Here is a 144179-nt window from a genome sequence, read left to right on the forward strand (position 1 = left end):
CGTCCCGAGCCAGAACCGCCACCATGGACAGACGCCCACCCGGACCCTCCCTATGCTCTTGAGGTGCGTCCCGGAGTCCGCACCTTAGGGGGGGGTTTTGTCACACCTTGGTCATTGTATCTTGTGTTTTTATTATATGTTTGGGTAGGCCAGGGTGTGACATGGGTTTATATGTTGTATTTCATATTAGGGTTTGTATTAATTGGGAGTGTGTATTATTAGGGGTGTGTCTAGTTAGGCTTGGCTGCCTGAGGCGATTCCTAATTGGAGTCAGCTGATTCTAGTTGTCTCGGATTGGGAACCGTATTTAGGTAGCTTGAGTGCGCGTTGTATTTCGTGGGTGATTGTACCTGTCTCTGTGTTAGTCACCAGATAGGCTGTAATTAGTTTCACTCGTTTGTTGTTTTCGTATTTTCAGTTATTTCATGTACCGTATTTTCTTCATTAAAAGTCATGAGTAACCTACACGCTGCATTTCGGTCTGACTCTCTTCAAACAGCAGACGAACTACATTACACCTATACTGTTTCCACTGCCTGCTTTTCTCAACCGAGGACAACTTTTGGGTAGAAGGCGGCTGCAACCTCAACAACCTGAAGGGGTCAATGTAAATAGTCCGGGTGGCCATTTGATTCATTGTTCAGCAGTCTTATGTTTTGGGAGTAGAAACTGTTAAGGAGCCTTTTGGTCCTAGACTTGGCACTCCGGTACCGCTTGCAGTGCGGTAGCAGAGAGAACAGTCTTTGACTTGGGTGACTGGAGTCTCTGACAATTATTTGGGCCTTCCTCTGATACCACCTGGTATAGACGTCCTGGATGTCAGGAAGCTTGGCCCCAGTGATGCACTGGGCCATACGCACTACCATCTGCGTTCTGAGCCCTCTCCTGTACTCCCTGTTCACCCACGACTGCGTGGCCACGCACGCCTCCAACTCAATCATCAAGTTTGCGGAAGACACAACAGTGGTAGGCTTGATTACCAACAACGACGAGACGGCCTACAGGGAGGAGGTGAGGGCCCTCGGAGTGTGGTGTCAGGAAAATAACCTCACACTCAACGTCAACAAAACTAAGGAGATGATTGTGGACTTCAGGAAACAGCAGAGGGAACACCCCCCTATCCACATCGATGGAACAGTAGTGGAGAGGGTAGCTAGTTTTAAGTTCCTCGGCATACACATCACAGACAAACTGAATTGGTCCACTCACACTGACAGCGTCGTGAAGAAGGCGCAGCAGCGCCTATTCAACCTCAGGAGGCTGAAGAAATTAGGCTTGTCACCAAAAGCACTCACAAACTTCTACAGATGCACAATCGAGAGCATCCTGGCGGGCTGTATCACCGCCTGGTACGGCAACTGCTCCGCCCTCAACCGTAAGGCTCTCCAGAGGGTAGTGAGGACTGCACAACGCATCACCGGGGCAAACTACCTGCCCTCCAGGACACCTACACCACCCGTTGTTACAGGAAGGCCATAAAGATCATCAAGGACATCAACCACCCGAACCACTGCCTGTTCACCCCGCTATCATCCAGAAGGCGAGGTCAGTACAGGTGCATCAAAGCTGGGACCGAGAGACTGAAAAACAGCTTCTATCTCAAGGCCATCAGACTGTTAAACAGCCACCACTAACACTGAGTGGCTGCTGCCAACACACTGTCATTGACACTGACCCAACTCCAGCCATTTTAATAATGGGAATTGATGGGAAATGATGTAAATATATCACTAGCCACTTTAAACAATGCTACCTTATATAATGTTACTTACCCTACATTATTCATCTCATATGCATATGTATATACTGTACTCTACATCATCGACTGCATCCTTATGTAACACATGTATCACTAGCCACTTTAACTATGCCACTTTGTTTACTTTGTCTACACACTCATCTCATATGTATATACTGTACTCGATACCATCTACTGTATGCTGCTCTGTACCATCACTCATTCATATATCCTTATGTACATGTTCCTTATCCCCTTACACTGTGTATAAGACAGTAGTTTTGGAATTGTTAGTTAGATTACTTGTTGGTTATCACTGCATTGTCGGAACTAGAAGCACAAGCATTTCGCTACACTCGCATTAACATCTGCTAACCATGTATATGTGACAAATAAAATTTGATTTGATTTGATTTGATCTGTAGCGCCTTACGGTCAGATGCCGAGCAGTTACCATACCGGGCGGTGATGCAACCGTTGCTCTTGTAATCGTGGCAACTACAGTATGTGGAGTCACTGTATACCTTTGCTGCAAAAGACGTAAGGTTAGCTAGACAATTGGAGACTTCCACTGTGTTTTCGGGTACATCAAACAGAACACAGAATGATTTGTTTGAAACAGTCAGTGATGTGATTCGAAAGGACATTGAAGATGAGATTAATGCAGCAACATTTGTTGCAGTAGAAGAAGATGAGACCACATATGTTACAAACAAAGGCCAGATCTCTGTGATTTTGTGTTATGTGGCTAAATGCGAAGTCAATGAGGGGTTTTTGGGATTTGATGATGTGAGCGATGCCAAACGAGCTGTGGTCTTGGTGGATTATGTATTGTGAGTGTTGGGGGAGTGCAGCTGCGTTGAAAAGCTGGTAGCTCAAGGATATGATGGGGCCTCAGTGTTACAGCATTACAGCTTAATTGGGTGCTGGCCAAAATAAGATAAAAAGTGCTTGAAGCTACATGTATTCACTGTTATGCTCAAAAGTTAAACTTGGTGCTCTCACAATCAGCGAAATGCATCCGTGTGTCAAATCTTTGTCAAAATGTTTTGATGATAGCAAGGTAGAGAGCCTGTCAACATATGCAAAGCATTTTGACTTCATTAGACTAAAGGCTGATCTTGTCCGACTGTACAGTTTGAAAATAACCTGTAGGTTTTCATACAGTTTGAGTGGCCCCCGTGGCAATGTCCATTCAGCACCACAGAGTTAACCTGTAGGTTTTCATACAGTTTGAGTGGCCCCCGTGGCGCTGTCCATTCAGCACCACAGAGTTAACCTGTAGGTTTTCATACAGTTTGAGTGGCCCCCGTGGCGCTGTCCATTCAGCACCACAGAGTTAACCTGTAGGGTTTCATACAGTTTGAGTGGCCCCCGTGGCGCTGTCCATTCAGCACCACAGAGTTAACCTGTAGGTTTTCATACAGTTTGAGTGGCCCCCGTGGCGCTGTCCATTCAACAGTGCTGAATCCTGGCTGCGGCCTCAGATACCTTTGTATTTGTGAGAGGTATCTTGTAATTGTGAGAGGTATTGACATGTTGAAAGCACAGATCTGTCTGTTTAAACAACTAGCACACATCTCAGACACCCATAAGATATTCCTCCAGAGGTCTCTTCACAGTCCCCAAGTCCAGAACACACTATGGGAGGAGCCCAGTACTACATAGAGCCACGACTACATGGCACTCTATTCCACATTAAGTAACTGATGCAAGCAGTTAAAAAACAGAACAGATAAAAATACACCTTATGGAACAGCGGAGACTGTGAAGCAACACAAACATAGGCACAGACACATGCATGTACACAAGGATTTTGTGTTGTAGATGATATGTGGTAGTGGAGTAGGGGCCTGAGGGCACACATTTAGTGTGTTGTGAAATCCGTTATGAATGCATTGTAATGTTTTTAAAATTGTATTGCTGCCTTAATTTTGGCAGCAGCGAATGGGGATCCATAATGAATACAAATATTTATAAAAGACTTTAGTTTGTAGCATACTTCCTCATTTTCAGCATCGCCTATTCTTTAGTGGCTTTAATATCTATTTCATTTCATAAAGCATTGGATTTATCAAGCTAGAATTATGTTTTGATGAGACTATTTGACATTTTGAAATGCATTTTTCAGCCATTTCGATTGATGATATGGTCATTTAATTTGAACCTTATTTACTATATACCGTAGGTGTGTGTAACACTATTTCACACAATGACATTGTGTGTGTTTGTGTTTGACAATTTCGTTTAATAGCCTATGTCACTCTGTTTGTTGGATCTATCTGTTGTATGGTGAACGTGAGATTCATCCAGATTTATTTGGGAGAAAATCTGGCTTTGAGAACAGCTAGTGCCTACCCAGCCAGCGACCTCACCACAACCACGGCACGCCACTGCAGGTCGTAACTCCTCCCAAAAATAGCAAACCCTCATCGCAAAACTCAGCCGATCACCCACAAACCTTAAACAATGCACTACGGCAGCAAGTGAATGCTCAAAACTGAATTCACATCACGTCTCCGTTCAAACCCCTGCTAAGAACAATAAACACTTACCAGCACACTTTCTATGTACCGCCCACTCTCTCTGCAACAAGCTAGATGAGTTTGAATGGTGTCTCAAGGACACTAAATCAGACATAGCAATTGTATCTGAGACAGTTTCCCCTGACATGCTAGACATTACAAACTAGTGAATAGTGGTTAAGGTCAGATCATATCACCTCCCTCGTCTTCCTTTCCAGAATTGCAATATGTGCACTGCATTTCCTACCTGACTCACCACAGGGTGATATCTTCATTGATCACTTAGTGGAGACTATTGGTGCACTACAAGTGAAATACCCTGCCATTGCTTTTTCCATCGGAGGAGATTTCAACAGGCAGGATGTGGGGAGGCTATGTAAAAGTCACAGTTTAAAGCAGATGGTTAATCAACCAACAAGATGAGAAGCAATCCTTGACCTGGTCATCACCAATCTGTCACATTTCTACTGTGTTCCTGCCATCTGGAACCCACTAGCCACAAGGGACCATAATGTCATCACTACCCAACCCAAGGAAAGAAACATCCAGATCACGACACTGAAAAGGAATCGAGGAAGAAAATATATGGAAATGTTTTTAGGACTGTATTTTTATATAGGTGTTTGTAATAATATTATTTGTGTGTTTGCCAATTTTGGTTAATAGCCTATGTGACTCTGATGGTTGGAGACAGCTGTTGCATGGTGAGCTTGAGATTTATCAAGGTTTATTTGAGAGTAAATCTGGCTTTGGGAACAGCTAGTGCCTACCCAGCCACCGACCATCATTGCTCCTACGACAGCCTTGACGTCTGTGGACATAGCTGTCCGCAAGATGTGTTGGTTGATGCAGAAGCAGTCGCGTTTATCATCCAGTTTATTATCATGAACCAGAGTTGTTCAATATTCATGGTCTACTCTCAAAACACTTTCAAAAAACAAAACCATTTGTGCAAAAAAATAAACATGAAACGCCCTCAATAATTACTTACCAATTAAATTAGCAGCAGTAAATTCCAAGGCCGCCATCTCGGTGCCATGGCAACAACGTACCTTATACACACGCATACACACATATCCACGCACAATCCCACCACCGTGTACACACACACATATGCATGCGCAAACACACATGCATTCACACACACACAAACAACCCCCCCCACCCCCTCCTCCCCCATCACACAACAACAAAACAGCGGATTAGCAGTGCACTACCATAGCCTTCCCTCCCCACAGAGTAATGATCTGTACACAACAACACATCCACTGCGGTGGTTATTCATTACATTTACATTACATTTAAGTCATTTAGCAGACGCTCTTATCCAGAGCGACTTACAAATTGGTGCATTCACCTTATGACATCCAGTGGAACAGCCACTTTTCAATAGTGCATCTAAATCTTTTAAGGGGGTGAGAAGGATTACTTTATCCTATCCCTGACCTCAGGTCAGGGATTTTCAGTACCTGGTTGACTGGGAGAGTTATGGCCCGGAGGAGAGGTGCTGGGTCCCCACCAGGGACACCCCGGTCAACCAGGTATGCCCCCAGGTAGGAGAGGGGGGTTACTGTCACACCCTGATCTGTTTCACCTATCTTTGGTATTGTCTCCACCCCCTCCAGGTGTCACCCATCTTCCCCATTAACCCCTGTGTATTTATACCTGTGTTCTGTCTGTTGCCAGTTCGTTTTGTTTTGTAAAGCCTACCAGCGGTTTTCCCCCTGTTCCTGTCTCATGATTGTTCCTGTTTAACCTTTTCTGCCTGCCGTCCAGTACCTTTGCCCCAGCTATCTGGATTATTGTCCTTGACTTGTCTTTTGCCTGTCCCTGTTGGCTTATTAAAATGTTAACTTGACGTTGTCTGCATCTGGGTCTTACCTTAACATGATAACTTTATGGCTTATAATAGGGCATGAAATGAATGAATCCATCACATCCATACATACACACTACTCCATTTAGGTACAGTTACTTCATTCATGACAGGCCCCGGGCCCATAGACATTCTACTCAGGTGCTGGTCTGGTCTCCAGTCCACAGAGCTCCAGATTAGTTGCTAGGTCAAAGGTAGAGCCAAACTGCTTCGCTGTAAACCGCTCTGGTTACATAGATGATAACAGAGCAGCATTGTGGGTAAATTATACATAACCTGCTGCTCCATTACCCCTCTCACACACACGCACCCATGCACACAGCACACAGCACACGTATTACCACTCCTAGTTCTGCTGCTCTCTGCTGTCTGACAATTAGTCACACTAAACTGACTATGGGGAGAGAGCGAGAGAGAGATGGAGAGCGAATGAGAGAGAGAGAAATAAAGAGGGAGAGAGTGTATTTGTTTTCTCTAATGAGGATGATTTCCATTCTGTTTAAGTTTTGTAGCTTCCTTCCTCTCATGGATTGAGTCATGCACCTCCTACAACACAATATGTACAATAGTTTGAATGATAAGTTCCATCTGTTCATAACGGTTGAGGATCGTGTTATGTACAAGCATTTTCCTGACATGATAAGTTGCTACGAGGTGAATGTGTCTGTTTGATTTTCTATTGCAGGAGATGTTTTCAGTAGCCATGTCCTCCTATCTTGAATCTAAAGCAATTATGGATAGTGTTGTATATTTTATGACATGGTAAATTGATACAGGGTGATTTCACTGTTTGTATTGCAGGAGAGGCGTCTCCATATGTATGTGGTGTATTGTCAGAACAAACCCAAGTCAGAGCACATCGTCTCCGAGTACATCGAGACTTACTTTGAGGTGAGTATCTCTTAGCAAACACAGCTCAATCCCTGTTATCCAACTGTGACTCTCGTTTGAACAAAGCAACTACATTTCTGTATGTGATGTGATTGTGGGAATGTCAAGTTTGGTCATGTTGATTGGTGGTTGTAGGAATGTAATATTATGTCACATTGATAGGCTATGCAGTGGTCAAACTACGGCCCGCGGGCCGGATACGGCCCGTCAGCACATTTGGCCCGGCCCTCTGAACAATACCAGAGACGCTATCAAATTGTTTTCCTATTTGGCCTCCAGAAAAAAATCCTAGGCCCGGCCCTGTCAAAGAGAGAACGGAATAATGGCGAAAAGGTTAGGTAAGAGAAAAATTGATTCAGAATGCAGGGTATTTAACCTGCAGTGGACAAACGATTCTTTTTTTTGTTCAATGCAAAGAAAAGGCTGTTTGTCTCATCTGTCAAGAGACGGTGGCAGTATTCAAAGAATACAATCTTCGCCGACACTATGAATCCCCCCGTCACAAAGACAAGTACGATAGCTTGCAAGACAAGACTCCCTAAATTTTATCAGCATATCGATTGCGCAACCAGGGGTGGTAAAACCTTGGATCATTGTTACTCTAACTTCCGCGACGCATATAAGGCCCTGCCCCGCCCCCCTTTCGGAAAAGCTGACCACGACTCCATTTTGCTGATCCCTGCCTACAGGCAGAAATTAAAACAAGAGGCTCCCACGCTGAGGTCTGTCCAACGCTGGTCAGACCAAGCTGACTCTACACTCCAAGACTGCTTCCATCACGTGGACTGGGACATGTTTCGTATTGCGTCAGATGGGAATATTGACGAATACGCTGATTCGGTGTGCGAGTTCATTAGAACGTGCGTCGAAGATGTCGTTCCCATAGCAACGATAAAAACATTCCCTAACCAGAAACCGTGGATTGATGGCAGCATTCGCGTGAAACTGAAAGCGCGAACCACTGCTTTTAATCAGGGCAAGGTGTCTGGCAACATGACTGAATACAAACAGTGCAGCTATTCCCTCCGTAAGGCTATCAAACAAGCTAAGCGTCAGTACAGAGACAAAGTGGAATCTCAATTCAATGGCTCAGACACAAGAGGCATGTGGCAGGGTCTACAGTCAATCACGGACTACAAGATGAAATCCAGCCCAGTCACGGACCAGGATGTCTTGCTCCCAGGCAGACTAAATAACTTTTTTGCCCGCTTTGAGGACAATACAGTGCCACTGACACGGCCTGCAACGGAAACATGCAGTCTCTCCTTCACTGCAGCCGAGGTGAGTAAGACATTTAAACGTGTTAACCCTCGCAAGGCTGCAGCACAGATGGCATCCCCAGCCTCGCCCTCAGAGCATGCGCAGACCAGCTGGCCGGTGTGTTTACGGACATATTCAATCAATCCCTATACCAGTCTGCTGTTCCCACATGCTTCAAGAGGGCCACCATTGTTCCTGTTCCCAAGAAAGCTAAGGTAACTGAGCTAAACGACTACCGCCCCGTAGCACTCACTTCCGTCATCATGAAGTGCTTTGAGAGACTAGTCAAGGACCATATCACCTCCACCCTACCTGACACCCCTAGACCCACTCCAATTTGCTTACCGCCCAAATAGGTCCACAGACGATGCAATCTCAACCACACTGCACACTGCCCTAACCCACCTGGACAAGAGGAATACCTATGTGAGAATGCTGTTCATCGACTACAGCTCGGCATTCAACACCATAGTACCCTCCAAGCTCGTCATCAAGCTCGAGACCCTGGGTCTCGACCCCGCCCTGTGCAACTGGGTACTGGACTTCCTGACGGGCCGCCCCCAGGTGGTGAGGGTAGGCAACAACATCTCCTCCCCGCTGATCCTCAACACGGGGGCCCCACAAGGGTGCGTTCTGAGCCCTCTCCTGTACTCCCTGTTCACCCACGACTGCGTGGCCACGCACGCCCAACTCAATCATCAAGTTTGCGGACGACACAACAGTGGTAGGCTTGATTACCAACAACGACGAGACGGCCTACAGGGAGGAGGTGAGGGCCCTCGGAGTGTGGTGTCAGGAAAATAACCTCACACTCAACGTCAACAAAACTAAGGAGATGATTGTGGACTTCAGGAAACAGCAGAGGGAACACCCCCTATCCACATCGATGGAACAGTAGTGGAGAGGGTAGCTAGTTTTAAGTTCCTCGGCATACACATCACAGACAAACTGAATTGGTCCACTCACACTGACAGCGTCGTGAAGAAGGCGCAGCAGCGCCTATTCAACCTCAGGAGGCTGAAGAAATTCGGCTTGTCACCAAAAGCACTCACAAACTTCTACAGATGCACAATCGAGAGCATCCTGGCGGGCTGTATCACCGCCTGGTACGGCAACTGCTCCGCCCTCAACCGTAAGGCTCTCCAGAGGGTAGTGAGGACTGCACAACGCATCACCGGGGGCAAACTACCTGCCCTCCAGGACACCTACACCACCCGTTGTTACAGGAAGGCCATAAAGATCATCAAGGACATCAACCACCCGAACCACTGCCTGTTCACCCCGCTATCATCCAGAAGGCGAGGTCAGTACAGGTGCATCAAAGCTGGGACCGAGAGACTGAAAAACAGCTTCTATCTCAAGGCCATCAGACTGTTAAACAGCCACCACTAACACTGAGTGGCTGCTGCCAACACACTGTCATTGACACTGACCCAACTCCAGCCATTTTAATAATGGGAATTGATGGGAAATGATGTAAATATATCACTAGCCACTTTAAACAATGCTACCTTATATAATGTTACTTACCCTACATTATTCATCTCATATGCATATGCATATACTGTACTCTACATCATCGACTGCATCCTTATGTAACACATGTATCACTAGCCACTTTAACTATGCCACTTTGTTTACTTTGTCTACACACTCATCTCATATGTATATACTGTACTCGATACCATCTACTGTATGCTGCTCTGTACCATCACTCATTCATATATCCTTATGTACATGTTCCTTATCCCCTTACACTGTGTATAAGACAGTAGTTTTGGAATTGTTAGTTAGATTACTTGTTGGTTATCACTGCATTGTCGGAACTAGAAGCACAAGCATTTCGCTACACTCGCATTTTGATTTGCAAGGCCAAATACGAGCAGACAAACTCTCAAAGCTAAAAAGTGGACTACTATCTCAGCAGAATACATTTGTACGCCAAGCTCAGCTGAACCAGGCATCCGTTCGGGCCGGCTTTCGGGTTGCTAAACTGATAGCAAGAAGCAGTAAGCCTTTCACTGACGGAGAGTTTGTTAAGAAATGTATGGATGCTGTCGCGGAGGAGGTGTGTCCCGAGAAGAAAGATGCATTTAATGCCGTAAGTCTGTAGTACAATCACCAGACGCGTTGAAGAAATCGGGAGTAATGTATATGCCCAGCTGCAACAGAAGACGAAAGAATTTGACTTTTTTCATTAGCACTGGATGAGAGCATGCAAGACACAGCGCAACTGCTCATTTTTATTCGTGAGTTAGCGCAAACTTTGAGATATGCGAGGAGCTGGCAGCCCTCCAAAGTCTCAAAGGGACTATAACGGAGAGGATATTTTTGACAAAGTGTGCCAAACCATGGAGAAGTTGGACCTGGACTGGTCAAAGCTAGCTAGCTTCACGACTGAACCGGAGTTGGAAAAAGAGGTCTCACCGCCCGCTACGAGTCCACTGCCTAATTCATCAGCAAGCACTGTGCTGCAAAGTGTTGACGTGGGATTCTGTAATGAAGGTTGTGGTGTCGTGCATAAACTTCATCAAAGCAAAGGGACTTAAACACAGGCAGTTCCAAGAATTCCTGTCTGAACTGGAGTCTATGCACGGAGATGTGCTGTACTACACTTAGGTCCGATGGCTGAGCCGGGGCAGAGTTTTGAGGCGTCTTTACGAGCTGCTACCCGAAATTAACGCATTTCTTCATTTAAAAGACAAAACGGTCCCAGAGCTGATCGACCCAGAATGGAAATGGCACCTCGCATTTTTAACAGACGTGACAGAAATACTTAACAGCCTTAACTTGCAGCTACAAGGCGAGAGGAAACTCATTTGCGACATGTATTCACACATAAAAGCATTTGAGGTGAAATTAGCGCTGCTTTTGGAACAAGTGAAAAAGCGCAACTCCGTCCATCTTCCTGCTACCCAAAACCTGTCGACAGAGAACCCACCGGTCCCGTTCCCAGCTGAAAAGTGCGTGGAAGCACTGGAAATGCTGAAGGCGGAGTTCGGTGTGCGATTCAGTGAACTACATGTTCATGCAAAAGAAATCCGTCTTTTTCAGAACCCCTTTGTTGCCGACATTGATGAAGCCCAGCCTTCATATCAGTTGGAGTTGGCTGAGTTACAGAACTGTGATGTTCTGAAAGACGCATTCAAGCCCAACAGTCTCATTGACTTCTATGCCGCCCTCCCAAACGACACATATCCAAACATCAAAAAACACGCAATGAAAATGTCCACAGTTTTTGGCAGCACGTATATCTGCGAGAAAACCTCCTGACAGAGCTGGTTTAACTGAGTCAGGTTTGTAGGCCTCCTTGCTCACACACGCTTTTTCAGTTCAGCCCACACATTTTCTATGGGATTGAGGTCAGGGCTTTGTGATGGCCACTCCAATACCTTGACTTTGTTGTTCTTAAGCTATTTTGCCACAATTCTGGAAGTATGCTTGGGGTCATTGACCATTTGGAAGACGCATGCCAAGCTTTAACTTCCTGACAGATGTCTTGAGATGTTGCTTCAATATATCCACATATTTTTCCTTTCTCATGATGCCATCTATTTTGTGAAGTGTACCAGTCCCTCCTGCAGCAAAGCACCCCCACAACATGATGCTGCCACCCCCGTGCTTCACGGTTGGGATGGTATTCTTCAGCTTGCAAGCCTCACCCTTTTTCCTCCAAACATAACAATGGTCATTATGGACACACAGTTCTATTTTTGTTTCATTAGACCAGAGGACATTTCTCTAAAAAGTACAATCTTTGTCCCCATGTGCAGTTGCAAACCGTAGTCTGGCTTTTTAATGGCAGTTTTGGAGCAGTGGCTTCTTCCTTGCTGAGCGGTCTTTCAGGACTCTAAATATTTTGTACCGGTTTCCTCCAGCATCTCTACAAGGTCCTTTGCTGTTGTTCCGGGTTTTATTTTTTGAACTTTTTGCACCGAAGTACGTTGATCTCTATGAGACAGATCACGTCTCCTTCTTGAGCGGTATGATGGCTGAGTGGTCCCATGGTGTTTATACTTGCGTACTATTGTTTGTACAGATGAACGTGGTACCTTCAGGCATTTGGAAATTGCTCCTAAGGATGAACCAGACTTGTGGAGGTCTACAATTTGTTTCTGAGGTCTTGGCTGATTTCCTTTATATTTTCAAATGATGTCAAGCAAAGAGGCACTGAGTTTGAACTTAACCTTGAAATACATCCACGGGTGCACCTCCAATTGGCTTAAATGATGTCAATTAGCCTATCAGAAGCTTCTAAAGCTATGACATTATTTTCTGGAATTTTCCAAGCTGTTTAAAGGCACAGTCAACATAGTGTATGTAAACTTCTGACCCACTGGAAATGTGATACAGTGAATTATAAGTTAAATAATTGGTCTAATCTGTCAACAATTTTTGGAAGAATTACTTGTGTCATGCACAAAGTAGTTGTCCTAGCCAACTTGCCAAAACTATAGTTTGTTAACAAGAAATTTGTGGAGTGGTTGAAAAACAAGTTTTAATGACTCCAACCTAAGTGTATGCAAACTTCTGACTTCAACTGTATGGTTAGGTGAAGGTAATATTATGTCATACTGATGTGTGGTAGTGTTAATGTGTCTGTAGGCCACATGAAGTCATATTGAGGACACAGTATATGGTTGAAGTAATGCCTCTGTGTGTATCCCAAACTTGTGGCTCTATTTTCATGTCTTGGATTGGAACCCGTGCTATGGTCTGAACATAGAAACATAGAGCTCTTTGGTATTGAAAAGAAGAATCATATGCATAAAAGAACCACCTACTGTAAAACATGGTGGTGATGTTATTCTGCCTCCACTCGTCCTGGTCAACGGCATCATGAACATGGACCTTTTAGCTAAATACCTGGTTGCCTTTGCCAGGAGGTTGAAACTTGGCCCCAAGTGGAGCTTTCAACAAGACAATAACCCCCAAAGCACACATCAAAAGACACAAAGAAATGGTCATTTGGGCCACAAAATCAACATTTTGCAATGGTCATCTCAGTCTCTGGGTTTGAGCCCCATTGAAAACCTATGGTTCATAAGCGCAGATGAAGGATATCAAGGATCTGGAAGTATTCTGTATGGAGGAATGATCCAAGATCCCTCCCAATGATCTCGTAAACATAATTGAAGGTATTGGAAACAGGGGTGCCAATACTTTTGACCCATATCTTTTTGAGCAAAAAATGTATTACTTGTACAACTGAAATGTGTCTTCCGCCTTTAACCCCTCTGAATCAGAGAGGTGCTGGGGGCTGCCTTAATCCACATTCCATGGCGCCCGGGGAACAGTGGGTTAACTGCCTCGCTCAGGGGCAGAACAACGGATTTGAACCTTATCAGCTCTGGGATTAGATCCTGCAACCTTTCAGTTACTGGCCCAACTGTCACGACTTCTACCGAAGTCGACTCGTCTCCTTGTTCGGGCGGCGTTCGCTGATCACCGGCTCTCTAGCCATCACCGCTCCATTTCTCATATGTCCATTTGTTTTGTCTTGTTCCGTACACACCTGGTTTTCATTCCATAATCACACTGCATGTATTTAGTCCTCTGTTCACGCGCTATACTTTTGTTTCATGTTCCGTGTTTTTTGGGGCACTTTGATGTCATTTTGTGCCTATTTCTTTACCAGAATAAAAGTGCGCCTGTTAACTCTACTCTGTTCTCCTGCACCTGACTTTGCCTCCCGTACTCAGACGTAACACCAACAGTCTAACCACTAGGCTACCTGCCGGCCCAACCACAAAATCTCCTTGTTTTTTTTACAATTGAACTATCGCTCAGTATTTGTACAATTAATATTATATTGTGTTTTTTGCTCATCTTTATTAAGGGTGCCAATCATTTTGGACCTGAGTGTATATGTTCATGAGAATGACTGTGTGTGTTTGGTCCTATCAGGAGCTGAGGCAACATCTGGGTCACAGGCTACAGCTGAACGACCTGCTGATCAAACCAGTCCAGAGGATCATGAAGTACCAGCTGCTGCTCAAGGTAACACACACAGACACAAGCGCATTCGCACAGACAGACGGGCGAGTAAACCTGCACAACGATAAGGTCGAATTCAATGTGGGAATGCACATAAAAGATGAGTGGCTATTTGAACAAGTCATGAACATCTACCTAGTGCCAACCTTGTGCCTGTTGTACCTCTCTCTGGTATTCAAACTAATAAAACAGCTCCCAGATGTCTTCACCTTACATAGCATTGACTCGTAAACCTTGAATGCTCTTGACTCCATGCTGTGTTTACGTGAACAGGACTTCCTCAAGTATTACACCAAAGCCGGGATGGACACAGAAGAGCTCGAGGTGGGTGTTCGTCTGATACAACTCATGCCATTACACTGTATCTACCATTCATCTACTATATAAACTATCTAGGAATAGGTGATGACGAGAGGCAAGTGTTGTACTCTGTCTCTGTGCTAATAAGGGTTCTTTCTAGTCAAACAACCTGTATTCAGTAGTTGCTTGATTTAAATAACTTTCTCACTCTCTCTCTCTCCTTCACCATCACAGAAAGCGGTAGAGGTGATGTGCTTTGTGCCCAAACGCTGTAACGACATGATGAACGTGGGACGACTGCAGGGCTTCGAGGTAAGGCACTGCACTTAGGTCTCTCTCTTTCAAATACAGCTCTCACGCAAGCAAAATATTGTACTGTAAGCCAGTGTTTCCCAAACCTCTTCTCGAGTAACCCCAGGCCCAGCCAGTCAATGTATTTGATGTATTCCAGAACTGGCACTGTTGACTCAACTAATGAAAAGGCTTAGTGATTAGGTGACCATTTGAATCAGGTCAGCTACTTCTGGAAAACATCAACTAAGTGGACTGGCTGGGGGCTCAAGGAGATGTTTGCAAAATACTGGTGCAAGCCATAAGTAAGCCATGTAATTCAACCCCTATTCTCTTTTCACCCCGTGTCGCTTCCCTCCATCCTTCTCTTTCATCTCCAGGGTAAGATCACGGCGCAGGGGAAGCTGCTCCAGCAAGACACTTTCACAGTGGCGGAACAGGACAGCAGCTTCCTGTCCAGAGCCAAGGAGAGGCGGGTCTTCCTGTTTGAACAGCTGGTCATCTTCAGCGAGCCAATCGACAGGAAGAAAGGATTCTCCCTTCCTGGTTACACCTTCAAGAGCAGCATCAAGGTAGGTCTCTCTTCTTTCCAGATTTTTTTTCCTCCTCTTTTCTCATTTCAGATTAGATTGAATGCGTTACCTGCATAGGCTTTTAACCATAAGGCATCTAAACTAATTTGACTGTTACCTAACTTCTTTCAGTCCCCGATAATGAATTGCATGACTGATGTAAACAAACACGGCGTTTCTCCAAATCTAACATTGTGTACAAGTTCTTGAGTGTTCTTGGAAGCCTTAAAAGCATCTGTGTCTGTTTTATTGGTGAGGTATTAAATGACCCACAATCCAGGATGTCTTCCTCCTTCCACCAGATGGTAGTCAGATGTGATTTGTTCCCGGTGGATGGAACATTACAGGAATGTTCAAATAAAAATGGTGGATGTAACATTACTGGAACATTCCGTTTGAAATGCATGCATTTGTGCTAAAGTATGTTTACTCAGCAAACTCTACTCAAAGTAAGCTGAATTTGGACACGTTTGTTGAGTAAAATTACAAATTCATGTTTGATCAAAACAACTCAAAACAACACAAAACAACACCCAACATTATTGTATTTCCCAGCAGGTTGATTTTCAGAATTGTTTATTTCAATACCTGTGTTTTTGCATGTTTTTGCACTTTGATTAGTTGATTAATCTTATTCTACACAGACATAAATAACATACATTTTTCGAAAGTACCGTAAACCTCAATTAATAGCCTGAGTGTTTATTTGCTTAAAGGCGCAATGGAATTAAAAACAAGTTCTTCCTGTGTTTTATATTTCCACACAATGAGGTTGGAATAATACTGTGAAAATGATAGCAATGATAACAATGCCTGTTTAGTGTAAGAGCTGTTTGAAAAGGCCGCCTGAATTATCTTCCTGTTCGGTGGGATGGAGTGTTGGCCTTCCATGGTGACATCACCATGCGGAATATTTGTTAATAGACCAATAAGATAGTGATTCAAACTCTCTGCTAATAATAGCTCATTTTCAGTATTCCCATCCTCACTCAGACCACTCCAAGACAGTCCTAGCTAAATGCTTGCTTGAGAAATTGCCCTTTTCTAAACTTTTTGTTGTTGTTGACCATTTTAATTGAAAACTATCACAGTAAGGTACTTAATTGTTACCCAGAAATGATTTGATAATGAGATAAAACGGCTGCATTGGACCTTTAAATCACACAAAACAGGTGCTTATCAGAGACAGACTTCTATTTGAGCCAGGCGTCTATTTCCTTAATGCACACAGCTGTTGCTCATTTGCGTAGTTCATTGTTTAATTCCAGCAATCACTTACAGCAGTTGAATCAATTTCTTAATCTTCGGCACTAATGTGTAATCATTTACACACTGTGCCATGTTTCTTGTTTGTCTTGGTATGCCTCTATACATTTAATTTTATTTTAATCATTGCCTTGACAGAATAAGCATTACAGTCTTTGACTGTGCATTTTCGGCAGTTCTTCCTTTTCGCCACTAGAGGGCTATCATATGATTTCTAGGGGTCTGTACTCCAGAAGTTGTTGAATGGTTTTGTGCTTGCCAGTTGGCTAGCAGTTCTCAGCTGTTAGTAGCCAATAGCTAGCAGTTTCTTACTTGCCCCCCAAAATGTATGATTTCCGTCATTTTCTACTCATTACTGAAGTATTTAATGTAACAAATAAAACATTAAACCTCATGGTAACTTCGTAAATAATTCATTTAGACCTGGCATTTATTTGAAACAGGCGTTTATTTGTTGAAATTTGTGCCATTGCCCGGTTATTAAAAAGAGACAGGCGGCTATTTGAGACTCTATATTTAATTTAAGTTTTACGGTAATCTAATCTGTTAGTAGTTTGATTTATTGCACACGTTACTGAGATGGCTGTTCTAGTTTGATTTGGGTTATTTCAATATCAATCTTCCCTGTCCCTACACCGTAGTTATTGTGAATGCAGATTGTGGTCGATTAAAAGTTCCAATTGTTGAATATCCTCACTCTGACTGGATTCAAATAGTCTCTACACATGGCATGCCAGCATAATGTGACTTGCAGGCTTGATGTTGCCTGTAAACCAGGAGTTTCAGACCACTGTGTTAGGGTATAACTAGGCACTCAAAGAAATACCTTATCATATATGTAATGTATTTTCATAAAGAGTTTAATTTTAAAGATAATATATTAGTTTAGAAACCAACTTCAAGGCTACATTAATGAAAAGCATTAAAGTCATGGGTGGTAACTACAATTCACTTGAAAGGCAAGGCACTCTGGGAAGTATGCAAATAAAGTAGAATATATTCAAAGTTGAGTGAACATTCAATTCAACTTGAGAATGTATGTTGGTTCAGCTACACTCTTAGACAAAAAGGTGCTATCCAGAACTAAAAAGGGTTCTTTGGCTGTATCCATAGGAGAACCCTTTGAATAATCCCTTTTGGTTCCAGGTAGAACCCTTTCCACAGAGAATTCTAGATGTAACCCAAGAGCTCTACCTGAAACCAAAAAGTGTTCTACCTGGAACCAAAAAGGGTTCTCCTATTGGGACAGCCGCAGAACCCTTTTGGAACCCTTTTTTCCAAGAGTGTATATGCCCACATTTTTGCAAACTCACAATCTTATTGCAGCTGGTTGCCTTACATTTGTATATTGAATCAACGTCTTCCTCTTTTTATAAAGTGCAGGGTTGCTTTTCCAAAATGTGTAGGTTTCCCAGAAGTGCTGGTTGGTAATTCCCTGCTTATTCCATCCTCATTCTGGGAATCTTACAACCGGCAAATGTGGACATTTTGGGAAAGTTGCAACCCGGAATTATGCAACACTACTGAATACACCTGTGCTTTGTTCCAGGTGAGCTGTCTGGGGGTTGAGGCTCCGGTGGAGGGGGAGGCGGGCCGATTGGTGCTGACCTCACGGGGTGCTGACGGGACTGTGGTGAGATACGTGCTGCAGGCTGCCTCCCCAGAGGTCTGCAGGGCCTGGGTCAATGATGTGGGACAGATCCTGGAGAACCAGAGGAACTTCCTCAACGGTAGGATTGGAGAAATACTGATAGAAAAACACAACAGTTTTACTTTCAGGATTCATATCTAACCCCATGCTGCCAACTTCCACAATGGTAGGACAGGAGACACAGACAGACATCTTCTGCACAGTAAACTACCACTTACTTTTATGTCTGGCCTTTCCCACTGTTCCCGGGCGCTGAAGACGCGGATGTCGACTAAAGCAGCCCCCGCACCTCTCTGATTCAGAGGGGTTGGGTTAAATGCGGAAGACACATTTCGGTTGAATGCATTCAGTTGTACAACTGACTAGGTATCCCTCTTTCCCTTTCAACTTCCTCAACGGTACAATTGGAGACATACTGGTGGCAAAACACAACATCCAGGAATCTTTACTAGTCACACGTTTTACGTTTGGCCTGATGCAATGTGAGCACTGAGCAGTAACGTTGTCCAAAAGCAGTTCAGTACCAAGTCGACTTACACAAACAATAAAACCACAAAGACCAACGCTAATATTTTGACAAACATTGTGTCCCAAAATGAAATGTTGCCTGGTCTAAATAATCTCTCTCTGTCTGGTACCATGAATTCACCCAGCCCTCCAGTCTCCCATCGAGTACCAGCGCAGAGAGGGAACCAACAAGTCTAACAGCCTGGGCCGGAGCATGAGAGCCCCCCTGTCTTCGGCCAGCAGTCCCCTGCGCCCCCACTCCTCAGCCTCCATCGACCGCCAGCGCCTGCCCTGGCTCCGGTCCTACAACACCTCCCTCCCCACCCTCTACCTGCCCAGCCAGGGGGGTCAGGGAACGGGCCTCCAGGGCCCCGCTGAGACACACACTCCACGGGAGGTAAGGCCACACTGTATATACTCATAGACACACACACACACACACACACACACACACACACACACACACACACACACACACACACACACACACACACACACACACACACACACACACACACACACACACACACACACACACACACACACTGCCGGAGGTAAAGGGCCCAGTCACACACACATGCACTTCAGTTCCCTACAGTAGTCAGGGGCCAAACACTGTGCTTCTGTTTGACCACAAACAACGAGACACTGCCATCCCCGTTTAGCTTGCCGGACTGGAATGTGCTCCAGCCAAGCCTGACCGAGTGTACACCCCCCCCCCTCCCGCCTTAGGCTACGTTAGACCACATATCCTCTACAGACTGCATGTCTGGATTAGGAATCTTTCAATTAAATCCAAATCTGAAATAATTTGAGATCTCATGAGAAACTCTTTTCATGCAACAATAAAGAAAAAACAATCATCTGTTGGCTATCAGCTCTCCGTATCTAATGTTTAGTTGTGTGTGTGTGTGTGTGTGTGTGTGTGTGTGTGTGTGTGTGTGTGTGTGTGTGTGTGTGTGTGTGTGTGTGTGTGTGTGTGTGTGTGTGTGTGTGTGTGTGTGTGTGTGTGTGTGTGTGTGTGTGTGTGTGTAGTCTCCTCTGGTCAGTAGGAACTCGCAGACAACAGTCTCGCCATCTCACGTCCAGCTGGCTTTCACTGACCCGTCTGGTCTGTCTCACTACTCTCAGACCCAGACCTCTCTGCAGTGCCAAGCGGGGTCCAGCGGGCTGCGTAGCACACAGGTATACACACGCACAGACACACAGACACACACACACGCACAGACACACACACACGCACAGACACACAGACACACAGCACAGAAATAAACACACGCAAGGACACAAAACGTTTCTTATAAACCTATTCTCCATTATGGGAACGCATGCTGTAATTACATGATTTACATCTCAATCTGCTCTTTAGGTTTATTGTAGGCATGATTTATCACTGGCGTCAACAATATGAATAGGAAAACAAACCAGGGGAATCTGCTGGGGGACTAAATAAGAAATAACGGTTGATTGTATGGCGGAATAAGGATCATTCTTATATGGTCATTTATGTTCATTAAAATATGAAAGGCTTTAGTAAATGGCAAACATTTGTACAATAGAGGGGGAACGTAAAGAAGGAATTTGCGTCATAATAATAGACGGGCTACTACTTCCTCTGTTGGCCAAACAGAAGAGAGAATTATTTTTCAGAATGAATTTTTTTTTTGGAATATTGCAGAGGAGTTTTGTCTGAAACCAGAAATCGTTTCCTGTTGTTGGCCGCTGTTGAGTGTCTTAACCTTGGACCTACCCATTAACTACACAACCCTCTGTTATCACTATGCACTTGTATCAAGTATAGACCATCTCTGCTTGCACTTAGCGAGTGGAGCCGACATACCTATTTGTTCTGACTATAGGCAGTTGTTCTATGTATTCACTCGGGCTGCATGGGGCCTATGGCTACATAAACAGGAAATAGCCTGACCCAGACACGGAAGTCAGAGATGCCGATCAATGGCCTAATTGTTCTTTCTCTCCCTCTCCCTCTCATGGTGGAATTTGCACATTGTGTTGTTGTGACGGATATATTGTAAACAGAAAAACAAACCACATTATGGCTGTCGCTGACATATACTGATCGAGAATATAAACGCAACATGTAAAATGTTGGTCCCATGTTTCATGAGCTGGAATAAAAGATCCCAGATGCACAAAAAGCTTATTTCTCTTAACTTATGTGCACAAGTTTGTTTACATCCTTTTTAGTGAGCATTTCTCCTTTGCCAAGATAATCCATCCACCTGACAGGTGTGGCACTTCAAGAAGCTGATTAAACAGCATGATCATGATACAGGTGCACCTTATTGCTGGGGACAATAAAAGGCCACTCTAAAATGTGCAGTTTTGTCACACAACACAATGCCACAGCTGTCTCAAGTTGAGGGAGCGTGCAATTGGCATGCTGACTGCATGAATGTCCACCAGAGCTGTTGCCAGATCATTTCATGTTAATTTCTCTACCATAAGCCACCTCCAACATTGTTTTAGAGAATTTGTTAGTATGTTCAACTGGCCTCACAACCGCAGACCACGTGGAACCACGCCAGCCCAGGACCTCCACATCCAGCTTCTTCACCTGCGGGATCATCTGAGACCAGTCACCCAGACAGCGAATAAAACTGTGGGTTTGCACAAAATAATTTCTCAACAATCTGTCAGAAACCTTCTCAGGGAAGCGCATCTGCCTTCTCGCCATCCTCACCAGGGTCTTGACCTGACTGCAGTTCGGAGTCGTAACCGACTTCAGTAGGCAAATACTCACCTTCAATGGCCACAGACACACTGGAGAAGTCTGCTCTTCACGGGTGAATCCCAGCTTCAACTGTACCTGTAGATGGCAGACAGCGTGTATGGCGTCGTGTGGGCGAGCGGTTTGCTGATGTTAACGTTGTAAACAGTGCCCCATGGTGGCGGTGGGGTTATGGTGTGCGCCGGCTTAAGCTACGGACAACAGACACAACTGCATTTTTATCGATGGCAATTTGAATGAGATCCTGAGGCTCGTGGACGTGCCATTGCTCCGCCGTCCTCACCGACAATGCAAGGCCCCATGTCGCAAGGACCTTTTTCTTCAGCGTAGTAGCTCATTTGCAAAACATCTTTATTCGTTAACGTTTTGCCCTAAATACCCCCTAAAAAAAAGATATCTACTAACATCTAAGATTTCTCCCCAGAGTTATACACAATGGCTAAAGTGAGGCATGTGCCTCTCTTTGGGAAAAACGGCTATTTAAGCTACATTTCATGAAATCTACCTATGAAGTTGTAAACATATTTGAATCTGTGTCTCCTCCTCTCCCCCCAGCAGAGCGCAGGAGAGGGCTGCAGTACCAGGGGCCTGCCTGGTGAGGCTGTACCTCCTCCTGGATCTGTCTCTGGTCCATTGGCCAGCAAGCGCTCCAGCAACCTGGCCCAGCTCAATGAAGATGACCTATGAACCCTGACCCCTAGGAGGAAGGAGGTTCACGGACCACCACAGCTACAGAGAGAAAGGAAGAGCGCCTCCTCTAGGCTTACCATATGTTGATGCTATCATTAACTTAAGGGTCCTTTTGAAGGTGGATGGGGTGCTTCTGTAAGGAGCAAGGACTGGATGGAGACTGCTCTTCTCTTCTACTGCTTTTTCAGACTGTTACCCGGCGTTTCACCGACAGTCTGAGAGACATAAACCATGGTCCTAACGGAATATACAGTATACGTCTTTCATCTGATTTTTTTCTGAGCGATGTGATTTGAGGTTGAAGACATGCCTCTGCGTGGCACCACTAATGGGTGGCACCCAGCTAGATGTTGCAATGGCTGAGGTTACGAAGGACACTCAATGGACATTAGGTATTATGAGGACTTTGCTTGTTTCATTATGAGGACTTTGCTTGTTTTATTATGACGACTTTGCTTGTTTTATTATGAGGACTTTGCTTGTTTTATTATGAGGACTTTGCTTGTTTGCTTTTCCATTTTGGAGAATTTCTATACAGTATATATTGTGCTGTCTGTCAGGGGGCTGTGGGATTTGTTCAAAGGAAGAAAAAAAATGTCCATTCCTGATTGGGGAGGTCACTGGAGAAGTGTCTGTGTGTGAGTGTGCACGCTGCAGGCATGTGTGTGTGCATATGTGCGCAACATGCGTTTGTGTGTGCATGTGTGGGTGAAATGCGTCTGTGTGTGTGTGTGTGTGTGTGTAAATATGTGCGTAAATTGTGTGTGTGTGTGTGTGTGTGTGTGTGTGTGTGTGTGTGTGTGTGTGCGTGTGTGTGTACAGGATTGGCGGCTTCTCTTCTTGTAAACAAACATGGATCTGAGGAGCTCTACTTTTCATTCGACTTTCTTTCTACTTTTCTCTCACACTGCTGGATTCTTCCGACAACTACTTCTATTCTCAGGCTGTTTAAAAGATGAAGTCATTCCTCCACTGAGCGTATACATTGCGTGACTCTCTGTAGACACTGAGGAGAGAGGACGGGATAACAGCAAATGCATTTGATCTGTATATATATGTGGAACATTGGATTCATCTCTCATGGAACAGAATGGTTCTTACCGCAGAGAGTGTTTCCGGTGGATGAGAACGAGAGAACTCTCCCATGTTCTCTTATTCCGTTTGACCCGAAGTGGTCTCTTGTTTGATCTGGAGATTCCAGACTAAAAAGGAGTGAGGGAGCCGCCTGGAGACACTCTACAGGCATGACGTCACTCTACAGGCATGACGTCACTCTACAGGCATGACGTCACTCTACAGGCATGACGTCACTCTACAGCCATGACGTCACTCTACAGGCATGACGTCACTCTACAGCCATGACGTCACTCTACAGGCATGACGTCACTCTACAGGCATGACGTCACTCCACAGGCATGACGTCACTCTACAGCCATGACGTCACTCTACAGGCATGACGTCACTCCACAGGCATGACGTCACTCTACAGGCATGACGTCACTCTACAGTCACTTCAGACTCAATGGTCTTTCCTTGGATTCCTTCTCTGCTCCCACCCTTTCTCTGTCTCTTTCTCTAAAAGTCAGAGGGAAGTGAGGACATGATTACGTTGGGAGAGAAGAGACGGGGAGCGGATGGGTGGAGAGGACACAAGGAATCGAGGAAAAACTCATTGAGATGTGGCGAGAGTGGTGGCCATGCCATAGCCAGCCTGACGAGAACGCTAGGGGACGGAGACCGGCTGGTATTTCAAACATATGTTTTCTTGACGACAGGAGACATGAAGGGGTGGTATTGAAATGTGGTATGGTGTCACACAGTCCGTCACTGAAGTCCAATGGCGATGTGCCACAGCCTTCTGCTGTATCCAATGATCTCTGCTGGCTCTCGCTACTCCAGCACGTTAGTACACGCCATACACCTGGCTCAGGCTTACATCTCTGGTTCTTAGATAAAGGACAGCAGTTTAGAGACAGTTAACTACTTGGGTTGTTGTATCAGTTGACACTGTGGATATCAAGTGCTTCATCTGCATGCTCTGTGCTCATCAAAGTGAGACTTTTGCCAAAGGCGGGTTATTTTAGTACTTCTTGTACTTCGGTTCATTACTGCTACTCTAATATTGCCAACTGTTGTTTTGTTTTTTTTACACATCAAAAATCAAATACATGTAGTTGTGATTTTTTACTTCAATTACTTCAATGCCCGATCTTTCATCTTCTGAATAGAACAACAACAACAACAACTGTAAAACGAGAAGAGATAGAAGAGATGATTTCAGCTTTTGGTGAATTATTCTCTGTTACCAGTAGAGGTCAGTGTAAGGCTTTCAAATACAGATGGCAGTCATTGGAGGTTAGACAGCAGCATCAACGATCAATGTCTTCAAGTTACAATACCCCCCCCTCAAAAGCTAAATCTGTTTAAAATATCTCAGTTTACAGTGACTGTTTAAATTCAGAACATAAAAAGTTTGGTCCCGAAAACTCCATCTCAACTCCCCAGTGCTCGTGGACTAAGGGGTGGTGTTTGTAAAGTGGACGTCATAGTGACGATTATTGCTCTGGCATTTTGTGCATGTTACTTAAATATGAAGGAATACCCTTACATAAATGAAGATAACTAAAGAAAAAGAGCAGGATAAGGGCTATAATGATGCCATGTTTGACTGAATAGAATCGGTTGTAATTATATCAAATAAAAAGTCTTTGAATTAAGAATTGTCTATTGTCTTGTCTATGTCATTTCTGAAAGTATATCCCGCTAACATTGAGATGATCTGAATATATATCGAAATATATCACAAGTATTAATACATGGGAATAATAACCAATTCAGATTTATATTATTTTACCCTTATTTTACCAGGTAAATTGACTGAAAACATATTCTCATTTACAGCAACGACCTGAGGAATATTTACAGGGGAGAGGAGGAGGGATGAATGAGCCAACTGGAAGCTGGGGATGATTAGGTGGCCATGATGGTCCAGTTGAAGTCGGAAGTTCACATAGACCTTAGCCAAATACATATAAACTCAGTTTTTCACAATTCCTGACATTTAATCCTAGTAAAAATTCCCTGTCTTAGGTCAGTTAGGATCACTTATTTATTTTAAGAATGTGAAATGTCAGAATAATACTTTAGAGAATGATTTATTTCAGCTTTGATTTCTTTCATCACATTCCCAGTGGGTCAGAAGTTTACATACACGCAAATAGTATTTGGTAGCATTACCTTTAAATTGTTTAACTTGGGTCAAACGCTTCGGGGTGCCTTCCACAAGCTTCCTACAATAAGTTGGGTGAATTTTGGCCCATTCCTCCTGACAGAGCTGGTGTAACTGAGTTAGGTTTGTAGGCCTCCTTGCTCGCACACGCTTTTTCAGTTCTGCCCACAAATTTTCTATCCGATTGAGGTCGTACGTTGATCTCTATGAGACAGAAGGCGTCTCCTTCCTGAGCGGTATGACGGCTGCGTGGTCCCATGGTGTTTATACTTGCGTACTATTGTTTGTACAGATGAACGAGGTACCTTCAGGCGTTTGGAAATTGCTCCTAAGGATGAACCAGACTTGTGGAAGTCTACAATTATTTTTCTGTCTTGGCTGATTTATTTGGATTTTTCCTTGATGTCAAGCAAAGAGGCACTGAGTTTGAAGGTAGGCCTTGAACTACATCCACAAGTACACCTCCAATTTACTACAATTATGTAAATTAGCCTATCAGAAGCTTCTAAAGCCATGACAACATTTTCTGGAATTTTCCAAGATGTTTAAAGGCACAGTCAACTTAGTGTGTGTAAACTTCTGACCCACTGGAATTCTGATACAGTGAATTATAAGTGAAATAATCTGTCTGTCAACAATTGTTGCCAAAACTATAGTTTGTTAACAAGAAATTTGTGGAGTGGTTGAAAAAACAGTTTTAAATGACTCCATCCTAGGTGTATTTAAACCTCCGATTTCAACTGTATGAGAACCAAATTGGGATTTTAGCCAGGACAACGGGGTATATATATATATATTCTAATCTGAAAATAAACCCTAAAAGGAAAAAGGACCTAACCCTGCTCATATATACAGAAATAGCAAGGAGGAAGGTCCCACCTTTTTAATTCTAGTGCCACATACCCCAGCCTAAACTAAAGAAAGTACCCTTCGAACAGCCCCTGAAGACAAATGCTGCTTTTCGACTGTAACACCAGTGTTACACTAGTGTATATACCCTTATGTTATACTAGGGACATTGTGTTTCCATATCTCGGGCTGACAGTGAGGACCTGTGAAAAGCATAATCAACAACCTTTTGCATGATCAAAACAGTTGCTTTATGAGAAGGTGTTAAAGTTCTCTGTTAGCCATTGTAATGTAAATGACAGCTGATAAGTAGCAGTAGGCCTGGCAGGTCCTCGGGAGCCATGGTCAAATGAGACACGGGTGCCGGCCCATGTAGAGCCTTTTGGGTAAAACTCTGTGTGGAAATGCACAAAAGAGATAACGCCTGGACAAGAAGGGACACCAGAAATCTGTTCTTCAGAATAAACACTCGTCCTGGTCCTGAGCTGTAGAGTAGAGCAGGTCTTGATTGTAAGATGCCTGGGATATATGCGTGCAAGGGGGGGGGGGGTGTAAAGAGTATTAACTTTCACAGGGCTAAATCAAAGGGAGTTCCTATCACCAAGAGGGATTGTTAGTTGGTTAGTTCCCCTCAGAATAAAAGGTCACCCTAGGCAGTAAAGCAGGGCTGAACGTAACACAACTGTGATATATAGGGGGAGGGGGGCTGGAAGAGAGAGGAGTGAGAGAGGTATTAACTTTCAAAATCAAAGGGCTTTCCTGTCACCACTGGGGGAGGGGTCTGAGCAACAGGGGTCCTATTCACGGGGGGGGGGGGGGGGTCCCGTCGAGTGGAGGGCCATTGCATCTGTTGTCTCAATCTCCTCCATTCAGAGAAAGAAAACAGCCATTAAAGCCACATGACTGTGAACTTGATTGCAGAAGGTCCAAACTGCCCCGTCTCCCACAAACAGCAACCCGTCCTCAGTCAATGGTGGGTCTCTCCGTGTTTACTTTGAGGTGTGAAAACATCCCCTCCCCCTTCATTTTTAAGAGGTGTTTGCTTCACACTTCAATGATACAATGACCCACCAGTTGTATTACATATGAATGAAACGTTAGATATTTCAGTTGACTAGAATGCCGTTCACTGCATTCGGTGGAAGAAGGCGTAAAAAACATTTGAGTCTCACACTATCACTCTGAGAAAATAACATATAACATTGAATATATATTTGCTTTAGCAAGGAATTCCCGTTTATTAAAATGTACATGCAGTCTTAACTTCAATTAAGTTGTCTGTGAAAGTGATACATTATTTACAAAATCTTCCAACAAATTGTGGTTTGTACACATAGGAATGGCAATTCACATTTCTGATTAAATAACAAGAATCCATTTCAGCAACAGATGAAACTGAGATAGGGGTTTATATATCCATGAATAAAAACATTATAACACTGATCCCACAATCAACCGTCAGATCAATATATACATTTGGCCAAACAGCAAATTTCTTAAAATCAACAGACATGTGGTATACTTAATTCAGATACATTTTCTTCCTCATGTAATTCACATTCCATTATCAAAAATGTTTCTGAATTGCAGATTCTAAAAGATGAAACATGCAGAAAGTGGATCACTTGCATGTTACATAAATTTGCTGAATGATTTATATTTCAATATTACAAATTAAATCAAAAATAAAATGAAGACCTCTTATCTATTCAACCTGCTATCCACTTTACTACATAAAAACAGTCTTCGTTTTGAAAAAAACATCAATCATACTGTATATTCTATTATGTACCTACCTAAAACACTAGTTATGTTATTTTTGGACTTTTTATTACTACTTGTTATTTTTGGACTTTTGTAGTTGGCATTTGATTCTTGATTGATATTATGGTACTGCATTGTTGAGTTAGCAAGCAAGCATTTCACTGTACCGTGTGCACGTGTCCAACCAAAACTTTGATTTGATTTGACCGTGGACATTGACAGCTGATTAATGTGGGAACCAGGTTATAATGTCACCATCAAAGGTCAAGAGTGGCTACCCCCTGGCTATAGCAGATCCTTTTTTTGTGCGACACCTAGAAATGCCCAGTGAACGCTCTGTGTCCATATCACAATCCTGAACCTCGCCACTCGATTTGCTTCCCTTGTTGTGAAATACCTCTCAAAAGCGTTTTGTTGACGGGCTGAAAATGGTCACGACTACAGAGGTTAATAGTCTATAGGTTGTCCTTGTGGTCCGCACCACTCTCCCTCAGAGGGTCTGTTACAGTATCATCACATATTGCAGTCTCTTGGCTTCTATATAGGAGTCTATTGGATACCCCCTCTAGTCCGTTCTACTCTCTCTTGATATTGGCCAACAGAGAGTCCGACGCGTTCCCACCGGACCGGCTCTTCCTACTCTGGTGAGTCTTGACGTGTTTGGAGAGGTGGTCGCTCCTCATGAACCTCTTCCCACACTGCTGGCATCCGAACCTCTTCTCCCCGGTGTGTGTTCTGAGGTGGCGCTGTAGCTCGTCGGAGCGCGTGAAGCTCTTCCCGCAGAACAGCCAGTTGCAGATGAACGGCCTCTCCCCGGCATGCCAGCGCAGGTGGGCCTTCAGGTGAGACGTCTTCTTGTACACCTTGCCGCACTCTGGGATATGACAGATGTGCAGTCGTTTCTTGCCAAACTCGAGTCCCCCGCCGTTGGCCTGGCAGTTGGGGCACTTGCAGCGACGGCAGCGGCGTGTAGAGGATAACAGGCCCTTGGAGGTGCCCTGTAGGAGGGCTGCGATTTGGGGCTGGTGGCCCAGGACCAGCTGCCGGCCCAGGGAAAAAGGGTGGTGGTTGGTGGGGCTTCCGTGGCCAGTGGTCTGGGGGAGGCTCCACCAGCCCTGCTGGCCCTCCTCCCCTACATGGTGTTGTCCGCCGGATAGATGGTGCCTGGCGGAGGATACAGAGTTCTGAAAGAAGCCGGGGAAGTTTTGTCCCACAGAGACGCCATTATGCTGGGGGTAGTACTGCGGCCCATTGGGACCCTGGCTCTGGGATGAGAGGACCTTGACGGGGGAGAGCTCGAAAGAGTAGGCGGAGGGAGGCTCGGCCGGCGGAGTCAGGGGCAGCTCGTGGTGGTGGTGGTGATGGTGGTGGTGATGGTAGAGTGCGTGGGGGTGAGGACCCAGGCCAGAAGGCAGACTCTGTCCAGGGCCAACAGGGAACTGGACTTTGGGCACCGCGAATGTCATCTGATGTGCGGCTGCAGTGAGACTGGAGGCGCTGAGACTAGAACTAGGGGCCACCGCCACCTCGTTGCTCCAGAGCTGGAACATCCCGGAGGCTGAGCTCACCCCCACCGCCCCCTCATAGGGGAACTGGGAGCTCTCAGAGCCCACCGTGCCACCCACCTGCCAGGCCTGGCTACAGGTGGTGGCCAGGAAGGACAGGGCGTTGGGGGCTCCCTCGGGGGACGAGCTGGGGGTCCGGTCCTGGTGGAAGATGGATAAAGAACATAATTCACTAAGTCACACTAATGACCCAGGCATTTCAATCTATCACATTTAGTCATAAAGTACTTTTTTTTACATCACATGTTGTCACAGGATGCTTTTACAATAAGTCTGGTGAAACTTCAGGAATCATAGCAATTCAAGTGATTATTGTGTATTTAAAAAATGTATTGTGTGCAAATAGCAGTAATTTCTCACGAGGTACTTTTATTTGTTCTTGAATATCAGATACCAGAAGTTTTACATATACAAATGTCAACTACAATATCCACAAATATTTATTGACTACAACTATATCATGATACAGTTTCTGTGCAACTTAAAACTTCCTAACACTCTTTCATTCTGTCAGGTTTTAAAATAATAAAACATTTACTTAGCTATAAACGAGACAGAGAATACAGCCTATTGAACGTCACATTTTAGAACTCTGCAGATGTATTAACCTGAACAGATTATTGCCGCACATTTAATCCGACGCAATAAACTGTATAGAAGTGCCTATATTGATTCGTATCAAAACGATTACAAACCTGTAAAAAGGTGTGTAGAAAGTTGTCATTCCGTTGTATCGTCAGCGCAGCCATCTGTCCAAGCGCTCTGTGTCTCCGCACCTGCAACACGAGCTGCGCGGAAAGGCAGCGATGAACGAGTTTACCAGGGAAGGTGCGCGGTGTCGATGGAGAGAAGCGCAGCAAGCACCCGGGTCTTGAATTGACCCTAAAACTAGAAACAGTCCTATCCAGAAACAAAGTAATCCTGTATCATACAAGGCAAAGTCTCCGGTCCTCAGTCCGCGTGGTTACAACGCTTAAAATAGTCTGACTCCGAATGAATGACCAAACTAATTCCAGTTCATGTGGGTCCTCTTTTCAGTCACCAGCAGTCGCATACAGCCACAGAGTAGAAGGCTTCTTTGAAGTGCAAGTGAAGGAGAGTTTCGCAAGAAATCCTGTGGATTATTTCAAAGGCAGTTGCATGAGTTGTATCTTGTCTTTATAAAGAGGCAAGGTCCTCTCAACGGGGTCTCCATGAGAACCAGTATGGAGAGGAGATGTGAGGAGGGGGGGTGATTGGGGAGGAGGGGGTTACATTGATAGTTGGTTGACGGAGAGGGTTGCTCATAATTTGCACTCAATTTCAACCAAATGCTGACCTTGCAAAGCAACTCCTCCCTCAATTGTTCTGAAAAACTTTGAGGCGTGAAAAAGGTATTTAGTAATATCGTACAATTTGAGGGAGGGATGTGCTCTCGATTTTCTCTGCATATAAACTGCATATCAACGCGGATTTTGTTAAATAAATGGGCAACTTTATTACACGTGTAGGCTATTACTATTATTAATAATACGCCTGATCGTAATAATAAGCATCACCATTTGGCATTTCTGCACATAACATTATCAATATAGTTTAGAAGACAGAAAAATCTAAACCAAGATCACTCCATTTATTATTGCCTACAGTGCTTGGAACAACACAATTTGCATGAATGGAATAATAATAATTATTGTGCATTCTAAATATAATATTCTTAAATTGCTGAACTCTATCAGCAATGTCTACAGCGCTTGAAATTAAGTGGGGTCTTCACTTATTTGATCTTCATGATAAGCAGTTCATGAGCAGTTACACGCAAAATACATGGCTTAAATTCTATTCAATGCACCAAAATGTAAAGCTATTTTGAGATGAGATGAATCGCCCATCACAGAGCATTCAGAGTCAAATACATTGGTGATATATCATACCGGGGTGGAGAAGGGCAATACATGATCAAATCAAATATGTTTCATCACAGAAACAAATACAACGCTTTTAAACTTTGTCCTTTCAGTTCTCGCTCCTTTTTCTCACGGTTACACCTTCCCAGGCTTCACTTGGGATCAGACTGTAAAGAATGTCACATCACCCTCACGACCATAACGTTACATGTTTTCCCTCACAAAGCTAATTGATAAAACCTAATCAAAGCCTCCCCAGTACTCACTGCTAGGTGACACGTCAAATAGGTCCTGCCCTGCGTGACTCCCTCACCCTTCAGGGTCAAGGAAAGGCCATTACAGATCTACTGCATTAATACATGCAGATTGGGAGAGTTAATCTAATTCTATAGATCTGTTAACCATTACAAAGTTAAGAGCTTAAATTCAAGTCGGGAGCTCTGCTCATTTCTCATGTAAATAGGAGAGCAAAGCCTGAGCCTCTCTTCTTTTGCTGTGAACCACATTATTCGCACGTTTCGGCGGTTCCCAATGAAAGAAAATGCAGAGAACGTTGCAGAAAAGGATCAGACTTTGTTTGGTGTTAAATTAATACCTAACACCACTTTAGCAAAATGTATACATGAGTCATATACCTGTCATGTAAGCAATCATTTCAAAACAGTTACTTTGTGATTTAAAAGTTTGCGTCATGAGAAAAACATGACAGGCAAACAAAATGTAGATTAAAGATTAAGAGGCAAATGTCATTTCAATCTGACCCATTGGTATTTTGATGGAAAACACGGGTTCTACTAACTAGTTATTACCACACCAACACAGTACGTAATATTACTTATTTACAAAATAACTCGATTTTTTTCCGAAAAGAAACTTCATTTGAGGGGTCAGATACATAAGCATAAGGGTAGTAACCATTACTGATTAAGTTTGCCCTATGGCCGTTTGAGAAGGATATTTTTACCTGACAATTTGCATATAAACGGGTTTGCGGGGAGAAGTGTGGGGCAGTGTTGCCTCTAATACACGCAGTGTGTTACAATTGGTCTAATAAAAAAAGGGTCATGGCTAACGTAGAAAGGAAATACATAAAAACTTTATTTTTAAACAGCTTTCCGTGAATTATAGCTCATGCCTTCATACCATACTAATGCAATGATTCATGCAATGACGGATGTCAATCATTTTATTTTGGTTTGACAAGAGATTATCTGTTAATTGGTGCATGAATATACAGCCTCGGCAAAGATCATGCAAGTGATGCATTTAGTGTGTGGTTGGCTCTGATCTCCGAATGACCTCGACTGAGGAAAGCCGATGGAGGACAATTCAGCTCCATTTTCAAAGGTTTTGTTCCACCCACCCTTTCTGAACAGTACGAGATATCCATTAGATTTGCTGTAACCGTAGCTTGCCACCTGAATACAAAAGCTAATATAGCTTTCCTCAGAAATGCCGCACTCAATTATGTTTGCCTGGTGAAACAGTATCTGTAATCAACATTTTGGAACAGAGTATTTTCCACTTTGAAATCCAAGGTCTCTAAGAAAATGATCTGCCACCTTTGGATATGCACTGAGTACACAAAACATTAGGAACACCTGCTCTTTCCATGACATAGACTGACCATGTATGTCCGCGTGAAAGCTATGATGCCTGATTGATGTCATTTGTTAAATCCACTTCAATCAGTGTAGATCCTCCCTTTAGATTTGTGTCTATTAGGTCACTGTTTGGGAATTGTTAGATTACTTTTTAGATATTACTGTCCGTTACACTCCCATTAACATCTGCTAACCATGTGTGTGTGACCAATACAATTGGATTTTTATGAAGGGGGGGGGGGGAGACAGGTTAAAGAATGATTTTGAAGCCTTGAGACAATTGAGACATGGATTGTGTATGTGTGCCATTCATAGGGTGAATGAGAGAGACAAAATATTTAAGTGCCTTTGAACGGGGTATGGTATGTGCACCAGGCGCACCAGTTTGAGTCAAGAACTGAAAAGCTGCTGGGTTTCTCACGCTCAACAGTTTCCCGTGTGTATCAAGAATGGTCCACCACCCAAAAGAACATCCAGGCAACTTGACACATCTCTGGGAAGCATTGGAGTCAACATGGGCCAGAATCCCTGTGAAACACTTTCGGCACCTTGTAGAGTCCATGTCCCGACAAATTGAGGCTGTTCTGAGGGCAAAAGGTGTGGGGGGGTGCACAACTCAACATTAGGAAGATGTTCTTAATGTTAATCCCCCGTGCAACCTTTCAAAAAAAATCTAATAGTATCATTCATGATTTTGTAAAGGTAGAAATAAAAAAGAACATTTAAGATTTAAGGAAAACCAGTTGCAAACAAATCAAAGAGAGCAAGAGCTCTTCCAAGAAGGAAGACATCAAATATTAGTGCTGTCCCATCTTCAAAGCTCTGAGGTACCCAGGCTGCTGCTGCTCTGTGTCTCCTCTTGCTTTATTACCCAGCACAAGTTGTTAATTACCCTGATTCCTATTTCCTGTCCCCACTCCCCCCCCTCCGCCTCCCCCTTCCCCACTGTACTGACTCCCTCCCTCCCTCCCAGATGAGGTGCTTTGAAGTGCAAAGTACCCTCTCCTCACTTTGAACTGTGAAAACAATGCTCATGTGGTGCTCTGCTTACTGCTTACCTTCCCTTCCCCATGTTAGCTCATTTAAATAGACCTGGATACATACAGCAAGCAGGCTTCCTTCTACACTATTTCATGGGACAACGAGAGAGTGTTTTCCAGAGAGCGAGCGGTCCCAGTGTTCAGTAAACAGCTGTTGTGATAGCAAGCAATCAGGCCTCACGACTGTAAACATTCAGGGATGTGCTGGATTTTATTTTATTTTGCCTTTATTTAACTAGGCAAGTCAGTTAAGATCGTATTCTTATTTTCAATGACAGCCTAGGAACAGTGGGCTAACTGCCTTGCTCAGGGGCAGAACGACAGATTATTATTTAATATATATATGTATATATTTTGTTTACCTTGTCAGCTTGGGGATTTGATCTTGCAACCTTTACAAGTCCAACGCTCTAACCACAAGGCTACCAGCCACCCCATAGGGTCAGATAGGCAGCTGGCCACCAACTTCAATGCTGAGAATGTCTTGGCTGGCCTATCGAATATAATATTTTCTTAAAGACATTTCAAGAATTTGAACTGAAATTATAATTGATGACATCCACATTTAGGAGTTATATTAGACACAAACTACCTGAGACATATATATTTTTGCTGAGGGTCATTGCTATATTGTGATGTTAAATGACATTTTGTTTGTCACATGCGCCGAATACAACCTTACCGTGAAATGCTTACGTACGAGAATTTAACCAACAATGCAGTTCAAAAAATAGAGGTAAGAAAATATTCACTAAATAAACTAGTAAAAAATGTAAAAAACCTGTAATAAGAAGTGTGGAGGTTAGTTGAAGTAATGTACTGTACATGTAGGTAGGGGTAAAGTGACTATGCATAGATAATAAACAGCGAGTAGCAGCAGTGTAAAAACACAAAGGGGGGGGTTCATGTAAATAATCCGGATTGCCCTTTCAGTTTCAATCTGTTCCGTCGATAAGGAAACAAAAATATCAATTTTCACCCATTACAGATGACAAACCACTAGCCATGCTGTTTTTGTCACCGATCAATTCCCTCTTTAAAGCAAGCAAAACAATGCATGAAGAATATTCTAGTAGCTAGTCAAGCTGTTTTTTTTTCTTCCCATTTCATCATCTTGCCTGGGGGGCAGTTTAAAAGCCCTCAGATCACTAAAATGTCCCAGCTGTCATGACCATCTGCACCCTAAAAGGCCATACAGCCACATAACAGAGGACAGAGGAGAGGAACTGCCTTTGTACTGGTGGCCCATGGGTGTATCCCAAATGGCAGGCTATTCCCTACATAGTGCACCACTTTTGACCAGATCATGGGCCCTGGTCAAAAGTAGTGCACTGCATAGGAATAGGGTTCCATTTTGGAACGCAGCCTGTGTCAGAAGCTCCTGTTTTACAGCACCAAGTTGGCTAAATGACCCTCATGTGACGAACAGTGGGCTAATGGAAGAGACAGGAGACAGACAGAAGGTTTAAAGCCTGCAGCTTGGCTGCACTGCTTTACTTTAGAAGCATTCAGAAGGAGAGAAAGGGGACAATATGGTGTGTAATTACCATGACAGTACTGTATTATTGGAAGGAGGACTAATTTCAACAGCTGAAGTTTACAGTAGGCAATATTATGACCATTTTAAAGTTCAATCGGGACATTTTTTCCGGACTCTTATGATGTGGTGGGGAGGAGAGTCGGGGGAGTTCAGTATATTTTGCAGGGAAATTAAACTTGTCACTCCGAAAACAACTTCCCAAAAGAGTGCTTAATAAATGATGATCTTTCTTATAATAATAATAATAATAATAATAATAATATATGCCATTTAGCAGACGCTTTTATCCAAAGCGACTTACAGTCATGTGTGCATACATTCTACGATAACAACATTAGACCATTAGACCATAACAACATTAGACCATAACAACATTAGACCATTAGACCATAACAGCATTAGACCATTAGATCATAACAACATTAGATCATAACAACATTAGATCATAACAACATTAGACCATTAGACCATAACAACATTAGACCATAACAACATTAGACCATAACAACATTAGACCATTAGATCATAACAACATTAGACCATTAGACCATAACAACATTAGACAATTAGATCATAACAACATTAGATCGTAACAACATTAGATCATAACAGCATTAGACCATTAGACCATAACAACATTAGACCATAACAACATTAGACCATAACAACATTAGACCATAACAACATTAGACCATAACAACATTAGACCATAACAACATTAGATCATTAGACCATAACAGCATTAGACCATTAGATCATAACAACATTAGATCATAACAACATTAGATCATAACAACATTAGACCATTAGACCATAACAACATTAGACCATAACAACATTAGACCATAACAACATTAGACCATTAGATCATAACAACATTAGACCATTAGACCATAACAACATTAGACAATTAGATCATAACAACATTAGATCGTAACAACATTAGATCATAACAGCATTAGACCATTAGACCATAACAACATTAGACCATAACAACATTAGACCATAACAACATTAGACCATAACAACATTAGACCATTAGACCATAACAACATTAGACCATAACAACATTAGACCATTAGACCATAACAACATTAGATCATAACAACATTAGATAACAACATTAACATTAGACCATAACAACATTAGACCATAACAACATTAGACCATAACAACATTAGACCATTAGACCATAACACCATTAGACCATTAGACCATAACACCATTAGACCATATGATATGACCTTATGATCTGTAGAAGTGATTTCTATGTAAATACTGAGAAATATAAGTCTCAAAATACTAAAAACAAACAGTATTGAAATGGCAGAAAGATTAAATTCCAGAATCCAGATGTAGAAAAGAGAGATGAAGAAAATAAAAAAATAAAAAATATATCAGGGAATCCAGAATTCCCACACCTGTGCAACTAGGCCCTACACCTGTCTATTAGCATGTATGCAAGCTCCAGCCTTCAGTCACCTGGGCAGACACAGACAGACAGCACACATCTCCACTTGTCAAAGAAAACTTTTATCAATACCAGGTGCACTTGAAGTTTGTTTGCATTTTGTTTTCCGGCACTCTTAACAACTTCAGAAGTCAGATCACAGGAGTGTGTGATCAAAGCGCCTTGCGGTTAGTTCTGGAAACACAGGAGTGCTACGCACGGCTTTGATACTCCACATCAATATTTCAATTCAACAATCGCTTGACATGCACCCGTACTCCCAGAGACGAAAGACGAAAGGAAGGAGTAGAGAGAGAGATCTAGGGAAGGTAGAAGGGGCACTGTATGGAGGAACTAAGAGAGCTGGATTGATGGAATTGTTAACATGTCTTTTCCTTTCATAGCAATGTGGCACAAAGGCAACTGATCTTCTTTATAGCCGTTACCTTTGTGGTTTTTGTTTCACATTTTTCTTCACACTGTGCGATAGGCTAGAAAATACAATAATGCCCTTTCTACAACATAGAACTATCGTAAGCCCTTCTGTTTGTAGCAAACCGTGGCACGAAAAGGTCAGCAGAATTTGTTTTACAGGTTTTTAATCAAAGGGGTATACATTCTCAGAAAAAAAGGTATGGTTAGGGTACAGTATTGTTCCCTGGGGTACAAAAATATGAAAATACACATCATGTACCTTCAGAGGTACACATGTAATCTCACATGGTACTGTTCGGTACCTTTTAGGGTACATGCGCGGATAATCTATTATAAAATGGTACATTTTTGTACCCAATATTTTGAATATAAAAAGATACGATCATCACATCACACACTCAAAAACCCTGGCCATCATTTTCATATTTCCCAGCATGCTCTATTGCAGGTTTCTTTATTTTTTACTGTTTGTTTCAATATGTGTTTTTGCATGCACATTGATTGATTTATGCTAAATAAAGACAAATACATTTGTTATAAACAAATCCAATCTGTTAGTAGTTGGACTTATTGCAACAGTTACTGTGATAGTTACTGTTACTCCAGTTACTGGAGTAAGCTGTCAATGTCAATAAGAATTTATTCTTAACTGGCTTGCCTAGTTAAATAAAGGTTCAATTAAAAAAAATACAAATATATTCTGTAATTAGTTGAAATGCAATTCATTATTGCTGCTGATATCCAACAGTCCATGATCAGATCTGTTGACCATGAGAGCATTTTGCAGATAACATGGGTCGAACTCGACCAAAACAATGGAATTGCCATGGAAACGCATGGGGGAAAGATCCAGAGTCTCCTCATTGCCCCCTAGCAAAATGATCCTACATTTAGGCTATTGTTTGTGTATTCCACACTATGTTGAGGTGAAAATCAGAGTATAATACTGTATGGATGTCAACCCCAATACATGTTCATGTCATCATCACCAAATCAACTGCATTGCCGTTTAAAAAGACTGACTACGACCAGTGATTGTTGTATGCTAGCTATGCTAACAAGTTATAAGAACGGGCGTTAGCATTTAGCAGTCGCTTCTTATAAACCTTAAAAGGGAAAACTTCTACATGTAATGCAGCGAAAACAGCCAGATATACCCATATCTAACTTTACTAACCACATTGTGGGCCTGTTACACTACATAGATCATGACAGATTTGATGAATATATACTTTGTTAGATTTTTGTTGATTGTGTGCCAATCTGGTCAATAAAACATCTGTGGTCCAATGACTCATTTACCACATCTATTGTTTACCTGGTCATCAAAGACCACATGGGTGTTTCAAAGAGTTTCAAAGAGCTGTCAGTCAAGGGAAGCTCATTAATATACGGTCCCCACCCACTCAGCGTGTTCTTTCAGTCTTCCTGATATTTTATTTAACTAGGCAAGTCAGTTAAGAACAAATTCTTATTTACAATGACGGCCTACACTGGCCAAACCCAGACGACACTGGGCCAATTGCGCTATGGGACTGCCAATCACAGCCAGTTGTGATACAGCCTGGATTCAAACCAGGGTGTCTGTAGCGACACCTCTGTCACTGAGATCCAGTGCCTTAGACCACTGTACCACTCGGGAGCCCAGTAATGTCACCTTAGAAGCTTAGACATGAGGGAATGTACATGAAAACAACAAACAATAAGTGTACTGGACAATTTATTGGTGCCTCTCTATTAAATTAAATCAATTTTATTTGTCACATGTGATGAATACAACAGGTCTAGCTTATAGTGAAATGTTTACTTTACAAGCCCTTAAGCAACAATGCAGTTTTAAGAAAATAGAGTTATGAAAATATTTATTAAATAAACAAAATAAAATCTAAATAAAAAGTTACAAAATAAAAAGTAACAATAATGAGGCTATATACAGGGGGTACTGAGTCATTGTGCGCGGTTACAGGTCCGTTGAAGTCATTTGTACATGTAGGTAGGGGTAAAGTGACTATGCATAGATAATAAACAGCATGTAGCAGCAGTGTAAAAACAAAGGGGTGGCAGGGGGTGGGGGCTTCAATGATATACTCTGCCTATAGTCGGCCTTGTCTCAGGATGGTAAGTTGGTGGTTAAAGATATCCCTCTAGTGGTGTGGAGGCTGTGCTTTGGCAAAGTGGGTCGGGTTATATCCTGCCTGTTTGGCCCTGTCCAGGGGTATCATCGGATGGGGCCACAGTGTCTCCTGACCCCTCTCGTCTCAGCCTCCAGTATTTATGCTGCAGTAGTTTGTGTCGGGGGGCTAGGGTCAGTCTGTTATATCTGGAGTATTTCTCCTGTCTTATCCGGTGTCCTGTGTGCATTTAAGTATGCTCTCTCTAATTCTTTCTTTCTTTCTCTCACGGAGGACCTGAGCCCTAGGACCATGTCTCAGGACTACCTGGCATGATGACTTCTTGTTGTCCCCAGTCCACCTGGCTGTGCTGCTGCTCCAGTTTCAGCTGTTCTGCCTCCATGCTGGTCATTTATGAACATTTGATCATCTTGGCCATGTTCTGTTATAATCTCCACCCGGCACAGCCAGAAGAGGACTGGCCACCCCTCATAGCCTAGTTCCTCTCTAGGTTTCTTCCTAGGTTTTGGCCTTTCTATGGAGTTTTTCCTAGCCACCGTGCTTCTACTAGAGGTCAACCGATTATGATTTTTCAACGCCGATGCCGATAAAGATTATTGGAGGACCAAACAAGCTGATACCAATTAATCGGACAATTTTTTAATTGATTTGTAATAATGACAATTACAACAACACTGAATGAACACTTATTTTAACTTAATATAATACATCAATAAAATGAATTAAGCCTCAAATAAATAATGAAACATGTTCAATTTGGTTTAAATAATGCAAAAACAAAGTGTTGGAGAAGAAAGTAAAAGTGCAATATGTGCCATGTAAGACAGCTAACGTTTAAGTTCCTTGCTCAGAACATGAGAACATATGAAAGCTGGTGGTTCCTTTTCAGTGTTCTTATAGGCACTTCAGTATTGCCAGTGTAACAGTATAGCTTCCTTCCCTCTCCTCGCTCGTACCTGAGATCAAACCAGGAACGCATCGACAACAGCCACCCTCGAAGCAGTGTTACCCATGCAGAGCAAGGGGAACAACTACTCCATGTCTCAGAGCGAGTGACTTTTGAAACGCTATTAGCGCACACCCCGTTAACTAGCTAGCCATTTCACTTCGGTCAAACCAGCCTCATCTCGGGAGTTGATAGGCTTGAAGTCATGAACAGCGCAATGCTTTACGCACAACGAAGAGCTGCTGGCGAAATGCACGAAAGTGCTGTTTGAATGAATGCTTACGAGCCTGCTTCTGCCTACCACCGCTCGGTTAGATTCTTGTATGCTCAGTCAGATTATATGCAACGCAGGACACGCTAGATAAACTAGTAATATCATCAACCATGTGTAGTTAACTAGTGATTATGATTGATTGATTGATTGATTGTTTTTATAAGATAAGTTTAATGCTAGCTAGCAACTTACCTTCGCTTACTGCATTCGCGTAACAGGCAGTCTCTTGTGGAGTGCAACGAGAGGCAGGTGGTTAGAGCATTGGACTAGTTAATTGTAAGGTTGCAAGATTGGTTCCCCGAGCTGACAATGTGAAAATCGTTCCGGCCCTGAACAAGGGCAGTTAACTCACCGTTCCTAGGCAGTCGTTGAAAATAAGAATGCGTTCTTAACTGACTTGCCTGGTTAAATAAATATTAAATTAAAGGTGTAAAAAAAAGGAACAATAAATAAATATACCAGCAACAGCGTGTGAAAACCTTGTGAAGACTTACAGAAAACGTTTGACCTCTGTCATTGCCAACAAAGGGTATATAACAAAGTATTGAGATAAACTTTTGTTATTGACCAAATACTTATTTTCCACCATAATTTGCAAATAAATTCATTAAAAATCCTACAATGTGATTTTCTGGATTTTTTTTCTTATTTTGTCTGTCATAGTTGAAGTGTACTTACGATGAAAATTACAGGCCTCTCTCATCTTTTTAAGTGGGAGAACTTTCACAATTGGTGGCTGACTAAATACTTTTTTGCCCCACTGTACTTTACCTCAGGCAAGCAATACCTCGAGACTACCTTAATATTAGACATTGTGCAGAATAATAGTGAAGACATCAAAACTATGAAATAACACATATGGAATCATGTAGTAACCAAACAAGTGTAAAAATAAATCAAAATATATTTTATATTTGAGATTCTTGAAAGTAGCCACCCTTTGCCTTGATGACAGCTTTGCACACTCTTGGTATACTCTCAACCACCTTCATGAGGTAGTCGCCTGGAATGCATTTCAATTAACAGGTGTGCCTTGTTAAAAGTTAATTTGTGGAATTTCTTTCCTTCTTAATGTGTTTGAGCCTATCGATGAAACTGGCTCACATGAGGACGGAAGACCCAGAGTTACCTCTGCTCCAGAGGATACGTTCATTAGAGTTACCAGTCTAAAATATTGCAGCCCAAATAAATGCTTCACAGAGTTCAAGTAACAGACACATCTCAACATCAACAGTTCAGAGGAGACTGCCTGAATCAGGCCTTCATGGTCGAATTGCTGCAACGAAACCCCTACTGAAGGACACCAATAAGAAGAGACTTGCTTGGGCCAAGAAACATGAGAAATGGACATTAGATCGGTGGGAATATGTCCTTTGGTCTGAATTTGAGATTTTGTTTAGAACCGCCGTGTCTTTATGAGACATAGAGGAGGTGAATAGATGATCTCTGCATGTGTGGTTGGCACCGTGAAGCATGGAGGAGTTGGTGTGATGGTGTGGGGGTGCTTTGCTGGTGACACTGTCAGTGATTTATTTAGAATTCAAGGCACACTGTCACGACTTCCGCCAAAGTCGGTCCCTCTCCTTGTTCGGGTGGCGTTCGACGTCACCGGCCTTCTAGCCATCGCCAATCCACTTTTCATTTTCCATTGGTTTCGTCTTTGTTTTACACAACTGGTTTCAATTCCCCAATAACATGTTCATTATTTAACCCTCTGTTTTCACCATGGTTTTTATGCGTGTTTGTTTATTGTAAGTTTGGTCCATTGTTTGTGGACCTGGTGTTACTTCATGTATTTTGATATTTTGTGTTACTTGTGTTACTCATCTCCGCTGTCCTGCGCCTGACTCCTCTGCACCAGCTACACCCAGATCCTTACACACACTTAACCAGCATAGCTACCACAGCATTCTGGAGCGAAACGCCATCTCATCTGGTTTGCGCTTAGTGTGACTATCATTTGTTTTTCAACAGGACAATGTCCCAAAACCTCCAGGCTGTGTAAGGGCTATTTGACCAAGAAGGAGAGTGGACTATTGCATCAGATGACCTGGCCTCCACAATCACCCGACCTCAACCTAGTTGAGATGGTTTGGGATGAGTTGGACCGCAGAGTGAAGGAAAAGCAGTGCTCAGCATATGTGGGAACTCCTTCAAGACTGTTGGAAAAGCATTCCTCATGAAGCTGGTTGAGAGAATGCTAATAGTGTGCAAAGCTGTCATTAAGGCAAAGGGTGACTACTTTGAAGAATCTAAGATATATTTGGATTTGTTTTACACTTTTTTGGTTAGTACATGATTCCATGTGTTATTTTGTAGTTTTGATGTCTTCACTATTATTCTACAATGTATTCTACAAAATAAAGAAAAACCTTTGAATGAGTAGGTGTGTCCAAACCTTTGACTGGTACTGTATATACAATATATTAGAGCCATAAGCCTATATCTCGCATGTGAATGCTTGAAAAATAAAACACAATTCAAAGTAACAAAATGTGATGTCATATCAGGTAAAAGTGAATTACTTAGATTGTTGGAGAGTGGGAGAGGAGGAGGACCCATGTTCCCTGCTTCAATCAAGCAGGCTTCAGCCACCCACTTGGCTTCAGTCACCCCCAAGATTGAAGCAGGATACAAATCCAGTTATGACATCCTCCTTGTCAGGCCTCACACGGTGCAAACACGAGTCCTGGGATGGACAGCTTGCGCAGCTTCCTCACATACGGTGCTGGATCTAGCGTGACCTAGTTGAAGAGAAGATGTAAATCGGAAATGTCTGTAAATGGGTAATTCATTGAATTTCCTTTGATTTGTGGTGCGTCAATTTGTTGATATAGGGATCTAATCATTCTACAATATGTTTTCTGGTGTTTTTGAAGTACTGTTTTAGAAATGTGCAATATTTGGTCGTGCCCTTTGTTGTGAAATTTTTCAATGTTCGTATTTATAATTTTCGTGTCCCTGCTCAATTGATTTGAAATGAAGAGCTATTACATATAGAATGTTGGGTCTGTCTTCACAGCATACACCCCTTCTTTGCCTTTGGAAAACTGGTTTAGTGCCTGGGAAGCTGTGCAGACAGAGTAGATCTTGAGATTTCTAAAATGTCAATCAGTACAGCTTGATGATAGTTGAGAGACAAAAGGAGATGGAAGATGAAATAATACCCCCCCCCCCATCATCAAATCAAATGTTATTGGTCACATACACATGGTTAGCAGATGTTAATGTGAGTGAAATGCTTGTGCTTCTAGTTCCAGCAGTAATATCTAACAAGTTATCTAAAAATTCCCCAACAACTACCAAATACACACAACTCTAAAGGGATGGAATAAGAATATGAAAATATAATTTTCCTTCCAACTTCAACTGTAAAAACATATGGATGAGCGATGGCCGAGCGGCATAAACAAGGTTCATTGATGGTATAAGGTACTGTATATACATATGAGATGAGTAATGTAAGATATGTTAACATTATTCAAGTGACATTGTTTAAAGTGACTAGTGATTCATTTACTAAAGTGCCCAGTGATATGAGTCCAGGTAGGCAGCAAGCAGCCTCTCTGAGTTAGTGATTTCTGTTTAGCAGTCTGATGGCCTTTAGAGAGAAGCTGTTTTTCAGTCTCTCGGTCTCAGCTTTGATGAACCTGTGCTGACCTCGCCTTCAGGATGGTAGCGGGGTGAAAAGGCAGTGGCTCGGGTGGTTGTTGTCCTTGATGATCCTTTTGGCCTTTATGTGACATCGGGTGGTGTAGATGTCTTGGAGGGCAAGTAGTTTGCCCCCGGCAATGCGTTGTGCAGACCACACCACCCTCTGGAGAGCCTTGCGGTTGAGGGAGGTGCAGTTTCCATACCAGGCGGTGATACAGCTCGAGGTGCTGTTGCACCTTCTTCACCACACTGTCTGTGTGGTTGGACCATTTCAGTTTGTCTGATGTGTGAGGAACTTAAAACTTCCCCACTACTGTCCCATCGATGTGCATAGGGGGGAGCTCCCTCTGCTGTTTCCTGAAGTCCACGATCATCCCCTTTGTTTTGTTGACATTGAGTGAGAGGTTGTTTTCCTGACAAAAAAACTCCGAGTGCACTCACCTCCTCTCTGTAGGCTGTCTCGTCGTTGTTGGTAATCAAGCCCACTACTGTTGTTTCATCTGCAAACTTGATGATTGAGTTAGAGGCGTGCATGTCCACACAGTCATGGGTGAACAGGAAGTACAAGAGGGGGCTGAGCAGGCACCCTTGTGGGGCCTCAGTGTCAATGGTCAGAAAAGTGGAGATGTTGTTTCCTACCTTCACCACCTGGGGGCGGCCCGTCAGAAAGTCCAGGAATCAATTTCATAGTGTGGGGTTGAGACCCAGGGCCTCCAGCTTAATGATGAGCTTGGAGGGTACTATGGTATTCCTCTTGTCCAGATAGGATAGCACTGTGTGCAGTGTGATGGTGATTGCATAATCTGTGGAACTGTTGGGGCTGTATGCAAACTGAAGTAGGTCTAGGGTGGCAGGTAAGGTGGAGGTGATATGGTCCTTGACTAGTCTCTTAAAGCACTTCATGATGACAGAAGTGAATGCTATGGGGCAGTAGTCATTTTGTTCAATATAATAATAATAATATAATAATATATGCCATTTAGCAGACGCTTTTATCCAAAGCGACTTACAGTCATGTGTGCATACATTCTACGTATGGGTGGTCCCGGGGATCGAACCCACTACCCTGGCGTTACAAGCGCCATGCTCTACCAACTGAGCGTTGATATTAAGCTGTTATAGCATCAAAACACAAAGGGAACTCTTTAGAATGTATTCCTGCATTCCTTAAAGCTTCAAATACTCCAGAAGGAATGGTGAAGTCATGCAGAGAATGTGTTCTAGAACATGTCAAGGTATTTCATGGATTACTTAGTATTACATGTGATAAATTGCTTGTCTATGTGTTCAGTTACCTTTGCCTTCTTGGGTACAGGTAGCCATCTTGAGGCATTTAGGGACAGCAGACTGGGTTAGGGAGCGATTGAATAGGTCTGTAAACACACCAGCCAGCTGGTCTGCACATGCTCTGAGGACGCGGCTAGGGATCCCGTCTGGAACAGCAGCCATGCGAGGGTTAACACGGTTCAATTTCTTACTCACGTTGGCCACAGAGAAGGAGAGGGGGTGGGGGGGGGGGGGCGCAGTCCTTGTTAGTGGGCCGCAACGGTGGCAGAGAAGGTATTTAGTTTGTCTGGAAGCGTGATGTCGGTGTCCGTGACATGGCTGGTTTTCTTTTTGTAGTCCATGATTTCCTGTAGACCCTGCCACATACGTCTCGTGTCTGAGCCGTTTTGCGACTCCACTTTGTCCCTATACCGACATTTCGCTTGTTTGATTACCTTACGGAGGGAATAACTACACTGTTTATATTCGTCAATCCTCTTTCCATGGTTAAAGGTGGTGGTTCGCAATTTCAGTTTTGCGCGAATGCCACCATCCATCCACGATTTTGTACAGTGGGTACAACATCTCCAATGCACTCCTTATAAACTCATTCACAGAGTCAGCGGAACATTTTCCCAGTCCGCATGATCAAAACAATCTTGATGCGTGGATTCCGATTAGTCAGACCAGCGTTGAATGGTTCTAGTCACAGGTACATCCTGTTTGATTTTCTGCCTATAAGACGGTAGGAGCAAGATGGAGTCGCGGTCGGATTTGCCGAAGGGAGGGCCTTGTATGCATCGCGGAAGTTAGAGTAGCAGTGATCAAGTGTATTGCCTGCTCAAGTGCTGCAATCAATATGCTGCTAAAATTTAAGTAGCCCTAACGCCTTAAAGTTCTCAAATTTGCTTTGTTAAAATCCACAGCTACAATAAATGCATATATGGTTTCCAGTTTACATAGAGTCCAGTGAAGTTCCTTGAGTGCCGTCGTGGTGTCTGCTTGAGGGGGTATATACACATGTCACGGGCGTCGTAAGAAGCGGACCAAGGTGCAGCGTGGTGAGCGTAAATATTCCTTTTTATTAGAATGTCAATAACAATAAACAATACAAAATGATGTGATGCTTAACAGGGCTATGAAGCCTCTAACAAAGTCAACTACCCACACTGAAAGGAGGGAAAAAGGGCTACCTAAGTATGATTCCCAATCAGAGACAACATTAGACAGCTGTCCCTGATTGAGAACCATACCCGGCCAAAACATAGAAATACAGAAACATAGAAAACAAAACATAGAATGCCCACCCCACATCACACCCTGACCTAACCAAATAGAGAAATAAAACTGCTCTCTAGGGTCAGGGCGTGACAACACAGCTGTGACGATATCTGATGAGAATTCTCTTGGGAGATAATATTGCCAGCATTTTATTTGATTGCGTTCCTGTATATTGTTATGATTACACCATGAGTGATTAATCATGAATCATACTCCCCCGCCCTTTTTCTTCCCAGAGAGGTGTTTATCTCTTTCGGCGCGATGAATTAAGAAGCCTATTGTAAAGTGGCTGCTCCACTGGATGTCATAAGGTGAACGCACCAATTTGTAAGTCGCTCTGGATAAGAGCGTCTGCTAAATGACTTAAATGTAAAATGTAAGCCTGGTGGCTGAACCGACTCCGACAACGTATCCCGAGAGAGCCATGTTTCCGTGAAACTGAGAATTTTACAATCTCTGATGTCTCTCTGGAAGGCAACCCTTGCTCTAATTTAGTCTACTTGAGAGCCTGGACATTGGCGAGTAGTATACATGGAAGCTGCGGGCAGTGTGCACACCTACGGAACCTGACCAGGAGGCTGCTCCGTCTGTCTCTTCTGCGGTGACATTATTTTGGGTCGGCTTTTGGAATAGATCCACTGTCCTAAGTGGTGGTCCGAACAAAGGATCCGCATCGGGAAAGTCTTATTCCTGGTCGTAATGTTGGTAAGTTAACATCGCTCTTATATCCAATAGTTCTTCCTGACACTTAAGATTTTCTGGGCTAACAATATAAGAAATAATACATTAAAAATCAATACTGCATAGGTTCCTAAGGACTTGAAGCGAGGCGACCATCTCTGTTGGCACCATCTTGGAGGTCATTTGAAAAACTTGCATGCTCATTAATGTGCTGGTTGTCATACCGCTACTGCCATTTCAATGGCATTTGAGAACGTGTTTGAAACTTGGAAACATTAACACACTAGCTATTTCCAATCGAACAACTGACTCGAGAAATAAGCTCATCAACTGCGCCTGCAGCAGACGTGATACCCTCTGTCACGGCATTGAAATGCCTGCTCAAGAAAACTGTAGACACAGGCAGTGAACAATCGATTCAGTGGCATTCTCTCTTTACTGTGTCGCCACCATGTCACGTACAAGAACCGCTACTTCGATGCAGACAAGAAACAGGGTTTACGTGAAATGTTACAAACACAGCTGGACAAGATGGAAACGGACACAGTGACAGTGCGCACAGAGGAAGAGAAGTCACGGACAGACAGAGCTGAAACTTCACTAATCCTGGTTGAGAATGAAATAACTGAACAAATGAAAAATGAAACAGCACAGCAAGTAAGTGAAAGAAATAAGTTTTGATTTTGTTTTACTGGTAATGGGGACATAGGTAAATGCCAACAAAATAACATTTTAGTCAGTGTGGTGTGAGTGTGTTTGTGTGTGTAACCTTTATTTAAATAGGCAAGTCAGTTATGAACAAATTCTTATCTACAGTGACGGCCTACCCCGGCCAAACCCGGGCAACGCTGGGCCAATTGTGCGGCACCCTATAGAACTCGCAATCACGCATGTGATACAGCCTTGATTCTAAACCAGGACTGTAGTGACGCCTCTCGCCTCAGTGCTTTAGACTTCTGCGTCCATGTGTGTGTGTTAACTATTTAACTGTGCTAGAATGCTTAAAAGGCTGCTAAAATGTATAATATCGGTTATCGGGTTTTTGGCAAGGAAAATATTGGATATCGTTATCGGCAAAAAATGGCATATCGGTGCATCACTAGTGACTATAAGGTGTTACAGAAAACATACAGTCAAAAGTCAAAAGAGCCACAGTTACAGCAAAAGCCACAGTGTCAGAATCATCAAACTCTGATACTTACACTCCTGTTCAAAAGTTTGGTGTCACTTAGAAATGTCCTTGTTTTTTTAAAGAAAAGCTATTTTTTTTGTCCATTAAAATAACATCAAATTGATCAGATATACAGTGTAGACATAGTACCCGCAAAACACCAGTCTCAACGTCAACAGTGAAGAGGCGACTCTGGTATGCTGACCTTCTAGGCAGAGTTCCTCTGTCTAGTATCTGTGTTATTTTGCCCATCTTAATATTTTATTTTTACTGGCCAGTCTGAGATATGTCTTTTTATTTGCAACTCTGCCTAGAAGGCCAGCATCCCGGAGTCACCTCTTCAATGTTGACATTGAAACTGGTGTTTTGCTTGTACTATTTAATGAAGCTGCCAGTTGAGGACTTGTGAGGTGTATGTTTCTCAAACTAGACACTCTAATGTACTTGTCCTCTTGCTCAGTTGTGCACCGGGGCCTCCCACTCCTCTTCAGTTTGCGCTGTTCTGTGAAGGGAGTAGTACACAGGGTTGTACGAGATCTTCAGCTTCTTGGCAATTTCTCGCCTTCATTTCTCAGAACAAGAATAGACTGATGAGTTTCAGAAGAAAATTCTTCATTTCTGGCCATTTTGAGCCTGTAATCAAACCCACAAATCCTGGGATTTTGTGTTAAATGCTCTACAACAAAGCTTTCTTAGTGTCCAACAAGCTTCATCAACCTTGTTCCATTAACCTTGTTCTGAACACCTCCAAAACAAAAGGTCATGTGGTTTGGTAAGAAGAATTCCCCTCTCCCCACAGGTGTGATTACTACCTCTGAGGGTTTAGAGTTTGAGGGAGTCACCTCATACAACTACTTGGGAGTATGACTAGACGGTACACTGTCCTTCTCTCAGCACATATCAAAGCTGCAGGTTAAAGTTAAATCTAGACTTGGTTTCCTCTATCGTAATCACTCCTTTTTCACCCCAGCTGCCAAACTAACCCTGATTCAGATGACCATCCTACCCATGCTAGATTATGGAGACAATTTATAGATCAGCATTTAAGGGTGCTCTCGAGCGGCTAGATATTCTTTACCATTCGGCCATCAGATATGCCACCAATGCTCCTTATAGGACACATCACTGCACTCTATACTTCTCTGTAAACTGGTCTCTGTATACCCATCGCAAGACCCACTGGTTGATGCTTATTTATAAAATCCTCTTAGGCCTCACCCCCCCCTATCTGAGATATCTACTGCAGCACTCATCCTCCACATACAACACCCGTTCTGCCAGTCACATTCTGTTAAATGTCCCCGAAAGCACACACATCCCTGGGTCGCTCGTCTTTTCAGTTCGCTGCAGCTAACGACCTGGAACGAACTGCAACAAAAACTGGACAGTTTTATCTCAATCTCTTCATTCAAAGACTCAAATCATGGACACTCTTACTGACAGTTGTGGCTGCTTTGGGTGATGTATTGTTGTCTCTACCTTCTTGCCCTTTGTGCTGTTGTCTGTGCCCAATAATGTTTGTACCACGTTTTGCGCTGCTACCATGTTGTGTTGCTACCATGTTTTTGTTATGTTGTGTTGCTACCATGCTGTGTTGTCATGTGTTGCTGCCTGGCTATGTTGTCTTCTTAGTCTCACTTCATGTAGTGTTGTGTTGTCTCTCTTGTCGTGATGTGTGTTTTGTCCTATATTTATATTTCATGTTTTTATTTTTTTTTATCCCAGGCCCCGGCCTTTTGGTAGGCCATCATTGTAAATAATAATTTGTTCTTAACTGAATTGCCTAGTTAAATAAAAGTTCAATTAAATTAAAAGTAGTGTCACGACTTCCGCCGAGGGTGGCTCCCCTGCCTTTCGGGCGGCGCCCGGCGCTCGTCGTCACCGGCCTACTAGCCGCCAACGATCCCTTTTCCCTTGTCTGTTGGTTTAGTCTTATTAGTTGCACCTGTTTCTTTTGTGTGTCTTGCTGGTCTATGTCAGCCTGTTAGGCCCGCTGGGGTTTGTGCGGGATTATTTTGTGTTCACTGTCGGATGTATTTTCTCTCCGGATCGTTTTGCCCTGTGAGCTTGGGCGGGTCAGTGTTTCTGTGCCCTGTGTTTGGCGTGACCGTTTTTGTGCCGGAGAAAATAAATGGTCTATTATTGAACCCTCTGCGCCTGACTCCTACCCTCCACACCTAGTAACCCATGACAAGTAGCCTGATTTTTCATCCATTATCCTCCTCCTACAAGGCCTAGGCCCATTTTATGCAGTTTTTTTTGTAGTTGCCCTGGAAGCAAGTAGTACTACCCAGTACCCACACAGTCAGAGAATAGATGAAGGTTTCCTACACAGTACTTCTATGTTAATTAATCTCCCCATTACAACATTCAAAATTGATGATAACGAATTTACTGAGGAAAAATAAATAGTTTATTCATTGCCGTGTAAACTAGACTAAAAATACTAATTCCCCACAATACCTGTCTATTGTCATATTCTACCACAGTATATGAATAATAGAAAAAGCAAGGGGTGAAACAAAAGGAAAGAACAATGGGACTGATCAATCAAGAAGAGGCACCAACACACACACACAACAGAGGTAAAAAAAATAAAATGAGTTCAAACACTTGCCAATGTGATTTCACAGGCATCAAGTTAATGTGGGTATTGTATTGTGCTGAAGCTTGGACCCCTGCCAGTTTATCTTACAGTGTTGTAAGAGTGACAGTGGATGACGTGAGCATGTGTTACATTGGCAATGGTGTCAGATCTTAGCTAATATACTCTTATGGGATTGACTGTTGTCTCATATTCATATTAGGCTGTCCCCAAACTGTACCTGAGCTACAGTATCCTTGCTACGACGAGGCCACAGAAATTCAGATGACGCCACAACAAATAAGATGAAATGGAGGAATACTCAAAAAGGACTCAAGACCCATAAACAGGACTGCCTCTGACTTGGTTGTCTGCTTAGCCAGGGGACTCTGATGCCAGATAAAGTGAGTGGCAGCAGTGGCACGTGTCCAACCTAAACCAGTGATGCAAAAGCAAGAAGCCGAAACACAATGGCAGAGAGTCTCCGTCAACACCTGCAGCAGCGCGCTTCCCTCCCAGAGCCGTAGATGTATTTGTAAAGTTACGCCTTATACACTTCGGATGCCACTAGCTGTTAGCCCTCTCAGTCTCCGTCTACAGCTCAGCCCCTGTAATGTCGAGGGAAGTGTCACCCTGTCACCACCATACCAGGGATCAACCCGCTGTGTGTATTATGAACCTCTCTCAGTTTTGAGGAGGCAGGGGAGAAATGACAAGAGAGACTCTTTCATCTAATCCGTGTGGCGTAATTTGCACCTCAGTAAATTTAATTGATGACTACTGATCAAATACGCTCCTTTGAAAAAATAAAAAAGAAGATTTTTTTTTTTGGGGGGGGGGTAAAAAGAATTCTTAATGCTACTGATGAGGTGGTGTTGATGGATCAGTTTGGGGGAGTTTTGATCTTTAAAGTCATGGAAAGAGGACAATAACAGAACCAATCTACTAAAACAAAAATCTACTATCATTTTCTTTTGTCTTTATTTTATGGGAAATTACCCAAAACCTTGAGCCAAGAATGTCAACTCCAATGAGAGTGTTATTAGACAATGTCCATTATGATAAAACCGATTATAACGGAGAAACATATCAAACATAAAAATATTAAAATGTTCCTATATCACAATAATCAGTGTAGACAACAACTTTTGTGAGGCAATTTAAAACTGTATTATGTTCTGAAAATCATTTATGCAAAGAGGTAGAAAACAACCTACACATGGCAAATTATTCAATAGACAAACGTCTATAGATACTGTATAGACTCAAGTGTTCATATTATTTCTGTAGCTCAGTTGGTAGAGCATGGCGCTTGTAACGCCAGGGTAGTGGGTTCGATCCCCGGGACCACCCATACGTAGAATGTATGCACACATGACTGTAAGTCGCTTTGGATAAAAGCGTCTGCTAAATGGCATATATTATTATTATTATATTATTTCCCCATTGTAATTCTTAATAAAAGTTTCTTATAGCTCCAGTAGCTTAGTACAGTAAGCTACCCACCTATTCTGTGTTGCATGATGTACTCTGTCCTCCTGAGGTCTAACCTGAGCCTCAGTGTCACTCAGAGAAAGTGCGAGTGACAGTCTCTCTTCTCACTGTCAACGTTACGCTGCTCTGTGTATCCAACTAACTAACTAACCAACCTCCGTTCCCTGGTTCTCTCATTCCCACAGCTGAACCGAACAGAAGGCATGTGCTTTGCAAAACAAACCAACAAAATAAACTGAAAAGACGAACAGATCAGATGAAAGACGAAACAAACATGGCCTGGTAACAAACATGCCCCCTGGCCATGACACTTCCTCCTTCCTCCTCCTAAGTAGGTTACCCCAATTTACCTCTCCTCTCTGATCTCGGTTCTCACTTAAACAGGTTAGGAGGAACTTTGTAAAGTCCACCAACTTGGTAGGTCAAGATTGATAATATTGTAGGACATTTTCTTCGATAAAAATGAAGACCAGGGATACAATTAATACCCTCACTCAAGCGTGCTGCCGAACAAACACTTCAATCTATTGATGTTGCCTAACTAATTGTAAAGCAGGGACTCCAAAAGCAGATGTTGCATTTCAAAGCAGTTCTGAGCAAGGAGACAGGTTATGATTTATGCTAAAACATGTGGCTTCAAAGCACCGAATGAGGCTTCTAAACAAATTGAACAAGTCAAGCACTATTCACCCAGGACCGCGTGAGAGCCTGGCGCATGCAGATCAGAGGCGCGCGGCTGCCGCTTGTAATATCGCTCACCGGAGGAGCGGTCCCGCTGGGGGTAGCGGCAGCGCAGAGAGGCTAGCGCTGAGCAGCGGTAGGCAGCAGAGACGGGAATAGTGTTGAAACGTCGAACACAGCTGCAACACCTGTGCAGCAGAAAATATAAACCCCCTCTCGATTCGTCAGCTTGATAGGAGGGGTAGTGGAGGAGGAGAGGAAGAGAAGGGGTGGGCAGCACCTTGAGACTTGACACCCTTTCTGCGGCTGGCACCATTATTTGGGAGGAGATCGAAGAGGCAGTAAAGAGATACACAAGGCATGTGTCAACAATCAACATACTGATGCAATTCTAGTAAGCATATTACTGTATTAAATAAAGCTGGGGTTACTTGGTGGAAGGAGGAGGAGGGGGTCTTAGTTAAATGTGTTTATCTCTGTTGTCTTCCAGATGAGTCACCTAAAGGTGTAAAATGTGTGTTATAATAATTACAGACCATCTGATCCCAAACTGGACTGTCGCAGCAGTTCGCTCCTCATCTCTTATGGATCTCTGGCAGAATGTGACCTAACAGACACTTCTCTTTCCAGGGCTCACTTGAAAACGAGATTCCTATCTCAGTGGAATTTTCAATATTGATTAGAATGGGCGAAACAGGCAAGAAAATAAATTATTATGCGATGGATCAATATACTACAGATTTGTAAGTCAATTCTGTATTGAAATCTAATAAGAACAAAGCTAACTGAGTAAAAATCAATAGTTTTTCTACAGAAGTGTGGAAGGAGCTTGTTTCATACCAGCTTCTACACTACAGAAGTATTTTCCCCATCTTGATTTGACTCCCCTACATATCAAAAGACAGGCTGTATATTCTTATTAAGGACTTCACTCTTAAGTCTGTTTTCTTTCATTTGATGCAAGCTAAATTGGGACAGAGAGAAATGAATAGCTACATTTCTAATTAACTTCATAACATCTGCACTTGTTCTGCCTTTGAGAGAGGCAGTGCACTTTCCTTTTAACCTATTCCAACACATTTGCATACCAAGGTAAAAATCTTGATGCTGGCACTCTTACAGAAAGGAAAGAAGAGCGAGAGGAAACATTTTCAAAAAATGGAAATGAACCCTCACTTGTGCGTGTAGATCAAAGGAGCAGAATTATTCAACTTTTTGCCATTGCTTGATCTTTAAAAAAGAAGAAGGAAAAAGTAGGGGATGAATCTGGATCGATGAATCTGGATGGACAAATCTGTTTAAGTTCGATGGGTTCTCTGGTTGTTTCATGAGGGTCCCATTTTATTATTCTGGGGTATTTACAAAACTGATCCATGATCTATCCAGCCTAGTACCAGTCTGTTTACCTAATATTCCACTCCTTGTACTCCATGTCATATGCCAAAGAGGTCATGGTTAGCACAACAAAGATTAGTAAAGAGTGGAATGATAGCTAAACACACAGATACCCAGGCTATTGTTAGTTCTATGTTTGAATGTATGACTACTTGATTGTACAGGACTCATTAAAAGCATTCCAACAGGAATAGTTACGATGAATTCATTCTTGTTCAGCCCTTTCTATCTCAATTTACACTGAGTATACCAAACATTAAGAACACCTTCCTAATATTGAGTTGCACCCCCCCCCCCCCTTCACTTCAGAACAGCCTCAATTCGTCGATGCATGGACACTACAAGGTGTCGAATGCGTTCCACAGGGATGCTGGCCCATGTCTCCAATGCTTCCCACAGTTGTGTCAAGTTGGCTGGATGTCCTTTGGGTGGTGGACCATTCAGACCACACACACAGGAAACTATTGAGTGTGAAAAACCCAGTAGCGTTGCAGTTCTTGACACAAACTGGTGCGCCTGGCACCTACACTACCGGTCAAAAGTTTTAGAACACCTACTCATTCAAGGGTTTTTCTTGATTTTTTACTATTTTCTACATTGTAGAATAATAATGAATACATCAAAACTATGAAATAACAAATATGGAATCATGTAGTAACCAATTCTTTTAAAATATTTTATGTTTGTGATTCTTCAAATAGTCACCCTTTGCCTTGATGACAGCTTTGCACATTCTTGGCATTCTCTTAACCAGCTTCACCTAGAATGCTCTTCCAACAGTCTTGAAGGAGTTCCCACATACGCTGAGCAAGTGTTCGCTGCTTTTCCTTCACTCTGCCATCCAACTCATCACAAACCATCTCAACTTGGCTGAGGTCGGGGGATTGTGGAGAACAGGTTATCTGCTGCAGCACTCCATCACTCTCCTTCTTGGTAAAATAGCCCTTACACAGCCTGGAGGTGTGGGTCATTGTCCTGTTGAACAACAAATGATAGTCCCATTAAGCCACGTTTGGCCGCCTTTCCCTCCAGTTCTCTGCTGCCAATGACTGGAACAAATTGCAAAAATCACTGAAACTGGAGACTCATATCTCCCTCACTAACTTTAAGCATCAGCTGTCAGAGCAGCTGTACATAGCCAATCTCTAAATAGGCCACCCAACTACCTCATGCCCATATTGTTATTTGTATTTTATTTGCTCATTTGCACCCTAGTATCTCTACTTGCACATTCATCTTCTGCACATCTATCACTCCAGTGTTTAATTGCTAAATTGTAATTATTTCGCTACTATGGCCTATTTACAGTTATGACTTAGAATATGTGGACAACTATAAATACCTAGGTGTCTGGCTAGACTATAAACTCTCCTTCCAGACTCATATTAAGCATCTCCAATCCAAAATTAAATCTAGAATCAGCTTCCTATTTTGCAACAAAGCCTCCTTCACTCACGTTGCCAAACATACCCTCGTAAAACTGACTATCCTACCGATCCTTGACTTCGGCAATGTCATTTACAAAATAGCCTCCAACACTCTACTCAGCCAATTGGATGCAGTCTATCACACTGCCATCCGTTTTGTCACCAAAGCCCCAAATACTACCCACCACTGAGACCAGTATGCGCTCGTTGGCTGGTCCTCGCTACATATTCGTCGCCAAAACCACTGGCTCCAGGTCATCTATAAGTCTTTGCTAGGTAAATCTCCGCATTTGTCTCAACTAACTGGTCACCATAGCAACACCCACCCGTAGCACATGCTCCAGCAGGTATATTTCACTGGTCATCCCCAAAGCCAACACGTCCTTTGGCTGCCTTTCCTTCCTTTCTCTGCTGCCAATGACTGGAATGAATTGCAAAAACAAATATAAAAAAATATATTTTTTTTTAAAAATCACTGAAGTTGGAGACATATCTCCATCACTAACTTTAAGCATCAGCTGTCAGAGCAGCTTACTGATCACTGCAGCTGTACACAGCCCATCTTACCAACTACCTACCTCATCCCATATTTGTTTTTGATTTTCTGCTCTTTTGCACTCTAGTATTTCTACTTGCACATCCCCATCTGCACATTTATCACCCCAGTGTTAATTGCTAAATTGTAATTACTTCGCAACTATGGCCTATACACAGTGGGGCAAAAAAGTATTTAGTCAGCCACCAATTGTGCAAGTTCTCCCACTTAAAAAGAGGAGAGAGGCCTGTAATTTACATCATAGGTACACTTCAACTATGACAGACAAAATTATTTTTAAAAAAAAGAAAAAAAAAATCAAGAAAATCACATTGTATGATTTTTTATGAATTTATTTGCAAATTATGGTGGAAAATAAACTTTTGTTATTGACCAAATACTTATCGCAATACTTTGTTATATACCCTTTGTTGGCAATGACAGAGGTCAAACGTTTTCTGTAAGTCTTCACAAGGTTTTCACACACTGTTGCTGGTATTTTGGCCCATTCCTCCATGCAGATCTCCTCTAGAGCAGTGATGTTTTGGGGCTGTTGCTGGGCAACACAGACTTTCAACTCCCTCCAAAGATTTTCTATGGGGTGAGATCTGGAGACTGGCTAGGTCACTCCAGGACCTTGAAATGCTTCTTACGAAGCCACTCCTTCGTTGCCCGGGTGGTGTGTTTAGGATCATTGTCATGCTGAAAGACCCAGCCACGTTTCATCTTCAATGCCCTTGCTGATGGAAGGAGGTTTTCACTCAAAATCTCACGATACATGGCCCCATTCATTCTTTCCTTTACACAGATCAGTCGTCCTGGTCCCTTTGCAGAAAAACAGCCCCAAAGCATGATGTTTCCACCCCCATGCTTCACAGTAGGTATGGTGTTCTTTGGATGCAACTCAGCATTCTTTGTCCTCCAAACACGACGAGTTGAGTTTTTACCAAAAAGTAATCTTTTTTTGTTTCATCTGACCATATGACATTCTCCCAATCTTCTTCTGGATCATCCAATTGCTCTCTAGCAAACTTCAGACGGGCCTGGACATGTACTGTCTTAAGCAGGGGGACACGTCTGGCACTGCAGGATTTGAGTCCCTGGCGGCGTAGTGTGTTACTGATGGTAGGCTTTGTTACTTTGGTCCCAGCTCTCTGCAGGTCATTCACTAGGTCCCCCCGTGTGGTTCTGTGATTTTTGCTCACCGTTCTTGTGATCATTTTGACCCCACGGGGTGAGATCTTGCGTGGAGCCCCAGATCGAGGGAGATTATCAATGGTCTTGTATGTCTTCCATTTCCTAATAATTGCTCCCACAGTTGATTTCTTCAAACCAAGCTGCTTACCTATTGTAGATTCAGTCTTCCCAGCCTGGTGCAGGTCTACAATTTTGTTTCCGGTGTCCTTTGGCAGCTCTTTGGTCTTGGCCATAGTGGAGTTTGGAGTGTGACTGTTTGAGGTTGTGGACAGGTGTCTTTTATACTGATAACAAGTTCAAACAGGTGCCATTAATACAGATAACGAGTGGAGGACAGAGGAGCCCCTTAAAGAAGTTACAGGTCTGTGAGAGCCAGAAATCTTGCTTGTTTGTAGGTGACCAAATACTTATTTTCCACCATGATTTGCAAATAAATTCATTACAAATCCTACAATGTGATTTTCTGGATTTTTCTCATTTTGTCTGTCATAGTTGAAGTGTACCTATGATGAAAATTACAGGCCTCTCTCATATTTTTAAGTGGGAGAACTTGCACAATTGGTGGCTGACTAAATACTTTTTTGCCCCACTGTATTGCCTTACCTCCTTACTTCATTTGTACACACTATATACAGATGTTTCTATTGTGTTATGGACTGTACGTTTGTTTATCCCATGTGTAACTCTTTGTTGTTGTTTTTGTCTTACTGCTTTGCTTTATCTTATCCAGGTCGAAGTTGTAAATGAGAACTTGTTCTCATCTGGCCTACCTGGTTAAATCAAAACATTTTTTTTTTTAAGTTGTGTTTTTCATTGCAGCAATTCGACCATGAAGGCCTGACTCACGCAGTCTCCTCTGAACAGTTGATGTTGAGATGTGTCTGTTACTTGAACTCTGTGAAGCGTTTATTTGGGCTGCAATTTCTGAGGCTGGTAACTCTGATGAACTCTGGGCCTTCCATTCCTGTGGTGATCTTCATGAGAGCTAGTTTCATCATATCGCTTGATGGTGTTTGCCACTACACTTGAAGAAACGTTCAAAGTTCTTGAAATGTTCTGTATTGACTGACCTTCATGTCTGAAAGTAATGATGGACTGTCATTTCTCTTTGATTATTTGAGCTGTTCTTGCCATAATATGGACTTTGGTCTTTTACCAAATAGGTCTATCTTCTGTATAGTTTTGATATCTTCACTATGATTCTAGAAAATAGAAAATAGTAAGAATAAAAGGAAAACGCTTGAATGAGTAGGTGTTCTAAAACTTTTGACCAGTAGTGTGATACCATACCCCGCTCAAAGGAACTTCAATATTTTGTATTGCCCAATTTACCCTCGGAATGGCACACACCGACAAGCCAAGTCTCAATTGTCTCAAGGCTTCAAAATCCTTCTTTAACCAGTCTCCTCTCCTTCATCTACACTGATTGAAGTGGATTTAACAAGTGACATCAATAAGGGATCCTAGCTTTCACCTGGATTCGCCTGGTCAGTTTGTCATGGAAAGAGCAGGTGTTCTTAATGTTTTGTACACCCAGTATGGGCTTGGGTACTGAGTAGCACATGTTACTTAGACAGGACTGAAATAAAATCATCTTGGCATCTTTTGTAACCCACTGAAACACACTGAGCAGTATTCAAAAGAGTACAGGAATAAGGCACAGAAACAGACAGACACCTAATGGTAATTCAGATTGTTCAATGAAAAATGTTCCAAATCATCTAGTTGTTATTGTAGATAAAACATTGTTTTTTTAACTACTCGTGGGAGATGTCCAGAACACATTCCTGTACCACCCCACTAGGGAGAGCTCGAGACAGCAGTAGGGTTAGTCGGACAGCAGTAGAGGTCTGTGAATGGTGGGCAAATAATGGACCATAGCCCAGGCCTGGTTAACACTAGTTCAACTTAACACATAATTTTATTTTACAGTACAGCTGGACAGGAAAATAAAATGTAGTGTAGTTGGTCACCCACTTCAGCCATTTCTAACTTCCCAACTAGTGCATATACCTCTTACTCCATTCCAACTACTACAGCTCATTCTCCCATTGGGACATGCAGGGGGAAAAAAGCTATGTGGCTAAATCAACCTAGGTCTCAGAAAGCCCTGTGAAATAGGAGCAGGCTTAACAACCCCCACCCAGACCCAGACGAGGCACCTGCACGGCCAGCTTCTGTCTGATGTGACTGATACTACAGCAGCACACCCAAAGCTTCCTTAACAAGTCCTCCTTTGATGCAGACCGCACAATGCTGTCTCTATACAGCACGGCGGACCCCGGGAAGAGTAGCGGCTGCTTCTGCAAAAGCTAACGGGGATTCCAAATAAAACATGTAAACTGACCGCACTGCCTGCCTGTATGTGGGGTACACTGGGGCAAGCCTCTGGGGTAAGCGTCTGGGGCAGAATAAAATAAAAGACAACCCCAAAACCAAAGACTGGTGTAACTGAGACAAAGGTATTGAGAGGAGGACTTGGAGAGTGTTTGATGTCTGGCTGAGGTTCCTCGTCTTCTCCACAAGGGGGCCCTCTCTGAGAACATTTTCAAAGCTGTGAGTCCAAGCAGAAAGAAGTCTCTTTTAACTGAGGATTGAACCCAGGTCTCTTGCATGTCCCAAGACTGTGTTAGCCTGCTGAGATAAAGTCAATGCCTTTGTTTGTGAAGCCAACCTAATTCTGTAGGTCTCTAGCAAGGTTCAAGCCAGCGTGTTTATGAATCCAAACCACCTCCTTCACACAAGCACGTACGTCAACATCAGCATCACTGTCATAATCACTACGTTCACTGTCTATCTATGAAACATCAGTCAGTCAAAAGGGCCTACCATAATGTATTTAATACATATATATCAGGTTCCTCCCTCTAAGTCTGTGTGGTCTGCTATAACTACCATGTAAATGATCAGAAAAGAAGTCTACCCCTTTATGCATCTATCATAACTCCTTCAGCAAGGCCATTGGCATCTAACGAAAAAGGAGGGAGAGGTAGAAAGAGCGAGAGAGACTTAACCCGGTCAGCCCAGTAGCCAGGCAGGGAGGTGGGGCGGGGGAGGAGGAGGAGGTTGGAGACCCCTGGCCCTTGGCTTTGTCTGCCTGCTGAGCGCGGCCATCAGATAACGTGCAAGACAATAGCGCTCCATTCTGAGCTGAGGTCGGCTCTGAAATTAGCCAGGAAGTGGCTGACCGGTGGTGAGCGTCGAGCGAGCAGGGTCAGGATCCCCTGGGTTTGCTCAGCCCTGACCTGACGGAGCACGCCGCCTGGCTGCTGAATGGCTGGAGACGAGAGCACTGCCAGGGAGAAAGAGGAAATGAGAAACCCTGTGCCTGACCACCCAGTTGGAGCCACGGAACAGACGCCCTTTGATGATGTTGCAGAAATGGCTAATGCCCAGGGTTCTGGGGGTTAAAGCTGAAAGCAGAGGAAAGGTGACAGAAGAGGAGAGATGAGAGAGAGAGAGAGAGAGAGAGAGAGAGAGAGAGAGAGAGAGAGAGGAGGATAGAGGCCAGATAGAGAAGTCAAGCAACACGTCCAATACCCTTTTACCAATATCAATTAACACTATTGTACTTCTATTTAGAGCTTTCCAGTCTGGCTTTGAGTCTGTGGTGCTAGGGAGCCAGTAGGGACCCGCTGAGTTCACTTCTCCCTGCCCTCTGGCCTGGTCCTGCTGACATCAGCCTGTCTATACCCTGGAGAAGGCCTCTGCAGCCTTCAGCAGCTCTTTGTAGGGCTGGGAACTGCCAGGGACCTCACAATATGATAATACCACGATACTTAGGTGCCATTCACAAGGTTCACAATTCTATATAAATTGCGATTAGATACTGTGATTTTATTGCGAATTGATGTTCCAAACATTGCTCACTATATATGAATTCTGCAGAGAGACAAGAGAGAGCATTTTATTTCACCTTTATTTAACCAGGTAGGCTATTTGAGAAGAAGTTCTCATTTACGAATGCGACCTGGCCAAGATCAAGCAAAGCAGTTTGACACATACAACACAGAGTTACACATGGAATAAACAAACATACAGACAATAATACAGTAGAAAAAAAGTATATGTACAGTGTGTCATGAGCATGAGAACATTTGTTTTGATCAATCATGAAAATAAAATGGCTGAAAACATCTTGGCTCACTATTTAAAAATAAGATATAGGAGCTATAGGATGAAAAATACCAGAGTTTTGGCGCAGGTATATAATATCTATATTTTTTACAGTACTAATCAAAGGTTTGGACACACCTACTCATTCAAGGTTTTTTTTTTTTTTTTTTACAATGTTCTACATTGTAGAATAGTAGTGAAGACATCCACACTCTGAAATAACACATGGAATCATGTAGTAACAGCAAAGCAGCCAAAAAATGCTCAGCATATGTGGGAACTCCTTCAAGAAGCTAGTTGAGAGAATGCCAAGACTGAGCAAAGCTTTCAACAAGGCAAAGGGTGGGTACTTTGAAGAATCAAATATAAAATATATTTAGATTTTAAACACTTTTTTGGTTACTGATTACTCCATATGTGTAATTTCATAGTTTTGATGTCTTCACTATTATTCTACAATGTAGAACAATAAAGAAAAATCCTGGAATGAGTAAGTGTGTCCAAACTTTAGACTTGTACTGTATATTTTAATAAAATGAATATATTTGACAAAGTATCGATATAATATCATCCAAAACAATATTGCGATATGAAACTGTATCGTTTAACCAGAATATAGATTGTGGGCTGGGCTATATACAGCTGAAGTCGGAAGTTACAATACACTTAGGTTGGAGTCATTAAAACTTGTTTTTCAACCACTCCACAAATTTCTTGTGAACAAACTATAGTTTTGGCAAATTGGTTAGGACTACTATCTACTTTGTGCATGACACAAGTAATATTTCCAACAATTGTTTACAGACAGAGTATTTCACTGTATCACAATTCCAGTGGGTCAGAAGTTCACATACACTAAATGGACTGTGCCTTCCAGAAAATTATGTCATGGCTTTAGAAGCTTCTGATAGGCTAATTGACATCATTTGAGTCAATTGGAGGTGTACCTGTGGATATATTTCAAGGCCTACCTTCAAACTCAGTGCCTCTTTGCTTGACATCATGGGAAAATCAAAAGAAATCAGCCAAAACCTCAGAAAAAACATTGTAGACCTCCACAATTCTGGTTCATTCTTGGGGGCAATTTCCAAATGCCTGAAGGAACCACGTTCATCTCTACAAACAATAGCACTCAAGTATAATAACCATGGGACCACGCAGGCCTTCATACCGCTCAGGAAGGAGACGCGTTCTGTCTCCTAAATCAATCCCAGAACAACAGCAAAGGACCTTATTAAGATGCTGGAGGAAACAGATACAAATGTATCTATATCCACAGTAAAACGAGTCCTTTCGACATAACCTGAAAGGCCGCTCAGCAAGGAAGAAGTCACTGCTCCAAAACCGCCATAAAAAAATCTAGACTACGGTTTGCAACTGCACATGCAGACAAAGATGCTACCCAAAAAATTTGGCCCAAGTTAAACAATTTAAAGGCAATGCTACCAAATACTAATTGAGCGTATGTAAACTTCTGACCCACTGGGAATGTGATGAATTAAATAAAAGCTGAAATTGATAGTTCTCTCTACTATTATTATGACATTTCACATTCTTAAAATAAAGTGGTGATCCTAACTGACCTAAGACAGGGAATCTTTACTAGGATTAAATGTCAGGAATTGTGAAAAACTGAGTTTAAATGTGTTTGGCTAAGGTGTATGTAAACCTCCGACTTCAACTGTATATATTTGGCTTGAACGGACTTCCCAGGACAGAAACAACTTTAACCGAAGTTGCTGCAGCTAGTGAGCTCATATTTCCTGACCTGCCTTGAACTTTAGGTGAGGTGAGCCTGTTGGCTGCACTGATGCATCTCAAGGGCCTACTCCACAAAAGCCTCACGCACAAGACAGCAGAGAGTACTGAAGTGGTTCAACGCCAACACATGTCCTACCCTACCAGCTCTGTAGAATCTACACCCTCCACACCTTATTTCACAACAAGAATATCGTTTGGGAAGAATGTCAGTTTGGACAATAACTATAGTATAACAAAATACAATTGGTGTCACTTCATCCACTAGCCAAGAGCCATTCAACTTTAGTGCAGAGTAGCTGGTTCCTGTGGTACAGTTTAAACACCAAAGGCTGTAGGAGACCTCATTCTACTGTATATGTAGTGTCTGGCTTTTTCTAATATATTAATACTGTACTTCCCTCTTTTGAATTATTTGGTTTTATCTGGAAAGTAACTCTGTGTGTGTATTTGTGTGTGTAGTGGGCTAGGAGTGGAGGCACGGTAGGGTAGCGAAGAATACAATGGCAGCAGCAGCCCTCACAATGAGACTCAAGGCTGTGTCGCCGCTGAGCACTTGAGCTGCACAATGCTCCGGCACGGGCCAGGATGTCAAACACGTGCGCGTGCACACACACACACACACAAATAATATTAAACACACAACCAGCAAGAAAACAGAAAAAGCCTGGAAATGTTGCAGGTGATCCATCTATTCCATTGGATCCATTGCGCTAGGCAAGCTCAGTTACCTTTGCTCAATCAAGCACAGCTAAAGTACTTGAAAGAAAACAAATACTATTTGAATCCTGGTCTGACCTTTCTACAGTGTATTCAGAAACGTATTTCATACCCCATGACTTATTCCACACTTTGTGTTACAGCCTGAATTCACAATGGATTTTTTAAAAGTATCACCCATCTACACACAATACCCCATACTGACAAAGTGAAAACATGTTTTTAGACATTTTTGCAAATGTATTCAAAATTAAATACAGAAATATTTAATTTACATAAGGATTTACACCCGAGTCACTCAGGAACATTCACTGTCTTCTTGGTAAGCAACTACAGTGTATATTTGGCCTTGTGTTTTAGGTTATTGTTCTGCTAAAAGGTGAATTCATCTCCCAGTGTTTGGTGGAAAGTAGATTGAAACAGGTTTTCCTCTAGGATTTTACCATGTGCTAAGCTCCATTCCATCCCTTTTTTATTCTGAAAAACTCCCCAGTCCTTAACAATTACAAGAATACCCATAACATGATGCCGCCACCACTATGCTTGAAAATATGGAGACTGGTACTTGGTAATGTGTTGTATTGGATTCGCCTCAAACACAACACTTTATAGTCAAGACAAAAAGTTAATTGCTTTGCCACGTGTTTTGCAGTATTACTTTAGTGCCTTGTTGTAAACAGAATACATGTTTTGGAATATTTTTATTGTGTACAGGCTTCATTATTTTCACTCTGTCAATCAGGTTAGTGTTTTGGAGTAACTACAATATTGTTGATCCATCCTCAGTTTTCTATCACAGCCAATAAACTCTGTAACCGTTTTAAAGTCACCATTGGCCTCATGGAGAAATCCCTGAGCGGTTTCCTTCCTCTCCAGCAACTGAGTTAAGAAGGATGCCTGTATCTTTGTAGTGACAGTGTGTATTGAAACACTATCCAAATTGTAATTAATCACTTCACCATGCCCAAAATTTTACCCCTCTACCATTTACATTACATACATTTAAGTCATTTAGCAGACGCTCTTATCCAGAGCGACTTACAAATTGGTGCATTCACCTTATGACATCCAGTGGGACAGTCACTTAACAATAGTGCATCTAAAACTTAGGGGGGGGGTGGGGTGAGAGGGATTACTTAACCTATCCTAGGTATTCCTTAAAGAGGTGGGGTTTCAGGTGTCTCCGGAAGGTGGTTATTGACTCCGCTGTCCTGGCGTCGTGAGGGAGTTTGTTCCACCATTGGGGGGGCCAGGGCAGCGAACAGTTTTGACTGGGCTGAGCGGGAGCTGTACTTCCTCAGTGGTAGGGAGGCGAGCAGGCCAGAGGTGGATGAACGCAGTGCCCTTGTTTGGGTGTAGGGCCTGATCAGAGCCTGGAGGTACTGGAGGTGCCGTTCCCCTCACAGCTCCGTAGGCAAGCACCATGGTCTTGTAGCGGATGCGAGCTTCAACTGGAAGCCAGTGGAGAGAACGGAGGAGCGGGGTGACGTGAGAGAACTTGGGAAGGTTGAACACCAGACGGGCTGCGGCGTTCTGGATGAGTTGAAGGGGTTTAATGGCACAGGCAGGGAGCCCAGCCAACAGCGAGTTGCAGTAATCCAGACGGGAGATGACAAGTGCCTGGATTAGGACCTGCGCCGCTTCCTGTGTGAGGCAGGGTCGTACTCTGCGGATGTTGTAGAGCATGAACCTACAGGAACGGGCCACCGCCTTGATGTTAGTTGAGAACGACAGGGTGTTGTCCAGGATCACGCCAAGGTTCTTGGCGCTCTGGGAGGAGGACACAATGGAGTTGTCAACCGTGATGGCGAGATCATGGAACGGGCAGTCCTTCCCCGGGAGGAAGAGCAGCTCCGTCTTGCCGAGGTTCAGCTTGAGGTGGTGATCCGTCATCCACACTGATATGTCTGCCAGACATGCAGAGATGCGATTCGCCACCTGGTCATCAGAAGGGGGAAAGGAGAAGATTAATTGTGTGTCGTCTGCATAGCAATGATAAGAGAGACCATGTGAGGTTATGACAGAGCCAAGTGACTTGGTGTATAGCGAGAATAGGAGAGGGCCAAGAACAGAGCCCTGGGGGACACCAGTGGTGAGAGCGCGTGGTGAGGAGACAGATTCTCGCCACGCCACCTGGTAGGAGCGACCTGTCAGGTAGGACGCAATCCAAGCGTGGGCCGCGCCGGAGATGCCCAACTCGGAGAGGGTGGAGAGGAGGATCTGATGGTTCACAGTATCGAAGGCAGCCGATAGATCTAGAAGGATGAGAGCAGAGGAGAGAGAGTTAGCTTTAGCAGTGCGGAGCGCCTCCGTGATACAGAGGAGAGCAGTCTCAGTTGAATGACTAGTCTTGAAACCTGACTGATTTGGATCAAGAAGGTCATTCAGAGAGAGATAGCGGGAGAGCTGGCCAAGGACGGCACGTTCAAGAGTTTGAGAGAAAAGAAAGAAGGGATACTGGTCTGTAATTGTTGACATCGGAGGGATCGAGTGTAGGTTTTTTCAGAAGGGGTGCAACTCTCGCTCTCTTGAAGACGGAAGGGATGTAGCCAACGGTCAGGGATGAGTTGATGAGCGAGGTGAGGTAAGGGAGAAGGTCTCCGGAAATGGTCTGGAGAAGAGAGGAGGGGATAGGGTCAAGCGGGCAGGTTGTTGGGCGGCCGGCCGTCACAAGACGCGAGATTTCATCTGGAGAGAGAGGGGAGAAAGAGGTCAGAGCACAGGGTAGGGCAGTGTGAGCAGAACCAGCGGTGTCTACCAATAGGTGCCCTTCTTTGCGAGGAATTGGAAAACATCCCTGGTTTTTGTGGTTGACTCATTTTAACAAACATAATTTCAATTTTATATTATGGGGTATTGTGCGTAGGCCAGTGACCAAAACATCTATATTTAATACATTTTAAATTCAGGCAGTAACACAACAAAATGTGGAAAAAGTCAAGGGATGTGACTACTTTATGAAGGCACTGCAAGTGCCATGACAGACAGGCAGAAAAAACACACTGATGAGACTAAACACAAGTCAGACGACAAGGGTTTTGTTTTCTATCCGAGGCCCCATATTGTAACAGTGGTGCCCAGTGGTCAGGGTTGAGGAGACAGTAACAGTGACTGGAGGGTCAGCATCATCAAGGAGAGGAAAGGAAGGCCAGAGGAGGAACCAGTGTTGACCTTTTGTTCTCCTCGCAGAGAGGATAAACCACATGGGTGCTTATACAACATAGACACAACAATCAAGAGGTCACTGTTTTATCCTCGTTAGACAACCCCTTGACATCTCAGCAGTCACCGATTTGGTACAATCCCCAACACGGAGGAGCAAAGAACCTCACCCATCGTCAGCGCTTTAGGGTGCAGTGACACGTCATCAGAGCACACTTCCTTCTTCCTCTTCAGCCACAGCAGACACAACTATTTACATCATTCGTAATTTACACAACCAGGTTGAATGCCCGTAACAGAAAAGGTTGATTACTCAAGCATCTGTTTCCCCATTTGGCCTAACATGGATGACTGGAACAAGGATCTAAAATAGCCAACCTACACCCACACCTACAGTACACATTCCCATCCTGCGGGAGCCAAGAGGACGTCAGCCAGAGACAGGGAAATGGTCCCATTACAGTTATTGGGAAAGGGAATGATGGATGAGGGGAAGGGTAACAGGGTGCTACCCATTCGCCCCGGAGATGGATCCCACAGATGTCTGATGAGTGGACAGCGATGGCCTAATGTACATAGTCATTCTTCCTAGTATCGTATTCACGCCTCAAGGTTCGTGAAGGTGAAACACAGGTCTCGCAGGTCTACAATTGACTCTCAGGTCAAGAACATAAAATGATTCATATCCTGTAAATTAATCATCAGTTGATTCTTTTTACGTCTGGGAACAAAATGCAACAATTCATTGGCCATGCTGTGGAAGTGGTGTAACGTTCTAACCATAAAAAGGATGTCTACCAGAAGTCTATGCAAAAGAGAGCACTGAAAACATCAATGTCTTACTTGTAACTCATCACTTGAAGGGAAGAACATTTCCAATGAAATCCGACAAGCAGTAATTAGATCATAGGAGTAATCTGGGGAAATAAAGACAAGCTTAATTAACCACACACACACACACACACACACACACACACACACACACACACACACACACACACACACACACACACACACACACACACACACACACACACACACACACACACACACACACACACACACACACACACACACACACACACACACACACACACACACACACACTTGGAATGGCAAGACTTATTCTAATACTCATTGATATTTGTTGGAGATGCAACAAAGAATATCTACCTCATTACACACGCTCTATGAAATGTTTCTAATGTTGAAACGAGTCATTGTATGTGGTCCAATATTTTACACAACATGCCTTGGCAAAGTACTGGGAACAGAATTCACGCAGAACCTGGTTATTTGTAGCTATATTGGATTTAGATAAACATCAGGAGATATTTTTGCTTTGGACTGGCTCTTCCCCACAGCGTCTTAAGATGGTGTCCTGGTGTGGAAGTTACATAAGAGTTATGACAGAGAGCAAAGAACCTTCAATCTCAACTGTCTGAGCACAATCAGCAGATACATGACGGACAAGGACGGATAAAGGAGTAGATAAAACCAAACAAAGAGGTGTGCTGGGCCCAAATGGGATGGAGAGGAGAGGCGCATGGGGAGTAAGTGAGAGGAAAGGGATGGGAGAGGTACAGCAAGGAGACGAGACCTGGACGAGACAGGGACATGAGGCATAGGCAGGAGAGGTGGGCCGCCATCCCCGCCTCCCGCCATCCTCATAGACAAGGTCAGATCCAAAGGACAGAGCAACTGCGGGGAGGGTCACCATAAAGGAGATAAGCAACAATAGGAGGAACTATAGCACACAAAATCACTGGAGAGTCACGACCCCTCCCAGGCAGGGAAGAATGGAAAAACCCTGCGCATAACAGTCCTTCTTAACCCAGGGGGAGCAAGACAGAGGACACACACTGAGGACACGCATGCAGGCAAACAGACACACACACTCACTAAGGAGGAGATGGAGGTGACAGCACGGGTGGATGAGATCTTTTTTTAAATTTTATATAATGTAATTCATGTTTACGCAACAAGGAAAGTGGGATCATAGGAAGACTCCGCCAAGCATAACGCTTGCCAAGCCATCTAAGACTATTTTCGTACAACCCTCAGAACTCCCCACACCAGTCTTTTCTGTTCCAAGACTTTGTTTCATACAAATAATGATTACGCATCTTCAAAAATAAAAAAATCCCCTCTATTGAAATAATGGGGTCCCACTTTAAACAAACCACAACTTATAAAAGCTTTATAGAGCATTCGGAAAATCTTCATAAACACTATTTCCCCTGCTAAATCGTTGCCGCCACTCCCCAAAATAAAGAAAAATATATATTTTGCAAACTAAGCCCATTTTCTTCTTACCTAGAGGCTAATGAAATCATGGATACAATGTTTATGTCTCCGCATGCAGTTTGAAGGTAGGTGCTAACCAGGGTTAGCGCAATTGCTAACTAGCGTTAGCCAGCTAGCATGCTAGCTGTTCCTGTAGACTTTCAGTCATAGTTAGCAATGGCTCACGAAACTACCTTCAACTTCTTTCCAACTGCACACAGAGACATGCAAATGTTGCACAATTCCTTTAAGATCAGAGTGACAAGTTGCAACACATATTTGTAGCAAACAGAGCAAGCAGTGGTGCGAATGAGAGCCACGAGCACACAGACACCTGTTACTCCTCATCATCTCCCTACAGCCCCCCCCCACCCCCTTAGCCACTGCTGCTGAAAAAAATACTAGGGGAAACAGTGAACACTACCATAGGCTAGATGCTTCACAAATGCTTTTTAAGTAATACAACATAAAATGCAATTTTTCATTGCTTGACAGTTGTGACTTAGTAACGGAATGTACTGTAAACTCATTTGGATGTCCATCTTGATTCAAATGTAAACATGAGCTCGCCCTTATGGATCAGTCTGTCACTCTGGTATTTACATTGTCATTGTTTAAGCTTTATTGTGACCCGTCTACAAGTCTATGTCTTTGGAAAGCAGTCTAGCTTTGGGGGTTAACCAGACCCTGCTTCATATCCTCTTCCATTCAACACATTGTTCCTTTTCACTGCTGATTAATATCTTGTTTAAACAGCCACAAGACAACACCACGCCGTCAGTGTGTTCAGAAATTCTCTAGAGCTGATCAACACAATGGACACATTCCTCACACACACACACACGAATTATAGTAATGTAGGATTTTCAGAAGAAAAACATCCCTCCATGGGCACCACTTTGCTGTTTATTTTGTTAATTTAAAGTGGAGACACAATTTGGAATGTATCCAGTCTACACTCTTTATGCATCATATTGTAAGACCCCACGTCTGGCCCCAAACCCTCCTTGGCTCCAAAGCTTCACTCAGCTTATTGAGCAATTTGCTTTCACCCATGACATAACAATGTGGTAAAAAAAGGGATTTCATAACATGTTCTTTTGCTCACTTTATGTAACATCAATGTTAATAACATCATTTGCAAGAAAATATGGACATTTATGGGGGCCACCAAATTTGACCCTTTAGAGATTCTCTCAAATAGCTCTTTGAAATTAGTTAGGGTGAGGGTGCCCAGAAATCTCATTAGCAAATGCCGTTAGTCTCAGGTCAAACTTTTTTTTTTTTTAAAGTATAATGTGAGGTCACATCGCTGAACATTTGTCCAGGTTCAAGCCCAAACTTTTCGCCACTAGCGTCATTACTGTGTGTTGGCCTGGTATGTGTGCACGTACGACAGTGAAAAGACGTGGCCTGTGCCTGGTGCCCTGGATGTGTGTGCCTCTGCACGGACTTGGAGCCCAGCACCACTTTCCACTTTGGCAGGGTGGAGCTCATTCATTCATCGGGCACAAACACTGGGCTTTAACCAAAAATAAATCCTCCCTCTGTTTTACATTGTATCATTGTTTCTTTTTTCACTAGGCACTTTTTGAACAAAACGCTTATTAGATTGCAATCTTCCACTCCCTCATTGAATGCATTAGCCTATAATGCAGTGGGATTTGGTGGTGTTAGCCAAGCTTAGTGACCTACACCACGTTCACTCACTCTGCTGCTCAACAGACACGTTCACTCTCCTGACTCAATGGACAGGGGAAACTGCCACCCATTTCTGATGACGGACGATATTTTGAATACGACTGCTTCAATCTGGACATGCTAGAAAAACGCATCCATGAATTACCTGCATCACAACTTCAAACAACTTTTTTTTCACTGCTAAAAACGTTTTTTTTTTATTACCGAATTGCAATAGCAAAGCTCACTACACTACTTCCAAACTGGAGATAATATTAATCATTTTGGTAAATGTCTGAAAAGTGTCAAATCTGACAAAGAAAGATATATGTTTGACTCCTCTCTCATCTCTCTCTCTGAAAATCAGAGGAGAACTTCATCGCACACAAAAACTCTCACTCATCATTCGAGTCAAGGTGTGTTTTGATCAATGGACCGCAAGCAGCTCAACATGTCTGATTACATTTCACAGAACAGGGTTCTCTTGTCTCTCTTTTCCGTTCCAGACTAATTATGTATGGGCAGTGACAAACACAGGGTTTCCCCAGGCCTATTCCCTATGGGCTATGGTGATTTAGACACCCCCAGAGACCAGGGTTATTATACAGAAATCAACCCTTCTCGGAAATGACCACCACTTATAATTGCAAATAGATATGGTTAGAGGTTACACTATACCTCCACTTTAGCAACAATACCACTTTGATCTCAGTGGAGTTTTACACAGAGCTGTACATTGTATGACTTTTAAGGGGAAGCCAGGCTCTTTGAATAGTTAAGAATACTGTCAGTGTGTGTCTGGTGAAGTCAATCGGTGGGGGAGGTTTGTGTCATAGCAGGAAAGGAGGAATAGAGTATGGGTCACATTTTTTTTTTCAATTTTTCTGAAGCATAAAGCTGGTAGCAGTAGGACCCTGCAGATTGTTATGGACCAGGCATCCATCAACACAAGCACACCTTTACGGGGTCTCTGCCAGGGACAAGGATGTAGGCTAAGAAAGAAACCCCAAAGAAAGTTCAACACAATAACAAAAAGTTTCGGCATTGAGCCATGTCATTGGCTGCCTAACACTAGACAGGAAAATTCGATGGTTTCTGATGTCAAACTAGAGACAGATTCCTACTATATATATGACAAGCAGTAGCGACCGCATATTTTCTGCCTCATCTTCTCAGATTAAAACTAGTTTCAACAAAGGCAACGTAAACACTCACCTGGAGGACAAGATGAGCGCTTCAGTGGCTGTGTACCGAAATATTTACACCGAGGACCGGTTCAGACAGTCGTACGGTACCGAGGACAAGCCCCGTGGAGGTGGTCAACGTTTTCGGGAGAAGATCGCAGAGCGGTGCAGGTGTTCCCGTGCAGCATGCCTTCACCTGTTGAGGGAACGAATTCCCATTTTTAACTGGCTGCCGAAGTACAGGCTGAAAAAATGGATGCTAGGTGATACAATAGCGGGACTAACAGTCGGTATACTTCACATTCCACAAGGTGAGTACATTTTTAAGTGAATATTGTGAGCAAAGGTTTACTGTAGTAAATTGATGTCGATTTACCATCTTTACAAACTATTTTGTTACAACTTTTCCCTAATTCTGTGATGACGTTTTATTTCCCACGTGTCACTGTTTTGGCAGTAATTACTAACCAATCGTGTGTTTGATTGATTTTAACAAGATTTTGTCAAATTGCTCATGTAAACGAAATAAACACCTTCAAATATGGACTTTTTGTTAACTCCAGATATTTGGTCAATGCTATCCGGTTCCTTGGGGACGTCCCAACACTAAACCCCAACCTTAACCCATACTCTTACCCTAACCATAAACCTAACCCTTACCTAAATCTAATCCTTACATTAACCATTTCAAATGTCAACTTCAATGGAGTAAGGACCTCCTACGGATCCCAGATAGCACAGAGCCCAGATTATTTATACATTTGAATGTATATTTTTACAATATGCCATTCACACACACACACAATGTACAAAATAATCTTGTTACAAAATATAAAATGTATTTTAAAAATGTATTATCATCTGAGCTTGACAGGAAAAATGGAACCTCAAAAATGTCATCTCAATGGATGTTACGCCCCCGTGGTTTATTCAGATGGAGTCAAGAAAATACCAGCGTTGAAAGTAGTTATACAGTAATAGCAGGTGTTATTTCATAGCATTTATTGCCAACATTATTTACCACGAGATCAAAGCCTTTTTATCTAAAGATGACACCAATTACTCATGTAGCCACGGGTGTATGTGATGGCAACCGATTGTAGCCTAATATCTTGTTTCTCTTCCTGAAAACAGGTATGGCCTTTGCCTTACTGACGTCAGTGGCGCCCATCTATGGCCTCTACACCTCCTTCTTCCCTGTGGTTCTCTACATGCTGTTTGGCACAGGACGGCATGTATCCACTGGTATACACACGCTGATATTATACATTTAGGACTGGAGCCTGACAAATGGATATGGATAGGACGCACAATGTGCCTGAGATAAATGCCTCTGCCATGGGTATCTGTGTGACAGCTACTGGGTTTGAACCAGGGTCTCCACTGCCCCATAAGACTGTGTTAGTCCCCTGAGCTAAAGTCAAAGTTAATCATCATAGTTTTTTTGTTTTAGTTAGAGTTATTCACACACAAAAGACAAGTGAAAGACGAAGTACAGATAAAAACAAGGTATATAGGTGTGCAGGTAAGGTTGCAAGAGGGCTTAAACAACCCCCCCGCCACCACACACACACACACACACACACAAAAAGAGCAGTATAAACAGTGCCTAGTGAAAGCCTATACAACCCTTGAACAGTCTTCACATTTTGCTGCCATAAAATGAATCTAAACATGAGAAAATGTGTGTCAGCTTCATGTTAAGGGTATGCTTGCCATCGCCAGGGACAGGGGAGTTTGTCAGGAGAAAAATAAATACGAAAGGAGAAAAGCCCATGTAGAAAATGAGAGGAAATCCAGATATCAGTCTTTTGAAAACCTTGGGATAGAGTTTTATTTTTCAGCGGGACAATTACACACATTTTAATGCCAAAGACACACTAGAATGGCTTTCCAAGAAGTGTGGAGTGTTCCTGAGTGGTCCCGTCTCTTGGAATTAAGAATATATAAATATATGGATGAGCAATGTCAGAGCGGCATAGACTAAGATACAGTAGATAGTATGTAATACTGTATATATACATATGATATAAGTAATGCAAGATATGTAAACGTCATTAAAGTGACATTATTAAAGTGACTAGTGTTCTATATATTAAAGTGGCCAATGATTTCAAATCTGTGTATGTAGGCATGAATTATCTCTGGGGAGTGAAGAATTACGCAATCAAGAAAGCTTAGTTGTTTTTTAAATTCAATGTGGAGTAGATTGTGTATATCGGTTGCAAAAAATATATAATTTATTCCCTTTATACTAGGGACTGTATTCAGAGCATTCGGAAGGTATTCAGACCCCTTGACTTTTTCAAAAATAAATTACATTACAGCCATATCCTAGAATTGATTAAATCTGTTTTTTTTTCATCATCAATCTACATACAATACCCCATTATGAAAAAGCATTTACATAAGTATTGAGACCCTTTACTCAGTACTTTGTTGAAGCATATTTGACAGGGATTACACCCTTAAGTCTTCTTGGGTGTCAGGCTACAAGCTTGGCACACCTGGATTTGGGGAGTTTCTCCCATTCTTATCTACAGATCCTCTCTAGCTCTGTCAGTTTGGATCGGGAGCGTCGCTGCACAGCTATTTTCAGGTCTCTCCAGAGATGTTTGATCCGGTTCAAATCCGGGCTCTGGCTGGGCAACTCAAGGACATTCAGAGACGTGTCTTAAAGCCACTCCTGCTTTGTCTTTCTTGGCTGTAATGCTTAGGGTTGTTGTCCTGTTGGAAGGTGAACCTTCACCTCAGTCTGAGGTCCTGAGTGCTCTGGAGCAGTTTTTGATCAAGGGTCTTTCTGTACATTGCTCCGTTCATCTTTCCCTCGATCCCTCGACTAGTCTCCCATTTCCTGCGCTGAAAAACATCCCCACAGCATGATGTTGCCACCACTATGCTTCATCGTAGGGATGGAGTTTCCTCCAGACGTGACTCTTGGCATTGGTTTCATCAGACCAAAGAATCTTGTTTCTCATGGTCTCAGAGTCTTTAGGTGCCTTTTGGAAAACTCCAAGCGGGCTGTCAAGTTCCTTTTGTTACGAAACGGCTCGTAGCCGGTAACAAAGAGGGAGACGACACAGAGTTAAAGAAATAAGAAACATATTTATTAAATAAAGTGAACTATATCCAAGTAACAATGGTGTGTGTAGTCAGTAGCGTAAGTGAGTGGATGCGTGCATAGATGGTGATAATGATGGGTGTTGAGAGGTGCCAAAATAAACAAAGAAGCCCTAAAATGCCACAACCAAAACCAACAGTGTGTCTCCTGGATATATGGGGGAAAGGTGTACAGTCGTGGCCAAAAGTTTTGAGAATGACACAAATATTAATTTTCACAAAGTCTGCTGCCTCAGTTTGTATGATAGCAATTTGCATATACTCCAGAATGTTATGAAGAGTGATCAGATGAATTGCAATGAATTACAAAGTCCCTCTTTGCCATGCAAATGAAATGAATCCCCCCAAAAACATTTCCACTGCATTTCAGCCCTGCCACAAAAGGACCAGCTGACATCATGTCAGTGATTCTCTCGTTAACACAGGTGTGAGTGTTGACGAGGACAAGGCTGGAGATCACTCTGTCATGCTGATTGAGTTCGAATAACAGATTGAAAGCTTCAAAAGGAGGGTGGTGCTTGGAATCATTGTTCTTCCTCTGTCAACCATGGTTACCTGCAAGGAAACACGTGCCGTCATCATTGCTTTGCACAAAAAGGGCTTCATAGGCAGGGATATTACTGCCAGTAAGATTGCACCTAAATCAACCATTTATCGGAACATCAAGAACTTCAAGGAGAGCGGTTCAATTCTTGTGAAGAAGGCTTCAGGGAGCCCAAGAAAGTCCAGCAAGTGCCAGGCCCATCTCCTAAAGTTGATTCAGCTGCGGGATCGGGGCACCACCAGTACAAAGCTTGCTCAGGAATGGCAGCAGGTAGGTGTGAGTGTATCTGCATGCAGAGTGAGGCAAAGACTTTTGGAGGGTGGCCTGGTGTCAAGAAGGGCAACAAAGAAGCCACTTCTCTCCAGGAAAAACATCAGGGACAGACTGATATTCTGCAAAAGGTACAGGGATTGGACTGCTGAGGACGGGGGTAAAGTCATTTTCTCTGATGAATCCCCTTTCCGATTGTTTGGGGCTTCTTGAAAAAAGCTTGTCCGGAGAAGACAATGTGAGCGCTACCATCAGTCCTGTGTCATGCCAACAGTAAAGCATCCTGAGACCATTCATGTGTGGGGTTGCTTCTCAGCCAAGGGAGTGGGCTCACTCACAATTTTGCCTAAGAACACAGCCTTGAATAAAGAATGGTACCAACACATCCTCCGAGAGCAACTTCTCCCAACCATCCAGGAACAGTTTGGTGAACAATGCCTTTTCCAGCTTGATGGAGCACCTTTCCATAATGCAAAAGTGGCTCAGGAAACAGAATATTGATCTTTTGGGTCCATGGCCAAGAAACTCCCCAACACTTAATCCCATTGAGAACTTGTGGTCAATCCTCAAGAGGCGGGTGGACAAGCAAAAACCCACAAATTCTGACAAACTCCAAGCATTGATTATGCAAGAATGGGCTGCCATCAGTCAGGATGTGGCCCAGAAGTTAATTGACAGCATGCCAGGGCGGATTGCAGAGGTCTTGAAAAAGAAGGGTCAACACTGCAAATATTGACTCTTTGCATCAACTTCATGTAATGGTCAATAAAAGCCTTTGACACTTATGAAATGTTTGTAATTATACTTCAGTATTCCAAAAATATCTAAAGACACTGAAGCAGCAAACTTTGTGGAATGTAATATTTGTGTCATTCTCAAAACTTTCAGCCACGACTGTATTAATCCCCGGGACACACCTGAGCCCATGTGTGTCCCATTTCGCAGACGACCCTCCCAGTTCCGCCCACCAACATCCTATTAAGGAAAACAAGAGCAAAGAGAAAGAATTAGGCAGACAGAGTGGGAGGGTCGTCACACTCCTATCCATAAAACCAGGGACCACCAAGGACCCGGGAACACCACAGCAACCAAGTATACATAAACGCAAACAAAATACTGTCCTAGTAAACGCTACCCCACTGCCCCAGCAAACTACATCTGACCCGACATACACCTCGAAGTGTTGTAGCACCCATATGAGTGCTAGCGCTTCTTTTTCCACCACGGAGTAGTTCAACTGATAATGGTTCAACTTCTTGGAAAATCAACTAACAGGCCTCTCAACATCAGACACATCTGCTTGCAGCAGGACTGCACCTGCCCCCATGTGACTCCCATCCACCTGCACGTGACTCGCATCCACACGCAAGGAGCAGCCAGCACCGAAGTTGAGGTTGTCAGAGAGGGGACAAGACGTAAACCGTCTTAGCTTTCAGCAAATCTGTCAGGGGAGCGACCAAGGTAGAGAAGTTCCTACAGAAACTATGGTAATAACCAATCATTCCCAAGAAACGCATCAGTTCCTTTTTAGTGGTTGGCGGTAGAAAAGCATCAATAGCTACCACTTAAGCCCGGAAAGGATGCACCTCACCCTGCCCAACCACCTTACCAAGGTACGTAACAGTCGCCTGAGCAAATTCACACTTAGCTCATTTGAAAGGGAGGTGACCCGCAGCCAGGCAGTCAAACAAAGCTTGATTACGGGCCAGATGCTCCTCCCAAGTATCTGCATAAACCACTACATCGTCCAGATAAACAGTACACCCAACAAGACCGGAGACAACCCTGTTCATAAGGCGCTGAAAAGTGGCAGGTGCATTACGCAGGCCAAAACTCATAACCAAATACGAGTACAGACCTGAAGGTGTAATAAACCAGAGATTTCATGTTCCCTACACATCAGTGACTCCTGCCAATAGCCCTTTAACAGGTCAAACTTGCTCACAAACTTCGCTGCTCCGACCTGATTAACACAGTCCTCTATCCGGGGAAGAGGAAATTAATCTGGCTTAGTGACACTGTTTACCTTACGGTAGTCCATACAAAATGTGTTTGTCCCATCCGGTTTACTGACAAAGATACAGGGAGAAGCCCAGCTGGAGAAAGAAGGCTCTGCAATATCACCCTCCTCCAGCATGTACCTGCTCTCAGCATCCAGACAACGGCTTTTCTCTGAATAAACTCTATAGAACCGCTGACGGATGGGGCCAGCATCCCTAGCACCAATATCGTGTTCCATCAAGTTTGTACGTGTTGGCGTATCAGAAAACAAAACTGCAAAACTCAGAGTCAGACCAACTGACTCGTCTCGCCTATCAGCAGCCAGATGAGCGAGAAGGCTATCCGAAACATCCAGTGAATTTATCAATCTACCCTGCAGTCCTCAATCGTCGGGACCAGGGACATCCTCCTCACCATGCGCGGACATAGTATGACAAAGGAGAAGAACCCAGCGGTGTAACCATACTGGCCAAAAGAACAGGTTTTACCGTCCTCTGTGGACGCCCACTCCTCGGCGCCAGAGGAACAGAGGAACGTGCGTAATAGGGTGCAGATGAACATGGCACAGTTGGTGCTTTTTCCTCCGTTCAGGAGTGGCAACTAGATCGTTTTGCTCAGTGCACTGGCGCACAACCATATATGAACCTTGAACTTTACTGAGGAGTGTCTTCCGTCTGGTGCTACAGAGATGATTGTCCTTCTGGAAGGTTCTCCCATCTCCACAGGGGAACTCTGGAGCGCTGTCAGAGGGACCATCGGCCCTCCCTGACCAAGGCCCTTCTCCCCCGATTGCTCAGTTTGGCCGGGCATCCAGGTCTAGGAAGAGTCTTGGCGGTTTCAAATTTCTTCCATTAAAGAATGATGGAGGTCACTGTGTTCTTGGGGACCTTCAATGCTGCAGAAATGTTTTGGTACCCTTCTCCAGATCTGTGCCTCCACACAATCCTGTCTCAGTGCTCTAAGAACAATTCCTTTGACCTCGTGGCTTGGTTTTTGCTCTGACATGCACAGTCAACTGTGGGACTTTATATAGACAGGGGTGTGCCTTTCCAAATCATGTCCGATCAATTGAATTGACCACAGGTGGACTCCAATCAAGTTGTAGAAACATCTCAAGGATGATCAACGGAAACAGGATGCGCCTGAGCTCAATTTCAGGTCTCATAGCAAAGGATCTGAATACTTATGTAAATAAGGTATTTCTGTTTTTTTATTTGTAATAAATGTGCAAACATTTCAAAAACCCTGCTTTGCTTTGTCATTGTGGGGTATTGTGTGCAGATTGATGAGGAAAACATTTTTAAAATCCATTTCAGAATAAGGCTGTAACGTAACAAAATGTGGAAAACTGAAGGGGTCTGATGACATTCCAAATGCACTGTATATGAACAGAGCCTAGTTCACCAAAACACTTCCGTTGCATCTGTGCTCACACTGATGCTGAGTTGCTTCATGGCTGTTTTGGTAGTGGTGCTGAGCGGTTGAATCACAGACTAGCTGTGTCTGTTTCCCAGGTACCTTTGCAGTGGTGAGCCTGATGACAGGCTCAGTGGTGGAACAGCTGGTGCCCACCCCTCTACAGCTCAACTCCTCCAGTCCAGAGGCTGCAGACTTTGAGGCCCAGAGGATTGGGGTTGCCTCTGCTGTAGCCCTACTCTCAGGGATCATGATGGTGAGTGATACATAGAGTTCTCTCTGGTTGAATCTCAAAAGTATTTATTTCCCTCGATTCCCTGCATCCTCTCCTCATCTCTGTCTCAAAACTTCAGAGGGAAGCGAGGAGAGCATTGGAGGCCAAGATCAGAAGAGCTGCTCTCCTCACCTCCCTATGATGTTTTAAGCAGGAAGCAAGGTAAAGGACAAGTTTAAGATGGCATGGCCCTGTAGATGGAATGGTATTTCTATCGTGTTTAGATGTTGTAGTCCTGACTAAATGTTGTTTGTTTCACAGCTCTGTATGTTTGGGCTACAGCTGGGTTTCCTCTCTACATACCTGTCAGAGCCCATCGTCAAGGCATTCACCAGCGCTGCAGCCTTCCACGTCACCATCTCACAGCTGCAAAGCATGCTGGGACTGCGGCTCCCCCGCCACACCGGCCCCTTCTCACTCTTCAAGGTCAGCAGTCGGAGAAGTGACAATGATCAGGATGATACAGTGTTCAGTTTAAGGTGGTTTAGAGCTCCAGTATGTTGTGGAATTGTAATAAAAACGGTGTACTATCATAACCCAGGTTCTCTGAAGGAGAGAAGAAGTCTCAAATAAAAGAGACCTGAGGGAGCTCTCAAAACCTCACTAGGTTAAATTTAACCTTGTAAGAGACACTTGACAATCATAAACACCGGGTTGTGGGAAGAGACAATTGAAAGAGTTGCTCCTCTCTTCACTATAACCCGCCCCACACCAACATGGCCCGATGAAATCCATCACCCCCCGTGTGTGTGTTAACTCCTTCCCCCCTGTCTGTGTCCTCCAGACCCTTGCGTCTGTCATAGAGAACCTTCCCCAAACCAACATGGCTGAGCTACTGACCTCCCTGGTGTGTCTGGCCATCCTGGTACCGGTCAAAGAAGTCAACATGAGATTCCGACAGTACCTACGCACACCCATCCCCGTAGAGATCCTCACGGTCAGTCACGAAGAGAACAGCTATTATAATACTGGTCATGTTCAATGTAGCTCTGTGTAGCTGTAACGTTTGTGACGTGCTTATTGGTGTGTTATATCTCAATTTGATGTCTCTCTTTCTCAGGTGATAATAGCTACAGGAGTGGCCTATGCTTCCTCTCTGGACTCAAACTATGACGTTCAGATAGTGGGACACATTCCTGCAGGGTATGGTATCCACTAACTGAGCATCTCCATCTAGTGACATCATCCTCATCATCATCATCATCATTTAACTTCTTTTAAAAAGAGACCATTATAAACAGAGAGTGAGTGTCAAGTTTTGACCATGTTTTGACTGTGTAGCTTCCCTAGTCCACGGATGCCTGCCTTGCACAAGTTGCCTGAGATCGCTGGAGACACGGTTGCCATTACGTTCGTGGGTTACGCTGTGTCTGTCTCACTGGCAATGATCTACGCAGACAAGCACGGCTACTCCATCCAACCCAACCAGGTAGGCTACAGTGGTCCTCGACTAATATGATTCAGTAGTGCTGGAAAATCAATACTCGCTCAAATCTGGTCTCCGTGTACAAGGCATTACACGTTCAATGTGACTTCTGTGTGTGTGTAATCTGTGAGCTGTGACAAGAAGTCCATCTTTAAGGACAAGCGTTATCATTACCGTCGTCATCATCATCGTCGTTGTCATCACCATCATCGTCGTCATCATCAGCATCATCGTCATCATGTTCGCCTTGTTTCTCCAGGAGCTCCTGGCCCATGGTATCTCCAACACAGTGTCGTCTCTCTTCACCTGTTTCCCCAGCTCAGCCACTCTGGCCACCACCAACATCCTGGAGAGTTCTGGGGGATTCACACAGGTACACACTACTTTATATCAAGCCTACTTTCCAGGCTTTGCCTTTACTTGAATCTGTATGGATGACTTTCTCGATGCCCTATTTGTCTGCCTCGCCATGTGCTTCTGGCATGATGATACATTCATTCCTTTAACGTCATTTAATGTTCTCTGTCTCTCTGTCCATTCAGCTCTCTGGCTTGTTCACCAGTCTGGTGGTTCTGATAGTTCTACTGCTGATTGGACCTCTCTTCTACTTCCTGCCCAAGGTGAGTCAGTGTGTGTCAGGTGGAGGCATACAGACTTTAGCTAGTTTGTGCAAACAAAAGGACATACAACGAAACGCACTCATCTTCCGAGTCATTTACTCGTAATGTCCTGATCCACCCTGCGTTAATTCTCTCCCTAGGCAGTGCTGGCCTGTATCAATGTCACCAGCCTCAGGCAGATGTTTCTACAGTTCCAGGACCTGCCAGACCTCTGGCGAGTCAGCAAGATTGACTTCGTAAGTCTCTCAGTGTTACCATTGCTTTGTATAAATATACAATTTTTGGGCAAGTGGTTTAGTGATCAACCCCTGTGAGAACCAATGTGGCCTGCATATCTGTGACCTTATATGGACGGTACTTTATGTGTTTTGCAGGTAGTGTGGCTGGTGACTTGGCTGTCTGTTGTGGTCCTGAATGTCGATATGGGTCTGGCTATTGGAGTGGTCTTTTCGATGATGACAGTCATCTGTCGCACACAGAGGTACGCGATGCCTTCGCCCCTCTCAACACTTGACAACACAGACACAGTGTGTCAATGTTTCCGTCAGAGCTACAGCCGTTGGAACTGTACAGGTTACTACATTGCTAAATGTAACCAATGTCTAGCCAAGTGTAACTGCCTGTGTACATCTACAGTATATGCGTACAATTTGTTATTACATCTGTACTAATTTGATTTCTGCATTCATCAGCAACAATAATCATTAGCGAAACTATAACTGTGCCTTCTAATAATGTGATGCATTTCTCCAGAGACCGCTGTGTGCCGGAATTGAAGTCTCTAGAGTAGAGCACTGTGGATTACTGTCTCTCATAGGGACAAATTAATATCCAGTCAAATTCCACGTGAGCGTTTAGTCACAGTAATCTGGCTTTTCAAGCTCTGATGCTGCTGATGGTCATTATTAGCCTACCAAACTTGCTAACTGCCTGCTACTCAGCACTCTATTGTCCCTCTAATCACTCTGGCATCAATTCAAATGTATTCGAAAATCTAATCAAACACTTCATGAAAGCCCATGAGCTCATGTTGCGCAACATTTCTATAGGCTATGTAATTGCGTGAGAAAACAGTGTGATGGCCTCTATTAAAAAGAGGAGGATAAGCTTTCTATAGGTGTAAGCTATACCATTGCCCCTTTTTCGATACAGGTGCATGATAATGATCCATTCTAAATCCCCCCCAAAAATTCACACATACAGTGGGGCAAAAAAGTATTTAATCAGCCACCAATTGTGCAAGTTCTCCCACTTAACAATATGAGAGAGGCCTGTAATTTTCATCACAGGTACACTTCAACTATGACAGACAAAATGAGAAAAAAAATCCCGAAAATCACATTGTAGGATTTTTAATGAATTTATTTGCAAATCATGGTGGAAATTAAGTATTTCTATAAGTACTTCTATAGACCTGTCTAAAATAAATAATGGATTTATTGTGAAGGTGTAGGCTATATTACATGGATTTATTAGACTTAAAATGTAGATGTTCCAAAGATCAGCATCAGTGGCTTGTAGTCTGTGTTGAAGCCAGGAGATTCTAAATGGGTTTATGTTAATTAACGGTCAATTACCGTGAGACCCACAGCTATTTCCTTGACAATCACCAGCTGACTAAATTTTTCTGACCGCCACAGCCCTAGGTGCAAGTAAATATTAGGAGGTTGTACCTAACGTTTGGTATACCCAGTGTATGCATACACTGCCATAATAATAACACCGTTTTCCTCAGGGCTGGGTGTTCCGTGCTGGGCAGAGCGAGCAACACAGAGATCTACAGACCTTTAGAGAACCACAACAAGGTGAGAGGCATTCTCCTGTACACACTGTAGAGATATTTTTCTGTCTGTAAAGATATCATGTTAATCACAATACAAATACTTCCAGTGATTCTTTATGTAGTTGTGAAGTAAAAACGGCTAATGTGATGCAATCGTGAGAAACCCTCATTAGTAATCATAGTTTCAGACAGTGATCAATGTAGAGTGCTGCACGGGCATGCATTTTAAAACCGAGTCCTACCCATGCCTGTGATGTTCAGGTCCTCTACCCTACTGAGGTCCGATTGCTTCTGCCCGAAACCCGAAATCAGGAATAACTTCCTCCATTAATAAATCCATGAACTGCTCCCCTCTGTCACTCGCGAGTCAATGAAGAGACATGAGAGAGCAGTTAGCTACTTTTTGTCCCTTTAAACTCAGACAAAACTCAAGGAGCATTATTATTTTCTGTGACATAATCTCTCCTGTCGTATATTTGACGAGGTTGAAGCACTTCTGACACTTTCTTAGGGTGTCAGTCAGGTAGGACTCTACTGCGCAGCAGACACGCGCAAATGGCTCAGCTTCAAAATGTTAGCGATCAACTTTAGTGATCCTCGAGCCCTGCCTGTACCCTAGTTAAGGATATATATTTTTTGTCCCTAACCCAATTTATAATGTCAGGGCCTGTCGAGCACATGTCAGGTAGCAGAGCTCTATATCCATGTCTGTAGGTGTGTCACTTTGTCCCTTTGAAAACACACCTTATAACTTACTTTAGTTATTGCAAACCGCACTGGATTACAGCATCTTCTAATGACTCAACTGTTTAAAAAAAGAGGAGGGCGGGAAGCAAGAAAAGCTAATTCTGTCTGCACTCTTTAAAAAAAAACACCTCACAACAAGTGATGTTTGGGATGAGTGCTCTGTTAACCTGCCTCTCTCCGTCCCCTCTCCTTAGTGCTATGAAGTTCCAGGTGTAAAGATCCTGACATACAACGGGCCCATCTACTATGGCAACCGCAGCTTCTTCAGAGAGGACATGAGTCGTCTGCTGGGCCTCACCCCAGAGAGGATCCGCAGTAGAGAGAAGGCCAGGAAGGCCCTGGAGAAGAGGGAAAGAGAGGCTGTCAGCACTGTGGTAAGACTGCACATTATATCTGGGCTAGATCACATCTTGTACATTAGAAAATATCAAAACATATGTTCTATAACTTGCTGGCAATGTCTTTTTTTTCAGGAGAGAGGTGTCGCAAACACATCATTTTCATCTGAGAATGAGTTCTTTAAATCTGGTGAGTGATAATACACAAAAGTACTGTATATAGTTTGCAGTAATGTAATCTGGGTACAGGACTACTTACGGTGCATTCGGAAAGTATTCAGGTGCCTTTTTGGAAAACTTCAAGCGGGCTGTCATGTGACTTTTACTGAGGAGTGGCTTCCTCTTGCCACTCTACCATAAACACCTGATTTGTGGAGCGCTGCAAAGATGATTGTCTTTCTGGAAGGTTTTCCCATCTCCACAGAGTGACCATCGGGTACATGGTCACCTCCCTGACCAAGGCCCTTCTCCCCCGATTGCTCAGTTTGGCCTGCGGCAAGCTCTAGGAAGAGTCGTGGTAGCTCCAAACTTCTTCCATTTAAGAATGATGGAGGCCCCTGTGTTCTTGGGGACCTTAAATGCTGCAGAAATCTGTTGGTGCCCTTCCCCAGATCTGTGCCTCAACACAATCCTGTCTCGGAGCTCTATGGATAATTCCTTCGACCTCATGGCTTGGTTATTGCTCTGACATGCACTGTTAACTGTGGGACCTTATATAGACAGGTTGTGCCTTTCCAAAACATGTCCAATCAATTGAATTTACCACAGGTGGACTCCAATCAAGTTGTAGAAACCTCTCAAGTTTGATCAGTGGAAACACTAGGCACCTGAGCTGAATTTCAACTCACATAGCAAAGGGTCTGAATACTTATGTAAGTAAGGTATATTTGTTTTTTATTTTTAATACTTTTGCAAAAAAAAATGTAAAACCCTGTTTTTGCTTCGTCATTATGGGGTATTGTGTATAGATTGATAATTCATCCATTTTAGAATAAGGCTGTAACGTAACAAAATGTCGAAAAAGTCCAGGGGTCTGAATACTTTCCAAATGCACTGTAAGTAAGGGCCCAGTTTTTCTTGTGTATTGTATCATATTGAATAACAGCCGATGAAACGAACAAAGTGTTCAAAAAATCTGATCAGCGTGATCTAGACAGGACCTTCTAATCAGCCTGTTTCAATGGCCGGGAGTTTCAGCTTTCTATGGTGACATCACCATTGGTTAATAGACCAATAAGAAATAGAGTTCCAAAACTCTACCAATAACAGTTTTAAGTTTCTCCCCTCCCCACTCAGACTGCTCCCAAGGTATTTTTGTCAATTTTATATAGAAAACTATTAAAGTAAGGTATTTAATTGTTACCCAGTAATAATTTGATATTGATATAAAAATGGCTGCATTGGGCCTTTAACTCTCTATCAGTAATACACTGAACTAGTGGTTAGAGTATTGGGCCAGTAACCGAAAGGTTGCTGGATCAAATCCCCGAGATGACAAGGTAAGCATCTGTTGTTCTACCCCTGAGCAAGGCAGTTAACCCACTGTTCCCTGGGTGCCAAAGACGCGGATGTCGATGAAGGCAGCCCCCCCCACACCTCTCTGATTCAGAGGGGTTGGGATCAAATGCGGAAGACACATTTCAGTTGAATGCATTCAGTTGTACAACTGACTAGGTATCCCCCTTTCCCTTCCCTAATGTTGTCTCTGCAGAAACAGCTGGAAGTGAAGTCCAGGCAGTACTAATAGATTGCAGCAGTGTGATTTTTGTCGATGTTGCTGGAGCCAGACTCTTCATACAGGTGAGAAAAGTAAACAATATAGTATTTTGTTGTGCAGTACCTTCTGCGAGACGAACATGCAGTACCTTGTTCTACAGTATGTTATCTTTCCTTCTAGTATCGGTGGAATTAATTGATGCCTCTTTTTCCAGATGTGTATTGAATGCCAGAAAGTTGGGGTTTGCATATATTTGGCCAATTGCAATGGTAAGTTCAACAAATGAATGTATAACGATCATTTCAATAGCAATAAGTTCAATCATCCAAACGTATGCTGAGCAGGAGTCTGACGTGTGATGTAATTAATGTTGAACGGGGAATGTTCCGACTCTAGATCTACAGCACTGACTGAAGTTCTAACATGTAAAACCCTACAAGGTCTTGACTACTGCTGGTTCTCTGTTCTACCTGATCATTTAATGAACCCAATTAGTGTCCAAGGTCTAAATCAGTCCCTGGTTAGAAGGGAATCTTTTTTTTTTAAAGCAGTGGAACTGGTTTCGAGGTCCAGATTTTGAATTTGAGGGATCTAGAACATTGATAGAAGGTACTCTTCCCCGACAGAGAGTGTTCTGAGGATCCTAACCTCCAGTGGACTGATGAACTACATGAACCCACAGCACATCTTTGTTACGGTCCACGATGCTGTGATGTACATTCAACAACAGAAGGTACAAAACACAAGCAGTGACACGACGTTGAAGGCTTGATGAAGAATGTGTTTACAGTAGTGCTGTAACAGAGTAATTATACAGGAACACAGTTTCAATTATCCACGGCAATATAGTAACCAAAACCTGTGACCGTGCTTGGTTTTTGTTCATGACAGGAGCAAACTCCAGAAAACACGACTACCGTTTGGGTTTGAGATGGTTGGTCGGCCATTTTACACGTCAAGATGAACTGATATGCAGTAACATGCACGACACAGACCAGGGGGGAAAACATCTCTCCCTCTACAATCGCTGTACATCAAGGTTTGTTCCTGGTCTAAGACAGGTGCAGTGCTGTGTTAAATGTGTATACTAGTATGCCATGGTTGGGCTTCAAGAAGGGAGCAGCGTATTGTAGCATTTCCGTATGAAATGAAGGGTCAATCTCAGTATTTTAAATAAGTATTTTGAAGGAACAATACTGAAGAGACTTGCACAAGTGACCACAACGGTGGCAGAGCACGTATGACGCAGAAAGTACTCCTGCTACTCACTGGAATCCAGGAGAAGAGGCCAATGGGAGATGTTTAGCTACTACAATAACCCTAGTAAACACAAATATATACATTATTTGATTATTATCTGTTAAAACATTGCTTATTATATCTGAATGCTGGAGAAATAGTGGCCAACCATTACTGGTATTTGTTTTGTAATTCTGTCATACAAAAGTGAATATTATTCCGATGGATAAAATGCACTGAATGCTTTCTTAAAAGGGAAACATGTATATTCACGTTAAATAATGCCTTGTGTGTTGTAAATGTATATTTCTGTGTACTGTACATTGTGTTTATAATGAAATGCACTGCAGAAAAGGAGTGAAATTACGTGCAGATACCTGTATTGTCTGCAACTGTAATGTCCTCCTGCAGTTTTTGTAATACTTTTTTTGAGTTCTTTTACCATAAACATGCTCGAAATGTACAGCTTACCTGGTCACTTTTACATTTGTGGGATTTAGCAATGCTGATTATGGTGCATTCTCCCTAGACAAGTTCAATTCCTGAAATACATATTCTAAGTACAAACTACCAGATTTTGACAAAATATATCTATATTTTTTTTATCTAATACTGTACGCACAAACAGACTAGTTTACATTTCTAATTCTTTCCCTGAAGACCCAATTTAACCCAGAGAGACTGAAGGTGGAATGTCAGGCACGCCTGTCTGATTAACAGATTGGGAAGAAGACAAAAGAGTCTTTGGTTTTGTTCAGTGGGTCAGTGTGTCAGACAGTGAAGAAATGGGGAATACTGTTAGCCCCTCTGAAATGTACAGCAGTACAAAGGACAGTCACCAACAAGGAAATCAGTCAATCAAAATAAATAAACCTAATCTATGGATTTCAAATGACTGGGCAGGGGTGCAGCCATACAGTGGATGGGCCTTGGGAGGGCATAGGGCCCACCCACTTGGCAGCCAGGCCCATCCACTGGGGAGCCAAGGCCCAGTCAATCAAAATGGGTTTTTCTTCACAAGAAGGCTTTACTACAGACAGAAATACTCCTCAGCAGGTGTGGTAACTGAATGGTTTTTATGAGCATGAAAACGATGTAAACCGTATGCCGTGGTCGTCTCAGTCACCAGATCTCATCCCAATTGAACACATGGGAGATTCTGGAGCGGCGCCTGAGACTGTTTTCTACCACCATAAACAAAACACCAAGTGATGGAATTTCTTGTGGAAGAATGGTGTCGCTTGCATCCCTCCAATAGAGTTCCAGACACTTGTAGAATCTATGCCATTGCAATTTGACATACAATTTTACAAAAGCAACCTGAAATCCATATAAAATATATTCTATATTAGAAAAACCAATAACAATTTGATGTCTATTTAACTACAAGTAGAATAGTCCTGGCTGTTTGTTGTTGTTGAATCATAATGATCCAAATAAATCAGTGGTAAAGTACATATTTTGAAATCATTTATATTTTTCACACAAAGACATACTGTAGCTGATATGCGATTAGGCCTGAGTAGAACTGCGTAGCATACACACTGCCCTATGCTGTCATAGGCCTTTCTAGGGCCTTCCAGCGTTGAGCCGAGCCCTTCTTAGTGCTTCATCATAATCACATTACCTTGACCTGATAAAACTGTATGTGGTACGAGTTCAAAAACAGGGCCAAAAAAAATCCTAACTAACTAATTATTTGCTTCCTTGATGTCGGATGCCCATGGATGGAAGTTATTCATTTTTATCCCGTGCATATTTCAAAGAACCCTCTAGACAGTTGCACCCTTCGGGTTTTCTCCCTTTAAAGCTCAAGGAGTGTTTTACTAATTGGCAGGCAGGAAGGAAGTAGCCCACTTCAATTAAAGCGTCCATGGTGGTACACAACACAAGACTCACTCTGGCCAAGTGTTTACAAAGGCTGCTATACCTCCAGCAGACCTCAATTCCCTTCCGCTCATGCCGACACTAACTGAAACATCAAACTAATCTAAAGGTTTTGGACACACGCCACGAGCACATGTATGCACACACATGCATGCACACACGCACACACACATACATTGTACAGGTGTTTGACCATCTACAAATACAAAACCCTTCATAGAGGGTCTTCTTTAATCTCATCTTCTCTAATGTAAAACATGTCAAGTGTGGTATCCCGCAAGGCAGCTTTCTTGGCCCTTTACTGTTATATTTTTACTAATGATCTACTACTAGATTTAAACAAAGCCTGTGTATGCTGATGATTCAACACTATAAACATTAGCAACCACAGCTAGTGAAATCACTGCAACCCTAAACAAAGAGCTGCAGTCAATTTGGCATGGGTGGCTAGTAATAAACTAGTCCTGAACATATCTAAAACTAAAAGCATTGTATTTAGTACAAATCATTCCTTAAATTCTAGACCTCAGCTGAATCTGGTAATGAATTATGTGGCTGTTGAGCATGTTGAGAAGACTAAACTTCTTGGTGTCACCTAAGACAACTTGTCATGGCAGATTGATTCTATTGATTCAAGATGGGGAGAGGTCTGTCTGAGATATGTAATTTTTAACACCAGAGTCGACCCAACAAGTCCTGCAGGCTCTAGTTTGATCTTATCTTGACTATTGCCCAGTGATATGGTCAAGTGCTGCAAAGAAGGAGCTAGAGAATTTGCAGCTGGCCCAGAACTATGCAACACGTATAGCCCTTCAATGTACACAGAGGGCTAATCTCAACCGTATGCATGTCAGTCTCTCTTGGCTCAAAGTAGATGAAATATTGACTGCATCAAACCTTGTTTTTGTGAGAAATGTCAATGTGTTGGAAATTCCAAATTGTCTGTATAATCAACTTACATATAGCTCTGACAGACATACTTACCCCACAAGACATGCCACCAGGGGTCACTTCACAGTCCCCAGGTTCAGAAATTCAAGAAAATGTACAGTATTATGTGAATGATTGCACGGAACTCCCCTCCATCTCATTTGGCGCTAGTAAACAGCAAACCTGGTTTAAAAAAAACAAGAAAGCAACACCTCACGGCACAATTCCTCTCCCTCATGTGACCAAATGTTCGTGTGTATGTACTGACACTGTATGTGTAAATGACAGATGCACACACACACACACACACACACACACACACACACACACACACACACACACACACACACACACACACACACACACACACACACACACACACACACACACACACACACACACACACACACACACACACACATTATTAATCTTTAGTTGTATTGTTTATTTTTTGTTGTTGTACATTTTTGCCTTTAGTTGTAGTTTTTTTAATTACATTTTTACATATAAATGTATGTGAAGTATTTTTTTCTGTAGTGTCTTTTTTTCGTTATGTGTCGGACCCCGGGAAGACCTGCTGTCGCCATTGGGGCGATTCTTATAAAATCATAAACCGTACAATGTAAACAAGACAGGAACTCAAATAATAGAACAGTAGCCCTATTAAAATAATATCATATTCAATAGTTAGGCCCCTGTGTTTTGGTTCATCATGTCACCTGACCTGGATTATAACCTTTATTTGAAGCCTTTTCCAGAAACGACAATTAGACCAAAAATGAAAGTGATTGTCTGAGGATGGTGCTGGAAAATCTGACAGAAAAAGAAAAGGGGACATTTTGATGAAAAGTCTTGAAACAAAGGTTCAACTACAGGTCATGTGACATGATTAACCAAAACAGGGCCCTAATCGTCAGTACAAAGAGCATCTATTTGGCAACTAACCACATGAGATATTGCTAGATTATGCCAATGGTAGAAGTACAGACTTGAGACGTGATATACAATAACCAACCACAACAACTACAATAGACTCAATTAAATCATTCTTGTATTGCAGCATTTACTCACGAGCTTCTCCTGGTCAAAACAACCCAACTACGGGTAATACTACTCCACTCAGAGATAGATGCTTCCGGTAATTAGCTAGAATATGGAGTGTGATCAATGGACTGCCAGAGGGACGGTTTTGGTTTTCTAACAGTGAATAGAAGCAACCCACCTCTGGTTATTACTCTACTCAGTCAATTAGAAATTCCTACAGTTAGCAGCCTACTGTAAAATAGGGAAAACGGCAAACATAAAAATCCATAATCTTAACCATTCTTTGTATACTGTATTGCAAAAATAAAATTTCATCATTAAAATGTCGAAAACTGAATTTGACATTATATTAGGGATAAAACAGTATAAGATTGCTGTAGTCTGTATGATTGTTCAGGTCTTTGGTTCCACCTTGTGGTCAAATAGTATAATGGCAGCATCTAACGGGATGCCAAACAGTCTCAAACAGTCTCATGAAGGATAATACAAAAACAGTATAAATCTGCTTGAATTCATTATAAAGAGAAAACAATTACTAAATTGTCATGATATCATGCTCTGGGAGGTGTAGTTGAGTATTTAATACAAGCAGATCATTAGTCAGTTCGTTGTATAAAAAAGTGACAGCAAGTTAATGCATTTTTTTTATTTAATTTTATTTGGGCAAAAGACATATACAACAATATGTACAATATTGTATGTATAAATATATACAATATGTTCTCAGAGCATAGCACGTCAAAATATAAATTTTCGAGTGGTCCTCGATGGTAAAAACATATAGAACATCTACTGATTAAAAGACACAATTACAAACAAACACATTACATTCCCTCGATTATTGCACATCACCCTAACTTTAAAGATACAAATTCATTGTACACCATTCCTAACTGTAAAAAAAAAACATGACCAGCAGTAGCAGTAACAAAAGGAGGCACAAGGTGGCAGTGTTAGACAGACAACCTGATCCAGATTAAAACCTTTGCCTGCTTGTTATAGTCTTTCTATGATTTGTTGGCTTGATCTCCAAGGGGAGGCTATTCCATAGATAAAGGCCTGTAATAGAAAAATGTGTTCATCGCAGTACTGTTTACTCTTGGGGGGGACAAGATAACATTATTTTGCATGACCTGCAGTCTCTTCCTGAGCTTTTTTGATAGCCCACTATACGAGGGGGAGCAGACATAGTCAAAGTGACATTGAATCAAGGGTGAGGCAACAAGTTTCTTCACTTTAATGTTGAAGGATCTAGTGTTGCGATATAGAAATGTCAGTTTGTTTGCTGTTTTAGAAAGGATTTTAGCAGCTATGTAATCTCCAGATAGACATTGATTCAGGGATGGACCAAGATAAGTGACACTCATCTTTGATTAAATGTCCTTGCCTGCACAGTTCACCTGTATCTTGTCAGCCAATCTATGCTTTGCTCCAAACTAACTCTATTCAGTTTTGACCAAATGTAGTGACAATTCATTGACTTAGATAAGGAATAAGAATGGCCCTAAGGTTGATCCCTGCAGTACTCCACAGGATATTTCTTTGGCCTCTGACCAAACATCACCAACATTACATACTTGTGTTCTGTTGGTGAGGTTAGCCCAAAACCAATTTACGGCCTCATCACTTAGACCCACGCATTTCACTTTCATCAGAAGGATGTCATATTCCACAGTGTCAAACGCTTTCTGCAAGTCCAACATGACCGTATAGTTCCCCTTGTCAAATTCTTGCTTGATATGATCAAAAAGGTCAATAATGCAAGTATCAGTTGAATGAGCTGTTCTAAAACCAGATTGAAGTCCCTAAAGTAGTTTGCGCTCGAGAAGGTAAACCTCAAGTTGATTGTGAACTAATCTCTCAACAACTTTAGATAAGGTGCTGAGGATCGACACAGGCCTGTAGTGACCCACATCTGTTTTGCTACACTTCTCGAGCGGAACAACCCGGGCTGTCTTTGAGATGATTGGGGAATTTACCACTACTAATAGAAAGGTTTACAATGTGCATTATTATTTTAGCAGTGACACAGGCACTATCCTTAATGAATCTTGCAGGAAGGTTATCAAAACCAGTTACTTTGTTAGTGCTCATTGAGCATAGTAGATTGGGAAACTTTGTCTTACGTTAACATACAAAGCTCAAACAACTAATTTCTGATATTTTTGCTATGGTAAACGTTTTCAATAAAGGACTGGCCTTAGATTCCAGAGCAGGTCAGTAACTTTATAATCAGGAATGAGGCTACAGTTAGTGGTAAATAATGTTTTAAAATGATTGCAATCTTTGCTTCATCATAGAATAAAAAGTCATCAATATCCAGGACAATACCACAGTATTTTACCTTATGAGCAGTTTTTGAGCCAATATCCTTTAAAGTTGTCCACACAGAGCTGATGTAAGTTGTAATTTACATTGTCTATGTAATACTGGGATTTGCCCTTATCCATCTTGCATCTTGCCTAGATTATACATTTAATATATAACCATCATAATCTTGTTGTAGATTTGTCCTTCTGAATTCAGACAGGTGCGATCCATTATCCTAATTAGGTCTAATATTTCCCTGACCTCTGTTTAATTCAAATTTGTTTCATTGGGGCCAGAGAGTCAATGTCAGAACGCAACATCTCTTTAAAAAGATACCAAGCTTTGATCAACATCGTCACAATTTAATACATCAGACCAATCAAAATGACCAAGGACTTCTAAAAAACGTTCCTTTGAGTATTGTTTCATAAACCGTACCTTCACATACAGTAGGTATTACCTGGTGTTTTTTAAAATATTTTTCTTACGAATACAGTAGGTTACCATATGATCACTAAAAAAAAACGGACATATTTTGTTCTTGGTCTTATACAATAATCAAAAATCAAAGTTGATTTACTGTCAATACACACTGTGATTGGCTTAGCAAACAGTTGTTTCAGGCCAAATAACTGATTAAAGGCATACAGGGCAAAAGTGCACTTTTCCTGGGTGGTAACTGCACATTTGAATTGAAATCGCCAAGCACAATACATTGCCTCTCAGCAAATACACTGTGATCACAGCAAGTGGATTCGAGTAAATCATAAAAATCCAAATGAATCACAAAATGAATGACTTGTTTTATTGCTGAAAATGTTCAATGACCAGAGTTCAGAGTTCACAATGGAAAATCATTTAGTTTAGGGTGTCTGTGTACACATCATTGAACGTTGACCTGATTTACCAAGCGCTACTCTTGGTTTGTATAACCAGTTCAAAACGCCAAGATATCCAGATGATTTCCATTTCAAAGGTGCAGTGACTGTCTCTATTAGTTGAGAGCGAACCCTCTTTCTATGTCACAGTGGAAAACAAAACCACAACTGGCAAGTTGTCATGTTTTGTCTTATATTGTCTTGTCATTATGCTTTCCCTTCTGTTCGTTTCCCCCTGCTGGTCTTATTAGGTTCGTTCCCTTTTTCTATCCCTCTCTCTCCCCCTCCCTCTCTCTCCTCTCTCTATCGTTCCGTTCCTGCTCCCAGCTGTTCCTCATTCTCCTAACTCACTCATTTAGTCTTTTCACACCTGTCCCCTATTTTGTCCTCTGATTAGAGTCCCTATTTCTCCCCTTGTTTTCCGCTTCTGTCCTTGTCGGATCCTTGTATGATGTTCGCTGTGCTGTGTCCTTGTCTCGCCCTGTCGTGTCTTGTCTCCTTCAGATGCTGCGTGTGAGCAGGTGTCTAAGTCTGCTACGGTCGGTGCCTTCCCGAAGCAACCTGCAGTCAATGCTCGAGTCTCCAGTCTGTCCTCGTTACTACGAGTGGATTTAAGTTTTTTCCTGTTTTGTTTTCGTCTTGAGTTTTACTGGAATAAAGACTCTGTTTTCGCTAAGTCGCTTTTGGGTCCTCATTCACCTGCATAACACAAGTTGTCAAAAACAGACAAAACACAAGTCACTTAAGTTGGAACAAAACCCAAGTCACCAAGTATTCCTTCAAATGACAAAAGAGATTTGATTGTGTCTCAATGTAATCAAGGTATGAAATTATTGTTATTTTAAAATATATTCAACAAAAATCGTCTCGCAGTTGAATCTAGTTGCCTACACCTGCTACAGGCCAAAGTGTTTTTTTTTAATGCTTCGGCCAATTTCCTTCAACAAGCACAAATAATATAGGCTCTATTTGGCAACCACCCTGGGCAGGGGGAGAGGTCGAGACAGTTTCAGTAGGTTCAAAAACTCTCTTCTCTATTTTCTCCTTTCATCTCAACTATTTCTCTAGGTCACGTGTCAAACTATTTCCACAGAGGGCAGACTGTGAAAGGAAAAACCAAAACCCACAGACACGAGGCCCTCCATCGAATGAGATTGACACCCACGCGATCAATAATGGCGCCTGACGGGATGGCTGCCGTTTTACGGGCTCCTAACCAACTGGGCTATTTTGTTTATTTTTTCGCATTGTTTGTATCTTATTATGTACTTAAAGTTGTTGCTACCGTCTCTTATGACCAAAAAGAGCGATTACTCACCTCGAACTGGACAAAGATGTTTTCTTTAATGAGTCCGACAGAAAGGATATACTGCTTTCCGGAGAACAGGTCCAAAACCCTGTCATTTGCTTGAAGAAAAGCTGGAGATACCGCGGGAGAAGGTTGGGATGTCTTGTTAGGATTCATAGGCAAGTGAGTAAATTGCCATTGCCATCGGTATTATTGGCTAAGGTGCAATAATTGGAAAACAAACACGATGATCTACGGTCGAGACTATCCTACCAACGGTACATAAAAAAAGTAATATCTTATGTTTCACCAAGTCGTGGTTGAACGACAACATGGATAATATAGAGCTGGCTGGTTTTTCTGTGTACCTGCCAGGACAGTGTAGTGACGTCTGGTAAGACGAGGGGTGGGGGTTGTGGGTCTATTTGTCATGAAATGCTGGTGTGCGATGTCTAATGTTAAAGAAGTCTCGAGGTATTGCTCGCCTGAGGTAGAGTACCTCATGATAAGCTGTAGACCACACTATCTACAACGAGGGTTCTCGTCTATATTATTCGTAGCCGTCTATATACGCAGTTTCATCAGCTGTCCAGGTGGCTGGTCTAAGACCATCCCGCTGGTGAAGAAGCCGGATGTGGAGGTCCTGGGCTGGCGTGGTTCCACGTGATCTGCGGTTGTGAAGCTGGTTGGACGAACTGCCAAGTTCTTTAAAACAACGTTGGAGGCAGTTTATGAGAAATTAACATTAAATTATCTGGCATCAACTCTGGTGGACACTCCTGCAGTCAGCATGCCAGTTGCACGCTCCCTCAAAACTTGAGACATCTGTGGCATTGTGTTGTGTGACAAAACTGCACATTTTAGAGTGACTGGTTATTTTCCTCAACACAAGGTGCACCTGTCTCAGGATCATGTTGTTTATAATCCACTTCTTGATATACACCTGTCAAGTGAATGGATTACCTTGGCAAATAAGAAATGATCACTAACAGGAATGTAAACAAATCTGTGCACAACATTTGAGAGAAATAAGGTTTTTGTCTGTAATGATAATTTCTGGGACCAACACTTTACATGTTGCATTTATATTTTTGTTCCTTGAATTTTCTTTTGCAGGTGCATGTTCATTTTAGGATAGACAGTTGTGGTTTAGCTGCATCAATCAAAGCAGTGAAGTGTGTAGTTAAGCAAGACTACAGTGGTCAAACAATTCATCTTGGGGTGATGGAGGGAGCAGCGTTGCCAAACGCAAACATATCACATAATTATACCATTTATAAATGGTATAATTTCGTGGTTTAATTGCTGCATATATATTTTTAATACAGACTAGCTCCAAAATAAGTGAACATTGAGAAATGATCCAATGGATTATGTAAATGTTCTGAGTATTGGTTTGAACAAGGTGATGCGCAGATTCACTGACCTACAAATAATCTGGAATTGCGAAATAACCTACACTTTTTTTTTTCAACTGATCTTTACCCAGGCTTCAAACATCCTTTTAATTCTGTGTGTAGCGTCTCGCACAGGCTGATCCTCTCAACCGCAAGGAGGCCGGCCACAAGCAGTACAATTTCAACAAATCAAATGCTGCGGTCTCAGAGATTACCCCGTGATGCTGAAGAATGTGGATTTTACAGTAGGGTTCCTCCTCATGTTGTCTTTTATTTCCCGAGCGATTAAATACACGGGGGGGGGGGGGGGGCCTTTACAAACGTAAATATAGGTCTGACCCACTCTTTCTGTTGATGGTGTGATGTTCTATGCCGTCGGTTAGTCTCGAAATGTATGAAAAACAATAGGCTTTTGGAATTCATTGTAGTCTAGGATGCACTCAACGTAGAGGTTTTCTTTCTCACGTTGGTTACAAGCGACTCTGATCAACAAACGCAGGTAATGATGATATTTCGGGACACGATAACTGGTGATAAACAGATGCAATGTCTTTGTCTGATGGAAAGCTATTGCTTTATCCAAATTATTTTGACGGTGATAAAATCATAGCGGTAATTAGCGTCACGGTGACGGGTCTTGACGGGTCTCTGTAACGTTGACTCAGTGAATCTCCATTCAAGACCGGCTGCTGTTGTAAAAAATTGCATATGACAATGTTGTGAATATAATTGTGTTTCATTTCTGAAGAATATCAATTCAGAAGAATTAGGAATCCTGCAATGAATCTAAACTCTGCTTATAACTCTCACACCTCACCAATAATGGATAGAAGATAGTGGTTGAATGACGATAGCTCTAAACTGTATCCGATGTAGCTTCTGTGTTATTATTGTGTTGTCACTGTGTTGTACGTGTTTTTCCGTCCTTTTAAGGCAGACAGGCAGCAGAGTCTGTCTGTTAAGGGGATATGCGTGGCCTACTTAGTGTACATTATTAACTTCCTCGTCCACGATTAGCGGTCTCTCACCTCAATATAACCTCAATGCTACTAGAGGGAAACAGTAAACGGGAGTGGCCAATTTGCTCGAATGTCGTCCATTGAGCTACAGCAGAATGTCAAAAGTGACATTCAGAAAGACGTTTCAGAGACGTTAGCCACTCCTGTTTGCTGTTTGCTGCTCCATTGTAGTAGTTTCAATCTCATCTAAAAGATATTTACACAACAAGAGGATAGATTTATCTCACTAGGACAGAGATTGGCAATTTAGATGGGGGGTGGGTGCCACTAAAAAAATCTGAACTCATCATGGGAGGCTGCATTGGCTCAAGGGTCTGCATACATACATACATACATCCATACCCACACTTGTAGTCCGAGCTGGCTCTACCCTTTTGGGGGCCCGAAACTACATTTTGTTTCCCACACCTTGCGAGCAAAACATTTTCTACACATTTTGCCATGTGGCATATAGAAAACTTTTCAGTTTTTAAAGCACTTGGCTGCAAATCTACATATTTTGCAATGGGGTAGCGAGTTGATTTTGCTATTTTATAACTCATATCATGTAATTCCACTCCATGGGGCGGAGAAAATAATTTTTAGTTTTACAGCTAATTTTCTGCAATTCTACACATGTTGTCATAGGGTGAAGAGAAATGTTTGCCATTTTTAATATGAAGCGTCACTAATAAAAGTAATGGGTTCCCCCCAGTTGGTAATTCGACCATTATTACTACAAATTTAGAAAGCCTTCCACTAGACTCATTTACCAATCTCAAAAAGGTTAGCTGATGCACAACCAAATATTGAAATTGCACCTTGTGCATTCTACTATTCTAACTCTCAACAATAAGTTGAAACTCTTGAGTTCCCCAAAAATATTGATCCGTAGAAAAAAAGAAGCCCCGTGCCAGTGATTGGGGACATTGCCCTGTGACAGTTGCCTTTCGGATGGGACATTCAATGGGTGTCCTGATTCTCTGTGGTCACTAAAGATCCCATGGCACTTATCGTAAGAGTAGGGGTGTTAACCCCGGTGTCCTGGTTAAATTCCCAATCTGGCCCTCAAACCATCATGGCCACCTTTCAATTGTCTCATTCATTCATCCCTCCTCCTCTCCCCTGTAACTATTCCCCTGGCTGTTGCTGTAAATGAGAATGTGTTCTCAGTCGACTTACCTGGGAAAATAAAACGAAACAGAACAAGGCCCCTGACTTGGCCTTCAGTGTGTATATAATACAGACAGTTGGACAGAAGATAAGTAGAGATTAGTATCAGCTATATGCTGAATATTTTGTGCCTGACGAAAACAATAGGTGAAGTAAATGGTCGACATATGTTTCTGCCTTTTCAATGCCGTTGTGTTCCAATCTCAGAAGAGATGCTGTAATTGGAGTGGACCAGGAAGTACCAGAGAGGAGGAGGAGGAGGAGAGGAGGGAGGAGGAGGATACCACCATGAAAGGTCTGAGTGCCTCCAGGTTCTGCTTCTACTTGGGTTTCGTAGTGGGGACCCTCAGCCTGTACCTCTTCCTGCGCCAGGTGTGTTACACATCTATAATCTAGTGGCCTTAAACACCTATATCAACTATTCAGGTAGCCATATAATATTACAATAATATACTTCTGTAATTATTATTCAGATAGCCGTATACACCTGTAATTACGGTACTCTCTCCCTGCATTAGTGCACCTACGTAGTACATCTGTCGTTACTGTTGACTGTGTTGATGTTTGATGCTTGGTGTTATCAGTCTGTAAACTTGTTTGTACTTGTACCACACCATATTTATAATGTGAACATACAGCTATGGTTTGAGAGGAGCATGGAGCTCCCTGTGCTGGGAGGGGTCCAGGGCAGCTCAGTAGCAGCGGTGGCAGAGGAGAGGCAGGCCAGTGTGGAGAGAGCAGCCCTCATCAATCTCAACGTCCCGCACCACACAGGTACACAGGCCCAATAAGGCCAGGGCCCATCCCAGTGAAAGGAAATGGAGTGTCTCTGAAGATCTCGTAAATCTGTGTGGAAGTTTGAAAGAAGTGCGTGGTGAACGTTTTGTACTTTAATATCGAAAATGAACCTCATGGCTGCCAAAATGATTAAGACACTAAATTATGAAGAAAAAAAATACTCTTTCCAAAACATACATCTCTCCATGTAAATATGACTAATATACAGTGTTACTCTATTCCTGTATAAGGGGACACTGCAGCACTGTTCGTCCCCAGTGCCTTTGTTATTGTTTTGTTGGTGAAACCAACTTGTGGAGCCTCTGGCAGCTTGGTAAAAACTAATTGCAGTACATATTCTGCTCTTCTATTGCTCGTGATGTCAGTTGGGGGAAAAAACGGTGTTTGTTGTAACATCATGGAGGTTCTACCAATTAGATGGACAAGCAGCAGTTGCTACATTCATTGTTGGACTTAGAAATGACATGATGTGTACCCATTGATTATTGTAGAATATATCTTGTAAATGCCTTATGAGCTTAGTTTAACCGTCGTAACCCATCAGAACACGAAACATAAGCTTGTTTTACACCAATGTTTGTATACAAAGTAAACGTAAAAAACATTATATATAGCCTCAAAACATGGTTAAAACGATCATTTTTATATCATGGATCTTCCCGGCATCCATAGCTCTGTCTAATGAATTAGCTAAGCTTTACCCTTAGTTTTATTTTTACCGAAACAGGGGTGGGGGACAACGCTTTGTTATGGTTTCTACTGCTGATTGCCGATTTAAGGATTTCAGCTTAAAAGTAGTGTGGCTATGATTTTCAGGTGAGGACAGTCGCGTGGCAGATGAGTTGTACCGGAAGGTGCGCATCCTGTGCTGGGTGATGACAGGCCCCAGTAACCTGCAGACCAAGGCCCGCCATGTCAAGGCCACCTGGAGCCGCCACTGCAACGTGGTGGTCTTCATGAGCTCTGTCGACGACCCAGGTGGGTACCCAGCCAGGTAGCCTAGAAGGGTATTGAGGCGGGCCGGTTTGAATCCCATGACCAACGGGAAACATCTGGTCAAAAGGATCCTATATAGATGCTATCTCGTGCCTTGTTTCCCTTGAGTAAGGCCCGTGACCCTAACTGCTGTGATGCACAATGGCTGACTCTGTGCTTTGTGCCTGACTGACTCTGGGGGAGGTTGCATGAGAAAGCAAAAAACAGTAGGAAAATGGACAATAAAGCATTCTTCTTCTTCGCCAGACTTCCCCACCGTAGGGCTGGGGACAGGGGAGGGCCGCGACCAGCTCTACTGGAAGACCATCCGGGCCTTCCACTATGCCCTGGAGCATCATGGGAACGAAGCCGACTGGTTCCTCAAGGCGGACGACGACACCTTCGTAGTGGTGGACAACCTCCGCTGGGTCCTGTCCAATCACACGCCCGAGGAGCCCCTCTACTTCGGCAAGCGCTTCAAGCCCTACGCCAAGCAGGGGTACATGAGTGGCGGAGCGGGGTATGTGTTGAGTAAGGAGGCCCTCAGGAGGTTCGTGGAGGGGTTCAAGACCAAGGTGTGTACCCATACCACCTCTGTGGAGGACTTGGCTCTGGGACAGTGTCTGGAGAAGATGGGGGTTCTGGCCATGGACTCCAGGGATACATGGCAGCGGGAGACGTTTCATCCATTCGTGCCAGAACACCACCTGACTGGGAAGTTCTCCAAGAGCTTCTGGTACTGGAACTACTGCTACTACCCCATCGTAGAGGTCAGTCACCACTGAGCTCTCTCTCTTTTCTCCTTCTCTAGTTGTTGTTACTTTTGTTGGCTTTCAGTTCCACTGATCTCTCTCTCTCTCTCTCTCTCTCTCTCTCTCTCTCTCTCTCTTTCTTCCTTTCCAGTCTCTCTCTGTCTCTCTGTAGTACCTATCTTATTCATGTAAGACTGTTTAAGATGAACCCAGATAATGGATTACCATTGAATTGAGGGTCAAACTGGGTCAGGAAGACAGTTTTCCAAGAGCTCGAACTTGTTTCCTCTTATAATCCTTTAATTCAATTAATGACCATCTGTACACTATTGTGCACCAATTGGATATTTGCGGCTCAAGGTTTTCTTTGTCTATTAAAGTGTAGGTAGGGCATTTTTTGACCAGGGCATCACTGTCTTACACAATCCCTCTCTGAAACTAGGTACAATATATGGAATATAGACATTTATTTATTTATTTTATGAGCAGCCTGAATATAGGCTACATGTTATGCGAAGGATATATCACTGTGAAAATGACAACATTAGATAGAAAGAAATTCATAGAAAGAAAGAAATTACATTAAAGTGGATGATTGCTAAAGTGGATGATTGCAGTGGAGACAATGCACTGTCCACAGTAGGAACATTTCCCATTTTCTTTCATATATTTGTGCTAATTCATTGTGCTTTGCAATACAAATGAGACACGTTTATTATGAGTCTATCAGACAGGGACCACCAAGGCACATGCCAATACACCTGGGGGTAAACAAGCCATTCAGGTGTCTTTGAGGAGGAAACATAGCCAGTGTCTCCTCTGTTTAACAATGACTGTCAGAAATGTGTTATTAGGTTTTCCCCCAGTCAAATATACTTGCAGGAATGTGAAATAGACAGTGAACACTCCAATAGTCCGTTTTAAACAGCTGTTTAAGCGATCTGATGTATGCTACAGAGGAGTAAGCGTGTGTGTTCCGAGCTGTATTGCTGTGTGTGTGTACGCATGTGCATATGTCACAGGTGTGTGTTTTAAGGGTGGGATTCTGTCTAAAGATACAGTGGAAGGCCATAGAGCAAGTTTTATAGTGCTCAGTTTGCTATTTTCCTCCAGGGTCCTCAGTGCTGCTCAGACCTGGCAGTATCCTTCCACTATGTGGACGCAGAGCTGATGTACACGTTGGAGTACTGGACCTACCACCTCCGTGCCTACGGCTACAGATACCGCTACAGACCTCCACTACCCCAGGGCCTGGTGGAGCAGCTGGCCCAGCCGGAAAGGGCCACTGTGGGGGCAGCTGGTAGAGGGACAATACCAGCTGGTATTATTGTTGTTGGTGGTGGAGACCAGTCCAAAATGGAGGCAGTGTCGTATAAAGGGGCTGCGAGGGAAAGTCAAATCCCCAATAACAGGACTGCAGTCACACAGGAGAGACAGCAGTGATTCTCTTTGGGTCGACACCTAACTTCCACTTAAGTGGAATGTGAACGTGGTCCTGCATTGGTGTTATTTGGGACGGTTTGAGTTGAAGCGTTTGAATGTGTTTTTAAAAAAGGTGATAACGGGAGTGTGTTGTTGTGTGTGATTGCAAACAGGACTTGTGAAATGGTCAGGCCAGGAACTGGTTCGATATTTCCAACGTTGTGCACCAGTTCCACCACAGTTCAGGTTTACTTGGTTGTGGGGGATTTTATTCATCCATATACTGTACAACTTTCTACTTGAATGAAATCAATATCTGTTGTTTTGTCTGATATTCTGTTTGGATTCCAATAGTATGCCGTTAGTGACCATGCATCTGTATAAACTTCTAGAGCATTTACTTCATGAGGCCCACGCTGCATAACAACATTCTGACCTGGACATTTCCTACAGCATGATATCAAGCATTTCTGTGTCTTAGATGTTGATTTGGAAAATCATAATTTCCACAACTAACAGTGATCCTGTATTCCATTCCCTAATTGACTGTCCATAACTATTCAATTCAATATTGGTATTGCACTTTTAGAGAAATATGAAGGGACCTTTATATGCGTGCACTGAACAATGGTCGTTTCTTAACGTTGTCGAGGTTTTCGGCGTCAGGTCAAGCTGAGCACATTTTTGAATGGTATTACATTGCTCTGTGGTGTAGCTAAGTGTGAGTGTATTTCATGTCAAATGTAATGGCCATGATTTTCCTATTTATTCTAGATTATCTGCTAAGCAGTTGAATGGCCTTAAAGTGGGGTAGATTATACTTACTATAACTACAGTACTAAAGTATTGTTTGTCCAGTACTACTTAATGTTAATTTTTGGTTACATATTCCGGCACTTTGAATTCTCGTTGCTATGATGGTGGATTTAAAATGTTGTAACCAAATATTTTTCAATGAATTGTCAGTATTGTTGATTATTTCTTTAATTTGAATCACAAACATATGGTAAAGAAATAGTTCTTATCAGACTGTTACTGATTTCTTTCAGGTAATACATTATAGCGATTAGTTACTATGACAACTCATCGGGCACGTGTTACAATAGCAGGTTGATTTTGGTCAGTTTAAATTCCATAGATGTTTTCGCAAATACTTTGTTTTGTCAAATAAATAGTTGTTTCTTTTTCTGTATTGTATAATAATAAGTCCAATCTTCTGAAAAGGGGTTTTGCCTTGGCTGGATGTTAGGGATGGGTCTGGATGAATGTCTTGTCTACAGCCCACGCCGAAACCTGGATCAAAAAAGTAACAGTGGATTTTTAGTTAGACATTTATAATCAGTAAAGTTTCTAGTATTGTTTAATGCAACGCAGAACGTGAGAAAATATAAAGCACTTGATATAACTTATTGTTATTCAATGTATTCTACACTCTGAGAAAAAAAGGGTTCTTCTGCTCTCCCCATAGGAGAACCCTTTTGGGTTCCATGTAGAACCTTCTGTAGAAAGGGTTCTATGTTGAACCCAAAAGGGTTCTACCTGGAACCCAAAACAGTTCTTCAAATGGTTCTCCTATGGGGACAGCCCGAAGAACCCTTTAAAGTTGGAGACACGACCTTTTATCTCAGAGCGTACTACGTAGAGAGATGAGCTAATGCTGACACACGTACAGTAATTAAGGCATACGTGGAAACCTGCGTAGCATAAAATGCATGGAGTCTACTAAACGATATGGGAGAGCAAGTGCCTCACACGCACACACCTCAGTCTGCACTTATTAAAGAATAAGCCTCCTCTTCTTGTCTCAGGGTATGCCTCCTTTCTCAAAGGACGCATGTTGCCTGTTAGAGAGAACACACACTGGGTCACTAAGCTGGGGGGGGGGAGCATTATCTCCACTGCACTTTGGATTATTATGGAGGTATAGATGAATTAACCCTTCAGTGCAGTGGACTAAATCAGGGTCACACTGAGTTTTTTTTAAACACATCTACTTTGAAACAAAATGACACACCTCACACACAGAAGACACCTGTACCATGTCAGATATAGAGTTGAAATGTATTACATTGTGACATTGCATCGCAATATTACTCTTCATATACATCACAGAAGACTGAATTATAACAAAACCGCTTGACATAGAAACACCGGATTTTCAGCGTACAAATAAAAGTGTACTAATGATGAAATGATGAAAAATATGAATAACATTCTACCCATGAGGCCACTGGAGGGCGTTTTGGTCATTTGACTGCAGGTAATGTATTCCACTTAGCAGATGCTTTTATCCAAAGCAACTTTAAAATACGATCCCTGTATGAATGAGCCCATGACCTTGGTGTTTATTGCTAGTACCACACTCTTATCAACTGAGCCACACAAACTGAGCTGCAGAGGAACATTAGATTAGATTCTCACGCCCGCCCACCCACCCACACTCACCTTGTTCCAAGTTTCTTCTGCCCATAAGCCCAACAAAGACATCATCCATCTCTCCTGTGACAAACACGGTTAAATCATTATCAAATGCCGCTGTTCGCAGTATATGAAGTTACATTTGTCATGATTGTTCTGTTAAAAGCTAATAACATTCCTATTGATATGTAAAACAAACAGTAAATCAATGGTTACTCCTTACTTTTATGTGGAGAGGGAGGTACTTCATAAATATCTGTGAAAAAGCAAGTCAATTGTAAAAAATGCGTAAAACCCAATAAAAATGTTTATTCAATAAAAAGTAAATTAGTGGTGTGAATACTGTCATTTCCCTGCAGTGAACTCCTGCTTCAACATTGAACATGTTTGAGTAAATAAAGACTAGGACACATTGTTAATTTAGTCAAAACAGAGAAGTCTCAGTGACAGTATCAGTATAACCCCCTCTATACATCATCAAAGATTACTCAGTGCATGAATTGGGCAGGAGCTCACCGGAGCTGAGTACCCGCACCTCCAATTATCTACTGCTTGATCTCCTGTTCCTCTTACAGAATATTAGCTCAAAAGTATAGTGGCGCTCCTGCACTTAAATATAAACAGTACCGGCACCCAAAATGAGTACAGGAACCTATAACAGTCCAGGTCAAGCACCGAGACAACTGTTGTCTGCTGAGGGTCTTAACTTTGATTGATTGATGGTAAGATGCAGAGACAGAGCTGAAGCTTACCAGCGCCCCTTCTACCCATCAGCCCAACAAAGCTGTCATAATCTAGGTCGTTATATCTCTTCAGAATGGTCCGCTTGAGGTTTTCAAGACCTGGAGTATCCTGTAAAGACAACGATGATATGCCATTAATAAGCATCGTTTTCTCTCATTCGTAGACATGAAATCAGTCCCCCCCAAAAAAGAATAATCGGAATGACACATGAACAAGGTTACCTTTCCGCAGATGAGGCTTTAATTTGATCTGACCCCTACAGTCATTTGCTTTGAATTGACAGTTATGTTTTAAACCATTATATACCTAGATAAATAAAATCAAAAATATGTTTTTTACGTTACCATATGAGGGTTAAATAGATACGGTTGGATGAGAATCTTCCTTACCTCTGAGTCAGCAGTTGATCTGAGCGCCCCAGCAGCAGGCTCCTCGCAGCTGGACTGGCTTGAGCGGAGTTTCATGACGAGGAACAGAGCCACCAGCAACAATCCGTTTTTCATCTTCTTATTAACACCACCTGTAGCCTAGACAAGCTGTGATGTTGGGTTGACAATAATATCAACATTTAGAGATACATTTGTTTGACGCATTAGAATAAATAACTTCCAAGCTGCAAAATGCTTCATTTAGAGCTCAGCTGAAACCAGCAAACGCGCACCAAGTATGAAACGGACTTGACATTGAGAATCCACAATTAATAATAGACTAGAAGACTGCAACAGCAGGCCTAAACATTCGTTTCTCTTCTAAAATGTAGTGATAACTGGTTTTAAATTGTGCGTAATGCGCACGGAATGTTTTCCATTTATATCACTAAACCTTGACAGTCATTTGATTTGTAGATATGTTTTCCGAATAGGCTACAACAATTACGCTATCATGTAGGCTATAGGCCTATAGAAAAAGTCCGATATGTTTTTGTTGTTCAGCTTGCAGACAAAGTTGATTCGTTGCGTCCCCTGCAAAACTCCCGCCATCCAATTGATGGACAAATACATTCGGAATAACTTGAAATAGGCTCTATAACAAACCAAATACGGTACACATCTATCAAAAAAGATATATATATTTACCTGTTTTCCGGCGTGGTAATATTCGAATATGAATATTATGTTAGAGACAGTTGGAGAAGACCGTGCGCGCGCCCAGGTGCGGATGCTTGGTGGTGAGAGCGAAACGATGATACGGATAGCTCCTGCAGTGCAGCGACGAGATCCGCGAGGACAGAGTGATGTGTCCACTATTCTGTTTATTAAATCATAGCTGTGTATCTGCGCGAGTCCAATCAGCTTCAGAAACGTAGGTGGGGTCTCGACGTCTTATATTCTCGTGTATCCCCATAGTCATACCACTGATGATGATGATGATGATGATCAGGATGTTAAAATGGAGCCAATGGCGCCTAGCTGTCATCCGAAAAAAAACACCATGATCCATTCAGTGTCCCCAAACGTTCCATGGTCCTATTCTTTGATAGGCGACATTACACAAATCTGATTGGTAGGCTTGTGAAGTTCAACGGATGCTGGTTTTATGATTTCAGCTGGGTTTCTTATTTTCAAATAGTTGTGGTAAGGACTGTAGGACTATCCATCGGTTGGAGATGATTCATATTTAGGCTCAACGGTTTCCTTTTTCAACAGGTTGGGACCAACATACGAGTTTCAAAGACAGTACCACGTGGAACTGTATTGCTCACTATCTCTCTCTTTGGCTGACTTGAATACTGTTTGCTCTGCCCTCGTTCACTGCAAAATAGTTCGTCTCCTCATGGTGCCCTGTCCTCTTGTTTGCTTAATTGTAATGGTCATTGACGAGAGCCCAATCCCTCTAGGAAGTCATTAGACGATAGAGATAGGAGCTGCCACAGCGCCATGAGACTACGCGGATGGATGTCTTGGAGAGAGCAAATTGAGCTGCTGCCTACGTGCAGAGTTGATTAGGGAAAGAGAGAGCGGGAGAAAGGAGTCATCGGTGGCCTATGCTCTCTGATGAGTGATGGATGGATCTAAGAAAATAAGTATGAAGATGAATAAACTATATTATTCAGATGAACATACCTGCACTTTTTTTTATACTCAAATAATACATAAGGAAATTGAAATTCTCTCCCCCCTTTCAAAAACCAAAACATCAAATGAATGCTAAATTTGAATGTAAATGCATGTCCAGCATAGTTGCTCTGAGGCCAATTTTAGAACATTTGTTTACTGTGTGAGGGAATTGAAAGTAAATTTCTGATTTATATGCAGGTTTGACCTAATTGAACACAGCAAAGTAATGTGGATGAGTCTGTTGTGACTCACCAGTTGATTGCTGCAGCCATAAAATAAGTCCATGACTCAAATAAGTGTATGTGTGTCCGTGTCCATTTGTGGAGGCCATGTTCTCCAGCCGCCTAGCGAGAGAGAAGAAGAAATTTGGGATTGTTTCATCACAGTTCAATCCGCTAAAGATGCCAAAGTGATTGGCAGTCAGTCTCTCTCTCTCTGTGTGTGTGTGTATGGGTTTGAGTGTGGTTGTGGGTCTGTGTTCCCAAACGTCTTTTTAAATTGCTTTCTCTGCTGCTAAATCTTTACTTAAACGCTTCTGACAGCCATTGCCAGCAATTGTCAATTCTGCAACTTTCCTCAAGCATGACATTAGACCCAAAGGATATGATTCTTTTCCTCACAAGGAAGAAGAATATTGATTGAAGTGTGTGAAGCATAGTATCAGTCATTTGTTGAAGCGTTTTTGTTTTCTGGGAAATGTCAAAAGCACAATGATTTTTGATAGTTTGGTGTTTCCTTCATATGCAAATGTGTATTATTATACCAAATTAAAACATTTTTTATCACTCCGTTTTTCAAAAATGAAAACGTAATCTCTTACCAACACTTGAACTCAAACCAACACTTGAACTCAACTCAATGCAGTGTTTAACAGCAGTAGCCAAATAAATCAGCAACTATTTTGCCTCACAATTAAAGCATACTCTGGCAATCAGATTCAACTACAATGGATGTTTTATGAATCACAGCATACCGCATCTGTACAAGCCATTCATTTTTAATTTATATAAACTTTAAAGATCGTAGCGCCTGGGGACGATGGCAGTGGGGAATATAACAGATGAGAACAACACACACACACACATATACACACACCATTGGGGAGATAACAGATATGAATGACTTTAGTCTCTAGGGACTGTGATTAGAAAGAGGAGGGACTAAATACATGGAACAACAAAGGACAGGCATGGAAGCAAATGTTCCAATGGTTTAGTGTTTTAATAATGAACTCCAGGCCATATTTGGTTGTTCCTGTATTTTCTAGATACACAAGTAGACCAAAGAGTGGGTGTTGGTTTGTGTGGTGGCCAAGCTGGTGTGCGGAGGTGTCAGGTCGGGGGTCGGGGGTCGGTGGTGGAGAGATCTGACAGAAGTGGGGGCGAGGAAGTCGTTAATCTGTTACATAATTGATGATTTTTTATTGATGATTTTACCCTTCCTTCTAATCAAAGGACCTCACTCTGAATACTAACAGTGGGCTATAAGTGAGACCTGGGGCTGGGTGCCAGAGGGGATGTTTACCTGCTGCTACTGGTCCCTAGCTGGGTATGGGGAACCCTCTCTCTCTCTCTCTCTCTCTCTCTCTCTCTCTCTCTCTCTCTCTCTCTCTCTCTCTCTCTCTCTCTCTCTCTCTCTCTCTCTCTCTCTCTCTCTCTCTCTCTCTCTCTCTCTCTCTCTCTCTCTCTCTATCAATTCAATTCAAGGGCTTTATTGCCATGGGAAACCTATGTTAACATTGCCAAAGAAAGTGAAGTATGTAATAAACAAAAGTGAAATAAACAATACAAATTACAGTTTTTCTCAATTGCTAAAACACTAAAACCCATTGCCTGAACAAAGTTCTCAGTTGCCTGGACTCATTTAGCTAATTATGCAGTCTGTTGTCAATACCTTAAACCATTTCACATGGTAAAACACAATTTGCAGATCTGACTTAGACTTTTCAGCAAAACTCAAAACTCTTTGAGAACTCTCATTCTCAAAACACATTCTGCACTCTAACGCACGTGTCATCCATACTGGTAAACACAAGTGGCAACAATCAAATACAAATAGAGATCATATGTCATTGATTGAACACAACCACTCAAAATTGATTTAACCTGTTTCAAATTACATTTACATTTACATTTAAGTCATTTAGCAGACGCTCTTATCCAGAGCGACTTACAAATTGGTGCATTCACCTTATGACATCCAGTGGAACAGCCACTTTACAATAGTGCATCTACATATTTTAAGGGGGGTGAGAAGGATTACTTTATCCTATCCTAGGTATTCCTTAAAGAGGTGGGGTTTCAGGTGTCTCCGGAAGGTGGTGATTGACTCCGCTGTCCTGGCGTCGTGAGGGAGTTTGTTCCACCATTGGGGAGCCAGAGCAGCGAACAGTTTTGACTGGGCTGAGCGGGAACTGTACTTCCTCAGTGGTAGGGAGGCGAGCAGGCCAGAGGTGGATGAACGCAGTGCCCTTATATGGGTGTAGGGCCTGATCAGAGCCTGGAGGTACTGAGGTGCCGTTCCCCTCACAGCTCCGTAGGCAAGCACCATGGTCTTGTAGCGGATGCGAGCTTCAACTGGAAGCCAGTGGAGAGAGCGGAGGAGCGGGGTGACGTGAGAGAACTTGGGAAGGTTGAACACTAGACGGGCTGCGGCGTTCTGGATGAGTTGTAGGGGTTTAATGGCACAGGCAGGGAGCCCAGCCAACAGCGAGTTGCAGTAATCCAGACGGGAGATGACAAGTGCCTGGATTAGGACCTGCGCCGCTTCCTGTGTGAGGCAGGGTCGTACTCTGCGGATGTTGTAGAGCATGAACCTACAGGAACGGGCCACCGCCTTGATGTTAGTTGAGAACGACAGGGTGTTGTCCAGGATCACGCCAAGGTTCTTAGCGCTCTGGGAGGAGGACACAATGGAGTTGTCAACCGTGATGGCGAGATCATGGAACGGGCAGTCCTTCCCCGGGAGGAAGAGCAGCTCCGTCTTGCCGAAGTTCAGCTTGAGGTGGTGATCCGTCATCCACACTGATATGTCTGCCAGACATGCAGAGATGCGATTCACCACCTGGTCATCAGAAGGGGGAAAGGAGAAGATTAATTGTGTGTCGTCTGCATAGCAATGATAGGAGAGACCATGTGAGGTTATGACAGAGCCAAGTGACTTGGTGTATAGCGAGAATAGGAGAGGGCCTAGAACAGAGCCCTGGGGGACACCAGTGGTGAGAGCGCATGGTGAGGAGACAGATTCTCGCCACGCCACCTGGTAGGAGCGACCTGTCAGGTAGGACGCAATCCAAGCGTGGGCCACGCCGAAGATGCCCAACTCGGAGAGGGTGGAGAGGAGGATCTGATGGTTCACAGTATCGAAGGCAGCCGATAGGTCTAGAAGGATGAGAGCAGAGGAGAGAGAGTTAGCTTTAGCGGTGCGGAGCGCCTCCGTGATACAGAGAAGAGCAGTCTCAGTTGAATGACTAGTCTTGAAACCTGACTGATTTGGATCAAGAAGGTCATTCTGAGAGAGATAGCGGGAGAGCTGACCAAGGACGGCACGTTCAAGAGTTTTGGAGAGAAAAGAAAGAAGGGATACTGGTCTGTAGTTGTTGACATCGGAGGGATCGAGTGTAGGTTTTTTCAGAAGGGGTGCAACTCTCGCTCTCTTGAAGACGGAAGGGACGTAGCCAGCGGTCAGGGATAAGTTGATGAGCGAGGTGAGGTAAGGAGAAGGTCTCCGGAAATGGTCTGGAGAAGAGAGGAGGGGATAGGGTCAAGCGGGCAGGTTGTTGGGCGGCCGGCCGTCACAAGACGCGAGATTTCATCTGGAGAGAGAGGGGAGAAAGAGGTCAGAGCACAGGGTAGGGCACTGTGAGCAGAACCAGCGGTGTCGTTTGACTTAGCAAACGAGGATCGGATGTCGTCAACCTTCTTTTCAAAATGGTTGACGAAGTCATCTGCAGAGAGGGAGGATGGGGGGGGAGGGGGAGGAGGATTCAGGAGGGAGGAGAAGGTGGCAAAGAGCTTCCTAGGGTTAGAGGCAGATGCTTGGAATTTAGAGTGGTAGAAAGTGGCTTTAGCAGCAGAGACAGAGGAGGAAAATGTAGAGAGGAGGGAGTGAAAGGATGCCAGGTCCGCAGGGAGGCGAGTTTTCCTCCATTTCCGCTCGGCTGCTCGGAGCCCTGTTCTGTGAGCTCGCAATGAGTCGTCAAGCCACGGAGCGGGAGGGGAGGACCGAGCCGGCCTGGAAGATAGGGGACATAGAGAGTCAAAGGATGCAGAAAGGGAGGAGAGGAGGGTTGAGGAGGCAGAATCAGGAGATAGGTTGGAGAAGGTTTGAGCAGAGGGAAGAGATGATAGGATGGAAGAGGAGAGAGTAGCGGGGGAGAGAGAGCGAAGGTTGGGACGGCGCGATACCATCCGAGTAGGGGCAGTGTGGGAAGTGTTGGATGAGAGCGAGAGGGAAAAGGATACAAGGTAGTGGTCGGAGACTTGGAGGGGAGTTGCAATGAGGTTAGTGGAAAAACAGCATCTAGTAAAGATGAGGTGGAGCGTATTGCCTGCCTTTTGAGTAGGGGGGGAAGGTGAGAGGGTGAGGTCAAAAGAGGAGAGGAGTGGAAAGAAGGAGGCAGAGAGGAATGAGTCAAAGGTAGACGTGGGGAGGTTAAAGTCGCCCAGAACTGTGAGAGGTGAGCCGTCCTCAGGAAAGGAGCTTATCAAGGCATCAAGCTCATTGATGAACTCTCCGAGGGGACCTGGAGAGCGATAAATGATAAGGATGTTAAGCTTGAAAGGGCTGGTAACTGTGACAGCATGAAATTCAAAGGAGGCGATAGACAGATGGGTAAGGGGAGAAAGAGAGAATGACCACTTGGGAGAGATCAGGATCCCGATGCCACCACCCCGCTGACCAGAAGCTCTCGGGGTGTGCGAGAACACGTGGGCGGACGAAGAGAGCAGTAGGAGTAGCAGTGTTATCTGTGGTGATCCATGTTTCTGTCAGTGCCAAGAAGTCGAGGGACTGGAGGGGAGGCATAGGCTGAGATGAACTCTGCCTTGTTGGCTGCAGATCGGCAGTTCCAGAGGCTACCGGAGACCTGGAACTCCACGTGGGTCGTGCGCGCTGGGACCACCAGATTAGGGTGGCAGCGGCCACGCGGTGTGGAGCGTTTGTATGGTCTGTGCAGAGAGGAGAGAACAGGGATAGACAGACACATAGTTGACAGACAGAAGAGGCTACGCTAATGCAAGGAGATTGGAATGACAAGTGGACTACACGTCTCAAATGTTCAGAAAGTTAAGCTTACGTAGCAAGAATCTTATTGACTAAAATTATTAAAATGATACAGTACTGCTGAAGTAGGCTAGCTGGCAGTGGCTGCGTTGTTGACTTTGTAGGCTAGCTGGCAGTGGCTGCGTTGTTGACACTACACTAATCAAGTTGTTCCGTTGAGTGTAATAGTTTCTACAGTGCTGCTATTCGGGGGCTAGCTGGCTAGCTAGCAGTGTTGATTACGTTACGTTGCGTTAAAAGAACGATAACAATTATCTTTGATACACAGACGGCTATGTAGCTAGCTATGTAGCTAGCTACGATCAAACAAATCAAACCGTTGTGCTGTAATGAAATTAAATGAAAAATGTGATACTACCTGTGGAGCGAAGCGGAATGCGACCGGGTTGTTGAGTGCGGAAGTTCTATTCAGTAGACGTTGGCTAGCTAGCAGTGTCTCCTACGTTAAGGACGACAAATAGCTGGCTAGCTAACCTCAGTAAATTAAGATAATCACTCTAAGACTACACGCTCTAAACTACACAATTATCTTGGATACGAAGACAGCAAAGACAACTATGTAGCTAGCTAACACTACACTAATCAAGTCGTTCAGTTGAGTGTAATAGTTTCTACAGTGCTGCTATTCGGTAGACGGTGGACGTATGCTAGCTGGCTAGCTGCTGGGCAGATAGCAGTGTAGACTACGTTAGGACGACGAAATACAAGTTGCAATAGAAGTGCTGACTGTTTCACTATGTTGTCCTCTTTCTTTTCCTTTTTCTTCTGTCCTTCTTTTGTCCTTATTTTGTCTTCCTTTCTTCTGTTAACTAGATATTTTTTGTTGTTATTCTTTGTAAGCTAGCTAGCTTCTTCCAGGAGAGTCCCTAGCAACTGCTTAGCAACAAGTAAACAATTCTGCTAGCAATTCAGCTAGCTAAGATAACTGTACAATTTTATGAAAAATAGTTAATTTTTCAAAAGCCTGTCTTTTTGGTTTGTTCCTTGTTTTGTCTTCTATTGAGTCTTGCAGTTTTCTCTTGATTTTTTTTGATGTACTTCACTCTAAAAAAACATTTAAATCTCAATATATACAGGAGCTCATTTTTCAGCAGCTGCTCAATTTAGAACTCAAATGATGCGACACAACCAATATAAGCCCGTTCAGAGAGCAAACAGGTTGTTGAAGGTGGGGAGGAGAAAGTCCGAGAATGGATACTGTAGTACAGTGCGTTGTAGGCTGTATACTGTACAATGGACAAATTGTATGGCCCTGAACATTGTGCTTTCCATTTATTACAGTTTTTTTAGATTGCTTACAAACTAAAATTAAAAGTAGTACACTATTAGCAAAACCTTACACTCAAGAAGCAAAACATCAACCCATATTTGCACAACTATAAGCACATTTTCAACCTCACATTTGATGCAAAACTCTACACACAGTGATTTGCAAAACAGTAAACACACTTAACATACATTACACACAAAAATCTATCACAAAGTCACGTCCTTGCAATACCAAAGCACTGACTGTCAAATTACCACACCGTCCAACCAATTGGTTCAACACAGTCATCAGGTGTGCAAACACTCGTTTGCTTAATTGTAGACACACCAATCAGGTGTATAAGCACTATAAAAAGCAGCAGGTGAGTTCATCGGTCTTCAAGCACAATGGAAAGAGTCAGAGAAAGAGTAAGACGAAGAGGAGGAGGAGGAGGACGAGGAGAACGAGGAGGACGAGGAGAACGAGGAGGACGAGGAGAATGAGGAGGACGAGGAGGAGGACGAGGAGAACGAGGAGGACGAGGAGGACGAGAAGAAGGAGGAGAAGGAGGAGGACGAGGAGGAAGAGGAAGACAAGAAGGTGCTCAAAGAGGACCGAATCTGACAAATGAGATCCGCGCAACACTGGTTGACCATGTTGTCAACCACCTGCCTGACGCTGAGGGAGGCTGGACTGCGAGTACAGCCAAATATAAGCCGATAAAGGCAAGTGTGATGAGAACATTTAGACTGGAAAATAGGTGTTGTAAAAATATCATCATATCAAAAACATCTGCATGGTTTCAGTAACTGCTTACAGTACTGTATTCTATGCACTATCAGCACTATTCTGTTACCTTTTCCTGTGAAATTACTGTACTATTGTACACTGTTTTTTTCTACATAGGATTGAGGGGAACTACTACTTCAAGGTCTCAGAGCAAGTGACGTCACCGATTGAAACGCTATTTAGCACGCACCGCTAACTAAGCTAGCCGTTTCACATCCGTTACACTAACATTGTCAATAACCACACCATTTTCAACGATATCCATCAGGTCTCAACATCAACACTGGCACGCATCCTAAAAAAAAACATATTCAATTGAAGCAATTCTATCGAGTGCCTTTCGAGCGCAATTCCGAAAGGGTGAAACGACTGCGGCATGATTATGCAGAGGTATGGTTTCACTTTAGCAGTGTGATCTTGCATACTGTCTCATAATCTTTTACTGTACTGTAATATGTATACTAGATCTACACTGAACTACACAATTTTGCCTGACACTGTTTTTCAGAGAGTTTTACGAATGGATGGAGAGGAGATCCAGCATGAGTTCATTTACGTAGATGAGGCTGGGTTCAACCTGACGAGAACGCGAAGGAGGGGAAGAAACATCATTGGCCACAGGACTATAGTCAATGTCCCAGTGCAACGTGGGGGTAATATAACACTCTGTGCAGCCATTACACAGAAAGGGGTCCTCCACCGCCATGCCCATATGGGCCCTTACAACACAGCACTCATACTTACATTCTTGGACCAATTGCACAACATAACAGCAGCAAATCAAATCGATCATATGCAATGTTGTCTGGGACAATGTGTCTTTCCACCGCTCTGCTCTGGTTCAGAACTGGTTTCAGCAACATCCACATTTCACCATCCTATATCTTCCACCATACTCTCCATTCCTCAACCCTATAGAAGAGTTTTTCTCGGCATGGCGGTGGAAGGTATATGATCTCCGTCTCCAGGCTGAGGTACCCCTCATCCAAGCCATGGAGGAGGCCTGTGACCAGATGGAGGTAGCAGCAATGCAAGGATGGATTCGTCATTCAAGACGTTTCTTTCCAAGGTGTCTTGCTAATGACAACATTGACTGCGATGTTGATGAAATTCTCTGGCCAGATCCAGCTAGGCGAAGAGACGATATCTAGTTATTTAAAAACTTAGAATACGTAAAGTGACGTTTGGTTACTGTATTATGAATCTCCATGTCAACATTTTGGGATCATAAATTAGTTTCTTCAGTCTGCAACATAGGTCTTGTGTAGTGTTTGGTGAATTTACATTATATTTGTACTTTGTTGATAGTAACCTACTCTAATCATAGGGAAGTAGAAGTGCTAAAAGTGTTTTGGGTTTATCACAGCAGAGTGTAACTCGTGCAAACAGAGTATAGGAATGTGAAACGTGTGTTTCATATGGTAACAAAGTGTGGTTTTAAAAAGAAGTGTATAGTTTTTACAAGAGTGTTTAATTTTGCAAAGGATCTGTATTGTTTTAGTAATTGGGTGTGTGATTGTGCTAATTCTGTGTAGTGTTTTGAAAACACGGGCCCTGTTTTGAAAATCGTGCTCAAGCAATAAAAAAAAACTGTAACAGCACTGACTGCTCAATAGATTTTGACTGGTTGCAGGTTCATATCAACAAAGAACACGAATTACAGTATCACAGAGACAAAGGACAAGTTTGTGAGATGCAGGGTACAGTACTGTAAAAATAGGGGTACAAGGAGGAGGAAGAACAAAAAACAAAATTGCAAAGAGCAAAGCAGAGTAGTAATTTATGATCCATTTTGAGCTACTTTGATAGAACATGTTTTCATTCATCAAAAGAAAATGACGGAAAAATATGAATATTTTTTTAGATTAAAAATGTACTTCTCCCTGTGTATTATTTACTGACTGCTTGAGAGTGTATATCATTTTGATCACTTTGTTTATGATTTGAGAGCAGTGTTTGATTTTGAACACAGGTAAAACTGTTTTGAGGTGAATGTTTCAGTCTGCAAGAGGAGTCAGAGGTTTTGTAAATAGTGCTTGAAGATGAGGTTTTGTGTTTAATGTTTTCAGGAAATGGAGCAAGGTTTCAGAAATTGTGTTTTAGCAATTGAGAAAAAGTGTAACACTAAACATTACACTCACAGAAGTTCCAAAAGAATAAAGACATTGCAAATGTCATAGTATGTCTGTCTACAGTGTTGTAATGATGTGCAAATAGTAAAGTACAAAAGGGAAAATAAATTAACATAAACATGGGTTTTATTTACAATGGGGTTTGTTCTTCACTGGTTGTGGTAATAGGTCACACGTCACGCTGTGGTATTTCACCCAGTAGATATGGAATTGATCAAAATTGGGTTTCTTTTCAAATTCTTTGTGGATCTGTGTAATCTGAGGGAAAAATGTGTCTCTAATATGTTCATACATTTGGCAGCGTGTTAGGAAGTGCAGCTCAGTTTTCACCTCATTTTGTGGGCAGTGTGCACATAGCCTGTCTTCTCATGAGAGCCAAGTCTGCATATGGCGGCCTTTCACTAAGTCTGTACAAACAATAGTCAAAGTTTTCCTTAAGTTTGGGTCAGTCACAGTGGTCAGGTATTCTGCCGCTATGTACTCTTTGTTTAGGGCCAAATAGCATTCTAGTTTGCTTAGTTTTTTTGATAATTCTTTCCAATGTGTCAAGAATATATATTTTTGTTTTCTCCTGATTTGATTGGATCCAATTGAGTTGCTGTCCTGGGGATCTGTGGGGTCTGTTTGTGTTCATGAACAGAGCCCCAGGACCAGCTTGCTTAGGGGACTCTTCTCCAGGTTCATCTCTCTGTAGGTGATGGCTTTGTTATGGAAGGTTTGGGAATCGCTTCCTTTTAGGTGGTTGTAGAATTTAACGTCTCTTTTCTAGATTTGGATAATTAGCTGGTAATTGGTCTAATTCTGCTCTGCATGCATTATTTGGTGTTTTACTTTGTACACTGAGGATGTTTTTGCTGAATTTTGCATGCAGTCTCAATTTGGTGTTTGTCCCATTTTGTGAATTCTTGGTTGGTGAGCAAACCCCAGACCTCACAACCACAAAGGGCAATGGGTTCTATAACTGATTCAACTATTTTTAGTGTTGTTCCTTTTGATGGCATAGAAGGCCCTTCTTGCCTTGACTATAAGCTAGTTCACAGCTTTGTGGAAGTTACCTGTGGCGTTGATGTTTAAGCCGAGGTATGTATAGTTTTTGTGTGCTCTAGGGCAACGGTGTCTAGATAGAATTTGTATTTGTGGACCTGGCGACTGGACCTTTTTTGGAACAACACTATTTTTTGTCTTACTGAGATTTACTGGCAGGGCCCAGATCTGACAGAATCTGTGCAGAAGATCTAGGTGCTGCTGTTGGCCCTCCTTGATTAGTGACAGAAGCACCAGATCATCAGCAAACAGTAGACATTTGACTTCAGATTCTGGTAGGGTGAGGCCGGGTGCTGCAGACTGTTCTAGTGCCTTTGCCAATTCGTTGATATATATATGTTAAAGAGAGTGGGGCTTAAGCTGCATCCCTGTCTCACCCCACGGCCCTGTGGAAAGAAATGTGTGTGTTTTTTGAGAATGTTTGTGTACATGGATTTTATATTGTCGTATGTTTTCCTCCCAACCCCACTTTCCATCAGTTTTTATAGCAGACCCTCATGCCAAATTGAGTCAAAGGCTTTTTTGAAATCAACAAAACATGAGAAGATTTTGCCTTTGTTTTTTTGTATGCGTGTCAATTAGGGTGTGCAGGGTGAACACGTGGTCTGTTGTACAGTAATTTGGTAAAAAGCCAATTTGACATTTGCCCACTACATTGTTTTCACTGAGGAAATGTAAGAGTCTGCTGTTAATGATAATGCAGAGGATTTTCCCAAGGTTGCTGTTGACGCATATCCCACGGTAGTTATTGGGGACAAATTTGTCTCCACTTTTGTGGATTGGGGCGATCAGGCCTTTGTTCCAAATAATGGGGAAGATGCCAGAGCTAAGGATGATGTTAAAGAGCTTAAGTATAGCCAATTGGAATTTTTGTCTGTATATTTCATCATTTCATTGACGATAGCATCAACACCACAGGCCTTTTTGGGTTAGAGGGTTTGTATTTTGTCCTGTAGTTCATTCAATGTCATTGGAGGATTCCAGTGGGTTCTGGTAGTCTAAGATTTGTTTTTGATCATGTATATGTTTTTGCTGTTTGCTCTTTGTTATAGGGCCTAAAAGATTGGAGAAGTGGTTTACCCATACATCTCCATTTTGGATAGATAACTCTTTGTGTTGTTGTTGGTTTAGTGTTTTCCAATTTCCCCAGAAGTGGTTAGAGTGTATGGATTCTTCAATTACATTGAGCTGATTTCTGATGTGCTTGTTCCATATTTTTCCGTAGTGTATTTCTGTATTGTTTTAGATATTCACCATAGTGAAGGCGTAGACTCAGGTTTTCTGGGTCTCTATGTTTTTGGTTGGATAGGTTTCTCAATTTCTTTCTTAGGTTTTGACAATCTTCATCAAACCATTGTCTTGGTGTTACTTTTCTTCTTTCTGATTGACATTTTTAGATTTGATAATGAAGCTGAGAGGTCAAATATACTGTTTAGGTTTTCTACTGCCAAGTTTACACGATCACTATTACAGTGGAAGGTTTTGTCCAATAAGTTGTCTAAAAGGGATTGAATTTGTTGTTGCCTAATTGTTTTTTGGTAGTTTTCCACATTCCTTCCATCTTTAGCATTTCTTAATATTAATTCAGTTCCTTTGGCTTTGATACCTCATGATTGAGAATTGCTCTGCTCTAGTAGACTGTGATTTTGCTGTGATCTGATAGGGGTGTTAGTGGGCTTACTGTGAATGCTCTGAGAGATTCTCAGTTGAGGTCAGTAATAAAGTAGTCTACAGTGCTACTGCCAAAAGATGAGCTAGAGGTGTACCTACCATAGGAGTCTCCTCGAAGCCTACCAATGACTATGTACATACCCTGCGTGCGACAGAGCTGCAGGAGTTGGGACCCTTTTTTGTTGGTTAAGTTGTTGTAGTTGTGCCTAGTGGGGCATATGGAGGAGGGAAAGCTGTCACCTCCAGACAGGTGTTTGTCCCGCTGTGTACTGAGGGTGTCAGGTTCTTGTCCAGTTCTGGCATTTAGGCCACCACAGACCAGTACATGTCCCTGGGCCTGGAAATTATATGATTTCCCCATCCAGGATGGAGAAGCTGTCTTCATTAAAATATGGGGATTCTAGTGGGGGGATATACACTTGAAGTCGGAAGTTTACATACACCTTAGCTGAATACATTTAAACTCAGTTTTTCACAATTCATGACATTTATTCCTAGTAAAAATTCCCTGTCTTAGGTCAGTTAGGATCACCACAAGAATGTTAAATGTCAGAATAATAGTGGAGAGAATGATTTTTTCAGCTTTTATTTATTTCATCACATTCCCAGTGGGTCAGAAGTTTACATAGACTCAATTAGTATTTGGTAGCATTGCCTTTACATTGTTTAACGTGGGTCTAACGTTTCGGGTAACCTTCCACAAGCTTCCCACAATAAGTTGGGTGCCTTTTGGCCCTCCTGACAGAGCTGGTGTAACTGAGTCAGATTTGTAGGCCTCCTTTTTCGCACACGCTTTTTCAGTTCTGCTCACAAATTTTCTATAGGATTGAGGTCAAGGCACCCAACTTATTGAGGTCAAGGCTTTGTGATGGCCATTCCAATACCTTGACTTTGTTGTCCTTAAGCCATTTTGCCACAACTTTGGAAGTATGCTTGGGGTCATTGTCCATTTGGAAGACCCATTTGTGAACAAGCTTTAACTTGACTGATGTCTTGAGTTGTTGCTTCAATATATCCACAAAATTTTCCATCATCATGATGCCATCTATTTTGTGAAGTGCACCAGTCCCTCCTGCAGCAAAGCACCCACACAACATGATGCTACCACCCCCATGCTTCACTGCTGGGATGGTGTTCTTCGGCTTGCAAGCATCCCCCTTTTTCCTCCAAACATAACGACGGTTATTATGGCCAAGCAGTTCTATTTTTGTTTCATCAGACCAGAGGACATTTCTCCAAAAATTACGATCTTTGTCCCCGTGTGCAGTTGCAAACCGTAGTCTGTCTTTTTTTATGGCGGTTTTGGAGCAGTGGCTTCTTCCTTGCTGAGCAGCCTTTAAGGTTATGTCGATAAGGGACTCGTTTTTACTGGGGATACAGATACTGCTGTACCTGTTTCCTCCAGCATCTTCACAAGGTCCTTTGCTGTTGTTCTGGGATTGATTTGCACTTTTCACACCAAATTACATTCATCTCTAGGAGACAGAACGCATCTCCGTCCTGAGCGGTATGACGGCTGCGTGGTCCCACGGTGTTTATACTTGCGTACTATTGTTTGTACATATGAATGTGGTATCTTCAGGCATTTGGAAATTTCTCTAAAGGATGAACCAGACTTTGCTGATTTCTTTTGATTTTCCATGATGTCAAGCAAAGGCACTGAGTTTGAAGGTGGGCCTTGAAATACATACACAGGTACACCTCCAATTGACTCAAATGATTTCAATTAGCCTATCAGAAGCTTCTAAAACCATGACATAATTTTCTGGAATTTCCCAAGCAGTTTGAAGGCACAGTCAACTTAGTGTTGTTACCGGCTTCTTCCTGGGAAGGAGAGGCGGACCAAAACGCAGCGTAGTTATTTATAAACATCTTTAATAAAGATGATAACTTGAACAATGTATAATACAAAATAAGAAAATGTGAAAAACCTAAACAGCCCTATCTGGTGCAACAAACACAAAGACAGGAACAATCACCCACAAAACCCAACAACAAACAGGCTACCTAAATATGGTTCCCAATCAGAGACAATGACTAACACCTGCCTCTGATTGAGAACCATATCAAGCCAAACACAGAAATAGACAAACTAGACACACAACATAGAATGCCCACTCAGATCACACCCTGACCAACCAAAACATAGAAACATACAAAGCAAACTATGGGCTGGGTGTGACAAGTGTATGTAAACTTCTGACCCACTGGAATTGTGATACAGTGCATTATACGTGAAATAATCTGTCTGTAAACAATTGTTGGAAAAATGACTTGTGTCCTGCACACAGTAGATGTCCCAACCGACTTGCCAAAACTATAGTTGATTAACAAAAATTTGTGGAGTGGTTGAAAAACGAGTTTTAATGACTCCAACCTAAGTGTATGTAAATTTCCGACTTTGTAGGTAGTACACAGGAGGACATTTTCTCTGTTATGATCATTTCCTTTTGAATTTCTAGCCAAGTGTAAAATGGTCTTGTTTTGATTCATTTAATAGATTGAGTTAGGTCCGCTCTACAACAAATTAGCATACCCCCTGAGTCCCTTCCCTGTTTCACACCTGGTAGTTTAGTGGATTGAACAACCAGCTCTCTGTAACCTAGAGCGAAACCAGTGGGTCCATCTCCTCCATACAATGTTTCTTGTAGGATGACAATGTCTGTATTTCCGATTTCTTTGGTGAAGTCCAGGTTCCTGCTCTTTAGGCCAAAGGCAGATGACCTCAGGCCTTGAATATTCCAGGTTGAGATAGTGAAGATTTTCTGTTCCATAAAGTATCCAAAGTTGTAGGTTGTGTGGTTTGGCCTCAGACCAGTAAGTGTGAGCAGAGCCTGCTGAGTGTCAGGTACATGCCGTTGGCTTGGGCTAGTGTAAGAGGTAGGGTTGGGCCTGTTTTCCTGCTCACGGCCTGGGCGTATGTGTGACTTTCAAGTTTAGGCCCTACTTGTGGGAGTGGGGTACATGGGGTGGGCAGGAGGGGCATTGGTCTAATCGGAGGAGCCTAAATGAGGTGTGGGCATGGCTTGGAGGGGGTGTTGATTGTTTGGGGAAGGGGTGTGGATGTGGTTGGTGGTGCTCTGGTCTGAATGTAGGTCCTCTCGGCGTGTGTCTTCTTTGTTTAGGTCCGAGGGGGAGTCCCGCAGGTCTGGGAGTGTGTCTTGCTGGTCTGGTAGGGGTGTTTATTGATCTGTCGCTTCTGTGTGAAGTATTGGGACTGTGTTTAAGGGCGATGTGCTTTAGGGTCCAAGCGAAGGTGGGCATTGCTGCCTTGTATAGGCGGACCTGGTCGTAAAGGCTGTTCAAGTCCAGGGTGGAGTGACGGGTCAGGTAAACATTTGGTTTTAAGGCAAAGTCATGGGAAATACTTGCTTTCACCCGCTTTATGGTAGCAGGGGGGGGGAGTATTTTCATGGTAGCAAGGTGGAGATAACCACTTGTGCGTTGGGGAAAGTAGAAGAAGCTTTTTCAATCTCTCCTTTGAGTGCTGTGGCCACCCTATCCTGCTGTGCTCTCAGGTCGTTTGTGCCTGTGTGTATTATTATGTGGCTGGGTGTCCCTAGTTGGTCCTCAGACAGAATGTCTAGGGTGTGCTGGATGTTTGGACACCAGAGTTTAGACACTGTGTTTGGGAAAAGTTTATATATTTCCCATTTGAGTTCATAAGTAGTGCAATCTGTGGCTTTTGTATGTCCTCAGCGGGTGTGGTGGGGTTGTCACTGTCAGGGTGGCTGACAGGGGGAGGGGGCTCAGAGTGGGTGGAATCCCCTGGGCTTGGGGTTCTTCATTTGTCTTTTTTTTGTTGTCCTGCTGTGATGTCGACACTATGGTCTGGGGTGGACTGTTCTGCTGTGGTGTCAAGACTTTTGTCGGGAGCTGAGGTGGGCTGTTCTGCTGCCTTCTCTGTGGGGGTGTTCTCTGTCACACGCCATCTCCCTCACCCTCTCCTCCAGCACTCTGATCCTCTCCTCCAGTGCTCTGTTCTTCACCTGCTCCTTCTCTTTCTCCTGTCGATATTGTCTCACCAGAGTCCAGATATGTCTCTCTCCACCTCCAACTCTCTGGGTCTGGTTGAGGGGGTGTTGTTGAGCCGGACAATTTTTTGTGCTGACTGGATGGAGTGTGTTCACCTCCTGCTCCAGCTCCAACTGTCTTTTTGCAAGAATGTGTTACAATACTTTTACTCCATCAAATGGTTGTTTTATTCAACAGAATAGAGTATTCTTAACTATTGTATGTGTGTTCTACTGAGGATGGGCCTCTGGGAGATAACACTGACAGGAGATTTACCATGTCTTTCGGGTGACAAAACCTAAAGAGCATTCCAGAGCATGTTCTGTTCTTCCTGTTCTATACCGTACCAAGGAGAGATGGTTCCAGTTTGTAGTCTGAAGGCCAGACACGGGTCTCTATACAATGAAAACTGTTGACACAGCACATACTGTCTGCTATGTATTATAGGTATCTTTCATACAAATCTTAACCTTGTGATCCATTCTATAAATCTGTTTTTTTGTCATGTAGGTTGAAAGGGGTGTATCTTGGCTATAAAAGACCTTTGCACTTTTGTCTCGGCGCTCACAACGAATCATTTGACCGTGAATCTTCGACCAGCCATGACCAGCCATCACTATTGTAACTCAATCGATTCACTTTATATGTGTGCGTTGTATTGACCTGCTCCATTATCAATTTAATAAGTGATTAAAGATTTAGCTTAAGTATAACTCTGACTTGTGTGATGAGTTTGTCTCTCTTCATTTGATAGTAAAGAAATGAACCACCACACTCCTCCCCAGCCCTAGAGAACCTGGGATGTGGGGTGAAATCTGTTGAAGTCGTGGGAGTGGTAGTCACGATCGTCGTCAAGGAACAACAAAACAAACAATAAACAACAAAACAAACGTGAAGCTCTGTAAGGCTATACATGCCACTAACAAAGACAACCCACAAATGAGAAAAGGAAAAAGGCTGCCTAAGTATGATTCCCAATCAGAGACAACGATAGACAGCTGTCCCTGATTGAGAATCATACCCGGCCAAAAACAAATAACCAGAAAGCATAGACTTTCCCACCAGAGTCACAACCTGACCAAACAAACATAGAGAATAAAATACAGCTGTGTAGATGTTCTCAAAGAGGGACCTGTTGGTATTTTGAACTCCAGTTAATCATTCTCAGATCTTTATAATAACACGCTGTCACGACTTCCGCCGAGGTTGGCTCTCCTGTTCGGGCTGTGCTCGGCGGTCGTCGTCACCGTCCTATTAGCCACTACCGATCCCTTTTCGGTTATCTGTTGGTTTTGTCTGATTGTTTTCACCTGTGTGTTAGTTAATTAGTATCTGTATATAATGTAGGTTGTCCCGCCCTTGTTTTGTGCGGGATTGTTTGTTTTTGTCATTTCATTTCGGCTGTCGGTGTTTTTGTGTTTTATTTCTCCGGTTTGTCTGTTATTTCCAGTTTTGGATATTTTTCACCCTGTTTTGTATTTTGGGTTGTCCGTGTTTATTGTTGTCCACCAGAGAATAAACCTCTATTCATTATTTGCTCCCTGCGCCTGATTCCACCCACCTTGACTAGTCGTGACAGAATCCCGCACCTCCCATGGAATCAGCAGGAGCAGCAGCGTCTCCTCTCCCATCGATGGAGGAGATGGTCCTACATCATACCAGCGTGATTCACCGGATTGGTTCTGCTATGGACCAAATGATGGAGAGAATGGATCGATGGGAGAGGAGTGGCCTCCCCACCTCATCTCTAGCAACCCCTTCTCCAGCACCTCCTGTTTCTGCGACCACATCTGGCTCTGGGGCTCTTCGGCTGACACTCCCACGGGAGTTTGACGGATCGGCGGCTGGGTGCCAGGGTTTCCTCCTTCAACTGGAATTGTACCTGGCTACCGTGCGTCCCGTGCGTCCTGCTCCCTCTGTGCTCGCCCTCGTCTCCTGCTTGACTGGGTGAGCCCTCGAGTGGGTCAACGCTGTGTGGAATGGTCCGGACTCAGCTAAGGATAATTACCCAGAGTTCACCCGCCGATTCCGAGCTGTTTTTGACCATCCACCCGAGGGTCGGGTGGCGGGTGAACGGCGAGGAGCGTACAGGATTTTGCCCTAGAGTTTAGGACGTTGGCAGCAGGAGCAGGATGGAACGGCAGGACCTTGATTGATCATTTTAGATGTAGTCTCAGGGAGGACGTCCGCAGGGAGCTGGCATGTCGGGACACCACATATTCACTGGATGGACTTATTGATCTGGCTATCCGTCTCGACAACCTGCTGGCTGCTCGCGGGCGTTTGGATCAGGTCCCGTCGTTTCCAATCCCCAGCCCCCCTGATCCTATCCCTATGGAATTAGGAGGTACGGCTTCGAGGGGGACCGGAGGAGGAGTGTCCTCCTGCACCAGTTGTGGTCGACGAGGGCACACGTCCGACCGGTGCTGGAGGAACTCTTCTAGGAGTCGGGAGAACAGGCAGAACACTGCTCGATCACCCCAGGTGAGTAAGCACCAAACTCATTCAGAGCTTCCTGTCGGTCATGTGTTTGTATTGATTTCTTTCCCTGGGTTTTCCCCCTCTCTACAGCATAAAGCGCTAGTCGATTCAGGCGCAGCTGGGAATTTTATGGATCGTGGGCTTGCATTAAGGCTAGGGATTCCCCTGGTGTCGTTAGATCAACCTTTCCCGTGCACTCCTTAGATAGCCGACCATTAGGGTCAGGAGTGATTAGGGAGGCTACGGTGCCGCTGGACATGGTAACGCAGGGTGATCATAAGGAGCAGATTAGCCTGTTCCTTATAGATTCACCTGCGTTTCCAGTGGTGTTGGGGGTTCCCTGGTTAGCTCAAGACAGCCCGGTGATTTTCTGGCGACAGGGGGCTCTTAAGGGGTGGTCAGAGGCGTGTTCAGGTAGGTGTATAGGAATTGCCGTTGGTGCGACTACGGTGGAGAGTCCAGACCAAGTTTCCACCGTGCGCATTCCCTCTGAATATGCCGATTTGGCTATCGCCTTCAGTAAAGGGAGGGCGACCAAATTACCACCTCATCGTCGAGAGGACTGCGCGATAAACCTTCTGGAAAACGCTGCACTTCCTAGGAGTCACGTTTATCCATTGTCCCAGGAGGAGACAGTTGCGATGGAAACATATGTTTCCGAATCGCTGAGACAGGGGTACATTCAGCCCTCCATATCACCCGTTTCCTCAAGCTTCTTTTTTGTGAAGAACAAGGATGGAGGTCTGCGTCCGTGTATTGATTATAGAGGTCTAAATGCAATTACAGTGGGGTTTAGTTACCTCTCATCGCTACGGCAATGGAATCATTTCACGGGGCGCAATTCTTCACAAAACTGGACCTGAGGAGCGCGTATAATCTGGTACGTATCCGGGGAGGAGATGAGTGGAAAACCGCATTTAGTACTACTTCTGGTCATTATGAGTACCGAGTCATGCCATACGGTTTGAAGAATGCTCCAGCCGTTTTCCAATCCTTCGTAGATGAGATTCTCCGAGACCTGCTCGGTCAGGGAGTGGTAGTGTACATTGATGACATCTTGATCTATTCTGCCACACGCGCGGAGCATGTGTCTCTGGTGCGTAAGGTACTTGGGCGACGACTGGAGCATGACCTGTATTGCAAGGCGGAGAAATGTGAGTTTTTCAAACAGTCCGTTTCCTTCCTGGGGTATCGTATTTCCACCTCCGGGGTGGTAATGGAGGATGATCGCGTTACAGCCGTGCGTAATTGGCCGACTCCGACCACGGTGAAAGAAGTGCAGCGGTTTTTAGGGTTTGCCAATTACTACCGGAGGTTTATCCGGGGTTTTGGTCAGGTGGCTGCTCCCATCACCTCACTGCTGAAGGGAGGACCGGTGCGCTTGCGCTGGTCAGCAGAGGCGGGCAGGGCTTTCAGTCGTCTGAAGGAGCTGTTCACCAATGCGCCCGTGTTGGCGCATCCGGATCCCCTTTAGCGTTCATAGTGGAGGTGGATGCGTCCGAGGCTGGGGTTGGAGCCGTGCTGTCCCAACGCTCGGGCGTGCCATCCAAACTCCGCCCCTGTGCTTTCTTTTCGAGCAAACTCAGCCCAGCGGAGCGAAACTATGATGTGGGGGACCGGGAGTTGTTAGCTGTCAAGGCTCTGAAGGTGTGGAGACATTGGCTTGAGGGGGCTAAATACCCTTTTCTCATCTGGACTGACCATCGTAATCTCGAGTACATCCGGGAAGCTAAGAGACTAAATCCACGTCAGGCTAGATGGGCCATGTTTTTTACTAGGTTCCAGTTTACCCTCACATATCGTCCAGGCTCCCAAAACACCAAAGCTGACGCACTGTCTCGCCTCTATGATACAGAGGAACGGTCAGTAGAGCCAACTCCCATCATTCCACCGTCATGTCTTGTGGCATGGGAGGTAGATGCTGAGATAGAGAGGGCCTCACGGTCAGAGCCGGCTCCTCCTAACTGTCCAGTAGGGACCAAGTACGTGCCGAGGGTGGTCCAGGACAAGCTGATTAGGTGGGCTCATACTCTTCCCTCCTCGGGTCATCCTGGTATCAAGAGGACAGTGCAGAGTCTGAGAGGGAAATACTGGTGGCCCACACTGGCTAAAGACGTGAGATTTTATGTCTCCTCCTGCTCAGTGTGTGCTCAAAGCAAGGCTCCTCGGCACCTACCTAGAGGGAAATTACAACCCCTCCCCGTTCCACAATGGCCGTGGACACATTTATCGGTGGATTTTCTTACCGACCTTCCCCTATCCCAGGGAAGTACTACGATCCTGGTCGTTGTGGATCGTTTTTCTAAGTCCTGTCGTCTTATTCCGTTGCCCGGTCTTCCTACGGCCCTGCAGACTGCTGAGGCTTTACCCATGTCTTCCGGCACTATGGGGTGCCTGAGGACATCGTCTCTGATCGGGGTCCCCAATTCACGTCCAGAGTGTGGAGGGCGTTTATGGAGAGACTGGGGGTCTCGGTTAGCTTAACCTCAGGTTTTCACCCCGAGAGTAATGGGCAGGTGGAGCGCGTTAACCAGGATGTGGGCAGGTTTCTGCGGTCCTACTGTCGGGACCGGCCTGGTGAGTGGGCAAGATATGTTCCATGGGCCGAACTAGCCCAGAACTCCTTACGCTACTCCTACGCTACTACTAACTTGTCTCCTTTTAAGTGTGTGTTAGGTTACCAGCCGGTCCTGGCTCCATGGCATCAGAGTCAGACCGAGACTCCTGCGGTGGAGGAATGGGTACAGCGCTCCAAGGACACCTGGAAAGCCGTTCAGGACTCATTACGGTTAGCGGGAGAATGGCAGAAGAGGAGCGCTGACCAGCACCACAGTGAGACCCCCGTGTTTGCACCGGGGGACAGGGTCTGGCTCTCGACCCGAAACCCGACCCTCCGCCTGCCCTGTCGGAAGCTGGGGCCGCAGTGTGTGGGGCCGTTCAAAGTCCTGAGGAGAATAAACAAGGTGTGTTATAGGTTACAACTTCCTAGGTATTACCGTATTAACCCCTTGTTTCATGTGTCTCTCCTCAGGCCGGTGGTGGCTGGTCCCCTGCAAGAAGGTGAGGTGTCTGAGGTCCCTCCACCCCCTCTGGACATCGATGGGCCCCCGGCGTATACTGCTCGAGGCATTCTGGATTCTAGACGTTGGGTGGGAGGCCTACAGTACCTCGTGGACTGGGAGGGGTACGGCCCGGAGGAGAGATGCTGGGTTCCGGTGAGGGACATTTTGGACCCTTCTCTCCTGATAGAATTCCACCGCCTCCACCCGGATCGCCCAGCACCTCGTCCTCCGGGTCGTCCTCGAGGACGGTGGCGGCGCGCTGCGGGAGCCGCGCGTCGGGGGGGGTACTGTCACGACTTCTGCCGAGGTTGGCTCTCCTGCCCTGGGCTGTGCTCGGTGGTCGTCGTCACCGTCCTATTAGCCACTACCGATCCCTTTTCGGTTATCTGTTGGTTTTGTCTGATTGTTTTCACCTGTGTGTTAGTTAATTAGTATCTGTATATAATGTAGGTTGTCCCACCCTTGTTTTGTGTGGGATTGTTTGTTTTTGTCATTTCGTTTCGGCTGTCGGTGTTTTTGTGTTTTATTTCTCCGGTTTGTCTGTTATTTCCAGTTTTTGATATTTTTCACCCTGTTTTGTATTTTGGGTTGTCCGTGTTTATTGTTGTTCACCGGAGAATAAACCTCTATTCATTATTTGCTCTCTGCGCCTGATTCCACCCACCTTGACTAGTCGTGACACACGCAAATGTTTTACAGGTGATTCAACTATATTGAGTCACCTGTAAAACGATGGTATTCATTACATTGACATTTATGATACTGACTTTCATGACATCGACGTAAACTTAAATTTAAAAGGAATTTGTACAGAACTACTTGACCCAATTTCAATGTTGACTATTATTTGAAGTTGAACCATGTAATAACCACTAGGAACACTTGTACAGGCCGTGGAAAAGTTTAGCCGTTGTGACCTGGCTGTGGATGTTTCCATAGAAGCATGACGTTTTTCTATAGAAGCGTAGAAGATGCCATTGAGGCTTTTTCTTGGGAAATGTTCTGCTGCCCTGGGTTCATAGAATTGGAATGAAACAACACTCACATTCCAATTCAATAGTTTTCAACCAGTCTGTTGTTCTTGGAACAATACTGCAGCAGAATAAAACATGAGAATGTCAAATAAAAGAACATTGTCGTGTCTATGGTTTAGCAGATGTTATAGCGGATGCAGCTAAATCATTATGTTACTAGCTCCTGACAATGCAGTAAATTGATTTTAAAAAGTACACAAATAGTAATCATTTTTTAAGAAAAAGAAATCAGCAAATTTGAAACAAATCTGATTAACAACCCAAATAGCACTGTAACAGTAATCCAAATGCAATCTATATGTATATACACCAGATTAATTTGCACCAGATATACCAATAATAATATATACAGCAGTAGATATAGTAGAGTGAGCTATGTCAAGAATCCAGTATATAAATAATTATGCAGTGTGTATAAACAGTGTAACTAAAATATAATGTACTCTAGTAAAAATGTGACAATGTCAAGAATACAGTATTTAAAGAAACAGAACAAAACCCCATGACACCATGGAGAAAATTGCAGGAAATCAGCTTCCTGACCGAAGTCCAGAATATAAATGTAAAGGTTTTCTTGTGGTGAAGGAGAGGCGGACCAAAACACAGCGTGGTTTCTATTCATGGTACTTTAATAAAGCGACTACACATGAACAATCTACAAAACAAGAAACGTGAAAACCTAAACAGCCCTATCTGGTGCAAACACAGAGTTAGGAACAATCACCCACAAAACCCAACACCAAACAGGCTACCTAAATATGGTTCCCAATCAGAGACAATGACTAACACCTGCCTCTGATTGAGAACCATATCAGGCCAAACATAGAAATAGACAAACTAGACATGTAACATAGAATGCCCACTCAGATCACACCCTGACCAAACAAAACATAGAAACATACAAAGCAAACTATGGTCAGGGTGTGACAATAAATATATATGTATGTGAATTGTGTGTATAGACAATATGGACAGTATATGAATAGTAAAGGTGTGTAGAACAGTAATTATATAGAATGAGGCATGATTAGAATACAGTATATACAGTGGGGCAAAAAAAGTATTTAGTCAGCCACCAATTGTCCAAGTTCTCCCACTTAAAAATATGAGAGAGGCCTGTAATTTTCATCATAGGTACACTTCAACTATGACAGACAAAATGAGAAAAAAAATCCAGAAAATCACATTGTAGGATTTTTAATGAATTTATTTGCAAATTATTGTGGAAAATAAGTATTTGGTCAATAACAAAAGTTTATCTCAATTCTTTGTTATATACCCTTTGTTGGCAATGACAGAGGTCAAACGTTTTCTGTAAGTCTTCACAAGGTTTTCACACACTGTTGCTGGTATTTTGGCCCATTCCTCCATGCAGATCTCCCCTAGAGCAGTGATGTTTTGGGGCTGTTGCTGGGCAACACGTTCGTTAAGCCTACCAGCGTTTTTCCCCTTGTCTGTTTCTAGTTCCTGTTTTCTAGTTTTCCTGGTTTTAACCATTCTGTCTGCCCTGACACTGAGCCTGCCTGCCGTTCTGTACCTTTTGGACTCTGATTTGGATTACTGACCTCTGCCTGCCATGACCCTGAGACTGCCTGCCGTTCTGTACCTTTTGGACTCTGTTTTGGATTACTGACCTCTGCCTGCCCTTGACCCTGAGACTGCCTGCCATTCTGTACCTTTTGGACTCTGATTTGGATTACTGACCTCTGCCTGCCCTTGACCTGTTGTTTTGCCTGCCCCTGTTCTAGTAATACACTTTTGTTACTTCGACACCGTCTGCATCTGGGTCTTCCCTGAAACGTGATAGTAATTGCTATGTTCAATCTGTATCACGATAGTTCAGAGTTACAGTGTGATTAAAGTTTAAAAGCAATGTTCCCACGTTAACGGAAACTGCATTCATGGTAAACGCTGCATACGTCGGCTCAGTTGGAAACGACCTTAACATTTCTATCTCCCAATCTGTAACGCTCCAGCGATACAGACTGAATAGAGCCTAAGTTAGATTTCATTGAGTGGTGAGGTGCCATCTACAGTCACTGGGGATCAGAGTTGCGTGTCCGGAGCTTGGGACCCCCTGAACCTTGCTCAATTGGTTGAAACCTCAACCACATCCGCAGTGCGTCCGAAAATGTACCCTGTACCATACAGAGAGCACCACTTTTAACCAGAGTCCATTGGGCCCTGGTCAAAAGTAATGCACTATATAGGGAATAGGATGCCATTTCAGACACACCCTCTACTGCCAATAGGAGTTAATATAGTGAGTGATTGAGAGGTGACAGATGACATGTTGAAATGATGGGGTCTGACAGCACACTGAATCACACACACGCACGCACGCACGCACGCACGCACGCACGCACGCACGCACGCACGCACGCACGCACGCACGCACGCACGCACGCACACACACACACACACACACACACACACACACACACACACACACACACACACACACACACACACACACACACACACACACACACACACACACACATACATACACACACAGCAGGTTGCATGGACTCCGCATGGTCAACTCCATCACAGCAGGCGGAGGGCGTCATGGGAGACCACACCAGCGTCATACAGTAAATAAGCAACACCATTAACAACAGAGACAAAGAAAGCACTGGGGCTGCTGTGATTCACAACCATTTGAATCGCGCGACACAAACGTGAGGCTGCTGCCGAGGCAACGACTACGCTTCCTGGGGTCCAAACAGGAAGCAAGACACAACAAATGGAATGCATGTAGTATATACCTGCATTACAATTGAGTCATTTAGTAGATGCTCCCATACAGAGCGACCCACAGCTAGTGCATTCGTCTCAAGATAGCCAGGCGACACAACCGATTGTCACATAACACTACATACATAGTACAATACTGTAGAACTTTGTTCTAAAGCTGTATCCGTACCCATTGGATACAGCGATCACCATATTGTGACCAGTAGTGACGCGGTCAATCTCTCCTCAACTTTGAGCCAGGAGAGATTGACATGCATGCTACTGACATCCACCCCTTCATGTACATCTGAGTGTAATACGTGCTATTCTGTTCTGCACCAACTGCAATTTGCCTATGTCCTTCTTTGCTGCACCTGACCACACAACTGGGCAGTAGGACCTGTCTGGCTGACTGAGATGTCAAGAAATTGAGATGAGTGCAATGCGAGTGTGTGCGCGGGTCTCTTCTGGAAGAGTTGAAAACCTAGAGATGCACTGAATCCGTCGACATTGAACATGTATTTTTGTTTGTTGATTGGGTCACATTACCCTACAGGCCAATTATGCACTACCCATTTGTCAATGGAATCTCTTTACCGTAGAGTTGGCAGTGTACTGTCATACAGCAGGAAAGGAATCTGAAGCAGTTTATGAAGAGTGTGGACCTTGTGTGACTCAGGAAATGAAACTCTATTATGGCCTAGTCCTTTTCAGCCAATTCAAACTCTATCTTTATACCTCTCTCCTCTCAGAGCGATTTCTTCTGTTGTAGGTAACATGTAGGGCACTTTCCTCCGCCCTTCACCGTGGCTAGTTTAAGATGTTGTACACTGCAGTCAATGGTAAAAGCCTACCGGGTCGTCGATGAATCATTTCCCTATGCTCCCTGGCTTCAGTGCCATTCACATTTCTTGTGTCCAGACACAGTCACCGTAACTGCGAGTTAAATTTGATGATAACCTTGTGTAGAACATTTACATTTACATTACATTTAAGTCATTTAGCAGACACTCTTATCCAGAGCAATTTACAAATTGGTGCATTCACCTTAAGACATCCAGTGGAACAGCCACTTTACAATAGTGCATCTAAATCTTTTAAGGGGGGGTGAGAAGGATTACTTTATCCTATCCTAGGTATTCCTTAAAGAGGTGGGGTTTCAGGTGTCTCCGGAAGGTGGTGATTGACTCCGCTGTCCTGGCGTCGTGAGGGAGTTTGTTCCACCATTGGGGGCCAGAGCAGCGAACAGTTTTGACTGGGCTGAGCGGGAACTGTACTTCCTCAGTGGTAGGGAGGCGAGCAGGCCAGAGGTGGATGAACGCAGTGCCCTTGTTTGGGTGTAGGGCCTGATCAGAGCCTGGAGGACACCTATGAAATGAGAGAAGAGGAGTTAGAACATATTGGTATGACCTTAAGGTCCTCAGTCATTGTAAATGACTCTGTGTGTGTTCAAGGAGTGTGAATTGGAACTGTTGATCACATCTCCCACTCCCACTCAGTAAAAGACCATGCAAAAACTATTATAACACAGTATTGTTGCTTTAGATTTGGATGTCTACGAGATAACATATTTCAATCAAAATTCTTTGTTCGTAGAATACTTGTCTGTGGTGGAGGACATCAACAGACCCAGACAGGATAATATGTTAATAATACCCTTATTGTCTTTCCACTCTTCCAAAAAGGAGACAAAAGTCAGAAATAGCATTAAAATGAATCACTAACCTTTGATGATCTTCATCTGATGGCACTCCCAGGTCTCCATGTTAGACAATAAACGTTTGTTTTGTTCGCTAAATTTCATCTTTATGTCCAAATACCTCCTTTTTGTTCGCGCGTTTAGTCCAGTAATCCAAATGCACAAAGCACAGGTACAAAGTGTCAGGATTTGGCCAGGGTTGTTCCGGTTTTTGGTCACTAGATGCCCCCATTGTGCCTTTTGACCTTTTGTTTTCCCTTGATCCCCATTATTATTTGCACCTGTGCCTCGTTTCCCCTGATTGTATTTAAACCCTTTGTTTTCCTTAGTTCTTTGCTCTGTGTTTGTATGTTAGCACCCAGCCCTAGTACTCTGTGAACTCTTGTTGATCCCGGTGGACTCTCTTGTGGGATTCTGTTTTTTGTTCTTGTTGGTTTGTTTTTGAGTATCTTTTGAGGCTTTTTGTGCTTTACCTTCCACCTTGTGGATTTACCTTTTTGTCTTGGAGGATTACCTTTGTTCTTGTGGAATTCCTTTTGAGGTTGTGGAGTTACATGTTTTCCTGAAGAACTTCACTTTTTACTTCATTAAATACACCGTCTCAAGTACTGCTGTGTCTGCCTCATCTTCTGGGTTCTGCCGACTATTCGTGGCTCAGTTGGTTAAGTGACTGTTTCTCACTCCGGAGACCCGGGTTCGTAACCGGGTCCTGACACAAAGTCTAGGTGAAAAGTTAAAAAAGTTCCATTTGAGTTAGTAGAAACATGTCAAACGATGTTACTAATCTTTAGGATGTTTTTATCATAAATATTCAATAATGTTTCAACTGGACAATATTGTTTTCATTAGAAAGGAAAGGAAACGGCCACGCGCGTGACTAAACTAAAGGCTTTCAGCTGAGCCACTACTTTGACTGGTCTTATTTGCTCCCCTTTCACAGTAGAAGCCTGAAACAACTTCTAAAGACTGTTGACATCTAGTGCAACCTTAGGAAGTGCAATCTGACCCCACAGACACTGGATATTCGATAGGCATTCACTTGAAAACTACAAACCTCAGAATTCCCACTTCCTGGTTGGATTTTTCTCAGGTTTTCGTCTGCCTGTTCTGTTATACTCAGACATTATTTTAACAGTTTTTGAAACTTTAGAATGTTTTCTATCCAAATATAGTAATTATATGCATATTCTAGCTTCTGGGCCTGAGCAACAGGCAGTTTACTCTGGGCACGCATTTTCATCCAAACATACCAATGCTGCCCCCTATCCCTAAAAGGCCCGAAAGGGAAAAATACAACTTTTTCTAGTTTTGAAGTCTTCAACTAGTCAAAAGAGTAGAGAGTGTGAGTGACGTCACTAGAGTGAAACACTTACTTACGAGTCCATTCCCAACAATGCAGAATAAAAGATTAAGACCAATATTTGCTACAGTGATAAAAAAGGAAACAAATATGTGAGTTCTGAGTTATGGAAGAGCAGAAAAAGGGAGAGATAGAGAGAGAGAGAGAGAGAGAGGATGGAGCTTGTGGGTGTAAAAACAGCTTTATCTGCAGGCTATGAGAGGAGACATAACTGATGATCTATTGTCAATGAATTTCAGGGACCGATGTGGTTTGTGCTTGTGTGTGTATGTGTGTATGTCTGTATGTGCGTGCATACGTGTGTGTGTGCGTGCTTGTGTACATGTGTGTGTGTGCGTTTGAAGAAGGTGTGAACACACTACCAAGAAATACGTAAACGGCCAACGGCGACACAGCAAAGCCAGAAATAAAAACAACCAGAGGAAGTCTAGTGGTGTATCACAAACGTGTGTGTGCAACAAGATACAATTTCATTGTGGGGTGTGTGTGCAACAAAATCTCACAGTTTGACCAATTCGATTCTGACGTTTGTCCACGTTCCTCCAAACGTCAAATTTCAAAGTGCTTGTGACACCCTGGGTTTACTCCTGTTCAGTATCATTATGTTTCTCCAAACGTAAAATGTAGAAGTTAATAAGGGGTTGAGGTTTTGGATAGGGTTAAAACATTAAAGATTCACTCTGGGATCTTATGCTCAACAAATTCGTAACATATTGCACGAACTGGACGTGTAACATTTCACATGAATTGAGAAATACGTATAATATCATGGTCATGGCGAATGGTTCAATCAAATCAATTCAAATGTATTTATATAGCTCTTCTTACACCAGCTGATATCTCAAAGTGCTGTACAGAAACCCAACCTAAAACCCCAAACAGCAAGCAATGCAGGTGTAGAAGCACGGTGGCTAGGAAAAACTCTGTTGAAAGGCCAAAACCCAGGAAGAAAGCTAGAGAGGAACCAGGCTATGAGGGGTGGCCAGTCCTCTTCTGGCTGTGTGGGGTGGAGATTATAACAGAACATGGCCAAATGTTCAAATGTTCATAAATGCTCATAAATGACCAGCATGGTCAAATAATAATAATCACAGTAGTGATGCAGCAAGTCAGCACCTCAGGAGTAAATGTCAGTTGGCTTTTCATAGCCGATCATTAAGAGTATCTCTACCGCTCCTGCTGTCTCTAGAGAGTTGAAAACAGCTGGTCTTGGACAGGATTTACGTCCGGTGAACAGGTCAGGTTTCCAGAGCCGCAGGCAGAACAGTTGAAACTGGAGCAGCAGCACGGCCAGGTGGACTGGGGACAGCAAGGAGTCATCATGCCAGGTAGTCCTGAGGCATGGTCCTAGGGCTCAGGTGCTCCGAGAGAGAGAAAGAGAGAAAGAGAGAATTAGAGAGAGCATACTTAAATTCACACAGGACACCGGATAAGACAGAAGTTCTCCAGATATAACAAACTGACCCTAGCCCCCCGACACATAAACTACTGCCGCATAAATACTGGAGGCTGAGACAGGGGTCAGGAGACACTGTGGCACCATCCGATGATACCCCCGGACAGGGCCAAACAGGAAGGTTATAACCCCACCCACTTTGCCAAAGCACAGCCCCCACACCACTAGAGGGATATCTTCAACCACCAACTTACCATCCTGAGAAAAGGCTGAGTATAGCCCACAAAGATCTCCGCCACGGCACAACCCAAGGGGGGGCGCCAACCCAGCCAGGAAGATCACGTCAGTGACTCAACCCACTCAGGTGACGCACCTCTCCTAGTGACGGCATGACAGGGCACCAGTAAGCCAGCGACTCAGCTCCTGTAAAAGGGTTAGAGGCAGAGAATCCCAGTGGAGAGGGGAACCGGCCAGGCAGAGACAGCAAGGGCGGTTCGTTGCTCCAGAGCCTTTCCGTTCACCTTCAAACTACTGGGCCAGACTACACTCAATCATATGATTTACTGAAGAGATGAGTCTTCGGCAAATACTTAAAGGTTGAGACCGAGTCTGCATCTCTCACATGGGTAGGCAGACCATTCCATAAAAATGGAGCTCTGACCGTAGCGTACGTGTAGGTATGTATGGCAGGACTAAATCAGACAGATAGGTAGGAGCAAGCCCATGTAATGCTTTGTAGGTTAGCAGTAATACCTTGAAATAAGCCCTTGCCTTAACAGGAAGCTAGCGTAGGGAGGCTAGCACTGGAGTAATATGATAATTTTTTTGGTTCTAGTCAGGATTCTAGCAGCCGTATTTAGCATTAACTGAAGTTTATTTAGTGCTTTATCCGGGTAGCCGGAAAGTAGAGCATTGCAGTAGTCTAACCTAGAAGTAACAAAAGCATGGATTCATTTTTCTGCATCATTTTTGGACAGAAAGTTTCTGATATTTGCAATGTTACGTAGATGGAAAAAAAGCAGTCCTTGAAAACAGTCTTGATATGTTCGTCAAAAGAGAGATCCGGGTGCAGAGTAACGCTGAGGTCCTTCACAGTTTTATTTGAGACGACTGTACAACCATCAAGATTAATTGTCAGATTCAACAGATCTCTTTGTTTCTTGGGACTTCGTCCATCCACTTCCTTGCAGCCATCCACTTCCTTATGTCTGAAACACAGGCTTCTAGCGAGGGCAATTTTGGGGCTTCACCATGTTTCATTGAAATGTACAGCTGTGTGTCATCCGCATAGCAGTGAAAGTTAACATTATGTTTTCAAATGACATCCCAAAGAGGTAAAATATATGGTGAAAAAATAGTTGTCCTAAAACAGAACCTTGAGGAACATCAACATTTACAATTGATTCCTTCAAAGGACAAGCCATTCACAGAGACAAACTGATATCTTTCCGACAGATGCAGAGGACAGATGCAGAGCCTCGGTCTGATGCCATTAAAAGATCATTTACCACCTTCACAAGTGCAGTCTCAGTGCTATGAGGGGGTCTAAAACCTGTAATGAATTTCCTCCTCTTCTTCCGAAGAGGAGAGGCGAAACGGATCAGAGGACCAATACGCGGCGTGGTAAGTGTCCATGGTTCTTTTTAATACGTTAAGGTAAACATGAACAACTGACTACAAAAAAACAAGAAATGTGAAAACTCAAAACAGTCCTATCTGGTGCAAAGACAGAGACAGGAACAATCACCCACAAACACAGTGAAACCCAGGCTACCTAAGTATGATTCTCAATCAGAGACAACTAATGACACCTGCCTCTGATTGAGAATCATACTAGGCCGAAACATAGAAATACCCAAATCATAGAAAAACAAACATAGACTGCCCACCCAACTCACGCCCTGACCATACTAACTAAATACAAAACACAGGAAATAAAGGTCAGAACGTGACAAAACCAGACTGAAGCATTTCGTATACATTGTTTGTCTTCAGGAATCAGTGAGTTGCTGCGCAACAGCTTTTTCAATTTTTTTTGAGAGGAATGGAAGATTCGATATAGGCCGATAGTTTTTCATATTTTCTGGGTCAAGGTTTGGCTTTTTCAAGAGAGGCTTTATCTCTGCCACTTTTAGTGAGTTTAGTACACATCCGGTGGATAGAGAGCCATTTATTATGTTCAAGATAGGCGGGCCAGGCACAGGAAGCAGCTCTTTCAGTAGTTTAGTTGGAATAGGGTCTAGTATGCAGCTTGCAGGTTTAGAGGCCATGATTATTTTCATCATTGTGTCAAGAGATAGAGTACTAAAACACTTGAGTGTCTCTCTTGATCCTAGGTCCTGGCAGAGTTGTGCAGACTCAGGACAACTGAGCTTTGGAGATTTAAAGAGGAGTCCGTAATTTGCTTTCTAATGATCATGATCTTTTCCTCAAAGAAGTTCATGTATTTATTACTGCTGAAGTGAAAGCCATCCTCACTTGGGGAATGTTGCTTTTTAGTTAGCTTTGCGACAGTATCAAAAATAAATTTAGGATTGTTCTTATTTTCCTCAATTAAGTTGGAAAAATAGGATGATCGAGCAGCAATAAGGGCTTTCGATACTGCACGGTACTGTCTTTCCAAGCTAGTCGGAAGACTTCCAGTTTGGTGTGGCACCATTTCAGTTACAATTATCTGGAAGCTTGCTTCAGAGCTCGGGTATTTTCTGTATGCCAGGGAGCTAGTTTCTTATGACAAATGTTTTTAGTTTTTAGGGGTGCAACTGCATCTAGGGTATTGTGCAAGGCTAAATTGAGTTCCTCAGTTAGGTGGTTAACTGATTTTTGTCCTCTGACGTCCTTGGGTAGGCAGAGGGAGTCTGGAAGGGCATCAAGGAATCTTTGTGTTGTCTGAGAATTTATAGAACGACTTTTGATGCTCCTTGTTTGGGGTCTGAGCAGATTATTTGTTGCGATTGCAAACGTAATAAAATGGTGGTCCGATATTCCAGGATTATGAGGAAAAACATTAAGATCAACAACATTTATTCCATGGGACAAAACTAGGTACAGAGTATGACTGTGCCAGTGAGTAGGTCCAGAGACATGTTAGACAAAACCCACTGAGTCGATGATGGCTCCGAAAGCCTTTTGGAGTGGGTCTGTGGACTTTTCCATGTGAATATTATAATCACAAAAAATTAAGTTAAAGGTTAAGGATAGGCTTAAAACATATTTAAATTAGAGTCTACCACTGGGAATGAACGGATCCAGAGTCATAGGAATACTTGATGGCAATAGCGCTCGCTCACTGTTGCCCCTAATTGCTGGTTTTGAAGGCATTTCCCGACATCCTCGGGACATGGACAGACGTCCAATTTCGAAGTCAATCTTGAGTGATTTGCCTGGTGTGTGTAAGTGCATGAGTGCATGTGTGTCTGGTTTCAATGTTCTCCAGTTAGGGCCTGAAAGTGTTTTGTATTCTCTTCAAAAATCTGTTCCTGCACTTTATGACAATGAAAACGATTTCAGATGGTGAGTACGAGAGAAACCGGAAAAACAAGACACTTCAATGTTGTTTATTCTCAAACTTTTTTAAAATCAGCGGACAGTTTTGGTGCTTCTGGTAGAGTTGATTCCCATTTACTGCTCGTCATTCAGTTGATAAAGAAATAAAAGTGGTTTAGCAAGGAAGAAGACATTAGTGTCCTGTCACAGGGGCAATCAGTGTTTCTGTGTGTGTGTGTTTTTGGCTCCATCAAGAAACCTGAACAGAAATGTTCAAGGAACAGAATCAGAACCGGGAATGAAAGTGATCTATACTGTTTCCGGAACATAACCATTATTTTAAAAGCATGGAAACCATGCAACATAGTGCCTATGCAACGCCCTCCCTCTGTCAATGAGAAACTTCTTCCAGTGTCTGCCTGCCAGCTGACAATCAGCTTGTGCGTATAGGCTACCTGCCCTTCCCCCCGAAGCATAGCTGTAGCCTACTGTAGTCACAAGCATGATTCAGAATATAGAGTGAAGATTTTTTATTAGAGAATGGATTAACTTTTTCAATGCTAGTTAGGGATACTACGGTTATCCCATTTCATTTTGGATTTATTAACTACGAAAAGGTAAGACGTGTTTTTAATTCTGGTGTCTCTCTGCACACACAAGCTTGTTAGCTAGCTAGCCTCTCTGGTCCAATGTCAAGCCAACTCTGAAGTTCAAAGACATTAAAAGACCCTCCACAGAAGCCACTCCTCCATAGGTATAATTCTGTGGGCCTAATTCGGATAATTAATGTCATCACAATCCTCCTCCTCCTCCACCCTCTCGCACTCTCTTCCCACCTTCAAAATTTAGGGTTAGAGCTAGGGTTAGGGTGA

At 43.2% G+C, this 144179-nt stretch overlaps 5 protein-coding genes across 10 annotated transcripts in view; 3 read left to right on the forward strand and 2 right to left on the reverse strand.

Moving 5' to 3' along the window:
* LOC124046098 (rho guanine nucleotide exchange factor 25-like) overlaps window positions 1-25033 on the forward strand; it is a 132756-nt gene extending 107723 nt beyond the window's left edge. For 3 of the 4 annotated variants that reach the window (XM_046366097.1, XM_046366095.1, XM_046366099.1), the window contains 9 exons: window positions 6941-7030; window positions 14198-14290; window positions 14561-14611; window positions 14822-14899; window positions 15259-15450; window positions 18266-18446; window positions 19021-19271; window positions 19910-20059; window positions 22182-25033. In XM_046366097.1, the coding sequence (XP_046222053.1) occupies window positions 6941-7030; window positions 14198-14290; window positions 14561-14611; window positions 14822-14899; window positions 15259-15450; window positions 18266-18446; window positions 19021-19271; window positions 19910-20059; window positions 22182-22313 (1218 nt within the window). In that variant the 3' untranslated portion in view covers window positions 22314-25033. The remainder of the gene's footprint in view (window positions 1-6940; window positions 7031-14197; window positions 14291-14560; window positions 14612-14821; window positions 14900-15258; window positions 15451-18265; window positions 18447-19020; window positions 19272-19909; window positions 20060-22181) is intronic. The other variant, XM_046366096.1, reaches the window with a different exon arrangement.
* Window positions 25034-27618: 2585 nt separating this feature from the next.
* On the reverse strand, window positions 27619-73733 carry LOC124046100 (transcription factor Sp5-like). Of its 2 annotated transcripts, none has more exons than XM_046366102.1 (2): window positions 73334-73733; window positions 27619-29864 (listed from the first exon to the last, which is right to left on the reverse strand). In XM_046366102.1, the coding sequence occupies exon 2, from the start codon at window positions 29706-29708 to the stop codon at window positions 28734-28736; it is 975 nt and encodes a 324-aa protein (XP_046222058.1). In that variant the 5' UTR covers window positions 29709-29864; window positions 73334-73733; the 3' UTR covers window positions 27619-28733. The 2 variants fall into 2 exon arrangements, with proteins under 2 accessions (XP_046222058.1, XP_046222057.1); XM_046366101.1 differs by lacking the exon at window positions 73334-73733 and adding an exon at window positions 30419-30840.
* slc26a10 (solute carrier family 26 member 10) lies at window positions 73055-89267 on the forward strand. Its single transcript, XM_046366100.1, has 18 exons — window positions 73055-73613; window positions 74437-74547; window positions 80752-80909; window positions 81189-81353; window positions 81712-81864; window positions 81988-82070; window positions 82209-82356; window positions 82613-82726; window positions 82896-82973; window positions 83114-83209; window positions 83348-83454; window positions 84709-84778; window positions 85698-85877; window positions 85977-86031; window positions 87553-87641; window positions 87773-87827; window positions 88185-88291; window positions 88450-89267. The coding sequence occupies exons 1-18, from the start codon at window positions 73250-73252 to the stop codon at window positions 88486-88488; spliced, it is 2172 nt and encodes a 723-aa protein (XP_046222056.1). The 5' UTR covers window positions 73055-73249; the 3' UTR covers window positions 88489-89267.
* Window positions 89268-100980: 11713 nt separating this feature from the next.
* On the forward strand, window positions 100981-106054 carry LOC124046101 (glycoprotein-N-acetylgalactosamine 3-beta-galactosyltransferase 1-B-like). The gene is made up of 5 exons (XM_046366103.1): window positions 100981-101074; window positions 101341-101476; window positions 102317-102478; window positions 102743-103245; window positions 104341-106054. The coding sequence occupies exons 1-5, from the start codon at window positions 100991-100993 to the stop codon at window positions 104668-104670; spliced, it is 1215 nt and encodes a 404-aa protein (XP_046222059.1). The 5' UTR covers window positions 100981-100990; the 3' UTR covers window positions 104671-106054.
* Window positions 103680-109684, reverse strand: tac3a (tachykinin precursor 3a). Of its 2 annotated transcripts, none has more exons than XM_046366105.1 (7): window positions 108888-109684; window positions 108201-108338; window positions 107820-107919; window positions 107291-107323; window positions 107095-107148; window positions 106412-106490; window positions 103680-105942 (listed from the first exon to the last, which is right to left on the reverse strand). In XM_046366105.1, the coding sequence occupies exons 2-7, from the start codon at window positions 108312-108314 to the stop codon at window positions 105924-105926; spliced, it is 399 nt and encodes a 132-aa protein (XP_046222061.1). In that variant the 5' UTR covers window positions 108315-108338; window positions 108888-109684; the 3' UTR covers window positions 103680-105923. The 2 variants fall into 2 exon arrangements, with proteins under 2 accessions (XP_046222061.1, XP_046222060.1); XM_046366104.1 differs by having other exon boundaries at window positions 108201-108347; window positions 108888-109677.
* Window positions 109685-144179: the final 34495 nt, after the last annotated feature.

The sequence above is a fragment of the Oncorhynchus gorbuscha genome, linkage group LG10 (assembly GCF_021184085.1).
Source record: "Oncorhynchus gorbuscha isolate QuinsamMale2020 ecotype Even-year linkage group LG10, OgorEven_v1.0, whole genome shotgun sequence".
Lineage (NCBI taxonomy): Eukaryota > Metazoa > Chordata > Actinopteri > Salmoniformes > Salmonidae > Oncorhynchus > Oncorhynchus gorbuscha.

What these genes read in the sequence shown, in the direction of transcription:
- LOC124046100 (XM_046366101.1), bottom strand. Translation starts at nt 30,472, where the DNA reads ATGGCTGCGCTGACGATACAACGGAATGACAACTTTCTACACACCTTT. An exon ending in TTCTACACACCTTTTTACAG is followed by an intron (nt 29,865 to 30,418) that starts GTTTGTAATCGT and finishes ATCTTCCACCAG; the next exon opens with GACCGGACCCCCAGCTCGTC.
- slc26a10 (XM_046366100.1), top strand. Translation starts at nt 73,250, where the DNA reads ATGACAAGCAGTAGCGACCGCATATTTTCTGCCTCATCTTCTCAGATT. An exon ending in TCCCCGTAGAGATCCTCACG is followed by an intron (nt 81,865 to 81,987) that starts GTCAGTCACGAA and finishes TCTCTTTCTCAG; the next exon opens with GTGATAATAGCTACAGGAGT. An exon ending in GTCATCTGTCGCACACAGAG is followed by an intron (nt 83,455 to 84,708) that starts GTACGCGATGCC and finishes CGTTTTCCTCAG; the next exon opens with GGCTGGGTGTTCCGTGCTGG.
- LOC124046101 (XM_046366103.1), top strand. Translation starts at nt 100,991, where the DNA reads ATGAAAGGTCTGAGTGCCTCCAGGTTCTGCTTCTACTTGGGTTTCGTA. An exon ending in TGTACCTCTTCCTGCGCCAG is followed by an intron (nt 101,075 to 101,340) that starts GTGTGTTACACA and finishes GTGAACATACAG; the next exon opens with CTATGGTTTGAGAGGAGCAT. An exon ending in GCTACTACCCCATCGTAGAG is followed by an intron (nt 103,246 to 104,340) that starts GTCAGTCACCAC and finishes ATTTTCCTCCAG; the next exon opens with GGTCCTCAGTGCTGCTCAGA.
- tac3a (XM_046366105.1), bottom strand. Translation starts at nt 108,314, where the DNA reads ATGAAAAACGGATTGTTGCTGGTGGCTCTGTTCCTCGTCATGAAACTC. An exon ending in GATGGGTAGAAGGGGCGCTG is followed by an intron (nt 107,324 to 107,819) that starts GTAAGCTTCAGC and finishes GCTTTTTCACAG; the next exon opens with ATATTTATGAAGTACCTCCC. An exon ending in CAGAAGAAACTTGGAACAAG is followed by an intron (nt 106,491 to 107,094) that starts GTGAGTGTGGGT and finishes TCTCTCTAACAG; the next exon opens with GCAACATGCGTCCTTTGAGA.